We start from the raw sequence: 144,179 nt of genomic DNA, 5'->3' as shown, positions 1-144,179 counted from the left end.
ATCATCACCAAGCCATTATTATATGAAATGTTAAAGGGACTTATCTAAGAAAAAGAAGATAAAAAATAGGAACAGTAAAAATGACAGCAAACTCACAGTTATTAACAACCACACCTAAAACAAAAACAAAAGCAAACTAAGCAAACAACTAGAACAGGAACAGAACCACAGAAATTGAGATCACATGGAGGGTTATCAATAGGGGATTGGGAGGGGGAGAGAGGAGGGAAAGGTACAGACAATAAATAGCATAAATGATAGGTGGAAAATAGACAGGGGGAGGGTAAGAATAGTGTAGGAAATGTAGAAGCCAAAGAACTTATAAGTATGACCCATGGACATGAACTATAGGGGGGAATGTGGGAGGGAGGGGGTGTGCAGGATGGAGTGGAGTGAGGGGGGAATGGGACAACTGTAATAGCATAATCAATAAATATATCAAAAAATAAAAATATATATTTTTTAAATAGGCAAATTATCTGAATAGACACTTCCCAAAAGAGGACATACAGAAGGCCCATAACATATAAAAAGATGCTCAACATCACTAGCCATCGGAGAGATGTAAATTAAAACCCAATGAGACATCACATCACACATGTCAAAATGGCTATCATTAATATATCAACAAACAACAACTTCTGCAAGTATCTGGAGAAAAGGCAACCATAGTGCACTGTTGGTGGGAATGCAGACTGGTGCAGCCACTGTGGAAAACAGTATGGAATTTCCTTAAAAAACTAAAAATGAAACTGCCTTTTAACCCAGTGATTCTGCTGCTGGGAATATATCCTAAGAATCCCAAGTCACCAATTCAAAAGAACTTATGACCCTTATGTTTATAGCACTGTTATTTACAATAGCCAAGTGCTGGAAAGAGCCTATGTGCCCATCAGTAAATGAGTGGGTCAAAACACTGTGGTACATTTACACAATGGAATACTACACAACAAAAAGAAAAAAAGGAACTCCTACCTTTCATGACATCATGGATGGAACTGAGTGAAATAAGCCAGGCAGCAAAAGACAAGTACCATATGATCCCACCTATACGAGGAAACCAATGAACAAAATAAACTAACGACAAATAAACTAGAAAATAGAACTACAGGCATAGAAACATAGAACAAACTGACAGTGACTAGAGGGGAAGGGGAGGGGATAAGGGTGGAAAGAAGGGGAAGAGACCAGTCCAAGAATGTGTATGAATGACCCATGGACATGGACAACAGAGTGGGGATTGATGGTGGGAGTGGGAGTGGGATGGGCAGAGGAGGGCAAAGGGGGAAAAATTGGGGCAAATATAACAGAATAACAATTAAAAATGACTTTAAAAAGTGGGACTTCCGGCCAAGATGGAGGCGTAGGCAGACACACTGTGCCTCTTCACACAACCAAAATAAGGACAACAACAATTTAAAAATAAAAAACAGCCAGAACTGATAGAAAATCAAACTGTATGGAAGTCTGAAAACCAAGGAGATAAAGAAGACACACTCATCTGGACCGGTAGGAGAGGTGGAGACTGGCAGCCGGGCTGAGAGGACTCGTGGCAAGGCGGCGGCTGGTGGACCCAGTGAGGTGGTGGACTGTGGAGCTGGGTGGGCAAACCTGCAGCTGCCCAGCAAGGCAGCAGCTGGTGGACCAGGAGACAGACCGTGCAACTCAGGGCTCCAGTGTGGGGAAATAAAGCCTCATACCACTGATTGAAAACACCTGTGGGGGTTGAGGCAGCAGCAGGAGAAACTCCCAGACTCACAGGAGACTTTGTTGGAGAGACCCACAGGGGCCTAGAATGTACACAAACCCACCCACTTGGGAAGCAGCACCAGAAAGGCCCATTTGATTGTGGGTAGAGGAGGGAGTGACTGAAAACCCACAGAGAGTGGAGCAAGTGCCTTTACTCCCTATTGGACCCCTCCCCCACATACAGCATCACAGCACAGCAACCAGCATTACCCCGCCGTGGTGAACACCAAAGGCTCCGCCCCTTTATGCAACAGGTATGCCAAGACAAAAAAAAAAAAAGGCCCAAATGAAAGAACAGATCAAAGCGCCAGAAAAAATATAACTAAGTGATGAACAGATAGCCAGCCTATCAGATGCACAGTTCAAAACACTGGTAATCAGGAAGCTCACAGAATTGGTTGAATTTGGTCAGAAATTAGATGAAAAAAAAATGAAGGCTATGCTAAGAGAAACAAAGGAAAATGTACAGGGAACCAATAGTGATGGGAAGGAAACTGGGACTCAAGTCAACGGTGTGGACCAGAAGGAAGAAAGAAACATCCAACCAGAAAAGAATGAAGAAACCAGAATTCAATAAAATGAGGTGTGGCTTAGGAACCTCCCGGACATCTTTAAACGTTCCAACACCCGAATTATAGGGGTACCAGGAGGAGAAGTGGAAGAGCAAGAAATTGGAAACTTATTTGAACAAATAATGAAGGAGAACTTCCCCACTCTGGCAAAGGAAATAGACTTCCAGGAAGTCCAGGAAGCTCAGAGAGTCCCAAAGAAGCTGGACCAAGGAGGAACACACCAAGGCACATCATCATTACATTACCCAAGATTAAGCAGGAGAGAATCTTAGAAGCAGCAAGAGAAAAGGACAGAGTTACCTACAAAGGAGTGCCCATAAGACTGTCAGCTGATTTCTCCAAAGAGACCTTACAGGCAAGAAGGGGCTGAAAAGAAGTATTCCAAGTCATGAAAGGCAAGGACCTACATCCAAGATTGCTCTATGCAGCAAAGCTTTCATTTAGAACGGAAGGGCAGATAAAGTTCTTCTCAGATAAGGCCAAGTTAAAGGAGTTCATCATCACCAAGCCCTTATTATAGGAAATGTTAAAGGGATTTATCTAAGATAAAAAAGATAAAAAATATGAGCAGTAAAAATGACAGCAAACTCAAAGTTACTAACAACCACACCTAAAACAAAAACAAAAGCAAACTAAGCAAACAACTAGAACAGGAACAGAACCACAGAAATGGAGGTCACATGGTGGGTTATCAACAGGGGAGTGGGAGGGGGAGAGAGGGGGGAAAGGTACAGAGAATAAGTAGCATAGATGATAGGTGGAAAATAGACAGGGGGAGGGTAAGAATAGGGTAGGCAATGTAGAAGCCAAACAACTTATAAGTATGACCCATGGACATGAACTATAGGGGGGGAAATGTGGGAGGGAGGGGGTGGGCAGGATGGAGCGGAGTGAAGGGGGGGAAATGGACAACTGTAATAGCATAATCAATAAAAATATATTTTTAAAAAACGACTTTAAAAAGTACCATAATTAGATCTTAAATATTCTTACCACAAAAAAGAAATGGTAACCATGTAAGGCTGAGCTGTGGCATTCATCATTTTGTCTTATATTACACAATGTTATTGTATAATACATATCTCAGTAAAGCTGGAAAAAATACCACAATTAAATGAATATCCCATGTATTGTTTTAGGAAGAGAACTGCATTCCTATGTGCTTTATTTCTGGGGCAAATAATGACCAGGTTAACTCCATTAACTACATTTTTAGTCAATGCATGGATCCCAGTAATGGTGGGTCTTTGTGGGAAAACCTGACTGTTAGAGAAGATATGGGAGGGAGGTCAAAATGACTGAGCCATGGAGCCCACAGCTCCATTCTGATTAAGCCAAGAACATGGTCTTACCTTTGAGGACTTAGCTCTTACCTCCTGGTTTACCAAAGTGACCCAGTGTCTTCTTCACTCTGCCCTGCATTGCCCCACCAAGAGCCTAGTAAAGGAACATGGGGATTCCTGGGTCCTACAAGGGACTGGTATGCTCCAATTTCCAGCTGAGGGGGTCCCATGAGTCAAGTGGTTCTGCAGATGGGGACTGGGCTAAAGGTAGGTGTTGGTATTTCATGATCCAAGTCATCCAGATCAAAATACAGTTGGAAAGGCCATCCAGAGAGAGGAGGGGCCTGGAGCTGGAAAGTGGAACCCTGATGGCTCCCATCTTGCTGTTTTCAAACACTGTGCTTGGGTTCTTGTTCACCAGGATCCATCAGGATCTTTTAGGAGCTGTTGAGGTTTGATCTTGAAGATGTGACTATACAGCCTTGATATTTTCAGTTATTTCTAGGCTATTATGATGTTATTAAAAATAAATGTGAGAAAAAAAAACATAGAGAAGAAAAAAATCCCAAGACTCATAATTAAATAGAGAACAGTACTTCCCAAGGGCTTCTTTCTCCTCTTAAGAGTACTTGGTTCACCAGGAGAAAATGGAAATGAAAGGGTACCAGTGGAAACAGGTTTGTTTATTAAAGCATATAGATGCTACAGATTTTAGCCATAAATGTAGTTGTGAAAGCATAGTGAAAATATATCCTTATAATAAGTAGATCTACAGAAAATGTATCAATTAATATATTACTTTACCTGAAGAGCCTGTATCAATACAAGTTTTGCATAGATTTCCAACAGCTCAATGCACACACAGCTAATCTTATTTGGAGAAAGCTGTGCTGAGAATAATACAGCTATAAGCAGGCCAGGGGAGTTGAACAGGAGGGCATGCTTTCTGAGCAGTGTTTCTGCCATGGCTGAGTGCTTCTGCTCTGACATACACTGAACCACCCGCTTCTCCTCTCCCTGTAATCTTGCTGCAGTAGCTGGTGTATCTCATGCCTGTCCAGGTCCCCAGAGATCCACCACTTCAACCAGAGAAGTTCTGAAAGACTTCAGAGGCCTCCACCCAGTCCTGGAAGCAGGCCCGCCCCTGCTCCTGGATCTGCTTGCGTCCTTTGTTGGTGATGACCTCCCCACTGGGTTTCAGGATCACAAGCTTGGGGGTGGCTGTGATGTGGTACCTGGTCCTCAGCTCACTGTGAAAGAAGACGGCAGGCCAGGGGTCAGCATGAGATTGAGGAAGCTGCTGCCACACCTCTAAAGGGACCAAGGCCTCTCCTGTGCCCACCAACCAACCCTGCACAACCTCAGAACCCAGCTGCCTATGCCCTCCTCCTGTGCTTCGGGTCCCCTTTGAGACTCTTTCCTTCCTTCGGCTATCTGTTACAGGCCAGTACTCTCCCAGAGGAGTGTGTACAGTGGTGGGACTGCTCTGTGACTGTGCTGCCACAGACACAAGGGACAAATGAGCCCTAGAAATGTGGCTGCTATGACTGAGGAACTGACTCTTTCATTTAGTTCATTTTCATTTAAATTTAAGAAGCCACATGTGGCTCATGGCTAACCTATTGCACAGTGCAATTTTAAGCCCACAAATAAACCCAATAAATTCATATCCCTTTCTACATCTCAAGAGGTTGAAAACAGCAGGTATATAGGATGATAAAAGTTGAAATTTCATGATTTCTAAATAAATGCAAAGCCTTTTTATACATTCTAACCTACAAATTCAAGGACATGCTGATTAACATTATGGATGAAACATTTCAAGTGTAACCCATAAAAGGCTTGTTTACAAAATGATTTGAATTTATTTATGGGAAGGAGCATCATCCTTAGTTTTGCAAATTTCCCCATCATGGGGATCACTGCTCTTAGCACAGGACAGCTGATGAAAATCCCCCTCCTGTGTCCCTGGCCAGCACGCAAGGACCTCACATCAATGTCAGCCATAATCTGATTTCCCTCCTTTGTCAGCCTCAGGGCTGTGAACCTGAGTGGAAGGAAAAATGCACTTGAGACTCTCATGTTACCAAATCTTCCACTGACCACTCCATCAAGGTCTTCCCATTCTTTTCCAGGTCAAAGACAAGTCTCAAGCAGAAAAACACACACAGCACCTATACCCAACAAGGAGAGAATGTACCTTGTTTTCAAACACCTGTGAAACAGTGACAAACTGACCATGCTCTGCATCATAGAAGGGGTCTTACTGAACTTCAAATAATCAGTAGTGCACAGACCACTCAATCAGACCATATAATAATAATAATAAAATGGGATTGGAGAACAATAAAAAATAATTTTTTGCAATGAGTTTAAAAACTAAAGAACCATATATTAATGTAAAATAGCAATGCAGACTACAAAATACTTAACACAGGGCAATATGGAATATACTACAGATCCCAAGCTGGAGATACAATTTGACACAGGAAGCTCTGGTCTTAGACATCCTTATCCAAAAGTAGAAGGCATCTAGATAGGCCAGTTCTGCATTTATTTTAAGAGGCTAGAAACACAATAATGGAGCCAACATAAGAAAGGTGGAAAGAGGCAAAAGAAGTTTAAGGACAGAAATCACTGAAATAGGAAATAAATCAAAATAGGGTGAGCAATAAAACCAAACCATCTTCTTGGGAAAGACTGAAAAATGGAGCAAAGCTCTGTCAAAACTGGGCCAAGGAGAAGGAAGGATGGGAATATCAGAAATCAGGGGTCCTGCTCTGGGGGCACAGGCAGGCACCACTGTCACTCTAAGAACATTCGGCAACCCCCAGATGGCCTGTTCCCTAAGGAAACCTTGAATGTGACTGCCACTCCAGCAGCTTCTGGAAGCCAGTCCACATATAGTCCACTACTTAGGTGAGGAGGAAAAAGACAAAAATGAAAAAAAAAGTGAACTACTACACAAAAATAATCATGCATAATGAGAAAGACATGATAGAGATAGCCCTGCTGAAACTGCATTGCAGGACTGAAAAACCCATACCACATCAAACTGCAGACTGAGGGGATGGATGGATCTGCCCCAAACAGCCACAGTGGTCTGGGAACTCAGGTGGGGCTGATGAGAGATGTCACAGAGGAGATGACCAACACCCCCCACCCCACTGACCAATGTTTAAAATCCCTGCACAACCTCTGAATTTTGAAATGCCTAAGAAATTAGCTTTCCCCAAAGGCATAAGACAAAAATATTAAAGAGGAACAACCCAAATAGCTCTTTGCACAAAAGCTCAGGGACTTGGTCAGCAGCCTGATCTAAGCTCTGTCTGGCCATGTGGGCAGCTGGGTTATGTCAGCATGACTCTGGGCAGTGGGGGCAGGCATACAGCCAGGAAGGGAAGCTGTGGTCTGGCTGTAGCTTTGCCACCCAGGGCATGGGGCTTACCCCCCAAGAAGGAGCCTGGGTGGCTTTTGGAGCATGGTGAGGGGACCCTGGAGGCCCTGAGCCCACCTGGAGCCTGACTCAGCATCTGCATCCCGTCAGATTCCAGCACTGAAGCCACTGCTGCTACAGGTCCCACTTTTGGGCAGCATGTCCAGAACAGCAGTGACTCTGAGTGTGAGATACTTGACCAACAGCAGCAGCATCACCTGGGAACCAGTCAGAAATGCAGTCTCCACCCCTGACAGTGGAGCCAATTTACTCAAGTTTGCCAAAACTCTAGGGTCTTCTGCATTCCCTCCTCAGACCCAGAGGTCAGAAGTGTGGGAGAGAGCAGGCAGGAGCTGAGGACAATGCCCTAGATAGCCAGGGTAATAGAGGTCTGTGGCTTACTGCTCAGCACCATTGACCCACCCTTGGAAAGCATGCCTTTCCGCTTTTTGGCATTAACTATCTGTATGACTTGGAGAAGTTAGTTAACCTCCCCATACCCCAGATAACTCACCTGTGTTGCAAAATAACAGAACCCAGAGTTGTTGCGAAGATGAAATGATTAATACATGTGTAGCTTAGCTAAGGGCTTGGTGCATAGTAAGTGATCAATAAACACTGGCTATTCTTACTGGGTGGAATTGGGGCAGGTTCCTTCCCAGTTGGGCCAGGTGCCCAGTCTTTGCCCTTGGCTATTCCAACTACCATAAGAATGGGTAACTAGCAGACTCAACCAGTGAGACTCTTTGAAGCACTTGCTTGTGTGTTGGGAAAGAGGAAGGTATAAGAATGCATATTCCAAGATACCACAGGCACTCTTGTTACAAGGAGAGACTGGGTTTGTTAGCCAGCCCCTGGTTGCAAACCAAGCATAAAACAGACAGCGGAAGGCAGAGCCACAAAACTATCCTCAGTAGCCTCCCCGCTTCCTCAGACCAGCCTGCTGGGTGTTTCAGTTAAACTGACAGATGACCTTCATTTGTTCAAGCTTGGAGTTGCTGTTGTTGTTTTAATCACTTGCAACATTAAATCAAGCTCTGATAGTCAGGAAGATGCAAGGCAAACTGAGTTTTGAGGAACACGGAGGAGGTTTGCAGTAGACATTTTGTTGCTCCAGCTTATCTTGAGTCACTGATGTGGTCCCTCAAATCCCTACCCTGGCAGCCTCTGCCTGGAGACAACTGTAACCTTGGAGCCACATCCTCCTCCCCTGGAGTCATCTCAATCCCCTCTGGTGGCTGAGCTGTGACCAGAGAGAATAGACTATGCTTGGAAAGGAGAGAACCTTGTCACTGGGCAGAGGGAAGTTGTGATAACTGAGCATTTTAACCATTTTGGGAAATCTGAGAGCTCTGTTCCTCCTTGCCCTCAGTGCTGGGTGCTGTTGCAACGTTGGTGTCCTCCCTTCATCTAAAGCAGTGCCTCACTGTCCCTGGTACAACTACCTGTAGGTTTCATGGCAACTTCTGGCTCATCTCTTTCTATCTTGGCCACCAGCAGACTGTTACAGAGCAAATCTCTCTTCTTGTTCCAATCATGCACCCAACAAGCGCCCTGCAGACATCAAACACTGAACAATGTCAAGTCTGACATTAGGGGCTACAGAGAGCCCCAAACACACACTCCTACACAGGGTGGTGTTAGGCTCAACCTATGAAGGGCACAAACCTTCCAGGACAGAAATGCTCCCGGTGTCCCCAGGGGCATGGAGGAGGTACTGCCAAGGGGGCTTCAGGGTTCTGGGGGCATGGTATGTACAATCTTTAGAGGTGGGAAAGTATATGAAGTGTTCTGGAACTTCAGTTGTCCAGTCTGGACAGAACACAGGTGGAAAGGGTTGGGGTGGGAGACAAGTGTGGTCAAATGCTGGAGGGCAGGGGCAAGATGTAGACTGAGTTCTGTGGGCAACAGGAACTCAGAAAACAACTGGAGAGCTGGGATAGGGCATGGCAGTACCACACCTGCCTGTGATGAGATGAAGATGTGAGAATAAGAACCCCTTCAGATTAAATGAAGACACAAAGTCCAGGGGAACCAGTTAAAATATTCTAACATTCAGGACAGAAATGAAGAAAGTAGAAAGGAGCAGAAAGAAGGAAAGGACTGGAGAGCCACAGACTTAGTGAATTTGGGGCCTGAGAGGGATGTGTTGAGTCAGTAAGTCCAGGAGGAGCTGGACTCCCAGGTGGGGAGGGCAGAGTTGAGCAGCTTGGCAAATGCACTAACTCTACCCCAGAGCACTGAGGGCTCTAATAGAACCATTCTCTACCCAGGAAATAAAGCCATAGCCAGCTATTTTCCATGTAATCCAAACCTGTTGAACTGGAGGCTAAGGTGTTTCATCCACCTGGCCCATGGCCGCAGGCAGTGGTAAAAACTAGAACAGTAAGGATAGTCTACTCCAGGCCTCACTGGGCTCTACTGAGGTTCCAGAGCCCAAGTGTTCTCAAGAAACAATCATAAAATCCATGTGACATCAACAGTAAGCAGGTCTCACCTGCATGGCAGAATGTGACAAGGATTCCTGCTGGAAAATTTAGTTTACTTCTTTCCTGGGCCCATAACAAAGGGAAGGAAGCTAGCTAGGCAGGATGGCCTGTCATTGGTGCTACCCCCTCATTCAGGCCTAGAAGGTCAGCCCCTCCTCTTTCCCATGCTGCCTCTGGAGGAATGCAAGGAAACATGTCCCTGTCCAGGCAGAGGGGCATCACTCACACTGGCTTTATGGGGGCTGCACCGCAAAGCCAAGATCTAAGCTATTCTGAGGACAAGGTGAGCAACTTCAGGCATTTCCTTCCTACAGGGGCATTTGTAGTGCTCCCACTTACTGCCATGCCAAAGTGACCCTGTGGGGGCTCTTTAGTGATATCCTCTCTTCCTCCCAAGACTTGCCATCCTCAGTAGTCCAACGGGAAGCCACTGAGGGAAGACAGCCCAGGGCCTTCACCATGACCCAAGGAGCCCAGAGGTTACTGTCCCAGCCCCACCTTCCCACAACACCAAGTGGAGTGTTGGATTCTGAACACATTAGGATCTTCCCCCTCTGCTGCCTGGATGCTTCCTACATTCCTTAGTTTGGTGGTGGCTACTTCCATTTCAGGCCTCTTCTGATTCCATTAATGAAGGCTAGGGTAGCAGAACTAAAGGCACAGTTCCAAGAATCCCAACAAAATACCCCCTTCTGAAGGTACAAACAGCAATGACAGGGTTAATGAAGTGCAGTCTGGAAAACAGTGGGGACAAGGAGCTAACCTCCCCAAAAGAAAAACCTGAGGCTAGATCCCTCCAGAAATCAGGTTCCTGACCTGAAATGGCCTAGTGAGGCCAGATGCCTCCAGGGCCTGAGCTGCTTAGCTGCCTGAGGGGCTTCATCAGCTCTGACCAGATAATGGGGAAGAAGGGAGTTCTGATTGTGATGCATCGTTCTACTCAGCAATCCATACCTTGCCTCTGGTCACCCTACCAAGTGATTCCCAGAGCTGGGCTCTGCCAGGGGGCCTGAGCTCTTGGCATGATTACTGTCACTTTCAAAACTAAGTTCTTTCAAAAGCTGTGTATAACTTGAGTACTAAGGAAATCAAACATTTTATAACCAGTACTAGATATGATGCTATAATGCATCCTTTTGCCAAGTGAGTCATGGTCATTTGGACCCATCATCTGTTGACTTTGCTACTCCTGCTGTGAGAGAAGCAGGCTTGCCCACCTCATATCTTCCTCAGCATCACCAAAAGTAGGTGTTGGGGAAATGGAATTTCCAAAGATAGCTTCCATTTTTAATTGCCCAGAAGGAATGTCCTCTCAGAACAATTAATTTGGGAATTAATGCCACAACTAAGTAATAATCCCCAGAGAAATGCAAAACTTGCCCCTGTAAAAGCACAGAAGTTCTCTGTGTCTGTTAAGGAGATGGGGTAACGCACTTCACAAAGTGAGATTTAAACCCAAGGCTGGATGCTTACATCACAGGAGACCCCAAGACGCTGAACATTAGTGCCCATGCCATATTCCCTCCCTGCCAACCCACTCCCAAGTCGTCCTTCCATCTTCTTCCTCTTCCCCCGAGTCCACTCTACTCCCCTCCGCAGAGCCCCTGATCCCAGCCAGTGGGGAACTATGGGGTCGATTTCTAGTATCTCACAAACTCTGAAAGCCAACAAAGCTGAGGGTCTCTGCCTTCTCACTTCTTTTCTAATGCTAGGACCGGATGAGTTCCCGCAGCAAAGATTTCTGTCACCTCTGACATCTGCCTCCTCAGGTTCCCCCTACAGTTGGTACAGGAAACTGGTTCCGCTGCAGATGGTGCAGGGACTGCGTTTACCATTAGGAAATTCCAGTCATTGGCAGAAAAAATGAAACTGCGGCGTGGCTAGCACTGCGTACCTCCTGCGCAGAGCTCCTGCCAGTCCTCTCCACTCCACCCCACACCTCAACCCCAGTCCCCGCACTGCTGGCCTGGTCAGGCCCACCCACCCATGGTCTCCGGTTCTGACCAGAGTGACCTGCCAAGTCCACTCTCCTGCTCTTCAGACTTGGGGTCTGCCCTATGTGGTGGGGCAGGGCACCCGGGCTGCTGGGCCCAGGGTGAGCTCCTCGAACCACAGTCTCGCCACAGCAGACCCTCCAAGATAGGGGGTCCGGACACACCAAGACCCCCGGGGAAGCGATCACTCCAGTCCGCCAATTGCTATAGCCTCCCCAGGAACCGGAGCAGAGCCTACGAAGGTACCCTAGAGCGTCCTCACCCCGGGGGAGGGGGTTTTCAGGGGGGAGGAAAGCTTCCGACTGCAGGGACAGGAGCAGGGCTTGGGGCTCCGGGGACACGCCGTCGAATTCCAACCCTGGCCACACTCACTGCCGGTAAGTGTCCTGGAAGGGCAGAGCCAGCCAGGTTTCCGGCAGCTGAAGCAAAAAGTCTTCCATCTCCTGTGCGTTGCAGTCGGCGGACACGAAGACCACAGCCAAGGGTGCGGGAGGCGAGGCCTGCTCCACCAGTTCCGCGTAGAAGTCGCAGAGCAGCGGCGTAAAGTCGCGGCTGGGCGCGCAACGGGCTGAAGCAAAGTAGAGCGCAACCACCTTGTTCTGCAGCACTGTCTCAGCCTCCACCCACGCACCGCGGCAGGTTACCAGGAGCCGCCCGCCTAGCATATCCACCATGGCCTGCACGGGGACACCTGTGGAGAAGAACACCTGTGGAGAGAAAAAGAGGGAGGACTGGGCAGTGAGCGCAGATAAATGGCCACTTGCAGGGGGGCAGCGGTGTCTCCTCTTTTCACACCTCCAGACGCCTGTACAGCTCAAGACCCTCTTTGGCCTCAGCACCGGCCTCAGCCTGAGGCTGGTCTGGAAAGCTCGCCCTAGGGAGAAGGGGCGTGGGAAACTCAGACACCAACGACCCTAGTCACAACCGCTGCAGCTACAGCGCAGCACTAGCCTCCGGGGAGCCGAGTTGCCCTGGCACCCTTCCACCCTAGAGCTCTCCCCCACCCCCTTGTGCCCCACCCCACGTTCTCCTCTACATCACTGCAACTCACAGTCCTGCCCCGCTCCGCCCCACCCTCTCTGCACTCTGCCGCTAAGCACTCCGCCCCAGGAACTCTCCCCTCCCAGCCCTCCAAGTGACCGCCCACTGCCACTGCCCACCTTGCTCTTAGCCCCCAGTCCCCCATCCCGCATCTCTACCTCCTCCCTCCCAATTTCGCTGCATCCTGTCCCACCTGATCCAGGTGTTCTGCGGACCTGGAAGGGCCAGGGAAGTTCAACCAAGAGCGGTAGGAGCGGAGAGACGTGGGGAGACACGCCCTTTTTTCTCCAGATTGCCACGACAGCCTGCACGTGGCCTGGGAGGGTCCCAGGAGTCCTGCAAATCATTGGGGGAGGTTCTTAAAGAACGTTTTATTCAAGAAGCAGAATATTAAAGTATCTGGCACGGTCGGAGGCTTTGGGACCAAATAGTTTCAGTTCCCTGACGGGGCGGAAGAGACACTTGCGTGGGCACAGAATTTAAGATACCGCCATTAAACTTAATGATCGAGAAAACATATTTTAATGCAATATTTAAAAAGTCAAAATTAATGCCAAAAAAGGTCATGATAAACATCAAACATGGAAATAGCACAGGATCCCACCCTACCCTCAGACCCAGGCGGCGCGTAGTCTCCACCCACGCTCTGCCTGGAGTAGCTTAAGTTCCAGTGGTGTGGGTGGACGTCGGGTGTAAGGGGGGAGGAACTGGGTGAGTGAAGAAAATTCTTTGTGCTTACTCTGGACCTGGAAGGCCGGAGCCATAGCGAGAGGAGCGGTTTGAATGAGTGGTGGAGGCTGGCGTCCTCCAAGCCTCGGTTATTCCCTCCGGTTTTCCGGAGGCGAAGACACCATGCACTCACTACCTACTGGGTCGGTTGTGTAAGTGCACTTGGCAGCCAGGGCTAAGTGGAAATTATGATGAGGGATGAATGATGATCCATGAAAGGCGCTACGAAGGCCTCATTCACAGTCGTCTTAGAAAAACAGGAATTTATAGGCAAATTGGAGAAAATAAATCGAGCGGTTGTGAGCAGTGTAAATCTTCACGTGGAGGCCCATGACTTGCTAAATTTCAGAAATAAGACGAATGGAATATCCCCAAACTCTAAATATCAAGACTGTATTTTGATTTGTTTGGCCTTTATGTTTTTTAAGTCACAACAGTGAGCAAAATAGAGAACATTCCTTTTAGTGCCACCCACCCACATAAGAAATTTCCAATTATTTGCATAAATACTCTTTGCTGAAGGAGGCGTGGGTATCTGTTCCCAGGACAGCAGCACATCTAAATGTTGTGCTGCTCTCCTGGGACCCCAGTGTTGAAGGTGGAGCAGCTCTTCCCCTCCTGCAGGGGACCCTCTTCCTGTGGCTGCTCAGAGTGTGTGTGTGAGGGGGGAGGGGACTCCACCCTCAAGAACTCACAGGTGCCCAGAGGATGGCACAGTTAAGCTCATTCCCTAGCTCCCTCTAGAGGGCATTCTCAACCAGTCTTTTTTTTAATATATATTTTATTGATTACGCTATTACAATTGTCCCATTCCCCCCTCCTTTTTTCCCCTCCAAACTGCACACCCCCTCCCACCCACATTCTCCCCCTTTAGTTCATGTCCATGGGTTGTACATATAAGTTCTTTGGCTTCTACATTTTCTGTACTATTCTTAACTTCCCCTATTTTCTACCTACTACTTATGCTACTTATTCTCTGTACCTTTTCGCCTCTGTCCCCCTCTCACGCCCCTGCTGATAACCCTCCATGTGATCTCCATTTCTGTGATTCTCTTCCTGTCCTAGTTATTTGCTTAGTTTCTGTTTTAGGTGTGGTGGTTAATAACTATGAGTTCGCTGTCATTTTATTGTTCATATTTTTTATCTTCTTTTTCTCTGATAAATCCCTTTAACATTTCATATAATAAAGGCTTGGTGATGCTGAACTCCTTTAACTTGACCTTATCTGAGAAGCACTTTATCTGCCCTTCTATTCTAAATGAGAGCTTTGCTGGATACAGTAATGTTGGATATAGGTCCTTGCCTTTCATGACTTTGAATACTTCTTGCCAGCCCCTTCTTGCCTGTAAGGTCTCTTTGGAGAAATCAGCTGACCATCTTATGGGCACTCCTTTGTAGGTAACTGTGTCCTTTTGCTGCTTCTAAGATTCTCTCCTTATCTTTAATCTTGGGTAATGTAATTAATTATGATGTGCCTTGGTGTGTTCCTCATTGGGTCCAGCTTCTTTGGGACTCTCTGAGCTTCCTGGACTTCCTGGAAGTCTATTTCCTTTGCCAGATTAGGCAAGTTCTCCTTCGTTATTTGTTGAAATAAGTTTTCAATTTTTGTTCTTCCTCTTCTCCTTCTGGCACCCCTATGATTCAGATGTTGGAACGTTTAAAGATGTCCTGGAGGTTCCTAAGCCTCTCCTCATTTTATTGAATTCTTGTTTCTTCATTCCGTTCTGGTTGAATGTTTCTTTCTTCCTTCTGGTCCACACCATTGATTTGAGTCCCAGTTTCCTTCCCATCGCTGTTGGTTCCCTGTACATTTTCCTTCATTTCACTTAGCATAGCTTTCATTTTTCATCTAATTTGTGATGATATACAACCAATTCTGATTACCAGTGTTTTGAACTGTGCATGATAAGTTGGCTATCTCTTTGTTGATTAGTTGTATTTTTTCTGGAGCTTTGATCTGTTCTTTCATTTGGGCCATTTTTTTGTCTTGGCATGCCTGTTACGTAAAAGGGAGGAACCTTAGGTATTCCCCAGAGTGGGGCAACCCACGTTGCTGCATTGTGACGCTGTATGTGGGGAAGGGATCTGAGAGGGAGCAATGGTGCTTTCTCTGTTCTCTGCCGTTTTCAGCCACCTTTCCCTGCTACCCACAATTAAATTGGGCCGTTCTGGCACTGATTCCTGGGTGGGTGGGCACTGATTCCTGGGTATATGTTCTAGGACCCTGTTGGTCTCTCCAAAGAACTCTCCTGTGAGGCTGGGAGTTTTTCCTGCTGCTGCCTCTATCCCCACAGGTGTTTTCAGTCAGAGGCTTTGAGGCTTTATTTCCTGGAACCCTGGATTGCATGGTCTGTCTCGCTCCCCAGTTGTTCCTCCTGGTTTATCTGCACTTGAATGTGGGACTGCCCAGTCCACAATCCACCACCTCACAGGGTCCTCCAGCCACTGCCTTGCCCGCCAGCTGCAGCCTTGCCACGGGTCCTCTCTGCCCCAATGCCCTTCTCTACCCCTCCCTACCAGTCTGGATGAATGTTTCTTCTTTAGCTCCTTGGTTGTCAGACTTCCATACAGTTCAATTTTCTGTCAGTTCTCGTTTTTGGTTTTTAAATCTGTTGTCCTTCTTTTGGTTATGCAAGCAAGTAGAGTATGTCTACTTATGTCTCCATCTTGGCTGGAAGTCCTCAGCCAGTCTTTTTTTTTTTTTTTTTTTTGCACACTATTCTACAGTTTATTTCCCATTGTAACATATATTTATATATTACATTAACATAATTTTATTTTTAACAGTTTCTAGCATTTTATGTACACATTTTTTTAATGTGGTAGCCATTTTTTTTAATTTTTATTGTTATTCAATTACAGTTGTATGCCTTTTCTCCCCATCCCTCCACCCCACCCCAGCTGAACCCACCTCCCTCCCCCACCTGCACCCTCCCCCTTGGTTTTGTCCATGTGTCCTTTATAGTAGTTCCTGTAATCCCCTCTTACCACTGTCCCCGCCCCCCCACCCCCCCCACCCCCCCCCCCCCGCCCTGGCTATTGTTAGATTGTTCTTAACTTCAATGTCTCTGGTTATATTTTGTTTGCTTTTTTCTTCTATTGCTTATGTTCCAGTTAAAGGTGAGATCATATGGTATTTGTCCCTCACCGCCTGGCTTATTTCACTTAGCATAATGCTCTCCAGTTCCATCCATGCTGTTGCAAAGGGTATAAGCTCCTTCTTTCTCTCTGCTGCGTAGAATTCCATTGTGTAAATATACCATAGTTTTTGGATCCACTCGTTTGCTGATGGGCACTTCGGTTGCTTCCAGTACTTGGCTATTGTAAATTGTGCTGCTATGAACATTGGGGTGCACAGGTTCTTTTGGATTGGTGACTCAGGATTCTTAGGGTATAATCCCAGCAGCGGAATTGCTGGGTCAAAGGGCAGTTCCATTTTTAGTTTTCTGAGGAAATTCCATACTGTTTTCCACAGTGGCTTCACCAGTCTGCATTCCCACCAACAGTGCACTAGGGTTCCCTTTTCTCCGCATCCTCTCCCAACATTTGTTTGTGGATTTGTTTATGTTGGCCACTCTGGTGTGAGATGATACCTCATTGTGGTTTTAATTTGCATCTGTCTGATGGCTAGTGATGCTGAGCATCTTTTCATATGTCTCTGGGCCCTCTGTATGTCTTCCTTGGAGAAGTGTCTGTTCAAGTCCTTTGCCCATTTTTTAATTGGGTTGTTTGTCTTCCTGGAGTGGAGTCGTGTGAGTTCTTTATATATTTTGGAGATCAGGCCCTTGTCCCTCAGCCAGTCTTTAGAGGATTTCCCAGGGCCCTTCCTGTTGCACAAGACTCCAGAGTAACAGGAAGGGTTCCTCAGTTCAGCCCATATAACCTAGGTCCACCTCTCCACTTGTCCTCACCCTTAGGGATGCCAGGTCCCAAACCATGCCAGACACGATTAATTCCCAGCTAACCTACTGTAAAAAAGCTTAAGATTTCAGGTAACAAACTATGGGAAGTGAAAATAAAGTGCACGTTTTCATACTCTGCTGTTTTGGGGTTTTTTGTTGTTGTTTTTGTGTTTTGCTTTTCACACTACCTTTTTGGTCTGCTGGCTGTGCCTCTTCTGATTCTGCCTTTCTCATGGGCCTATCCCCTCCTCCAGAATGAATTCTCTTCCCTTGGTATCCAGGCAGAATCACAGTTAGAATCAGAAAGGGTCAAGGTGGTTCTTTTAGTTTCTGGTGACCTGCAGGCTGCACAGTCCAGACTCACTCCACAACCACTGCTGTGCCCCAAGCTTCCAGAACATCAGGAACAAGGAGTGTCCCAAAGCCCCCTTCAGGCTGAGCCCAGAGTTACCCAGCAGTGAGAGTACATAGAGCTTCCTTCCATTTTTCCTGCTCTTCCTTCCTATCAGCTTTTCAACAAGAGTGTCCACTCAGGATGACTGTCTGGTTCCCACCAGGTATTTTCCTAAAAAGAGACACTTTCAGTTTTTCACAATTATAGTCCTGACAATATTCGCCAGCATCTGACCCACAGCACAAAGATGCTCATCACTTGTGATCAGCCTACCTCATTCAAATGAATGTCAACTCACTAAAACAATGCCATCCAGGCCACCTGCAACTCCCCCTCTCAACCCCAAATACAAGTACCACCTGGAAGCTTGTCAGAAACACCAATTCTTAGGTACCAGTCCAAACTCAGAATCACACTCCCTCCCCCTCCATTCCTTCTTTTTAGAATTCAGGTCTCATATTAGGAGTCTCCTAATAGCTATATTAAGGTATAATTTATATGTATCATAAAATCACCTATTTTGTGAACAATCCATTTTAATAAATTTAGAGTTGTTCAACCACCGTAACAATGGAATTTTAAACATTTTCCTCACCCCAAGGACTCCTACTGTACACTAGCAGGTCTCCACTCCTAGCCCCACACCACCCCCCCACCAATCCACAAATAGTGATATATTTTCCATCTCTAGTTTTCCCTCTATAGGCCATTTCATGTAAGTGGAACCATATATGTGGTATTTTCCATCTGGCTTCTTTCATTTTACGTGTCTTTGAGGCTCATCCATGTTGTAGCATGCATGTATCAGTTCATTCCTTCTTCTGAGTAGTGTTCCTTTGTGTGGATACACCATGTTGTCTGTCCATTCACTAGCTGATGGAAATTTGGATTATTTCCATTTGGAGGCTATTATGAACAATGAATGCCTCTATATTAGTTTACATGTTTTCTGTAAACATATATATTTTTTCAGTTCTCATGGGTATATTCCTAGGAACCTAGGGTCTTATGGTAAATTTACATTAAACTTTTAAATAACCTGCTACACTGTTACCCAAAGGGGCTGCAGCAGCTTCTCCACACCTTCACCAACATTTGTCATTGCCTTTTTCTGGGGGCGGGGTGGGGGGGTCAGTCATGCTGGTGATTGGGAAGTAGCATCTCAGTTGTAATTTGCATTTCCCTATTGACTAATGATGTTGAGCATCTTTTTGTGTTTATTGGCCATTTGTGTATCTTCTTAAGAGCAATATCTACTCAAATATTTGCACTTTTACTTGAACTGTCTTCTTGTTAAAGAGTACTTTATATATTTGGATACAGATCCTTTATCAATGTTTTACAAATATTTCCTCCCAGTCCATGGCTTTTCTCATTTTCTTAACAATGGTTTTAATTTTGATGAAGTCTAAATTACCAACTTTACCTTTTATGGACTATGGTTTTAATAATGTATTAAAAGAAATCTTTGTCAAACCCAGGGTCACGAATATTCTCATGTATGATTTATTTCTTCTAAGTGTTAGTTTTAGCCTAACAATTTGGGTCTATAGTCCATTATGATGAATGGTCTAAATTGAACTTTTGAAGATTTTTATTTATTTATGTTTAGAGTGAGGGAAAGGGAGGAAGAGAAACATCAATGTGTGAAACATCAATCAGCTGCCTCTTGCATGTGTCCCAACTGGGGACTGGGCATGCAACCCAGGCATGTGCCCTAACAGGGAATCAAACTGGCAACCTTTTGCTTTGTGGAATGACACCCCAACAACTGAGCCATGCCAGCCAAGGCTAAATTCAACTTTTCACATGTGAATATCCAGTTCTTCCAGCCACATTTGTTGAAAGAGCAAACTTTTTTTTCCACCAAATTACTTCCCTATCTCTGAGGAAAACAAATTGACCATGAATGTAACGATTTCGGGACTCTCAATTGTATTACTGACATAGACAGATTAGATAGATAAATGAGATAGATATAGATAGGTAGGTAGGTAGGTAGGTAGATAGCTCTAGATGTATCCTTATACCAGTACAATGCTATCTTCATTACTGTAGATTCACAGTAAGTTCGGAAATCAGGAAGTACTAGTTCTACAAATTTGTTTTTAATTTTCAATATTCTTTTGGCTGAGTCTGCTGCATTTCCATAAGAATTTTATGATCAGCTTGTTCATTCATCCAACAAAGCCTGCTGGGGTTCTTTTAGAGATTGCCACATTAATAAGTCTTCTGACCCATGAACATAGAATGTCTCTCCCTTTATTTAGATCTCCTTTAATTTGTAGATCTCAGGGTACAATCTCACACTTTTATGAAATTTATTCCTAAATAACTTGAACTTTTTGTTGCTATTGTGGGTGGAATTAATCTATTTTGGATAGCTCATTGCTGTATTTATTAAATATATAGAAATGCAATTAATCTTTATATATAAGCCTTTTATCTTTCAACCTTGCTGAATTCATTTTGTTGCTGGACTTGAAGATTTTTTGTATCTATAGGCAAGGGATATAGGTCTATAGTATTTTTGTTTTGTCTGGCTTCAATATCAAAGTAATGAGAGACCTTATAGAGTATGGCTAGTAAGTATTCTCTCTTCTATTTTTTGAGTCTGTGAACGATTGGTTTTAAATGTGTGGTAGCATTCACCAGTGAAGCTATCTGGCCCTGAGCTTTATTTTGTAAGAAGAGTCTACTTTTTAGTCAATTTCTTTGTTACAGATATATTGAAATTTTCTATTTCTTCTTTTTTAAGTTTACTTAGTATCTTTATTTTAAATTATGCTTTAAAATGTACAGATACAGTGTACACCCCAGTGAATAGACATTACATTAACTTACTGAGTGATCATCCCAAAATTAAGCTAGAACAACACAAATTTTCTATTTCTTCTTGGCTGTTTTGGTAATTTGTCTAAGTCCATTTCACCTAAGTCGTCCCACGTGTTGGCATAACGTTATTCATAGTATTTCAGCATTTCTTTACAATTTTTTAAAAAATCCTCACCCAAGGATATGCTTATTGATTTTTAGACAGAGGAAGGGAGGGAGGGAAACAGGAACATCTAACGGGATCGAATTGAAACCTGGTTATGTGTCCTGATTAGGCATCAAACCCAGAACCATTGGTGTATGTACAATGTTCCAACTAAATGAGCCACCTGACCAAGGCTACAATGCTTTTGTTGTTGGTAGCAATGGCTCCTTTTATTCCTGATTTGTGATTTGCGTTTCTTTCTTGGTCAGTCAGTGCTATTAAAGGTTTGCCAAACGTGTTGATCTTTTCAAAGACCTGTTTGTTTTTTTTTTCCTGTTGTTTTTGTTTTCTATTTCACTGATTTCCATGGTAATCTTTATTTTTTTTCCTTGTGTTTGCCTTGGATTCGTTTTGCTTTTCCTAGCTCTTAAGGTGGAAACTTAAGACTATTGATTTGCCATTTTTTTAGTATAGATATTTACAGCTATACATTTTGATATGTTGTATTGGGTGTGATGTTCAATTTATTTTACGAACACCTCTTCAATGTACACTTACAGATTTTGCAAAGGTCAACTCCTTTTGAGAAAGGTAACAAGGAATTTAATATAAAACATAGGTTACTAATTAACCAATTCAAGCTCTCTCAGATTCTGAAAATCTTAAGCATATTAAGATCTCTCTTTCTTTACCTATGGATTATAGACCAGTAATCAGATTACTGTGAGCTATCTAGAAAGTAAACACTGGTGTGTTCAGTATTAGGCCACTGAGAACATACATGTCCATGTCATAATTCAGATGGTTTGCAGACCAAGTTCCAGACTCCCATACCAAATATGAATGCTGTCACACACACAGCTAAGGTGGTTATTCAGAGAAATTCCAAGTATACATAACAAAGGAACTGTGATAAAATAGTTACTTTGTTCCTATTAAAAGTAGTTGTTCCTTGAAATAAATATATTCCAAAGTTATAAAATGGTATCTACTGTCCAAAGTTAATGATGAGAGAATCAGCATCCTACAGATGAAAATCATTTTGACTAACAATAAAAATTAAAAAAAAAAAAAGAAAAAAAGAAAATCATTTTGACACAAGGATTTCCCTGTCCTGCAGGTTTTCTGTTTTGTTTTAAACTATATACCAGTACTGGGTATTCTTTCAGGAACAAAATGAAGGTAATCTAAAGTGATGAGTTTCCTTTCTGATGCAGCTACCGACATCATTTGAATGCTGCAGCCTGAGGGTTGTTTTCCATCAGGAAGTCATTCCTAATGGCCAACAGAGGACTAGGGTCACCTAGAACTAACATGGCCTGACTGTAAATAGGCAGAACACAGGAATGCCATGTGCTGATAATCTGAGCAACCTGGAAAACACATTCCCAGAACTCTTAAACTTTATTCTTTTCCACAATTCCAGTTTTTACAAATAAGACTCTTATACTGATATAAAACAGGTGTCCAACCCATGGCCCACATGCCGCATGCGGCCCAGGATGGCTACGAATGTGGAACCACACAAAACTGTAAATTTACTTAAAACATTACTTACTTTTAGTTCTATACCAAGTTTTATTACTTAGGTATGTACATTTTCTATACTAGTGACCAGAAACTTGGGACCTGCTTGACAATTTTAAAAGATTATCAAAGGACTGCTGCAAATTAGGGTTATCATGTGGACTTTCTTGCTTATCTGTGGTGGTAGATAGCACAAAAATTATGCATGGACCTTTTTTTTGCTCATCAGTTTTCGTTAGTGTTTGTGTATTTAATGTGTGGCCTAAGACAATTAATTCTTCCTCTTACAGTGTGGCCCAGAGACGTCAAAAGGTTGGATACACCAAATATAAAACTTAATCTGGAGCTTTAAAACAAAGGAAGATTCAAGTCAAGGTTATTAGAAACACAAAAGCATGTCCTCATCATCCATGAGATAGAGCTTTGCAAATATTAAAAACTCCATGAATTTTGACTACCCTTAAGATCCAAGACAGGAAGTCTCAAACTTGAGAGTACATAAAATTACTTATGGATCAGAAGGCATGCTCCTCAGATTGCAGTTTCCTGGGTCCCCATTTCAGTCTCTGTGAAGGCCAGGAATCTGATTTTTAATAACCCTCACCCAGACAGTTACACAGCTGATTTTCACCCTGCAACGAGACCTTAGCCTTTCTTGTTTTTACAGATCATTCTTAAAGACCATCCATTTTTAATGATTAACAAACTAGTGTGTAGTAAGTTCCTATTTCTTGGTTCTGCAACCTCTTTCTGCCCCAGTGAAGTAAATAACTTGAAGTTATAAGCACAATGTCAGACACAGAAAAAGCTCATGAAAAAGCACTTTAAGGTATAAGGTAGCAAGTATTTTCTGGAAGGACTTGTCTGGGCTCATGGCAGACAATAAAAAGCATGTGAACTATTGACAGGACAAGGGAAATAAAGGTATGAGAAGACAGGGGCTAATTTGTGTAAAAGAAAATTCTCACATCAACCAACAGGTCACCTGGGATGGTTGGCTGCTCTTTTCTCTGAAATCCCAAGTCATTAATATGTGGTGAAAGGTGGAAGGGGGTGGTCAGACCCTCAGCAGCCTACCCAGGCACAAGAGAAAGAAATGTCCATGCTGAACTAGGAGAGTGCTCCTAACTTCCAGTCACTCAGGACCAACTCCTCCTGCACAGTCACTGGGATTCGGGTGTGGCTCTTCTGTTTTATGAAGCCCTTTCTTTGTGAGCCACCTGATGATCCATGACAGAAGTGTAACCTGGACAGTAGTTATGTGACAGATCTCAGTATAAAGCAAGCAGTTCTCTCACTGTTCCTCCTTCCAGGAAGTAGCCTGAGTAGGCTGTGCAGTAGGGTCCTTCGGTGTCTGTGGACATCCTGACTTCTGAGGTGTGCGTGTCCTCTCAGTGTCCGGATGACAGAATACATCACCAGAAACTATACTTGCAACAGGCCATCAGGGCTGGGGTGCTCCCTGGACTTTACAGAGGCGGTGACAGGTAACACCAATCATGATGTTACCTGGTGTTTGAGAGGACAGTGGAGGTTCATCCTGACCCCAACTGGTGTCTGCTCAAGTGCTCAGCTTCACACGCTGTAGGCACTCAGAGCTGTTGGCTGCCTCGCATCGGGAGCTATGTTTAAAAAATGGACTTTTGGGTGAACTGGGGATGAATCTGCCAGGGCAAGCCTTCTAATACTTAAGAGTCACCCTGGGCACTGTGTGAATTGACACTCCTTTCTCCAATGGTATACTCACATATTTCCCTTTGAGGGGATTGTTTTCTCAAAGTCACTGAAATCCAGGACTTTTTCAAAAGGTTCTCGAAATAGTACTTCCCAGTGGACAAGGACTTAGCCATCTAAAAAAATTCATGACACAAGATTCTTAAAATCTTCCATTTAAAGATCAAAAAAGAAAACCAGGTACAGAATTATATTGCCATGGTCCTTAATAGGGATCCTTAATAAAGGTATGACAATTTTACCCTACAAACTTTATGGTTTCACAAAGTGCACAGAAATATTGATAACGCAGTTAAAAGGGACTTCTTTTTTTTTTTTGCAAAAATTAACAATTAGCCTCAGAATAAATCAATTGATTATAAAGGCCTCTCAACTTTGAAAAATTTCTAATTTACCTCCAGTTCAGTGTTCAATCCAGCATATAAACTATTAAGTTGAAACTAGGATTCTCTCCACAGTATAAGGAAAACATTAAAATACCTTGGTTTACATGAGATGTAAAGCTGGTCTTTTCCCAGCTGGGAAATAAGGTGGTAGAAATAAGAATACAGAGCCCTTGTTTAACTGGTTAATTCATCCAATTAAAGTTAAACTGGTTGTCTATCCAAAACCACACCTCATTTGACACTGTAACTAGAATTGGTTTTAAACAGCAAAACGTGACAATTTTAGGATACTTTAAATTATCAAGACATAGAAACTAGGAAAAAAAATTTGGATAGCAATGGGAAACAACTTGAAACTTCACCTTGCACTTCATGATAAACTATAGGATAGTGAGTGCACAAAGCCTGAGAAGCAGCAGATACAATGTTTGGCCAGTAAGGGGCCAACCACTGCTCCAGCACAGAAGCATGAGTGCTGCGGCCTCACTGGACAAGGCTGGGTAGAAACAGCCCTAGTGGATTCCAAAGAACGGACATTCTGTAGGCTAATGGTCAGCTAGAAGAATTAGGACTGTAAACTTGAGAATATGATACAAATTCTATTTCACTCTGTGTGTTCTCTAAAAGCCAGGCCACACCACTCTGATTTCAGAGAATTAAAATGTCCAAGTGGCAGCTTGGGATATGAGCCCTCCATGGAGCTTCACAAAGTGAGAAGCCTGGTTAGTCACAAATGCCCTCATCAGCTCTTTATCTGTGCTTTCTTAGGACAAAAACATGCTCTTGACACCCAAACCCTCCAAATTTCCCAGTTGCCTGTGGAGAAACACAGGCAGCATTCTAGTTAAGCACTAGCTTCCAGTCACCATTCTCTGGCAATCTTGATAGTTATTTCTTTTGAGCACACATTAAATACGAAGCTTTCTGTTGCAATTTAAATAAAGCAGCTGGGTTAACTTAGAAAGAGTGTGGGAAACAATGTTAACTTTCCACACCAGAATTTAAATGATGAGGTGTCCAACAACTAAGGTGAATTTTAACACCTGTAAACTGTTTGCACCATAGTAGACTTTGAAAACTTCTCCAAAGAGGAACTGATTTTAGATTATAACAGAAGACAGTGATTAAATACAGAGCACCAAGACCTGACCAGAATGTGGACAGTGATCACTCCCCTCCCACTGCCCACACAGCTACATTTCACTGGGCGTAACTGTCCTTTTCTAAAGACAGCTTCCCGCTTTGGCAGTGATACGTTTTGAAAATACACCTGCTATTCAAATTACTACCAATTGGGCCACTGCCTGACATCACAAAGTCTAACAACACAATTCACCAAAGCAGGTTAATGCTCATGACTGCCGTGAAGTGCAAACCTGAACAAAACACAGATGTGTACCTTTATTTAAAAAGGTTAGATTTACAGTCTAGCACTCAGTTACAATAAAATACAAAATGTGGATGGAATATTCCAATAACATTTCAACAGTGCTCATTATGCAGAATTGTTAGTTTTCTGAAAAGAAAAAAAAATAAAAATGAACATCTTCCTAATATTATATAGTAAAGGAATTATGTGGAACTAAAAGTGTAATTTCAAAGGTCAAAAAATCAAAGCAAAACATGGAAAGGTCTTAAAAAACCTGCCATCTGTACAAGGCACTGCCTCCTGATAAATACCAGCGTAAAGGTGACATGCCCCCTCTGCATCAGGGTCAGGTTTGCATCATCACGCCCGTGTCCATCATCTCACTGGAAAATCATAGGGCAGGATGCTCCCCATTTACAGACAAAACAAGTCAGATGGGCTAAATAATTTGCCTGAGATCACACCAGTAGGAAGTGGGCAGGGAACCAGATTGATAACTCAGTGATTTGGCTCTTCTTACGATGTTCTTTTTAACACATTATATTTCTCTTTCATATCAAGATAGGGAATTAGTATTATTTTAAAAATTATTATTATGCCAATAAGATTTCTTTTCCATTTTAGAGTTAACAGTAAGAAAGCACAACTAAATTTCAACATGATACTAAGGGCTGAATTGTAATTCCCCAAAATCCATGTGTCAGGAGTCCTAACCTTGGTACCTCAGAGTGTGACTCTACTTGGAGGCAGGACCTTTAAAGAGGTCACTAAATTAAGACGAAGTCATAAGTGTGGGCCCTGGTCCAGTATGACTGGGTCCTTGTAAGAAAGGGAGACTAGGACAGAGATATACACAGAGGTAAGGACATGTCAGGGCACAGGAGGAAGACAGTTATCTTCAAGCCCAGGAGAGAGTCCTAAGGAGAAACCAACTCTGCTGACACCTTGACCCTGGATTTTCAGCCTCCAGAACTGAGACTAAATGTCTGTTGTATAAGCCATGCTGTCAGTGGTATTTGTGACAGCAGCCTAAGCTGATACACATGGTGTATAGAAATTTATCACAAAGTACTCCTTCAGTAGTCTACCCATTGTTTAATTCATCAGAGAATGACCCTTGTAAAAATAAAATTACCAAACAAAAACAGGGCCAGTGACAATGGCTGAGACATTTCTGTATTTTTTATGAACATGTGTAAATTAACCAAATGGATGTCATGGTTTCCTGTGTCCTTCTAACCTCTTGGAGGCACTTACGGCAGTTAGGGGACGATGCAGTGTGTGGACTCCATCTGCTCAGATATGTTTTTCAGTCTTTAATATACTGCTTTCCTCTGCAGGACTGCTTTGAAAAAGACCAGTCTTGTCCCTCCTAGTGTGACAAACCAGATTAAGGGTAAATTAAGATACAAACCCAGTGGTTAGAACTACTTGACCACAGTATTACAGAACAACCCAAAGCAACATTATGGTAAACATAATGTCCCTAGTAGTTAATAAACACACATACAGCAAACACAGTCCACAATAAAGAAAGAGTTTCAGGAAAAAAGCCTCAGTCACCAGGTGTCGCTCTTGTTTTTCTAGTGGGAATGCCCACAGCCTGTAACACAAGTATGTACAAAAAGCATGGGTAGTAATTACCAAATTTCTTGCAAATACTTTAGGAGACAAATTTAAGGCAAACGCTTTAAAGTTATTTTCACAATCTATATGTGAAGACAATTCAGAATGCTGAATTTCAACTCATCATGTTAACATCAAGGTTTTTAAAGGCTTTCCTTCTGTCATTTCTACATCATAATCTCCTTCAGTGGTTTCAACATTAAGACACAGAACTTAAGTTATATGTAATTGTGCCAATCCTATAAAGGATTTTAGGTAGTTCACATGTTACTTCAAGTTCCTACGTTCCCCAGAGCACAGATTTTCCAAGCATAAAGTAATGGAAGAGGATGAAGATAAAAGTGGAGGCAAGAACATGCCTCTAATACAGTTGGCAGCTTACTCAACTACTGTTAATGGTCATGGTAAAAAAGGAATGCACAGAAAGGGCCCAGCCATACTTCAGTGTCAGAACTGCCACCTGGTCCAGTGCCCTCTCATAAAATTAAGCAGAAAAGACGGTAAGGTCATATTTACGCAAAATGATGTGCTAAGGCAATGCCCCCAAACTATCTACCATTGAGTTACCAAAACTGAAAAAAGTTTTAAGGCCAATATAAGGGCCAACAGAGACTATCTAAGAATGTCTGGAGCAATAACTGAAAGACTCACTGAATTCCATGAAACACAGCAGCCTAAAAACAAACTTACAAATACATGACATAAACTAATTACTATAAAAATTCTGTGTAAGATTTTATGCTAGTCATGAGAACTCCAGGTTTTATTAAGAATATTAATTTAATGACATTTAAGTGTCTTTGAATTTAAAAATAGTATCTACATTCTTGTAATGGAAATTATTTAAATTTCTTCACCATACTTCTCTCCGAAATATTTATTTTTGCAGGAAAAAAATAACTTGGGGTTCTAATTCTTATCATAAAGACATAGATTCCTACATTCTAGTCACTAAGTAAACTTTTTATTAGGCAATTTGCTATCAACTTAGGACAATTAAGGTTGTAATAAAGTATCCACAGATATCAGAATATAGGCTACTCAAATCATCCCACTGAGGTAATTTAATTCTGAGGCATTAACACAGCAGCACTGAGGGTCTAAGTCCTGATGAGCTCTGTAATCCTGGACAAGATACTAAATTACCACCCCTTCCTCACCTGTACAACACAGAGAAAGTTGTGCCTTCTTCACAAACTAAGAATTAAATGTAATAGTGGATGGAAAGCACTTGGCAAGGTACTTAAGAAGTATTTGCTTTTTTAGTGTCAAGTGCTTTTATTACCACAGAGCTGTAACTGTACTGAGAAGAAACAAAGAGAAGGTAGTCCCATCCCTGCAGTTCTCTGAGAGTGATGACTGCTTTCAACAGACCCGGCTCATTGGTTTACAAACAGCAGTCAGTGACCACCAACATTAAGATTAAACCTGCTTTGTTATTTTTGGGAGAATATATTTCCTGAGCTGTACCTTTGATGCCACAAGACGATGACTAAGATCTGGCCCAGGGTGAGCACCTGTCCTTCCAGGTTCATCTTCTTCCCATACCTGTCTGCAGCTCTTCCGCCAAGAACCTGAGAGGCCACCATGCCTCCCCCCTTGGCCATTGCAGCTGCTGTGTGACAAGCCTCGCTCAGCCACTCTGGAAGAGGGGAAGGCAGCCTGGCCTGGCCTTAACCACAGAATCCTTAAGCCAAACTCAACAAAGAAACATAAAAAACCAATCTAATAAAGGCACATCATAAACTCTAATTTTTACCTCACTGTTTAAAATTACCCATGTAGATAAAAAGCATACATACAGGTCACAGAAGTACCTGTATGATTTTTTTACTACAGAATCTCATGAATTGGTATTTAAGTATTAATAAAGCACTATAGGTAGCATACAAAGCAAGAATAGATGTGAAAGTATAAAACACACATTTAATTCTATTTAAAACAAGTTAAAATTTTCACGATAAAACTTCTCATTAATGGTAAATCACAAACTTTAATATATGGAACTATATAATATATCTGGGATACTGATTAATGCCCCCTCTCCTTTCAGGTATTATTAATTAAATATTATTATTCAAATACAAATTCTATTTGTTTCTATGTATATCTGACATTTACATGTGGTGAAAATGGGTAAGTAAGGTTACTTAAAGTCTTAAGGTAAATCTTTAAAAACTTTTTTCAGAAGGTTTAAGACATCACATTTTGCTCATGAGCACAAAATTTACAGTCAAAAGTTGCACATAAAGGGTTTATTTTAAATGTTTTAAGGATAGGATAGAGTTACATCATAATTATAAAAATTACTTACAGAATTAACAGATTTATATTGTTTATACTTCTAAATGCAGAGAACAGGGAACTGTCTACACATTGTATAAAATTAAAATTAAAAATGAATTCAAGCTTGAAAGATGAGGTCGTTACCTAATTTTAAGATGCGAACACAAGACCTCTGAACTATACACATTCGTTCAAACTGCACTACAATGATGGAAAATACAAAAAGCGCAGCATTTCCAAGGAACCACAGACATTTTTACCATAATTATTTGTTCCTGTTTTGTCTTTGGAGAAGTTTCATTTTTTTTTTAAGACAATCAGCTTAAGAATGTTTTCAGGCACTACAATTTGTGACAATCAGAATAGTTTTCTAATGGGTCCACAATGTTCAGAGAGTTAAGCCCAATGCACTTCGGGGTTTGGCACATAAAACAATAATAGAAATGAAATCTGGTCTACTGGTAACTGTGATTGTTTTAAGATGCACAGTCCCTTCAAATGCTGCATGACACATACAAGTGGAAAGTCACCTTCTGTTGGCACTACGTTTGCTTCACCAGTGCATTTTATGCTACAACCACTAAGACAGCACAGTAAGCAAATATACAGAAAACTGAAAACAAGTAAAAACAAAGATAGAAAACAAAAAACCTAAATATCTTTAACATGCATTTTTCGTTAGTTACATTGAACATTCTACTTAGAATAGAGCATGCAAAAAAGGATGGTCTGCTTTTAAAAGTTTTCCTTTGAAGCTTTCTGTGGCAGCCAGACATCACACACACGCACACAGGACACAGTAATACTATAGCAGGTCAATGAGGAAGGCCAATACATTTTATACAGAGATTCATGTCTCGTATTGTCACAAGTCCCATGATGATTTTGGAAATTAATGTTGGATTCCTAGGAAAAGGAACCAACATCCAGATACCAGGAAAATGCAAGCAATGCATGCAGATATGAAACATGAGCCTAAAACGAAGCCTGAAATACTCGGCTAGGGAGATTAGTCACAGCATCACTAAGTGTGGTTTAAGCTACCAAAAAAGGAAAAAAGAAAAAAATGGAAAAACCAACAAAAACCCCTTCCCCTCCTTCAGTCTTAAAGGCAAAAAAAACAAAAAACAAAAAACAAAAAAAAACAAAAAAAAAAACCCAAAAAAACAAAAAAACAAAAACCCAACCAGAAACAATAATTAAAATAATAACAATAATCACTTGTCACATTCATCTAGAGAGTGGCAGATCATGTGGTATTGAAGTTGCTAAAGGTACTTGCAGAAAAACCACAATACAAGCCATTAAGTAATGCTAGAAATGTTTCAACTGACCCAACCCACAGGATACTTCCAAAAAACTTTGCTTTCCAGCCCGAAATCACTGTGCTGTGTTTGTGTAGTGCATGTGCTAGACACTGTCTGGGCCACACATGTTCATTTGGGCTTGGGGGGTTGGGCTTGGCCTTGAGATTCAAATGCGGGCACTCCTACAAGAGCCATCAGGAAAGCAGCTGACATATATGCAGCATGACACTGGTTCAAACAAGGGAGGGGTGTCTAAAACCTGGGTACTCACTGCAAGGAGAAGCTCACCCCTGGCTGCTGAGGCTGGACATGCTGCAGAAAATGTGGGGTGTGTACATGGTGCGTGAGGTGACCATCCAACAGAACTAGGTACACATCCTTCCTGGAGATGAAGTGGGCATCATGCGAACCACACATGAGACCTTGGAACTACAATATCTCTAACATCAAGGACGGCCACAAGGAGGTTGCACGGACCTCTAATGTTTGACTGATAGTGTGAGCAGTTAGTCTTCTGCCCAAATCTTAGTTAAGATTTCCAATCTCCCCAATAGACTGGTTTCACATAAGGCCTCTTAGCTTTCAAACCACAAGGGCTTATCTAAAACAAAGTGACAGGTGGGTGTCTTGCTGCTAAACCAACTACTTTTTTGGTTAAAACCACCTTCAAGGAATAAGCCATGGAAAGAGTCTGTGGCTAAGGGCTGCCATCAGTCACACCTACAAATGAGCATGGCCGACTGACCCTGGTGTGAAGGAGTCCCCAGCAGCGGCACACAGTGAGCAAGAACATACAACACCCAAAAGGTGTCAGGGGATTTTAGCTAGTATTTGTCTAGACATTCTTTGTGGGGGAAAGCCAGTGGAAAAAAAGCCTTTGGACCATAATCATGTATTAGTAATAATAGTAATTAAAATACAAGTTTCCCAGAGAACTTGTTAGAGGGCAACGCTGTCATTTTTCAACTTACATTAATAAAAAAGTACTATGTTCTTCCAGGAACTTACCACATACACACAAATGACTGATGTACTGTTGGTTTTAAATCTGTGTACCAAAATCCAGATTACTGATTTGTACAAATAATGGACCCAATGTGCGCCCAAAATACACTGGCATTACACTGTGTGGACCAAGCACCTGGGCTTTGCTTAAAAAAAGAAAAAGTATTTGATTAAAAATGTAAACAAAAAAAAAATTTACAAAGCTTAGACTTAAAGGCAGCCTTTCATCCAGATTTCCGTTTTATAAAATTCTGATGTGGGTCATTAACTGTCAAAAAGTGATTCACATTTGGACTTATGGTTTAAAACCTCTAAATTTAGGAGGTGCTCTGAACTTCTGATTTTCAAACAAGCTGAACATCCCTACATGTTTTCTTGTGCCGAGATTTAATTTTCAGTAAAAGGCAGTACTCTGTTAAATATGACTGACTTGGGTCAAGCACTACTGTTAAATTGGAGAAAACTATTTAACCCACATCCCAATCCACCAAGAAAGGACTGCCAATAAAGTGTGTGTGCACATGTGCACACATGTGTGCACAGAGACCTGTGTGTGTGTGTATTATATATGTATACACACAGAGATAGATAGGTAGATACAGATACATATATATCTCAAAAAAGGCAGTAACAAAAATACCAAACTATGCTTGCATTGTGGCAGCAGAATAAGGTAAGAAAATATTAAGAATGAAGGGGAAAATGAGTAAGATCTATTACAGTTTTAATTGACTATGATAACTAGCTTAACTTTTACCAAACTTGCCTGTAACTCCCCTCCAAACAGGCAGACTTCTTTTTTAAAAGGAAGGAGTTCCTTACACAAAATGCTTTGTGTTCACATAAATCTGTAATATTCAGAACAAAACCAGTTCTGCTGGCAGAGATTGTGGGTTCGCAGGACATTTAAGCTTTCATTAAACTGGAAAGCAATCAAGTCTTTATGTCTACAAATTATACATTTAATAGTTCCACAAATTTGGCAAAGTTCGTGATGACATCTAGGATGTTTTCACCAAATCGTAGACATAAATATGGAAATCATCATCAAACTTGATGAAATAGACAGATGGTTTGGCTTCTACTTGGTGAATGACCATGCCAGTCCTTTTAGAGCCATCTTCTTTGGCATATTCCACTTGTTTGCCTACCAGGCTGTCCACAACTTCTCCTGGTTCCCTTTCTGCTGGAGGTGAATCATCTATATGTAAAGAAGGGGGAAAAAACAATATAAAGTCAATTTTTAGATATATACCAACTCACATATCTATTTCAACAATTAAATTTTTTTTAATTTCCTGAGTTTATCTTATCTAGACTAAAGTCAGCAAACTTCTTCTTCAAGGACCAGACAATAATACATTAGACTTGAGGCCACATGGTCTCTGTATGAACTACTCAGCTCTGCCGTTGTGGTATGAGAGCAGCCATAGATGATACAAAAGTGAATGGTGTAGCTGTGTGTCACTAAAACTTCATTTATAAACAGTGTGCAGATCTAGACGTGTAAACAATTAGAAGTCATAACCAGAAATTCTTTTGGCTCATGTTTAATTATGGCTGTAATTACCTGAGGTGGTAAGGACTAAATGAAGAAAAGGTCCAAGGAAAAAAATCTAAACAACTATGTATCTTCTTAAAAATGTTTGCAATATTACTGAGAATATGCTACACACAAAATTCCTAAGTAATCCTGTTCTTAAAGCTTCTTTCTCCTCAACTTCATTGCATTACACATTGTCTTCCTAACCCAGTTTCAAAACAAGAGAGATTTCCTTTGCTTTAAAAATAAGTGATGAGTGAACTCCATCCCCAAATCAATTACAACGGAATCTCCAAAGATGGCTGAAGCACCTGTACTTTTTAAAAGGTTCCCAAGAAAATCCAAGTGGTAGAAAACACAACCCTATGACCTAGCAAGAACTTTGTTCTAGTAATAGACATGAAATGAGAGCAAATCATAACCAGCTGACAAAGAAGCAACGTAAAAGAGAAGAAAGAGGAGTGGAGGCAGACAGTTAACAATTCTATTTTAAGAAACCCCTGAAGAACTCAAGCTTTCCCCCAGGTACTAAGAGAAGACAAGGCCTTCAGGAGAGCATCCAGATAACTGGTTTTCTAGGACAGTCCAGGCTTAGGCCTGTCATTCTGGCAAAATAGTAAGAAGTGTACCACTTTATTCTCACAGGTATCCTGGGCTGGATCATTATCATATATTTATGTTAATGGTAGTCTGCCTCTCTGATTACAACAAATTCTCTCACTGAATGGCACAATCCAAATCATTTTCTGATACCTGGTACTAAGAGTCACACAAAAAATGCCTAAGCCCATACGATGTTTAAACAAGAAAGTGAAGAGGAAACCTAGGCTGAAATCTCTTAAAAAATGCTTTTCCCTCAAAAGCATCATCATCATACTGCCATACTTTCATAGCCTTCATGTTTACAAAGGAATTCCAAAAACATGATCCTCAGACATTTAACAGTAACATGAGCAAAGAAGCAAAGGACTGAAACAGAGGCTACTGCAGAGCTCTTCAATTCAGAGCATCAACACTGTTTCTAATAGCAAATAAGCTTCCATACCACTCACAAAAATATTTAGCAGTTTAGAGAAAGGAGAGTATAAAGATGCGGATGGGAGAAGAGATGGGGAATATGCAAATGACCTCACACTATCATCAAGTCCTCAATACTTACATACTTTAGGTTGACTGGCTATATCTCTAAATTAATTAATTAATTAAATAAATTCATACAGGTTGGGGAAATTTAAAAAAAAAGATTTATTTTTAGAGAGATGGGAAGGGAGGGAGAAAGAAAGGGAGAGAAACATCAATGTGTGAGAGATACATCGATCAGTTGCTTCTCACATGCCCCCAACCAGGAACCCAGCCCACAACCCAAGCATGTGCCCTGCCAGGAATTGAACCAGCAACCCTTTGGTTCGCAGGCTGGCTCTCAATCCCCTGAGCCACACCAGCCAGGGCAGGAGAAATGCTTTTAAGGAATGTTGTCATGAAAATTCCTGTCTATATGTACATACTTTCCACTACAAATTTATAAGAAAAGTACAGAAACATTAAAAACAATCTTATAATGTGAAAAGTCAGAGCCTGATGAACACACGATTAGGTTCATTGACTAGCATATTCACTGGAAGAACTAAAAAAAGGGAATAGAGCTGCTGTCACATTACTAATATAGTGAGAGTCTGTGTCTGTTCAGGACTCCATGTGTTTGAGGAAAGGATATGAGAAAAAAACAAAAAAAACCCCAGGCTTACCCAAAGTAATTCCATTCACAATTATTAAAAAGAATAAAATAACTGGGAATAAATTTAACAAAAAAAGTGCTAAACTTACACTCTGAAAAACCACAAGACACTGTTGATAGAAATTAAAAACAAACAAACAAACAAACAAACAAAAAACCCTCAATTAATGGAAAAACATCCAATGTTCTCAGGTCAGAAGGCTTATCATTGTTAAGATGGCAATACTCCTTAAACTGATCTAGAGATTCAATGTGATTCCTATCAGAATCCCAGCTGCTTTCTTTGCAAAAAATGATACGCTGATTCCAAAATTCATATGAAATTGCAAGAGACCCAAAATAGCAAAAACAATTCTGGAAGGATAAAAAAAGGGCAGAATCACTTTCGGATTTCAAAACTCATTACGAAGCAATGTAATCAAGTGTGGCACTGACATAACCTGACATACGGGCAAATGGAACAGAAGTTAAAATCTACAAATATACCATACATCCCTAATGAACTGATTTTCAACAAGGGTGCCAAAGCTATTCAACAGGGAAGGAATCGTTTTTTAAAAAATGGTGCTCAGACAACTGTGTTGGCACAAACGAAAATAAAGTAGGACCCTTAAGCCACATCATAACAAAAATTAACTCAAAATGTACCAAGGGTCTAAATAGAAGAGATAAAGACCTATATATAAGAGCTAAAGCTTGACTCTTAAAAAAGAAAACATAGAGGTAAATCTTCACAGCCTTGGACTTTGCAAAGGATTACATGATAAAATACCAAAAGCACGAACAAAGAGTAAATAAAATGGACTTATTTTTTTAGACCATCAAGAAAGTGGAGAATCCCCAGAATGAATGAGACAAATCTGTAAATCATGTATCTGACAAGTGACTTGTACCTAGAATATTGACTATTACAACTCACAGACAGCCCAGTTCAAAGCAGTACAAACAACACAGACATGTCTTCAAAGATACACAAACAGCCAATAACAACAAAAAGATACTTGACATCTTCAGTCATCAGGGAAATAAATGCAAACCAAAAATACAATGAGCTATTACTTCAAAACCACTAGAATCAAAAAATCAGACAACTAAGTATTCATAAGGATGTGGAGAAATCAGAACTTCATACACTATTGATGAGAAGATTAATAGTGCAAATGCTTTAAAATTCAGTCTGGCAGTTCCCTAAACAATTCAACATAGAGTGAGCACTATGATTCATCAATTCCATTCCTAGGTATATATCCAAGAGAACTGAAAACATGCATCCACTCAGAAACATTTATACAAATGTTTATAGCAGCAGTCTTCTTAACTAAAATAGAGGACAATCCAAATGTCAATCAACAGATGAACAAATAAAATAAGTCTATCCACACAAAAGATACTGGGTTGGCCAAAAAGTTCATTAATTTTTTTTTCCATAAGATGGCTCTAGTAGCGCTTAGTTGTCTTTAAGTTCACTGAAACAATTTTGTTAGGTTGTATTGTGACAGCTGTCATATCAGTGTTCATTAAAAAAATCAAAATTGGTGCAATTTTTGTATAGCCATTTTAATATTGAAGATGGAAGAAAATATGCAACATTTTCAGCATATTATGCTTCATTATTTCAAGAAAGGTAAAAATGCAACTGAAATGCAAAAAAAGATTTGTGCGGTGTATGGAAAAGATGCTGTGACTTATTGAACGTACTAAAAGTGGACTGCAGACTTCCAGCCAAGATGGAGGCGTAGGTAGACACACGGTGCCTCCTTACACAACCAAAAGAAGGACAACAACAATTTAAAAACAAAAAACAACCAGAACTGACAGAAAATTGAACTGTATGGAAGTCCTACAACCAAGGAGATAAAGAAGAAACATTCGTCCAGACCAGTAGGAGGGGCAGAGACTGGCAGCTGGGCAGATAGGAGTCACGGCCAGGTGGCAGCTGGCAGACCCAGCAAGGTGGCGGATCATGGAGCAGGGTGAGCAAAGCTGCAGCTGGCAGACCAGGACACAGACCACACAATCAAGAGTTCCAACAAGGGGAAATAAAGCCTCAAACCGCTGATTGAAAACACCTGTGGGGGTTGAGGCAGCAACAGGAGAAACTCCCAGCCTCACAGGAGAGTTTGTTGGAGAGACCCACAAGGGTCCTAGAATGTACACAAACCCACCCACGCAGGAATCAGCACTAGAAGGGCCCAATTTGATTGTGGGTAGCAGGGGAAGTAACTGAAACACAGCAGAGAGCAGAGCAAGCGCCACTGCTCCCTCTCGGACCCCTCCCCCACATACAGCATCACAGCACAGCAACCAGCATTACCCCGCTCTGGTGAACACCTAAGGCTCTGCCCCTTTATGTAACAGGTGCTCCAAGACAAAAAAAAAAAAAAAAAAAAAAAGAAGAAGAAGGCCCAAAATAAATGAACAGATCAAAGCTCCAGAAAAAATACAACTAAGCAATGAAGAGATAGCCAACCTATCAGATGCACAGTTCAAAACACTGGTACTCAGGAAGCTCGCAGAATTGGTTGAATTTGGTCACAAATTAGGTGAAAAAATGAAGGCTATGCTAAGAGAAGCAAAGGAAAATGTACAGGGAAGCAATAGTGATGGGAAGAAAACTGGAACTCAAATCAATGGTGTGGACCAGAAGGAAGAAACATCCAACCAGAAAAGAATGAAGAAAGAAGAATTCAAAAAAATAAGGTGAGGCTTAGGAACCTCCAGGACATCTTGAAACGTTCCAATATCCGAATCATAGGGGTGCCAGAAGGAGAAGAGGAAGAGCAAGAAATTGGAAACTTATTTGAACAAATAATGAAGGAGAACTTCCCCAATCTGGCCAAGGAAATAGACTTCCAGGAAGTCCAGGAAGCTCAGAGTCCCAAAGAAGCTGGACCCGGGGAGGAACACACCAAGGCACATCATAATTACCCAAAATTAAAGATAAGAAGAGAACCTTAGAAGCAGCAAGAGAAAAGGACACAGTTACCTACAAAGGAGTGCCCATAAGACTGTCAGCTGATTTCTCAAAAGAGACTTTACAGGTAAGAAGGGGCTAGAAAGAAGTATTTGAAGTCATGAAAGGCAAGGATCTACATCCAAGATTGCTCTATCCAGCAAAGTTTTCATTTAGAATGGAAGGGCAGATAAAGTGCTTCTCAGATAAGGTCAAGTTAAAGGAGTTCGTCATCACCAAGCCCAAATTATAGGAAATGTTAAAGGGATTTATCTCAGAAAAAGAAGATAAAAAATATGAACAGTAAAAATGACAGCAAACTCAAAGTTACTAACAACCACACCTAAAACAAAAACAAAAGCAAACTAAGCAAACAACTAGAACAGGAACAGAACCACAGAAATGGAGACCACATGGAAGGTTATCAACAGGGGAGTGGGAGGGGGAGAGAGGGGGGAAAGGTACAGAGAATAAGTAGCAAAAATGGTAGGTAGAAAATAGACAGGGGGAGGGTAAGAATAGTGTAGGAAATGTAGAAGCCAAAGAACTTATATAAGTATGACCCATGGACATGAATTAAGGGGCAGGGGAAGGTGGGAAGGAGGGGGTGGGCAGGATGAAGTGAAGGGGGAAAATGGGACAACTGTAATAGTATAATCAATAAAATATATTTTTTAAAAAGTGGACTGCAAAGTTTCTTGTTGGAGATTTCTCGCTGGACGATGCTCCACGATTAGGAGACCAGCTGAAGTTGATAGCAGTCAAATTGGGACATTAATTGAGAACAATAAATGTTATATATACCACGTGGGAGATAACTGACATATTCAAAATGTTCAAATCAATAAAGTAACTGGTGAAAATGAAAAATATGTCTTTTATTTTACAGAAAAAACTGTAAGGACTTTTTGGCCAACCCAGTATTTGGCCATTAAAAAAAAAAAGTAGTAGTAGTAATGATACCATCTATAGAGTGGATGGGCCTTGAAAAAACCATGCTCACTGAAAGAAGCCAGTCACAAAAGACGCCATACATATACTCCATTCATATGAAAGTACAAAGTCCAGAGCAAGGAAATCTACAGAGAAGGTAAATTACTCTTGGCAAAAGGATAATTTCACAACCTATGCTTGGTGTGTGACTAAATGAATCATCATTTATCCCTAATAATTGAAATTTTACAATGTATCTGCAAAATAATCAAATTATCTTCCCTAAAATTCAAGTTACTTTTGAAACATCAAAAATAAAAGTTGTCAATCCATACTTACTAGAATCAGGCATAATACGAAGGTCACCTTCTTTATAATCATCTAAGAGCTGGTACATGTACAAGACGGGGTCTTTCTCATAGGTGATGTAAAACCATGTGTTCATTATAGGGGCTCGTGCTAAGACCATTCCCCTCCATTCATCTTTAGAGCCATCCTCGGTCTCAAACATGTGCTCTACTGCTTTACCAATCATTGTGTCGGCTAGGTGTGCATCGCTGATTCGGGATGTTGCTGGGGACAAAAAAGGCAAACAATGGTCCTAAAAAGGGTTTTACTGAATATGTACTATGAAAACTGATTTTATTCAAGGAGAGACTACCTAAAATGTCCACACAACACTAGTCAGCATCAGAGTCACCTTGTGGGTTTTAAGAACACCCACCAAAATTAGGTTGCTGGGCCCAGCCCAGATTAGATTCCGTAAGAACAATTTTACTGCCCCAAGTCAGTTATTTTGAGAATGTTTTGTTTTAATTTTTCTGCATTCATTTGCTCTTTGTACTATATCTAAACTGGGGCTTTTAATTGTTCATTCAAGGTATAAAGCTTTTTTGTTATTATTTTAAATTTTGAGATGACAGACTTACAGAAGAGCTGCAAAAATACTAGCGTTTCCATATACCCTTCAACAACCTTCCCTTTATATTATCATCTTACATAAAGAACCCACAGACCACTTATTAAAACTAAAAAATTAATTTATTCAAGGCGCAGGTTCTCTTGCTCCTTCAATCTATTTCCACAGCAACCAGAGTGACCTTCATGGCAGTTATACCAGTCATGTGGTTCATTTGCTTAAAATGCACCAGTACTTTTCTTTCATAATTTTAATAACACACTGCTTCTCACAGGCCATCTTTCCATGTCTCCCTGTTGGCCTTCCTCCCTCCTATTCTGTCATGTTCCTCCTGACTGCCTACATCTCAGAGACCTGAGCACCTTGTTTTTCTTGGGACACCCTCTGCTTTTCCTCATGCTGGCCATGTGCTGCCCCACAGGAGCTGGCTCCTGAGCAGGTCTCCTCCCAAAGGCTCTCCAGGACCACCCTGGGGAAAGTGGCCCCACCAGTCACCTCACCCAGTTTTATTTCTTATTGGTATCTGTGGTTATCTGTTTCACATGTTTGTTTACTTGCTTTTAGCCTGCATACCATGATGGAAGCAGAGGCCTTTCCCATCCTGTTTTCAATACCAAGCTCATAGTGGTTCAATATTTGTTGTATGAATTATTTCAGATAGCAGAGCTGTTATACACGACCTACACGGTTAGGAGCACCGTGGCCTCCCCACTGATATAGCAACAGCCCTCTGCAGTCCAACTTCACCTTCTTTAAAGAGATAGGCAAAAATTACAAGCTTCACTTCAATACTGGGAAATTACGGAGACTCTTACTGATTGTAAGATTTCTCCAGTCCTCCAGTTTTAGAAAAATGTCTTTAAAATAAATTAGCAATTCTATTTTACTTGTGAGTCCTTTTCATTCTATTAAATAAAATTCAAAGGAACAAAGATTAGAATTTCTTTGTAAAGATACCAGTATCCAATTTATCAGGACATTCTAAAAACATACAGTGATGTTCTCGGCTTAATTATGGGATAATTAATAAAAAGTACATAGAATTCCTCACTGTGCATAATGTTAAAATGAAATCCCACTAGTTTCTTCATACCAGAAGTTCTCAAAATTTCTGATCTGAGGACTCCTTTACATTCCTAACATAATTTTTGAGGACCCAAAAGAGCATTTGTTTATATGGATGATAACTATCAATATTAAATAACTATTTTAGAAGTTGTAAATGACAAACCTAAAAATGTTTATTCAAAAAGATACCTACAGAAATATTTTTTAATGAAAAATAAATATCTTCTAACAAAAATTTAGTAAAAAAGTGCCATAATTTTACATATTTGCAAATCTCTTAAGAATAGCTTTAAAAAGGAAAGTTCGTTTCTCATATGTACTTTAGCATTCAATGTTACATGTTCTTTCAAAAAATAGGCTGTTGAAACAGTAGTATTCTATTAATCTTTTCAGGTAATTCTAGATATTCTTTTATCATACTGTTTCAACTCAACACGTGGTAGCTCCTTAAAGGTTAATTACAATGTAGAATCTAAAGTCATTATCAATAAACTTGTCACACTGTTAAATTAAAACTCATATATCTCCAAAATACATATAGGACTCCTACAACTCAACAACAACAAAAAAATCAAATAACCTGATCAAAATATGGGCAAATGTCTACACACGCAGTGGAGTACTATTCAACCTTAAAAGGAGGATAGCCTTAGACATGCTACGACATAAGTGAAACTTGAGGACATTATGCTGACAAAGAATGCCAGTCACAAAGACAAATATTATATAATTCCATTTTTTAGGCATCTGAAATAATCAAATTTATTGACACGAAAATAGAATGGTGGGTGACAGGGGTTAAGGAGAGGAAAAAAAGGGAAGTTATTTAAGGGGAATAGAATTACAGATTTACATAATGAAAAAGTTCTAAAGATCTTTGTCACAACAATGTGAATATATATAACACCACTTAATTTTATTATCTTAAAAATGGTTAAAGTAGTAAATTGTGTGTGTGTGTTTCTTACCGTAACACAACAAAAGTCTGTCAGTCTTTGGATCTTTTACAAGTACATGATTTGGTAAAAACAAAACAATAACAAATTCATGATTTGGTAACGTCATGCATTATTTATATAGAAAATACAGGGTGGAACAAAAGCAGGTTTACAATTGTTTGGATGGAAAATAAAATTATAATAACACAAGACTAAACTCTGTTCTGTGTACTCCCCACTGTAAACCTACTTTTGCCCCACCCCATATTGAACTTGCTGAGTTATGCAGGTCTTCCAAATAGTGTGAAACTCCAGTGTATAATTGTGAAAGAATAAGAGTCAAAGGGCAAGTTCCTCCTTACTATTATGGAAATTAATTTGACTTCACAAACCTCCTGAATGGGCTTCAGGAAACCTGAAGGGTCCCCGACCATACTTTGGAAAACATTACTCTGTGCCATCACATGCTTTCAGGCTGACTGACATACTTTTTTCTCCACCTCTACTTTAAGGAAAAGAGTATTGTAACTAGTGTAATGTACTACCTGAAACAAATTAGCAGTCTTTTTCTACATGGAACATAATTTTTCAGACTGAAGTATAGTAGGTAATACCATAATTAGCTATTAATTAAATTAGGCACATGATATATTGCTGGTTTGCATAGAGGCCTCTGGATTTCCTGTGTTCAATTACTTTGCTCTTTACAAACACATCCATGTCTACAGCTGGAAACTGAGATGACGCAGAACTAGAAAAACATTAAGTAACCCTTAATCCCATCAATAGAGATAAATATTTTGGGGTATTTTGGTTTTATCTTTTTAAGTCTAGACAAAAATATTTTTGTCTCTCCTATGATTGACAAAAGAACTGACTAATACAGATCATGCAACAAAATGTTGTAAACTTCACATGAGCTAGTAGTCTTGCCCTAAAAGGCACAGAGAATAAAATTTTAGGTTGGAAAAAGAATGCATGATAATTAGTACAAATAATTGATATAAAGGTTTGGATAATTTTTTTTAAGCCCTGAAGATTCAAATCATTGATTAGTTTCTTATGTGGAAATGGACTGACATCAAGATCAAAAGGAAATACACTATGTGCCCCATGAAGAAAAATAAGGTGTTTACTTGCACTTGTAATAGATAAAAATGTTTAAAATGCCAAAGATTTACTATTACACAATTAGTTTCCATTGGGAATAATTTAAAGAATGAAAACCAAACCATTTTTATACAAAATGAATAAAGGCTTAACATTTACTATCTAAAGGGAAGATTAACAATAAACTTGCTGCTCAGGCAAAGAATTAACTTGCTGAGGCAAAGCATAAGAACCAAGAAGACAATGGCAAAAACAAAGGTGGCGAGGGGAACAGGTAAACTTCTTCCCTTGACAACGTGAGCCCCAAAGTTCTAACCCACAAGTCCAAGTCTACTGAGGCTATATTTATTAACTGTATAGGCTTTCAAAGATAGTTCCAAAAGCATAATCAAGCCTTCAAGCAATAGTGGCATCACATTGCAACAGTAAGAAAACTATTTTAAAGTAAATACTCTGAAGAAACTAACATTAACTTGGGTGTATCCTAGTGATCATAAAAATAAAATCAATCATTATTATTTAATGACACCTTATGCCTTAAGGCGTTTAAATTATGCAAAGCAAGACCAATACTGTATGAAATTTTAAAAAAATATCTACTTATTTCCACAAATGTAGTGCAAACAAACTCTAAGAAATATAAAGTTCATGTTGTTTGTTTAAAATTTGGCTGAGAGTACAATCGTCATTTATGTAATAACATAAAATGAAACATTTCACATAAAGATTCTACAATGTGTAAGATTTTTCTTAGCTATTATGATCTGATGAAACACATAGAATATTCGGCCTAGTAAGAAATATTCATACCCATCAAAGTGCAGATAAATAGTGAACAAAATGTGAGAAATAACCATATTAAAAGTTATTAGGCTGTAAACTTCCTGGAGAACAATTTTACACATATTTATATCCCCTATACTTCCTTGAACTACAGCTTTAGAACATGCACTGATCAATTTTTGTAGTATTAGGTGACTGACTTAAATACAGAGTGCTTGTGCTCTACTAAAAATGAAGATACCGATAATACAAAAGGATAATTAGAAAGCATCTATTTCAGTAATTACTTTTAAAGCATACAAATGCAGAAATAGTAAAAAGAACTTACCAACTCTATCAGGGAGGACTTCGAGCGCAGAAACTCTTTCATCTTTATTAAGTTCTAGTCCATAAACACAGTCAAATCCATCGTATTTTATAAGATATAAAGAAGGGTTTACAGGCACCTGGTCCAGAACGGTTCCTTTCCACTGGGTGACAGGGCCACTCCCCTCCTTCCACCCATGCTGAATCCTGCAGCCTACGATGTTCCGCCGAGGCTGGGACACGGGCTTGCTTGGCCCCACACTGCTCCGGTGTTTTCTGTATTCACACATATATACACGTAAGGTTACCAGCTCAAAGGTATGCACTACTAGATTCAACACCACTACCACCAGCTAGCATGTTCTCTCACTGGACGACTGTGGCTGTGCTGGCTAATGTTGCCACCCAGGCAGTCGCATAGACATGCAGGTGGGGCCCTTCTCTACCACCCTGTGTGTAAAGGATAGGTTGGCAGTAGGAGTTTCTTATGCACCCCAACTGTGGGCAGGCAGAAAAACTCAACTAGTCAGTAGCAACTCAAGCCCTAATATTAAGCACCAGTTTTTCAGCAGTTTCCTAATAGAATCAACTCACAATTATCCCAGTAAATCAAAGAGACACACATATATAACTGTATAGAATATAAATGCATTTCTAGTCAAAATGAAATATGTACCCATTCAATTTCATCCATTCTATTGCTCACATAATTTTGCCCCCTCCACTGACTTAAACAGTAAAAATAAACTAGACATTGAACTTTATTTTTTAAATTGGAGTCCAGACTGGCTTACATTCATGCATTATACCATCATTACTTTTCTAGAAAACATATAATCTTAAACACTTAAATTTGTGACAAATACTTAAATATTAAAAACTATGGACCAACACCAAACTACATTCTTTCTGGATTATTAACAATTGAAAAATCTACATACAATGTTTACAAACAATATACCTGACTCTTGCTATCAGGAAAAAATATCTTTGTATCACCTAGATACCCAAAGACATCCACAGGGGTAAGACTTGTTCTGAATGCAACCCAAAGGCTACGGCCATGCTGGCACCTGGGTACTGCTCTATGCCCACAATGAGACAATTAAAGAAGAGAAGAGAACTTGCCTCTCACAATTTTATAGACAAAAAGCTCTCATTTAGTATACCATGAATAAAGGTAATGAACAACCGGCATAAACAAAAATAAACTAAAAAAAATTATTATAGGCTATGATATTTAAAACTACAATTGCATGTATTTTAAATAGACCAGTTTGGTAAATTTAGAGGGTTTTGTGGAACAGAGAAATAGGTTACAGCAAACCATTAGGGCTGCCTCGATGAGGCCTGAAATGTTACCTAAGCAAAATGGGGAATACCATTTGGAAAAACACCCAGAAGGAAAAACTCCAGTCAGGCTGAAAAAGGTTCACAACGTTCCATGTGGACTGTGAGGAAACCAGGAACCGCCAGGGCTGCCCCAGCCCTCAAGGATCTGCAAACACCCAGCAAAACTGCCTTCTAGGAAGGCAGAGCCTGAACTGAGGTTGCTGGGGACAACATCCTAAATGAGAAGGACAGGAGCACAGGACAAAGGAAAGAGGCAGTTCAGAAGCTCCCAAAAGAGGCAGACCTCAAAAGGTATGGTCGAGACTACTCAGAGGCCCTACTTTTAAGTATGCCACAGGAAAACCGCTGAAACCTGTGCAGAGAGGACAGCTAACCTGGAATATTCTCACCCTTCTCATGTACAGGAGTACAGTAGAGAACCATGGTGGGACCAACACAAAATGATACTGTAACAATGAGAATGATGCACCAACAGGCAATGGAGGCAGACCACCAGGTAGAGAAAACTATCATATAACATTAGGCACACAACAAAGGCCATGAAAGAAGGCCTTACATCATAAATAATACTGCTACACAAGATAAAGGAAAATGAGGCACGGTTCAGAAAGCAAGCAGCATTTGAACACTTTTCAGAAACTGAAGGTTAAACTAGAGGAGCTATAAAAAGATATAGGTACCATGAGGCACATAAGGAAAATAGATGATGAAAAGGAGACAGATGGGGCAAAAATATAAAGAATTAAGAGATGGTGACAAATGCAGTATTTCAACTTCTACATTAACACAATTACCCAAAACTAAAATAGAATAAATAATACTAAAATAATTCAAGAAAAATTTTCTGAAATAAAAGTCTTAAATGTACAAATGCACCCCTGGGAAAGCAGACCTAGAAAAACTACTGACACTAAGATATTCTAGTAAAACAAATGTACTTTAAAGAAAATAAAATCTCTTTGGGCTTCCAGGCAAAAGAACTATTGGGTTGGCCAAAGAGTTCATTAGGTTTTTCCCCATAAGATGGCGCTAGTAGCATTTAGCTGTCTGTAACTTCATTTGAAACAATTGTTAGGTTGTATTGTGACAGCTGTCTCATCAGTGTGCATTAAAAAAACTTACTGAAATCGGTAAATTTTTGTGTAGCCATTTTAATATTGAATATGGAAGGAAATATGCAACATTTTCAACATACTATGCTTCATTATTTCAAGAAAGGTAAAAACACAAATGAAACGCATAAAAAGATTTGTGTGGTGTATGGAGAAGGTGCTGTGACTAATCAATCGTGTCAAAAGCAGCCTGCAAAATTTCTTGTTGGAGATTTCTCACTGGACTATGCTCCAGTTGGCAGACCAGTTGAAGTTGATAGCGATCAAATCAAGACAATTGAGAATAATCAATGTTACACCACGCAGGAGATAGTCAACATACTCAGAAAATATCCGGAAAGTTATTGGTGAAAATAAAAAATGTGCCTTGTATTTTATAGAAAAAAAACATACAGACTTTTTGGCCAACCCTAAACATTATGTGTAAGGGAAAGAAAATCAGAATGTGACAGCAACACTGTGTACCACAAGCCAATATGATGACAAAGTTAAGGTTCTCAGGAAAGAAAATGTAGATAAAGATTTTATTATCAGCCAAGAATTCTATACTGGTCACAAAGTAAAAGGCCATAAATAAAGCTGGGAACATGTACGAATTTGAGGAACACTGTTCTCAAAGATGATCCCGACAATCAAGGAACACTTGGGAAAGATTCAGCATAGGGCCAAGAGTAAGCCATGAACATATCTAAGAGCAGAATCATGGGGACTAGAAAAACAGAATAATATGTACATACTATCTGCTCTGACAATAGTTAATACTACTCTGAAAATGGGAGGAAAGAATACAAAAAGTAGAAACAGTTCGATATTACCAGGAACAAACTACCTTACACTTAATGGAGAGAGAAAGGATAGAGCCAAAAGCTGAATTCAATACTGTTCATGGGAAGGAACCAACCTGTATTACCAGGAATATAAATAATGGACTCTGTATGGAGAGAAAAAAGTTTAAGAAAGCACTATCAAGTCTTAACTTGTAAATACTAGCAATATTCAAACCCCAAAAGAAAGTGAAATTCCCCAAGCTGGTGTAGCTCAGTGGATTGAGTACCAGTCTGTGAACCAAAGGGTGGCTGGCGGGTTCGGTTCCCAGTGTAGGGCACATGCCTGGGCTGCAGGCCAGGTCCCCAGTAGAGGGGTGCATGAGATGCAACCACATATTGATGTTTCTCTCCCTCCCTTCCCCTCTCTGAAATAAATAAACAAAAATTAAAATAAAAACAATGAAATTCAAGATCTTTTCATAATAGCTGGGAAGGTACCACTACATCCAACTGGCCCTCTGTGAAAATGAATGGTGACAGAGATTGTTTCCTTTAGAATACAGGAATTTGTAGTTTTATGTTGTCATCAGAGACAATCAATCACCTGCCTTTTGATCTTAGGCAGAAAGTCCTAGTGATTCATGCTGGGTACAGACCAGGCTTTCTTTACAGCAAAGAAAGAAGTTGGTTCCCCAACCTGACTGAGGAAGGAATTCAGTCATATGCACCATTCTGTAATTCACTACCAAAATTAGACACAATTACAGCATATTCACCAATATAATAGTTAATTTTGTGTCAACTTGGCTGAGCCACATTACTCTACCTTTTTTCCCCATGAAGGAATTTTTTGTAGAAAAACAACATGTAAGTCAGCAGACTGTCTTACATAATGTAAGTTGGGCCATGTCCCATCAGTTGAAGGCTTAAGAAAAAGCATTCTCCCTGAAGGAAGAGAGAATTCTGCCTTCAAACTCCAGCTACAACATGAGCTCTTCCTTGGATCTCTAAACACTCCTTATATATACACATACACACCTGCACACTCATACACCTATCACTGGTTCTGTTGTTCTGGAGAACACCAACTACAACCGGATAAAGGTTCTATCCTAGACTCAGAGACATGAAATTTCTGCCACTGTGATTCTAAATAAAATCAATATAAACTTAGCCAAGTGAGAGCAGAAAAGGGCAACTGGGAAACTCAGAGGAGTGGTTTTCCAGTTCAGTTACTCATTCTTTCTACACTCATTAGTGGCGTTCTTCTGTAACAAGCAGTTGGCTCTCAAAAAGGGAGATACTTGATGTTCCTTTAATCACATTTCAGAACAAGATGTTTTCTTCTTGCTCACCTTCAGAGGTGGTCACAAGTCTCTCTCTCCACTCTCTTCTGAGGTTTACGAAAGACTCAAGTGGATTTTATTTCCTTACTTTCTTTAAGGGAATTTTAATTAACTTTGCTATTAAGTAATATGCCTGGGTTTATTCTAACATTGTTTGTGTTAGCAACATTTTTATTTCCTCAACCCTTTCTTCCTTTCTTTATCTGTACAGTTAGAATAAATGAGATTTCTTTAATGATAGCTACAGCTCTTAATGTCATACAGCAATTACCTCTACTTTCAAAGTATCAAATTTAAACTTTTATCTTTCTACTAAAATCTACAATTAAATCAGAACCTACACTTTCCCTCCCAGACTAAGCAAGACTAAAAACAAACAAAAAGTTCTTAGTAAAAAAAAAAAGGTAAAATTTTAAAAAGCAAACACATTAGCACATAGTAACCTCACCTGGGCTAACACATTGCTGAAATTAAGACTTTTGTTTCAAATTGTTATTTTTCATGTTGCTACTATCTTAAATTTTTTTTCTTTATCCTCACCTGAGGACTTTTTTTTCCATTGCTGTTAGAAAGAAATGAAGGGAGAGAAACATCAATGCAAGAGAAGCATAAATTGGTTGCCTCCCGTACATGCCCAGACCAGGTATCGAACCCCAAACCTAGGGAATCAAACCTGCTACCTTTTGGTTACAGAATGACACTCCAACCAACTGATCCACTCCAGCTGGGGCAAGAATTCCTTTAAACATTGCCTTATTTAGAAATAAAGAAGGACTTTTGTTCCTTTTTCTTTAACATTTTCGTATTTATTTTCTTCTCATGTCTATTTTGTCTTTCTAGATATATTCCTCTTATGAATCAGATATGGTTTATAAATGCAAACTCTAAATTCCTGCAAGCATTAAAATGTTATTTTGCCCTCATCCCTAAATAACCTAGGTATACAAGTCAAGTTCCAAATTCTTTTCCTCTTAGCACTTCTATTGAAAAATTTTCATTTTTCTCCTATCTCCCAGAGTTATAGACAACAGATGTCAATCTGATCCTAACTCTTTTTTCTCTTTAAGCTGCTTTGAGAATTTTCTTTGTTCCTGCATTCTGAAATGTCACCATAACTTGTGATATGTTTTTAATAGTCCTTCATTAGCACTTGGTCAATCTAAAGACAGCTATGCAAAATCATCTTCAATATTTATTATTTCCCTCCTCCACCCTCCTTTGAAACTTTCATTAGATGAATAAATGCTAGCACCTCCAGATCTATCTAGCCTCTGTGACTCAACTTCCCTCTCATACTATTCATCAAGAACTCCTCAGCTCAACTTTTCTTGCATTAGGTAAAATAAATAGGCTTGAAATTCAGCCTATCAAATCTTACATAGTATTTTTAATTTCTACAAACTGATTGTCTCCTTATCTTGAACAGTTTTTCTTTTCAACAAACATGATGCTGGTCTCTGAGAAAATGTTCACTTCCTTTCTTGATTTCCTCTATAAACTCTTTGGGGGTCAAGCTTCTGTGCTGGGCCTGGCGCCTTCTGAGTGGTGGTTTTCTTCACGTTTGCTGATTCTTAGTTAGCTCTCCTGTTCTGTGTATGATTTCCTTTCATGCTGTCAGTGTTCCTTAGGTAACTGATGACTCCCGATGTTCATATATTAAAATGCCAAGACAAATGTGGTATCTGTGGCTATGGCATATTTCTTCAGACCAAGTCAAGGTCCTAAAGTCTAAGCAGTGCAAGTGTAGGTTCTGATGAAGCAGCCATGACCCAGGCAGTTGCAGAGCAGCCAGGAGTGAGCAGACATACCTTAAGTCAGGGGAGGTAAGGTGAGCATCTGCTACTGGACTAGTGCAGTGGGGTTCTCATCTATAATGACTTTGGTGATCGTAACCAGTCTCTGTTGTCTCTGACCTGGACAGCAGGAGTCTTGTGTAAAAACATCCACTTTTTGGAGGTCTTCCTTTCAGCTCAAAGTGGTGGAGAGTTCCTCAGCTCGGCTTAGTTTTTATATAAATCTGTCCCCATCTGCTTTCTACGTTTCAAAAGTCTCTCAGTGTTCTGATGTGCTGGGAAAAGTGACCTTTCTATATCAGTAATAAAAACTGCAAATTTTGAGAAGCTATTTTAATATAAATAATGGTGAGGTACTATTTTCTCTGTTTATAGAATTGATACAACCCTCCTGGTAAACAATTTGGCTCTCTGTTGCCCCAGTGATTCCACATATAGGAAAATTATCAATAATAGTAATAATGGACAAGCACAAACATGTAGCTACAGTGATGTTCTGAGCAGCATTCATAATAGGGGAAGTTGGAAATAAAAAATGTTCAACAATAGGTCACACTTGATTCAAAAATTAGTAGTGTATCTTTATCATGAAATAACTACATGGCTATTAAATCAGAGAAAAGAATTTAAAGACAATTTTAAATACCACAAATGAAGAATGTGACCTTTGGAAAAACTTTATACATGCAATTATCCATACAGATATATAGAAAAAACTTAAAATATGCATTAAATTATTAACAGCTATAATTCCTGGATGATGACATTAGAAATAATTAAGTTGTCTTCTGTGTTTACCTGTGTTTTCAAAATTTGTCAGCAATGACTTAAGTATTTTACTTTTTAAAAAAAGATTTTATTTATTTATTTGTAGAGAGAAGGGAAGGGAGAGAGAAAGAGAGGAAGAGAAACATCAATGTGTGGCTGCCTCTTAAGTGCCCCCCACCGGGTAACCTGGCCCAAAATCCAGGCATGTACCCTGGCTGCGAATTGAACGGCCGACCCTTTGGCTCACAGGCTGGCACTCAACCCACACTATTATAAGCAGATAACACACAATTTTTAAATTTAACTGCTGATAAATTAATGCAGTGAATGTGCCAATTCTATAAGCGAGACTTATAGAGTCTTGTATAAAGCCAGACTTATACACTGTAATGTTATCAATTCCAAATTTTAGCCCTATTGCCTTTAGTCGAGGGTAATTCTACTTTTAGAACATATTTACATTAGTTCTAAAAGAAGATCTAATACAGATACCATTCCTGTCCAATTTGTTTAATGAACAACTTAATCTGACTGAAAAGTCAGGGGCAATAAAGACAGTTTTACCCCGAATACATACTGAAGGTAAAATGAGTAATTAAAATATATTACTTTTTAGCCCTGGCTGGTGTGGCTCAGTGGACTGAGTGACGACGGTCTGTGAACCAAAAGGTTGCCAGTTCGATTCCCAGTCAGGGTGTACCTGGGTTGCAGGCTGGGTCCCCAATTGGGGACATGTGAGAGGCAACCAATCTTGTATTTCTTGCACATCAATGTTTTTCTCCATCTTTCTCCCTCCTTCCCCCTCTTCTCTAAAAATAAGTAAAATCTTTAAAAAAGTAAAATAAAACAAATTACTTTTTAAAATCATTAGTCAAGCTTTCCAATTATTGGGCCTTGAATGCCCTTAAAGGGAAAGTTTCCAAGTATTTCTAAATATTTAATTTCTTCCAACCAGCATCTACTTGAAGACAAGGTTCAGAAAGTCCCTAAATAATAAGTAATACAGGACAAATAACAATAATGGGCAAATTTGATAATTACTGAAGGTGGGTAATAGGGACTCAGGATACATTATATACTACTCTATTTTTGTATACATTTAAAATGTTTCACACTACAAAGTTAAAAATTATATATTAACAAATACTTACATGTAACATTAATTTCTAATTGCTAACTTAGATTTTAAAAGCAACAAGAAAAAACTTCAGTAAAAGAAAGAAAGCTTACTTTAGTTGAGCTAGTCTATACAGTAGCATATAGTGACTGGAAGAAGGTATGAAAAGGACGCAAGCACACTGTGGTCATCTCTAGACCATGCAATCTCAGAGCAGCTACAAACAAAAATGTATGATTAAGGATTTAAAGTAATTTTTAATGTAAAATGGGGACTCTGTGAATATGGTGATTTTGATCAATGCCCCTCTTGATATAGGAATTTTTAACAGCACTCAATCTCTTGTGCTTTTCTTGGCAAAGAGACACCCAGCAGGTAGTCAATAAACAAACAGCAATACTGTACGCAAACACCAAGATACTTCATTCAACCAAAGTCATATGAAGTTACAGCCAAGTACAAATAATAGGCTGCCTTGCATGGTAACCCAAACAATTCCAGGATAAAAGTAGAGAAACCAGAATTAGACATTGGTCATCACTTTCCTTGTTTCTAATCACCAGAAGCTACTTCTTGAAACAAACAGTTCAAAGAAAAAATTAATAAAGAGATTAGATAGTATATGGCTTTATTAGGGATGAAGTGATATCTGTCCTGATGGCTAAGAATGGCTTTACTTATAGTTTCAGTGGGAATATGCGATAACCAAGTACATAGCATCTTACCACCTTTCATTGCTATAACAGTGTGTACTAATTAATTTCCATACAACTTGATGTAGTTCTCTGATGTGCCTAAGATATCAGCCCTGACGACAGTTTAGGCCAGTACTTCTCACACTGCGGTATGCATCACCTACAGAGAGTGAAAGGAAAGTCCATGCCACTCCCAGGTGTGGAGAGCAACCAAAGGCTCTAACAAGCTCCAAGTGCCACTGTTCCTTCTGACCCAGCATCATACCCTGGGTAGTGCTGATACAGAACAAACCCTACTTGCTATGCACCCATGTTCCCAAAATGGTAAACTGAGGGTGCAGGAGACATTTATATAGCCTGCTCCATCCGTCAAATAAGTTCTGGAAGTACCATTTTATTTTGTCATCAAGAAGAGAAAGCCTGTGTTAAAAAGACCTTTCATCTTTTATCTAGACTCCCTTAACGACTTTAATTAACCACTATTCCTCATGAGTAATTAAATATCTTATTTTGATAGCCAATATTTAAAGGCACCACACCTGTTAAATTAAATCATCACAATTCTAACAGGAACTGAAACTATCACATACTATGTACTTTGTTATATGAATTAATTACTGACATACTCTCCTTATTCTATTTAGTACTGTGATATAAAAGCAGTTCCCTTACTCGGTTCCAGCAAATTTCGTAAGAAAATATTGACTGAATCAAAATAATTGTCATTTTGCAAGATGCACACAAGCAAGAAAAAAATTCTTGTGTTTACTTTTTTGATAAAAATTCTATAACTGATATCATCATTCCCAGCTTCAAGTAGCAAATATAAAACTAGGATGGAGAAAGAAGTTTTCCATCCCTATCATTATAGTTTCTTTCATTACTTTGTGTACACACTGTAACCCAAGTATACCCGAAAAGTAGAAATGCCCTAAGGGTCTTCCACAGTGCTACTCACTTTCCCTGGTGTGAATAACAGAGTTACTGCAGGTAGATTAAAAAGTATTACATGTTTGGACCAATTTAAGATTGTCAACACCATACTTCATTTAGACACCCACTTACCAGTTATCTAGTCTTTCTGTTTATGACTACAATTGCATTTTTCATATGTGAGACAACAAAACATGTAGTTTGGGAACTATGGTGTGATAGTGAGTATGGTGTGATGTGATGGTGTTCTAGAACCAGACTGTCCTGTTTCTGAATCCTAACGCAGGTACTTCTATGACATTAGACAAGTTACCTAACCTCTGTGTGCACAGAGGGGTACCATGAAAACTACAAGAACCACAGCAAGTATGCTGGGAGGACGAGGAAAACAAGGACAGTCTCTGTCAGTGACTAGTATTTGTGTCTTATAAAAAGGAAGGAAAACATTCCTTGGAAATACATCTAATTAGTGTGCAATGGTAACAGCTCCTGACCGTTTTCTAGATGTAGGTTCAAACAGATCAAAGCCAAGTCACACCCTCCAACAAACAGTGCCCTGAAGTAGAAATCTATCCACTGTTCAAATTAGGGAAGGAAAAACCAGACTTACAAATGAAACCTGAAACAAGTAATCTCTATAGCTAAATCTACCTTAGATTCCCCCAACTTTTCCCTTTAAGATGTACTTCCCATGCAAACACATTCCCCAAACCACCTCCTGAGAAAGGCTTGTCTGTAAGCTTGTCCCCAAAACATAAGAAGGGGCCTGGTCTGCAGGAAGGCACCTATGTTTGTGTCTATTTACTTAAAAAACAACAACAACAAAACCCCACAAGACCCAGCTACATAACTGGGTGCAGAGGCAATCCTCTGAGCACCTCAGACCTGATTCCCTGAACCCTCCTGGCACCCACGGGAACAGGAACTGCTGTTCTCTGGGTGCTGACCCTGCTGTACCATCTCCTGTGTGTTCCCGTGACTGTCTCAAGCAGGCAGAGGTGTGTGCACATGGGATTACTGCTCAGCCCTCCTATGCCAACATGTTCCAATAAGATAGATGTGACCACAGGTGGAAAGCCACAGTGTGGCAGGCAAGGAAGAATAAGGCTCCAGGTCTGCTTTTCCATGGACATTTCATTTGTAGAAAGGATACTATGCTGAAAACTGAAAACCCCATGGTTCTAATCCAACGTTGATTTTAGCCATGAGTAAACTGAGTGCCAGGCAGACAAAGGAACCTGATGAGCCCATCACTGAGATTGACTGGTTCCCAATTCAAAGCCAGCTTCTATGTAGGGGCCTCTCCTCACCACCACTCTGCCTACCCCTCCAAAGGCAACTATTAACAGCTACCACTGGTGAAATGGGGAAATTATAGTTTTGGTCTTTTTTTCCCTTCCTACCAATCTTCATATTTGTGTTGAGATTAGGAAAATATTGTTACTTTCCTTTCATTTCAACTTCTCTCTTTTGCTACAGAGTACATGTTCAAGGCTTCTTCTAGTCACAATACACTTCCTATTAAAGCACTAGATGGGAGCTCCCCACATCACGAAACACACAGGAGTGATGATCCTTTTATCTGGTAAACATATGAATTGCAAAATCTTAATAGGTACATGTTAATTCCTTGTGCATTAGGAGGAAAAGGTTAATTAGTATACCAAAGCCATGAGTTAACAAACAATACAGCTTAGGATGAGGTACATGAAATCTCTCACACAAAATACATTAATAATGGGCCCAAAAGCTCAGATCCATGAATGCCTAAAATCCTCTATCTGGAAATATGCAAAAATATATAAAACAGAATGTACACTACATTCTCAAAGGCATTAATTTTAACCTAAGTAGCAAAACCTATTTTAATGAACTGTTCTGTTGTTGCAAAGTTAATGTGTAATTTGCTTTTACTCTCCACTGTATTTAAGTTTTTATCATCACCGTCTACTTGTGTCAAGAAATGGTTTGGCACTCATGCTAACACTAGGATGATGAGCACAGACATATTATCTCAGTTATCAGATCACTGGATATGGCAGAACCATGACCGTGATGGGAAATAAAATGAAATTAAGAACTTCATCAAACCTCAGGAACGTAAGAGAATACTTACCTTCACATTTTTACTTTCCATGTCATTTCTTTAACTGAATATCACAGATAGTTACATGACATGTTTGTATTCATGTATTCATTTAAATGTATTAATTTAAATGGACACAGGTTTACTTGAATCACCAACAATTACTGAAAGGAACCTTCCACAACAGCCCAGAGACCTCTCACACTATTCAACCACTATGGTGAGTGAACAAGGTCATAAGTCTATAAATAGGAATAATTTGGAAGTAACTGCTATAAGGAGGTGCTAGGGTCAAGGAATCTATGGTTAAGACTCATAGTGTAAGAACTGATTTGTTAAGAGTAGTTTACATGGTACTATAAAGGACACATGGACAAAATCAAGGGGAAGGGTGGAGGCAGGGGAGGGAGGTGGGTTCGGCTGGGGTGGGGTGGAAGGATGGGGAGAAAATGCAGACAACTGTAATTGAATAATGATAAAAATTAAAAAAAAAAAAGAGTGGTTTACATGGTGTAGTAGCAGTCACTGGTCCTGGTGGATACCTGTGAACTCTATTAAATAAAATATAGTACAGAAAGATAGTATTATGTAAGATCATATCTCAATTTTCTCCTTGGACACAATTACATTACACTCAAAAAACAATTTGAGGGAGAGAAAAGTGACTTCTGTAGTCTGATACCTATAAAACTTAGGATCTGTAACATATCTGTCATTAAAACTACATGGCTACTTAATTCTCTTTCAACATGCACATGCTTTCTCTAAATTATAAACTCCTCATTCATCTGAAATGTTACAAAGCAGTGAGTGTGCAAGGCAGTGTGCTAGCCAGGCCCTCAAGCCTGAATTATGGCTTCTGTCCGCAAGACACTCCTGTTCGGCAGTGGATCCAAGACTCAGAGAGGAACCTGCATGCCAAGAGGGAAGCCCTTCCAAAGAGAAATGGGAAAGGGTCACAATACACCTGTCACAAAGGATACCTCTTGCTTCCATCTAGCTCCCATCAAACTGGAGGGGAAATTGTGACCCAGAGGCTTTTAAAGGCTGAATGAAGGACAGACCTAGGCAAACCTAGGCCAGGTCAACAATGAGGGAGTCGTCAGGGATATGATCCAACCACGACTCAGCGTGCAGTGAGGTTATGTGAGGCTGGCAGCTGTGGACGAAGACATCACTTACAGAGGAGAGGGTCTCACATGGGTGACGTTATATCCCACGTCACCAAAGGCCACAACCTGCTATCTAAAAGCAAGTTTTGGAATTGCTTACTTGTGGGACGTCCTTTTCTTCATCATGCTTGCAGATACACCAGCATGGCCTAAAAGAGAAATGAGTGTAAGTCAATGAAAACTGGATTAAAAAAATAGTTCAAACTCAAGAAAAAACTTACTTATGAAAGCTGAGATATAAAGCATGAAATGAAAATAAACTGTAAACAACCAATGTGTGAGAAAGGCATTTGTTTACTCAACTTTCAAAAAGGAGATGTAAGGGGTTCTAGGAAGATAAAATGTTGAACAATAGTTCATCTCCCCAAAGTGCCATAAAAACAAAACCAAAATGATGCGGACAAAACATACAACTAAAAAAAAGTGACAATCCAAGCAATAAAGTACTAAAAGTTACAAAACTTGTCTTTCTGCCACACAACAACTAAAAACCAGGACAAAAAATATGCAACATCTACACTCAGACACTACAAAGACAAGCTGCACAGGACTATGAGACCAGGGAGCTAAAAGCCAGGTGGTGCCCTGCACTGGCCCAGACTGCATTCCGAACAATTGTAGATGATGACATATGAAACCCAACACTGTGGTTTTGCTTGTTGAGAGTGAGACTAAAGCTAGGGAGAGGATAAGGTGGCTGGGAGTTGTGGACAGAATGCTGGCAATGAAATCTCAGTGGAGGCTCCAAACATTGCAGGGGGTAGGGCGAGTGGAGGGACAGCTTAAGATACTAACCTGCAAAGGGATGAAGGTTGTTCCATGTCTACCTAGCCACCTGTCTGAACACATGGGGAAATCAGTAAAAACCAATAAAAGGTGCCCCTAACAAAAGTAGCCCTAACAAAAAAAGCTGCTATAGACCCATCCTGGGATCTGCTTCCTGAACAAACTCCAATAATCAGTAACAGGCATCAACAAAAATCAAATACTCCACAACAAATTTCAAACGTCCAGTGCCCCAACAAAAATTACTACACATACAAAAGAGTGGCAGACTGTAAGCCTATAACCAAGCAGGTTATGACCAAAATAGTGTAATTCACACGCAAAAAAAGATGAAAAGAAATATAAGTATGCTCAAATACCTAAAACACACAAACACTTAAAATAGGAAAATGGCAGAACAAAAAAAGAAACAAATGAAACTGGAGAAAAATACGTGATCTGAGATTTTAAAAAAGTAATCACAATGTGATCAATAGCTAATTAGACCCCATGGATAAAAAGATCAGTGGACCTGAGACACTATACTACAAAGTATCCAAAATGGACCACCACCACCAACAACAAAAAAACTGGGAAAATGAACAGCCTCAGTGACCTGTTGGGCACATAACACAAATGAAACTGGCCTCCACAAAAGAGAGGACAGAGGGATGAAGAAAAAAACAAACTGAAAAACATAATGGCAGAAATTTTCCAGATGTGTTAAGTATCTGGACACAGCCAAAGAAAGATTAAAAACAAGGAAAACCATTCTAAGTGACATCCTAGTCAGGTTTCTGAAAACCACAGGCAAAGTCTTTTTAAAACAGCCAAAGAATAAAAGACATTACAAATCGGGAAACGTAAAATACTAATTCTAGATTTGCTGTCAAAAACATAAGACAGTGCACTATGTATCTTTAAGGTGTTGCTAAAACAACAAATAAATCAACCTGCCTATGAATTCAGAATACCATAAACAGCAAAAATACTTCTCAACCCCAGCATCAATTAAACATACATAATTGAAATACACCAATTAGGAGACCATAAAAAAAAGATAGTATCAGACAAGTTAACTTCAGGGAACAACAAAAAGATTATTTTAAATGATAAAAGGGTCAATTACTCAAGAAGACTTAACAATCATAAATTGGTTTGAAACTAAATATAATTGACAAGAAAATTGACAAGAAAAACTGACGTACCCATACTTGGAGGTTTCAAAACTCTTTTCTATCAGTAATTAATATAACGAGTAGAAAATCAGAAAGGATATAGAAAACATGAACATCACAAGCAGTCAACTAGCTAGTTTACATTTATAGAGTACTAATCCAATAATGCCAAACAAACTTTTTCCCCCCAAGTTCACATGGGGCATTAACTCAGAGGCACCACATATTACTCATAACGCAAACCCTCAATACACTTAAAACAACCTGAAATCATATGAATTACCATATTTTTCCGTGTATAATGCTCAACAATGGTGTTGTGTGCATGATACACGAGATCATTATATCCATGGGATGTAATCATTGTAGTCATGTACAAGGCACATCTTTATTTTTTCCTCAAAAATTTGGGCAAAAAAAGTGCCCATTACACATGGCAAAATACATTATGTTCTCTGGACACATCATAATTAAACTAAAAACAAGTAAGATATTTGGAGACCTTAGTATTGAAAATTAAACAATCTTCTAAAAAAATATATCCATGGTTCAAACACAAAACCACAATGAAAATTCAATTTATTTTGAATTTTAAAAAAATGAAAACACAATCTATCAAATCTGTGCAATACAGCAAAATCAGTACTTACCATATAGATAAAAATTCACATTAGGTAACAAGAATACAAAGAAAACAAAAGACTTTTTATCATAAACTCAGAAGTTCCCCTGGGTGGGGAGGAGGATGGCTTCTGAGTTATCTCTCTCCTTGGCCTTAGATTAAAGTGACCATTTTGTAAACAAACATTTCTGCACTACTGTTACATTTGCAATTTTAAAGTTAACTGAAAAAGGAGATATGGCCAACTGGTCATCCTAAGACTGTCCACAAATAAAGATGGTGAGACACAGCCTGATGCTGAGAAAGCCACGCCCATCCACCTTCACCCTTGCTTGTCTTCCTGCACTCAAACAAGTGGGCAGCTTGTGGATAAAGATAAGATATGACTGGATAGCAAAGATAAAGATAAGAAGAATCCCTGGAATATCTCTAGGTTTCTACTCAACAAGTATGAGGAAATAAGACATGCAAAAGTAGATGGGGAAATAGAAGACTCTATCAAGTTCTACGGGCACTGCCCCCTTCTTCCCTTCCCATACTGAATATAAAGGAAAGTGCAGCGACGTTATTTAGCACTTGGTTATTTAGACCAGTAGGAGAGGTGGAGACAGGCAGCTGATCTGAGAAGCTGCAAGGAAACAGACCACATCAGCCAGGCAGCTGAATAGAAAACTAAACATTCAAAACCTCTAGCTGTAAAATACTGTGGGGTTTGTGTAGGCAGGAGAAACTCCCAGTCTCATAGGAGAGTTCTTGGAAAGTGGGGCTATAGCAGAGGTAGTAAGCAGCATTGTTCCCTCTCTGACCACTCCACCACAGACAGCGCTACTAGGCAGTGAAGTGGGTTGCCCCACCCTAGTAAATACCTAAGGCTCCGCCCCCTTACAACATAATAGGTGCACAAAGAAATATGGCCCAAATGAAAGAACAGATCAAAACTCCAGAAAAACAGCTAAGTGACAAGGAGACAGCCAACCTATCAGATGCAGAGTTCAAAACACTGGTAATCAGGATGCTCATGGAATTGCTTGAGCTTGGTTGCAAAATGAAGGAAAAAATGAAGGCTACCCAAAGTGAAATGAAGGAAAATATACAGGAAACCAACAGTGACAGGAAGGAAACTGGGACTCCAAATCAATGATTTGGAACAAAAGGAATAAATAAACATCAAACCAGAACAGAATAAAGAAACAAGAATTCAAAAAAATAAGGAGAGACTTAGGAACCTCTGGGACTTTTAAATGTTCCAACATCTGAATCATAGGGGTGCCAGAAGGAGAAGAGGAAGAGCAAGATATTGAAAACTTATCTGAAAAACTAATGAAGGAATATTTCCCCACTCTAGCAAAGGAAGTAAGACTTACAGGAAGTCCACGAAGCCCAGAGAGTCCCAAAGAAGTTGGACCCAAGGAAGAATACATCAAGACACATTATACTTACATTACCCAAAATTAAAGATAAGAAGAGAATCTTAGAAGCAGCAAGAGGAAAGGAGAGAGTTACCTACAAAGGAGTGCCCATAAGACCACCAGATGATTTCTCAGAAGGAACTTTACAGGCATAAGGGCTGGAAAGAAGTATTCCAAGTCAGGAAAGGCAAGGACCTACATCCAAGATTGCTCTATCCAGCAAAGCTATCATTTAGAATGGAAGGGCAGATAAAGTGCTTCCCAGATAAGGTCAAGTTAAAGGAGTTCATCATCACCAAGCCCTTATTATACGAAATGTTAAAGGGATTTATCTAAGATAGAAGATGACCGAAACTAGTAACAGCAAGACAACAAACACAACTATCAACAATTGAAGCTATAAAACAAAAACTGAGCAGACTAGGACAGGAACAGAATCACAGAAATGGAGATCACATGGAGGGTAATCAGTGGGGGAGGGCCAGAGGAAGAACAAGGGGGGAGGTACAGAGAATAACAAGCATAATTGATAGGCATAAAATAGATGGGGGGAGGTTAAGAACAGTATAGGAAACAGAGAAGCCAAAGAACTTGTATGTACAACCCATGGATATGAAGTAAGCAGGGGGAAATGCTGGAGGGTGGAGGGGGTTCAGGGTGGAGGGGGGATAATAGGGGGAAAATTGGGACAACTATAATAGCATAATCAATAAAATATAGTTAAAAAAAAAAGAATTGTTATCCTCAAGGAACTTAAGATATTATGGTCATTAATGGGAACAAGAAGTTATAAAAAAGAAAACAAGAGCTCTTGAAAATGAAAAAGAACAAATAGAGAAAACTTCCTGTTTCTAGTTCAGTATGTTAGGAGCTTGGAAGTTAACAAGCTAAAAACTCAACAACTCTTTCTAAATTGGTCACACAGGGAGGTCACAAGGCAAACCACTGATCCCAAAACTAGAGAAACAAATGTGCACATACACAGAATCATACCACATCCAGATACTTCCAGGCAACCAGTGCTGGGGGAGGAAAACCTGAAAGGTGATTGACCAACAGGTGGAGGCTCAGTGTAGACAAGCGTAAGAGATAAAAAACTCCAGGGAACCCAGTCACGGGAGAGATGGGGTGGGGGAGCCAAATTTTTATGAGTTTAATCTCTAGGAGTTCTCTACCAGGTTTTCTCATAGTGAAGATCATAGCAAAATCCCCTCCTGATTCCAGCAGAGGGAGCGGGAAAGTGCCCCTTTTGAAATATACCACAGCATTCTGTTCTTAAGGGGCCTACCCTCAAGAGAAACTATTTTATCAGAGACTAACTGAGCTGAAGACAGGGAAAAATACCCAGCTCTCTCAAGGGGTCCCCTTACATGAAGAGAAATTCAAAATTAGCCCCCTTCCAGTTCGGTCCCACAAAAGGGGGAGCACTTGTGAAGGTCACAGACAGTGGTATAAGACTCACTGAAAGACAGAGACCCAATCACATCACTATAGAATGTACCCCCCACCACACACACACATCTACACCTAACCACCACCTCCCTAAAAGCCTATTCACTAAAATTCCTTTACTCAGAACATCATGTCTGGCTTTCATCAAATAATTAATTGTAAGGTATATTAAAAGGAAAAGCAGCAGCCCTGGCTGGTTTGACTCAGTGAATTGAGCACCGGCCTGCAAACCGAGCGGTTGTGGGTTTAATTCCCAGTCAAGGCACATGCCTGGGTTGCAGGCCGGGTCCTCAGTAAGGGGCATGTGAGAGGCAACCACACATTGATATTTCTCTCCCTCTCCCCCTGCCCTCCCTCTATAAATAAATACCAAAAGAAAGGAAAAGAAGCAGTCTGAAGAGACAGAGCAGGCATCTTAACCAGCCTTAGGTATGGCACGAAGGCTGGAAATTTAAAATACTTATGAATAATATGGTAAGGGCCCCAATGAGAAAACTAGAGAGCATTTGAAAACAGATGGGCAATGTAAACAGATAAAAATTACATGAAAAATCAAAAGAACATGGCAGAGACCAAAAACAACATAAATGAGAATGCTTTTGATAAACTCAGCAGACTGAATGCTGCTAAGAAAATAATTTCTGAGCGTGAGAATATGTCAACAGAAATTTCTATAACTGAAACGCGAAAAAAGTAAAAAAGACACAGGCAGGGGAAAAAACAACAACAACAGAATATCCAAGAACTGTGGGACAGTAACAAGGGGTGTAACATATACATAATAAAATGCCAGGAAAACAAGAAAGAAAGGAACAGAAATATTTGAAGCAATTAATGACTTATAACATCACACACCAAACCAGCTTCAGGAAGCTCAGAGAACACAAAGCAGGATAACTGACCAAAGATCAGGGCAGGGGGAGGTATATATGTTTATCAGAACGAAAATACAGAAAATCAAACTTCCTTCTGGTCAGGATAACTCATCTGTTCCCACAATCACAGCAAATTTACAACTACAGTATAGAACAACCATCATTAAGAACCACATGAATACTAGCTGAACAGAAGTCCTATAAAGAAAGATATAATGAAAAAGCTACATCAAGACTGGTAGGAATGGCAGAGAGGCAATATGAGCAGGTCCAATATCCATCACCTGGTGATTAAGAACCAGAAGAGTATCTCGGGTGTACAGGTACCCCACCAGGAGATAGGAGTTAAGAGCCCCACACAGGGTAACAGTGCTCATAGGAGGAGGCCCCATAACATGTGGCTGTGAAAACCAGTAGAGGATTGCATGGGACAGAAACTAGACCAAGACACTCTGTTCTTAAAGGGCCAGTCTACACTCGTTTACAAACTCACTCTAAGCTCCAAAGCAGGAGCAGCAGCTCAAAATGTACCAGGGACACATGGGAAAGACCTGAATTTAGTAACTTCAGAGTAAAGGCTGGCAGAGCAACTCTATGGGGAGGAGACAGAATGGAAGTGCTGGCACACCACACTGTTCATTCTTTTATTGGATCTCTCCTTCCACCCAGCCAGTCCAGTGCAGGTGAGAATCAGATCTGTACTGTCAGACTGACCTGGCTGACGCTGCTTGCTCACCCCACCCTGGTGACTCTCCAGAGATGATGCCCCCTCTAACTCTGGACAGAGCCTCTTCCAGTGACTTCTCCACACAAGCAGCCCACCTGGACTAGTGCTATGAACTTTCCCCAAATCTTTCAAAGGTTCACCCACCACCAACTAGCAGCGGCTGGCTTCAGTGTCCCTTGTAGCGCTTGCTAAACAGACCCAAACCCAGCATAAGCAGCAGCTTGTCTCATCTTGCACTGTAACTCCCATCAGGTGACCCTAAGCCTGGAAGAAGTGGTGACCAGCCCTGGCTGGAGTGGCTCAGTGGATTGAGTGCCAGCCTGTGAACCAAAGGGTCACCGGTTCAATTCCTAGTCAGGGCACATGCCTGGGTTGCAGGCCAGATCTACAGTTGGGGGTATGCGAGAGACAACCACACATTGATGTATCTCCCCCTATCTTTCTCCCTCCCTTTCTCTAAATATAAATAAATAAATAAAAGGAAGTGGCCAGTCTTGGCCTGGAATGTAGCTTGAACTAAGGAGCCACAAACCCAGCACTTGTGGCTGCTGGCTTCAGTCCACAGCATAGCCTCTCCCAAGCGGTGCCCAGCTCAGCACAAGCAGCAACTTACCACAGACAACTTTATAGCTCCTACTAAGCAGCCCCAAGCCTGGCACAATCAGTGGCAGAACTTGGAAAGCACTGGAGCCCCTCTTAAGAGGCTCCACTCCCAACACACTTGGTGGCCAGCTTCAGACCACGCAAGAGCTACAAAGACCCAAGGGTTGACTCAGATGGCACCAGAGCCCCACTACAGCAACTCCTGCTGCTCCTTGGGGTCAGCCCATGCAAAACAGCTTGTTCTCTGTAGTCAAGGCCAGCCCTCACAGCCCCTATCAGCCTGAGGGTCAACCTCACCCACTGACGCATCATTATTAAAATGCGAAAAGTTAAAGACAAAGACAGAACTTTAAAAGTAGCAAGAGAGAACCAGTTAGATACATACAAGGACGCTCCCATATAACTGTAAGCTGATTTCTCAACAGAAATTTTGCACAAAAAATTCAAAGTGATTAAAGGTAAAGACCTACACCCAAGATTACTATTTCCAGCAAGGCTATCACTTAAAATCAAAGGAGAGATAGAGGTTCTGAACCAGATAAGAATAAGCAAATAGTTCATCGTCACTAAACCAGTATTACAAGAAATGTTAAAGGGACCTCTGTAAGTAAAAACGACTAAAAACAGGAATAATGATAGGAAAGAAAAAGTTCTCACTGACAAAAGCAAGCAGTAAAAGCGGTGGGTCAACCAATTATAAAACTAGTACAAAGTTTGAAAGACAAAAGTAGGAAGACCATGGGTAATTACAACAATAAATTGCAACAATAAACACACCAAAAATAAAAAATAACAAAAACACAAGTGAATAAAAGTGTAGTGATTTTATAATACATTTGAACATACCTGGGTGTATATGAAGAACATGGTAACGACAACCCAAAATTCTGTAATAGTATACAAAAGAAAGAGAGAGAAGAATCGAAACTCAACACTAAAGATAGTTATATACATACAACTGTACGTGACAACAACAAAAAAAATTATATACAACAAAAGAGACCAAGAGAAACAGAAACAATCAGGAAACAATAAAATGGCAATAACTACAAACCTATCAACTACTTAAAATGTGAGTGGATTAAATGCTCCAATCAAAAAAACAGAGTGGCTGGGTAGATTTTTTTTTTTTTTTTTAAAGACATGTACATATGCTGCCTATGAAAGACCCAGTTCAGACTGAAAGTCCCATACAGGCTGAAAGAAAAGGGATGGAAAAGGTCTTTCATGAAAAAGAAAAAAAAAAAAAAAAAAAAAGCTGGGGTAATCATACTTCTTTGAGGTAAAAGAGACTTTAAATAAAGGTTGTTAAAAAGAGACAAAAAAGGGCACTCTATCCCAAGTCTAGCAGATCAGTTGGCTAGTGGTTTGATCCCAGGTCAGAGCATAACAAGAATAAACCAAGGAATGCATAAGTGGAACCACAAAACCATGTTTCTCTCCCCCAACCCTTCCTCTCTCTCTGAAATAAATTTAAAAAGGGCATTTCATTATAATAAAGGGATCAATCTCAACAATAAGATTTAACTCAATAAATTTAAGAAGACTGAAATCCTACCAAGCACATATTTCAATTATAATAGTATGAAGCTAGAAATCCATTACAAGAAGGAAACTAAAAACACAACGACCCCAAAATCTATGGGATGTAGCCAAAGCGGTTCTAAAGGGGAAATTTACAGCAGTACGTCAAGAAAGAAGAAAAATCTCTTAAAAGCAATCTAAACTTACACCTAAAGGAACTAGAAAATGAACAAACAAAACCTGAAGTGAGTAGAAGGAAGGAACTAATAAAATTAGGGCAGAAGTACATGCAATGGAGAAAAAAATTAAAGGAGAAAAGAGAGGGGAAGGGAGGGAAGGGGGTCAAGGAAACCAAGAGCTCATTCTTTGAAAAGATGAACAAAATTGATGAACTTTTGAGCAGCCACTCATCACAAAAAAATGGGCCCAATAAAAAAATCAGAAATGAAAAAAAGTGACATCACAGAAAAGCAAAGGATTATAAGGTAATACTATGAACAATTATATATACCAACAAATGAACAACTTGAAAGAAATGAAAAAATTCCTAGAAATATACAACCTTCTAAGACTGAATCAAGAAGTAATAGACCCTTGACTGGTGTGGCTCAGTGGACTGAGTGCTGGCCTGTGAACCAAAAGGTCGCCAGTTCAATTACCAGTCAGGGCACAGGCCTGGGTTGCAGGCCAGGCCCCCAGTTGGGGATGAGCAAGAGGCAATCAACTGATGTCTCTCTTGCACATGGATGTTTCTCTCCCTCTCTTTCTCCCTCCCTTCCCCCACCTCTCTAAAAATAAATAAATATAATATTAAAAAAAACAAAAACTGAACACACCAATGACTACTAACAAAATTAAGTCAGTAATCAAAAACAACCTCCCAACAAATAAATCTGCTGGACCAAATGGCTTCACAAGTGATTTTTACCAAACATTCAATTAAAAATTAACACCCATCTTTCTCAAACTATTACAAAAAGTTAGAGTGAAGCCTCCCAAACTCGTTTTATAAGGCCAGCATTACCCTGATACCAAAACGAGACAAAGAAACTGCAAAAAAATAAATTATAGGCTAATATCCCTGATGAATATAGATGCAAAAATCCTCAACAAAATTATTAGCAAACCAAATTCATAATTCATTAAAAAACTCATCATACACCATGATCAAGTGACATTTATCCCAAGATGCAAAGTCAGTTCAATATCCACAAATCAATTAATACAATACACCATGTGAACAAAATGAAGAATGAAAACCTTATGATCCTATCAATAGATAGATAAAATAGTATTTGACAAAATCCAACATCCATTTTTGAAAATTCTCAACAAAATAGGAGGGAATATACTTTAATATACCAAAGGCCATGTATGACAAACCCACAGTGAACATCCTAAAAGCATTTTCCTTAAGATCAGGAAAAGACAGGGTTGTCTACTTTCACCACTTTTATTCAACATAGTATTGAAAGTCCTAGCCACAGCAATCAGACAGGAAATAAAAGGCATTTAAATTGGAAAGGAAGAAGTAAAACTGTCATTGTTTGCAGATGACATTATACCATGTAGAGAGAACCCTAAAGAACTAAATACACCAAAAAACTATTAAAACTAGTAATTTGGTTAAAGTAGCAGGATACAAAATTGATATTCAGAAATCAGTTGCATTTTTACATACCAGTAACAAAATATTAGAAAAAGAAATTAAGAGAACAATGATGTTCATGGATAGAAAAAAATTACATCATTAAAATGTCCATACCACCGAAAGCAATCTAACAGTTTCAATGCCATCTTATTCAAATACCAATGGCATTTTTCACAAAACTAGAACAAATAACCTTAAAATTTATATAGAACCACAAAACACCTCAAATAACCTAAGCATTTCTGAGAAAGGACAAAGTTAGAAGTATCATACTACCTGATATCAAACTATATTACATGGCTACAGTAATCAAAACAGCATGGTTCTGTTCCACTGATCTATGTGTCTGTTTTTAGACACACAGATCAATGGAACAGAATACATAGACGAGAAATAAACCCATACCTATGTGGTCATTAATCTATAACAAAAGAGGCAAGAATATGGAACGGAATAAAGACAAGTCTCTTATACAGATGGCATTGGGAAAAACTGGATACATGCAAAAAAAACAAAACATGAAATTAGATCGTTTTCTGAGAATATATACAAGGATAAACTCAAAATGGATTAAAGATTCAATGTAAGACCTGAAACCAAGTAACTCCTGGAAGAAAACATAGGCAGTAAAGTCTTTGACATCACTCTGCAATATGTACCTGGATATGTCTCCTCAGGCTAGGGAAACAAAGGAAAAAAATTTTGCACAGCAAAGGAACCCATTAACAAAACAAAAAGACAAACTATTGAATGAGAAAAGATATTCATAAATGACACATCTGATCTGGACTTAATACCCAAAATATGTAAGACGCAGACACCTTAACACCAAAAAAAAAAAAAAAAAAAAAAAAAAAAAAAAAAAAAAAAAAAAAAAAAAAAAAAAATCCGATTAAAAGGAGGACAGAGGACCTGAACTGACACTTTCCAAAGAAGACAAGAAGACATACAGGTGGCCAACAGACATATGAAAAGATGCTGAACATCACTAATCATCAGGTAAATGCAAATCAAAACCACACTGAGATACCATCTCACACCTGTCAGAATAGCTATCATCAACAAGTCAACCAACAAGCGTTATTAACTAACATGGAGAAAAAGGAAACTTTGTGGAGTATTAACGTGGAGAAAAAGGAACCTTTGTGGAGTATTGGTGGGATTACAAATTGGTACAGCCACTATGGAAAATGGTATGAAGGTTCCTCAAAACATTAAAAATAGAACTACCACAAGACCCAGCAGTCCCACTTTTGGATACTTATCTAAAGAAATCCAAAACACAAATTCAAAAAGACACATGCACCCCCATGTTCATTGCAGCATATTTACAACAGCCAAGATATGAAATAAGTGAAGTTAAAATAAACTTTGATTTTTCTTCTTTAAAATTGAACTGATAACATTTTGTTCAAAACAGTATTAGTAAATGGACCAGAAAAAGAATTAGAATACTTTGTATAAGGTACTATTAATAGCACTGAAGCACTACAGTGTTATTTTAAAGTGGACTCAATTAGTTGTAAATGTATATTGCAAATTCTAGGGCTAAAAAAGGTTTTAAAAGCACACAGTTGACCCTTAAACAACACTGGGGTTAGGGGAGCTGATATTCCATGCAGTCATAAATCCACGTATTAACTTCTGACTCCCCCAAGACTTAATTACTAATAGCCTACTGTTAACCGGAAGACTTAACAATTACATATACAGCCTATTAACACACATTTTTAATATGTTTCATACTCTGTATTTTTATACTAAAGAAAATGGTATTAAGAAAATAAAATACATTAACAGTATTCAGTGAAAAATCCACATGTAAGTGGATCTGCACAGTTGAAACCCACATTGTTCAAGGACTGATGGTAACTGATATTCTAAAAAACAAAGGAAAAAATGGAATCTTGTAAAATGCTCTATTAAAACCATAAAAAGTAAAATAAGAGTGGAAGACAAAATCTGAAAATAACAAGGGCAAGAAATAGAACACAGTAACAAATATGGCTAATAATAATCCAACAATCACCACTAAGATCAATGGTCTAAACACATCAATAAAGAGACTGTCACAGCCCATCAGAAAAAAACAAAAAATGAGACCACACTGCATGTTGTCTGTAAGAAACCCACTTTAGATATAAAGATTTCAGGGCAAGGAAGTCACTGAAGAGAGGCATTTCACCATGACAAAGATGTCAGTTCTCCAGCAAGACATAACAGTCCTTAATGTGTACATACCTAACAACAGAGCATTAAATTACAGGATGCACAACTGACAGAACTACAAAAACAAAAACAAAAACAAAACCCAAATGACAGAACTACAAGGAAAAATAGAATCCAACTATCACAGTCAGAGACTTCAGTACCTATCACACATATTCAGTAAATGGACAAATCCCAACTTGGATATGGTTCAACTGAATAGCTGTTATCTATCAACAACGGTAGAACAAACCTTCTCAAGCTCCCAAGGAGCATTCACCAAGCTAGACCACATTCCAGACTATAAAACACACATTAACAAATGTAAAAGACTAGAAATCATACCATGTATGTTGACAACAATAAAATTAAATTAGATTCAACAACAGAAAGATAGCTGGAAAATCCCAAACTGCTTGAGGGATTAAACAACATACTTCTAAATACATGGTTCAAAGAAGAAATTTTAAGACAAATTTAAAAATATTTTGAACTAAATCAAAATACAACTTACCAAATTGTGTGGGATACAAAGAAAGCAGTGTTTAAAGGGAAAATTTCAGCACTGAATGTATATACTGGCAAACAGTAATAATCAAAAACAAAATCTACAACAATCTAAGCTCCCATCTGAGGAAACCGGAAAAAGAGCAAATTAAAAGCAAAGTAAGCAGAGGAAAAGGCATTATAAAAATCAGAACAGAAATCAGTAAAATTTAAAACAGAAAATCAACAAAATCAAAACCTGGTTCTTTGAAAAGATCAAAATTGATCATCTCTAGCCAGGATAACTAAGAATAAAGACAGAAGACATAAATCACTAAAATGAGAAACGAAAGAAGGAACATCACTGCAGATCCCAGATACAAGATATACATGAGGTAAACTACAAAACTAATTTAATTTTATTGTTGTCAACATACATGGTATGATTTCTAGTCTTTTACATTTGTTAATGTGTGTTTTATGGTCTGGAATGTGGTCTAGCTTGGTGAATGCTCCTTGGGAGCTTGAGAAGGTATGTTCTACCGTTGTTGACAGATAACAGCTATTAAGTTGAACCATATCCAAGTTGGGATTTGTCCATTTATTTACTGAATATGTGTGATAGGTACAAAACTGATGAAAGAAATCAAAGAACAATAAATAGAAAGACTATCTATGTTCATAGATAGAAAAATAATACTGTCAAGATTTACGGTCTTCCCAACTTGATCTACAGAGTCAATGCAATCCCAATCAAAATCCTAACAAGTTATTTTGTGTCTATATCAACAAACTGATTCTAAAGTTTGCATGGAGAGGCAACAGACACAAAATAGCAAATAGAATATTGGAGTAAAAAGCAGTTGGAGGATTGACAGTACCTGACTTCCAGACTTACTATAAAGCTACACTAATCACAACAGTATGGTATTCGTGAAAGAGCAGATAAGTAGATCATGGGAAAAGAATAGAGAGCCCATAAATAGACCTTCATAGATATAGTCAACTGGTTTCTGGCAAAGGAGCATAGACAATATAACAAAAAAAAGTTTATCTTTTTAATAAATGCCGCTAGAACAGAACATACACACACACAAAGAATTTAGACAGACTTCACATCCTTCAAAATTAACTCCAAATGGACCAAAGGCTTAAATATAAAATGTAAAACTACAAAACTCCTAACAGATAATACAGGAGAGAATAAAAAAGACATTGGTTATGTGGTGGAATTTTTAGATACATCAAGGGCCTGTCCATGAAGGACATAATTGATAAAATGGACTTCAATAAAATGCAAAACTTGTGCTCCGTGAAAGACATTGTCAAGAAAGTGAGAAGACAAGCCACAGACTAGGAAAAAATATTTGCAAAAGACATCTAAAACAGGACTTATCTAAAATATGAAAAGAACTCTTTAAATTCAGCAGTAGGAAAACAACCTGATTTTTAAAAAATGGGCAAAATATCCTTACAGACACCTCATCAAAGAAGATATAGAGATAGCAAATAAGCATATGAAAAAATGGTTCATGTGATATGTCATCAAGAAAATGGAAACTCAAAGCTATGAGATACCACTAAACATCTATTAGAATGGTGAAGAGCCAAAGTAGTAACAACATCAAAGGCTAGAGAGAATGCAGAGGAAGAGGACTCTCACTCATCGCCAGTGGGAACATAAATTTGGCAGTTTCTTATAAAACTAAACATACTCTTAACTATGTGATCCAGCAATTATGCTCCTTAGCATTTATCCAAAGGAGATAAAAACATGTCCAGGCAAACATATGAACATGGATGTTTACAGAGGCTTTACTAATAATTGCCAAAACTTGGAAGTAACCAAAATGGCCTTCAGTAAGTGAGCAGATAAATAAAATGTACTATGTCCAAGCAATAGAATATTATACTGCACTAAAAAGAAATGAGGCATCAAGCCATGGAAAGACATAGAGAAACCTTAAATATGTATTAGCAACAGAGAACCAATCTGATGGAATCATACTGAAAGTATATGACACTCTGAAAATGGCAAAACCAAGAAGACAATAAAAAGCCAGTGGTTGAAGGAATTAAAAGAAGTAAAAATTGGCAGTTATAAAATAGTCACAGGGATATTAAAAAACAGCATAATGGGGGATACATGCCATTACGCATTTGCCAAATCTCCCAAATTTATAACACAAAGACTGTGGTTGATGATATGTCAGTAGAGGTTAATCAACTGTAACAAACGTACATTCTGATGTGGAACTCTGCTAGTGGGGGAGGCTAGGGAGACGATGAGGGTATAAGAGAAATCGTTGTACCCTCTGCTCAAATTTGCTGTGAACTTAAAACTGCTCTAAAAAATTAAGTGCATTTTTGTAAGTCCTTAAATGAAGAGGTACTTAGACTTATTCTTACACCATAAACACTGAGCTAGACAAGAGATAACTGATGCCTTCGAAGTTGAGGTAAAATGATTCTGAACCCTATACCCAAGAAAATTGTAAATTGACATTTACAATCATGTATGGGCTCAGAATTCACCTCTCATACAAATCTAAGTTTTGGAGGATACTTTTTCAGGAAACAAGAGAGAAAAGCATCATGAATACACAGGAGCCAAGAAACCATAGGTGTAACCCTGGAGTGCATAAACCCAAAAGGACTTCTGTGAAGGTGGCTGAGACCCATACAGATGGAGCAAGAGACCAGGCATTCAGGACAGTTGTCTCCAAGAAGCTGACACCACACAGTAGGAAGATCAATTACTTGTACCACAAAGGTTAATAACTGACATTTTCAAGAGCTTCTGAAAGAAGAAAAACAGATGAGGTAAGGACAAAAAAAGGCCTGCCAAAGACACCCTTACAAGCAAGACAAGATATTCAACCTCACACTTAAAACTACACCGAGACACACTATTTCTCACCCAACAGATGGACAAAAATCCATACAGTTAACAACATACTATTGACAACAAAATACTATGGCAACACTGTGGGAGAGAGGAAAGAAAAATGGCCCCAGGCCATAAAGGGAAATCTGATGGCATCTCATAGAATTACAACAGGCATTACCATTTGACTCAATTCTACTGCTGGGCAGCTATCCCAATGACACACTGACAAGACATATGGATAAGCCTATTCACTGCAGTTATTATTCCTAATACCAGAAACGTAGAAACAACCCAAATGCCCAAATAACTGACTACTGAACAAATATGGTACATGTACCCAATGAAATTCTATGTAGCTGTAAAGAGCCATTAAGATCTCTGTATATTGTTAAATGGTCACCAAGACATACAGCTAGATGGAAAACACAAGTAACAGAAGAGAAGGTAGGTGTATTCACTGGGCACTGATGTTAGTTTGTAATGAAAAGTGGATTGTATCACCGATCTGAGTATCACAGATTTTTCAGTGGAAAACAGAATAAGATCCTTTACTAGGTAGCTACATCTATTTGTTGACTGAATTAAAAAAAGAAATAGAGCCATGTTAACAAACTAAACTGCTCTAGGAGTCATAAAACAGTTATTTAAACTGTACTAAATCGACTTCCGGCCAAGATGGAGGTGTAGGTAGACACACTGTGCCTCCTCCCACAACCAAAAAGAGGACAACAACAAATTTAGAAACAAAAAACAACCAGAACTGACAGAAAATCCAAATGCATGGAAGTCTGACAACCAAGGGTTTAAAGAAGAAACATTCATCCAGAACGGTAGGAGGGGCAGAGAGAACTCGCAACAAGGCAGTGCAGCTGGAGGACCAGACGAGGTGGTGGCTTGTGGACTAGGCAGTCCCACATGCACCTGCAGATAACCAGGAGGAATGATTGGAGAGACCCCACAACCCAGGGTTCCAGTACCAGGAAATAAAGCCTCAAAGCCTCTGACCGAAAACACCTGTGGGGGTTGAGGCAGCAGGAGAAACTCCCAGTTCACTGGAGAGACCCAAAAGGTCCTATAACATACACAAACCCACCCACCTGGGAATCAGTACCAGAAGGGCCCAATTTGATTGTGGGTAGCGGGGGAAGTGACTGAAAATCAGCAGAGAGCAGAGCAAGCGGCACTGTTCCCTCCTGGACCCCCTCCCCCACATACAGTGTCACAAGGCAGTGATGTGGGTTGTCCCGCCCTGGTGAACACCTAAGGCTCCGCCCCTTACTATGTAACAGGCATGCTGAGACCAAAAAACAGCAAAAAAAAAAAGGCCCAAATGAAAGAACAGATCAAAGCTCCAGAAAACATACAATTAAGCAATGAAGAGACGGCCAACCTATCAGATACAGAGTTCAAAACGCTGGTTAACAGCATGCTCCAGGAACTCATTGGGTACTTCAACAGCATAAAAAAGACATAGCCAGCAATTATGTGAAGGATGCATTATGTGAAATAAAAATCTACAGGGAACCAACAGTGATGGGAAGGAAACCAGGACTCAAATCAACGGTTTGGAGCAGAAGGAAGAAACAAACATTCAACCAGAACAGAATGAAGAAAAGATTCAACCAGAAAAAATAAGGAGAGGCTTAGGAACCTCCAGGGCATCTTTAAACGTTCCAACATCTGAATCATAGGGGTGCCAGAAGGAGAAGAGGAAGAGAACGAAATTGGAAACTTATTTCAGGAAATAATGAAGGAGAACTTCCCCAATCTGGCAAAGGAAATAGACTTGCAGGAAACCCAGGAAGCCCAGAGAGTCCCAAAGAAGTTGGACCCAAGGAGGAACACACCAAGGCACATCATAATTACATTAGCCAAGATTAAAGAGGAGAGAATCTTAAAAGCAGCAAGAGAAAAGGACACAGTTACCTACAAAAGAGTTCCCATTAGACTATCAGCTAATTTCTCAAAAGAAACCTTGCAGGCAAGAAGTCATGAAAGGCAAGGACCTACATCCCAGACTACTGTATCTAGGAAAGCTATCATTTAGAATGGAAGGGCAGATAAAGTGCTTCCCAGATAAGGTCAAGTTAAAGGAGTTCATTATCACCAAGCTTTTATTATATGACATGTTAAAGGGAATTATCTAAGCAATAGAAGAAATATGAAAAGAAAAATGACAACAAACAACTATCAACAACTGAACCTAAAAAACAAAAACAAACTAAGCAAACAACTAGAACAGGAACAGAATCACAGAAATGGAGATCACATGGAGGGTTATCAACAGGAGAGTGGGAGGGGGAGAGAGAGGGAAAAGGTACAGAGAATAAGTAGCATAAATGGCAGGCAGAAAATAGGACAGGGAAAGGTTAAGAATAGTATAGAAAATGGAGACGCCAAAAAACTTATATGTATGACCCATGGACAAGAACTAAAGGCAGGGAATGCAGGTGGAAGAGGGTGTGCTGGGCAGAAAGGAATAAAGGGGGGGGAAATGGGACAACTGTAAGCATAATCAATAAAATATATTTAAAAAATAAATAAATAAACGGTACTAAATCATGATGGGTAAGAAAACCTATACACACTTTCACCGTTCTAACAGAAGTTCGTCCAGAAACATTTTCCAAAATTATCGACTTTTTTTTTTTTTTAAGAGAGAAGGGAAAAGAGGGAGAGAAACATCAACGCAAGAAACACTAACTGGCTGCCTTCTGTATGCATCTCAACAGGTGACCTAACCACAACCCAGGCATGTGCCCCTACTGGGAATTGAACCCATGACCTTTTGGTTTGTATAACAATGCCAAACAAACTGATCCACCCCAGTCGGGGCCAAAATTGCCGACTTCTATCTTAACTTTGTGTGAACCAAGATGTTCTAAAGACCAAAATCTGTTCCAGCAACTCAGTATTTGGATGAGCAATACTAAATAATGCTCCTCTACACCACAGTCACGGCCTCCAACCCTACCAATTCACTCCTTCCTCCCATGTGAGCACTTTTTCCTCTTGTGAAATATCCCTGGGAAGCTGTCAAGGTGACATTCTTGCTGCTTAGCAATTTAATAAGCCCAGTTTTAAACAACTAACAGTGGTCTCTGGGGTTGCCACTTCAACAGATGGTAAAGGAGAATGACTTTGTAACTATTAGGCAGAAATCACAAAATCTGAGATGTGATAAATATTCTCCTCATACAACCAGGAACTCTGAAATCTCATTTCCAGAAAAAACACCCCAGAGAAGATGGCGGCAAAATAGGTGGGAGCAGAGTCCACTTCCCCTCAATGCAAGTGAAAACGCCTAGCTGATCTGAGGAACAGAGCAAACAGCCAACGGTATTCCAGCATATATGAAGATTGGAGACAAAAGATAGAGGACATTGAAAGATCAGACGGTAAGAACAGTGCTTAAGGACAATAAGGTCCCTGGGACCAGCGCGGGGACCAGGGTGGCTGAAGCCCACAGCCAGGGCACAGGGTCTGCTGCAAGATTCTTGGGAGAGAGTCAGGCTGGGCTGTGTGAGCAGCCAGGTGCTTGTTTGGACCATGGGGCATTGAATAGGAGGAATTTCTTGAAAAGAAAAAATAGAGGCACTTAGCGTCTGTTTAGAGAACTCTCCACAGCAGCCGTGGCCTCTTGTGCCCCTACCCTCTCAGCCCCTGGACTGTAAACACGGGATAAGCAGCCCCAGCACACACCTGAAGCCTGGTTGGCGCGCACCCAGATTAGCGGACTGGGCACCCACAACTGAAACCCCGGGTGGGCACACATGCTGATCAGCCGACAGCTGCCTGGGCACACAGGCCCAAAGAGCCCCATTGGGCGCGTACCCCAATCAGTGGCCTGGGGCCCACACCTGAAATCCCGGGTGAGTGCGCTCCTCAATCAGCAGCCTGGACGTCCACACCTGAAACCCGAGTGGGCACCCATACCTGAAACCTCGGGCGGGTGCGCACCTGGATCACTGGCTGGCTGCCCCAGCGCACAGGCCAAAAGCCAGGGATCGACCGTGCAACCCTATCAATGGCCTGGCTGTCAGCAGGCAACCACATGTGAAGCACCTGGGAGTGAACACCTCCCACCTAGCCCCTGCACACAGAACCCTGCAGGGCCTACTCGCTCTCTAAGAGGAAGACAGAACACCCACCAGAGGGGAGCTGCAGGGCTAGGGGAGACTGCAGCCCTCCCGGAAAGACTCGACCCAGTGGGGAGCTGAACTATCCTGAAGGAGCACCGAGAGCCCCTAGCATCTAAAACAGCAAAGAGCAAGAAGGTGGAGTGTGAGTTGCCCCTAACTAGTGCACCTCAAGGACAGAACAACTGGTGAACTAAAGGCCTAGCGGGCAGCAGAAGGACCCTGAGGAACTGGACTGGAGGCTGAAAAACAGCAAAGAGTGTGGCTCAAGAAGGGAGAAAAGTTAAACCAATCGCTCAAATCACCCCCTCCCGTTTCACAGACAGGGAGACCAGCAGAACTAACCTGACAGGGAGACCAGCAGAACTAACCTGACCGGTTTAAAGCCAGCAGAACACTCCCCCCACCTTTACCCCTAAATTCCTTCTTCCTTTATGTCCTTCTTCCTTCCATCCTTTATCTTTTTATTCCTTCTTCCTGCCTTCTTTTATTTTCTTTTAATTTTTGTTTAAATTCCTTCTTCTTATCTTCCCTCCAATGTTTTTTTATTACTTCTTCCTTCCTTCCATTCCTTTTCTATTCCCTTTTTCCTTCCTTCCCTTCTCCCCCCCCCTTTTTTTTTCTTCTTTCTCCTTTTCCCACAATGAGAAAATAAAACCTGGAGCTCTGAAAAAACCAGAGTTAGAACCTGTTAGACCCATAAACGTCAACTCTAGAACAGTGAGCGCAGAAGATTAAGGAGACAGCACCACTAAATCCCACTGGCATTCCACCACAGAAGTTCATACCATAAACCCCGGGAGTCAGAACAGATCAATTTAAGAAGGAGAGGCTAACAAGAAGAGTCTCACAAACAATGGGAAGACAAAGAAACAATCCCCAAATGAAAGGAAAGGAGGAAGCCTCAGAAACAATGCTAAATGAAATAGAGGCAACTCAACTATCAGATACTGAGTTCAAAGCAGTGGTTATCAGGAAGATCACGAAGCTAACAAAGAACTACCAGAAACTACAAGGTAAATGCAATGAACTCAATGCAAACTATATCAACATAAAAAGGAAACAGAAACTATCAACAAGGGCCAAGAGGAATTGAAGAATACAATGTCTGAACAGAAGAACACAGTAGAAGGACTCAAAATCAGACTTGGCAAAGCAGAGGATCGGATCAGTGAGCTGGATGACAAGGTAGAAAAAAACACCCAGAAAGAGCAAGAAAAGGAAAAGAGGCTCAGAAACAATGAAGAAGGATTAAGGGAAATGCAGGACAACATGAAACGTAATAATATCTGTACAACAGGGATACCAGAAGGAGAAGAAGAAGAGCAAGGGATAGAAAACCTGTTTGAAAAGGTAATGATGGAAAATTTCCCTAATCTGATGAGAGAGAAAGTCACAAATCCAGGAGACACAGACAGTCCCAAGCACGAGGAACCCAAAGAGGCCCACGGCAAAACACATTATAATTAAAATGGTAAAATACCAAGAAAAAGAGAGGATCTTAAAGGCAACAAGGGAGAAATAGGAAGTAACATACAAGGGAGCCCCAATAAGGTTAGCAACTGACTTCTCAATGGAAACGCTCCAAGCCAGAAGAGAATGGCAAAAAATATTCCAAGTAATGAGAACCAGAGGCCTGCAACCAAGGCTACTTTACTCAGCAAGGCTCTCAATCAAGATAGAAGGCCAAATAAAGAGCTTCCCAGACAAAAGAAGTCTAAAAGAATATAGCTCCACCAAACCAGCTCTGCAAGAGATGCTAAAGGGACTGCTTTAAGGAAAGGAAGGAAAAGAGAAAGATAGAGGAACACAAGTATGAAAAAATGGCAATGAATAACGACCTATTGATAATAACCTTAAACGTAAATGCATTAAATGTTCCAATCAAAAGACATAGAATAGCTGAATGGATAAGAAAGTGTGACCCACATATATACTGCCTACAAAAGACCCATCTCAGGACAAAAGACCTACACAGACTGAACGTGAAGGGCTGGAAATAAATATTCCAAGCAAACGGACAGGAAAAAAAAGCAGGGGTAGCAATACTCATATCAGACAAAATAGACTTCCAAAGAAGGACCATAGAGAGAGACCCAGAAGGTCACTTCATAATACTCAAAGGAAGAATCCACCAAGAAGACATCAACATTATAAATATATATGCACCAAACAAAGGATGACCCAAATACATAAAGAAAATCTTGGAGGACTTCAAGAAAGATATTGATGGCAACACAATTACAGTAGGAGACTTTAACACCCCACTGTCAAAAATGGACAGATCTTCGAAACAAAATATCAACAAAGATATTGTGTCACTCAACAATACCCTAGATGAGATGGACTTAACTGATATATATAGATAGAGAGAGAGCTTTTCATCCCAAAGAAGCAAAATACACACTCTTTTCAAGTGTACATGGAACATTTTCAAAGATAGACCACATGACAGGGCACAAAGCAAGCCTCAACAAATTCAAGAAAAATGAAATCATATCAAACATTGTCTCTGAACATAAGGGACTGAAACTAGAAACCAAACCCAAAGGAAAAAACCCAAAACACTCAAAATCATGGAGACAGAATAGCATGCTATTAATGAATGGGTCAAGAACGAGATTAGGGAAGAAATCGAAAACTTTCTGCAAACAAATGAAAACAAACTCACAAAACCCCAAAACCTATGGGGCACAGCAAAGGCAGTCCTGAGAGGGAAGTGCATAGCAATACATGCCTACCTTAAAAACACAGAAACATTTCAAACAAACAACCTAACCCTACGCCTACAAGAACTCCAGGAACAACAACAAAGACAGCCCAGAGCAAGCAGAAAGAAGGAAATAACCAAGATCAGAGCAGAGTTAAATGACATAGAGACTAAAAACACAATTCAAAGGATAAATGAATCCAGGAGCTGGTTCTTTGAAAAGATAAACAAAATCAACAAGCCTTTAAGTAGGCTCATCAAGAAAAAAGAGAGAGGATCCAAATAAACACAATTAGAAATGGAAGAGGAGAGATTACAACTCATACCACAGAAATACAAAGGATTGTAAGAAATTACCACAAAGAACTGTATGCCAAGAAATTTCAAAACCTAGGTCAAAAGGACACATTTCTAGAAAATATAGCCATCCAAAACTGAATGAATAAGAAGAAGCAGAAAACCTGAACAGATTGTAACAGCAGACAAAATTGAAGCAGTCATCAAAAAACTCCCAACACACAGAAGCCCTGGACCAGATGGTTTCACAGGAGAATTCTACAAAGCATTTAAGGAAGAGCTAACCCCTATCCTTCACAGACTTTTCGAAAAAATCCAAACTGATGGAAGGCTCCCAAACTCTTTTTATGAAGCCAGCATCATCCTAATCCCAATACCAGATAAAGACACAACAAAGAAAGAAAACTTCAGGCCAATATCACTGATGAACATAGACGCTAAAATTCTCAACAAAATATTGGCAAACCGCATCCAGCAATACATTATAAAGATCATACACGATGACCAAGTAGGATTCATCCCAGGGATGCAAAGATGGTACAATATTCGCAAATCAATAAACATAATACATCGCATAAAAAATAACAAACACAAAAATCACATGATCATATCATTAGATGCAGAAAAAGCATTTGGTAACATACAGCACCCATTTATGATAAAAACACTCAACAAAATTGGAATAGAGGGAGCATTCCTCAACATAATAAAGGCCGTATATGAGATAGCTACAGCCAACATCAGACTCAATGGACAAAAACTTAGAGCTTAATATCAGGAACAACACAAGGATGCCCTCTCTCACCACTCCTATTCAACATAGTATTGGAAGTCCTAGCCACAGCAATCAGACAACAAAAAGAAATAAAAGGCATCCAAACTGGAAAGTAGGAAATGAAACTGTCAGTGTTTGCAGATGACATGATAGTGTACATGGAAAATCCTGTAGACTCCACCAAAAAACTACTCGACCTAATAAATGAATTTGGCAAAACAGGTGGATACAAAGTCAATACTCAGAAATCAAAGGCATTCCTGTACACCAACAACAAAACATCCGAAACAGAAATCAGGAAAAATATCCCACTGACATAGCAACAAGAAGAATAATGCACCTAGGAATAAACCTAACCAAGGAGGTAAAAACCTGTACTCAGAAAACTACACAACACTGAAGAAAGAAATTGAGGAAGACAAACAAATGGAAGCATGTACCATGCTCATGGATTGGAAGAATTAACATCATCAAAGTGGCCATACTACCCAAAGCAACTTATAGATTCAATGCAATCCCTATTAAAGTACCCATGACATATTTCACACATATAGAACAAACATTTCAGGAATTCATATGGAAACATAAACGACCCCGAATAGCTGCAGCAATTTTGAGAAAGAAGAACAAAGCAGGAGGGATCACAATACCTGATATCAAACTGTATTACAAGGCCACTGTAATCAAAACTGCCTGGTACTGGCATAAAAACAGGCACATAGACCAATAGAACAGAACAGAGAGCCCAGAAATAAACCCAAGTCTTTACAGTCAATTAATATTTGAAAAAAGGTGGCAGCAGCATAAAATGGAGAAAAAAATAGCCTCTTCAACAAATGGTGTTGGGAGATCTGGACAGCTACATGCAAAAAAATTCAACTCGATCACCAACTTACGCCATACACGAAAATAAATTCATGATGGATAAAAGACTTAAATATAAGTCATAACACCATAAAAGTCTAGAGGAAAACATTGGCAGGAAAATCTCAGACATTCCACGCAGCAACAACCTCACAGACATGTCCCCTAAAGCAAGGGAAATAAAGGAAAGAATAAACAAATGGGACCTCATCAAAATAAAAAGCTTCTGTATGGCTAAAGAAAACAGCATTAAAATACAAAGAGAACGAACAGTATGGGAGAACATATTTGCCAATGATACCTCAGACAAGGGCCTGATCTCCAAAATATAGAAAGAACTCACACGACTGCATTCCAGGAAGACAAACAACCCAATTAAAAAATGGTCGAAGGACTTGAACAGACATTTCTCCAAGGAAGACATACAGAGGGGCCCAGAGACATATGAAAAGATGCTCAGCATCACTAGCCATCAGACAGATGCAAATTGAAACCACAATGTGGTATCATCTCACACAGGTCAGAATGGCCAACATAAACAAATCAACAAACAAATGTTGGAGGGGATGCAGAGAAAAGGGAACCCTAGTACAATATTGGTGGGAATGCAGACTGGTGAGGCCATTGTGGAAAACAGTATGGAATTTCCTCAGAAAACTACAAATGAACTGCCCTTTGACCCAGCAATTCTGCTGCTGGGATTATACCCTAAGAACCCTGAAACACCAATCCAAAAGACCCTATGCACCCCAATGTTCATAGCAGCACAATTTACAATAGCCAAGTACTGGAAGCAACCTAAGTGCCCATCAGCAAATGAGTGGATCAAAAATCTATGGTACATTTACACAATGGAATTCTATGCAGCAGAGAGAAAGAAGGAGCTTATACCCTTTGCAACAGCATGGATGGAACTGGAGAGCATTATGCTAAGTGAAATTAGCCAGGCGGTGAGTGACAAACACCATATGATCTCACCTTTAACTGGAACCTAATCAACAGAAGAAAAAAGCAAACCAAATATAACCAGAGACATTGAAGTTAAGAACAATCTAACAATAGCCAGAGGGGAGTGGGGAGGGGACAGTGGGGAGAGGGGATTACAGGAACTACTATAAAGGACACACGGACAAAATCAAGGGGCAGGGTGTAGGTGGGGCAGGGAGGGGGGTTCAGCTGGGGTCGGGTGGAGGGATGGCGAGAAAAGGCATACAAGTGTAACTGAATAACAATTTAAAAAAAAACGAAAGAAAAAACACCCACAGATATTGACAGCTGGAAGCCCCCAATAATATACATGAAATCTACCAGGCAACAAGGTCCACTTTCACACACACAGCTTCTAATCAACTTTTCTGTGCCTTGCTAGGAGATAGCCTTGGAGTGAAAGAGATTTAAGGAAAACCTCCAGGTGAAACACAAACTTCATACGTAAGGAGCAAAGCTAACTCAAGAAAGACTTTAAAAATACAATTTATAGCCTATCTTACTTGCAGCTATGATATAAATGAATAAAGAGAACAACAAAAAAAGAGCTCCTAAAAATTTTAAATGCTTACTGAAATTGTTTAAAAGGTTGGGAAATAAAGTCAGTAAATGCCTCAGAAAAATGGGAAGATAAAAAGAAATAATTGAGGATTAAAAGAAAAAAAGACCGACCTAAGAAGTGTTAAATCCAAATAACATCCAAGTAGTATATATTCCGGAAATAAGAATTGAAAGGCAATCAAAGGAGTAACATAGAACTCTACATAGTTAAAGGATGAATCCAAGGACTGAAAAGCCTTAAAAAAATGAAAAAGACCCACACTAACATACACTGTCATAAAGTTTCAGAACAAAAAGGCAATTCTAAAAGTTTCTAGAGAAAATGGAAAAATCACTGGATACATATAAAAGTTCAGAAATAAGCCCTGACGGGCAGGCGTGACTCAGTTGGTTGAGTGTCATCCCACAAAGCAAAAGATGGCCATTTTGATTCCCAGTCAGGACACAGGCCTGGGTTGCCAGCCAGATCCCTGGTTGGGGGCATATGAAAGGCAACCACACATTGATGTTTCTCTCTCTCCCTCCCCCTCCCCTCTCTCTAGAAATAAATTAATTAATTTAAAAAAGTAATAAAATAGCACAATGAAAGAGAGAAAGAGAGAAAGAGGAAGAGGGAGGAAGGGAGGAAGGAAAGAAGGAAGAAATGGCATCCAACTTCCCTAAATAGCAACACTAGGATCTCCAAGGCAATGAATGGAGCAGTGAGTGGAAAATTCTGGATCAAAAGTCATTTCCAACCTGGAATCTATTACCCCACCAAAGACTGAGCATGAGAGTAGAATAAAGATAATGTCCATGCAAGGTCTCAAAAACAATTTTATCTTCTGTATGCATCTAAAAACTAATAGAGACAATTTCAATCAGGCACAAAAATAAACAATGTGAATGAATCAACATATATTCTACTTACAGCTCTAACACTCAACTCATTCACCGCCTACTCTTGAAAAGCCTGACATCCAGGAAACAAGGAGAATCCAATATATGCCAGTAAAAAGGAAGTATGAAAAAAGCAATCCGCACAGATAAGAACAGAAGGCACTAAAAAACCTCTCGAAGAAAATCACGGACCGATGAATTACCTATCACATTTAACATGCAAAAAATTATAGAGAGGAGCTTTATATAGCTGTTTGAGAGTTTAAGAGACTTCAAGTGGCAAAGAAATTTAAGCAAGTATATTAAAAAAGCAATCACTAAACTCCAGGAAAAACAAAAAGGGCAAAGAAAGAGTAATCATACGCCATTACTTGGCTCAAGTGTTCTGTATGTATATAGTAACTGTAATATAAACAAAAAATACATTTTAGCCAAAATCTGTATTAGGAGGCTAATGGGAAAGGGAGATGTTATGCGAACAAGCTAAAATTCTCAATAGATGTCGATACATAACATCTGAAATGGTCAGAACAAAAGAAATTTGTATACTCATATTTACAAATTTTGAAGTTAAAAATCCGAATAAATAGAGTGCCCACTTTTTGGTATAAGCCTTTGTTTGGCACTATTTGACATTTTCAACTGTGAATTTTTATTGATTTGATAAAAATAAAATCAAGGTTCTAAAAACATTTCAATTAAATATAGCAAAAATTAGTTAAGTCTCTGTGTTAATACACAGATATCTATTATGACCATTCTCTGTACCAAACAATCAGATTAAAGTATGTCATAAAAGGAGAAAAACTGCAGCCTTTGCTAAACTAGTAAAAATAAAAGCTAACTCAAGGGGAAAAATATATGAAAAAAGTTATACCATATAATAGGATTTGCTGCCCTTTGCCATTAGGTATACAAACCTGTTATTTTAAAAATACAAATGCCTCATATGTTGAAATAGATATACAAAGGATGTAAAAATTCAATTTTCTTATTTTGATTGATCATTCACACTCTATGTTAAACACTACCCAATCTATTTACCATGGTGGCAATTTTAAATTCTTTGATGCTCCTCTTGAAGCAGTGTGCAGCCAAGAGGAAGGCCCCAAGAAGGGATTTGTAATGGGGTCCAGAACTCAAGGTGTCCAGGAAATATTAAAAATATATATATATAGGATGTCCTCACCCCAAGTCTGAGCTGGGGGATGGGACACGTGGAGCAGGGCCATTGAGAGCTGTTTTAAATAGCAACAGTTTTGCAGATAACCTCTGGCATGGTCATTTAACATATCTATAACCTTTACCTGGTTTCATAGATATGTTAAATAGCTGTAGCCATGCTTTGAGCCAGGGGGATGGAAATGCCTTCAACCCAGGATGTAACTGGGAGGCAACTCCCCCTGGTTACAGGGCCTGCGTGAGAGCTTGGAGATGACTGGCTCCATGCCATGGTGCCACACCTGCCCGGACTTACTGTGGCAGCCCAGTAAAGCTGGAAGAATACAGGGATGTTGGCAGATGTAACTGACTGTAGGAGGAGTCCGAAATGGGGCTGCAAAGGAAGATGGGTGCTGGGATTTAAACCTAGGCGCAGCAGCCATAGAGGGGGAGGACCACGTGGTTCTGAAATGAATAGAGAGGACCACGGGGTTCTGGAGTTAATAGGAGAGGACCATGTGGTTTTTAGGAGTGCTTCTTTTTGCCACGCGGCTTAGGCAGCAGGAGAGACTTTGCCGGGAAGAAAAGGAGAAGAAGAAAGGACTCTTGCTGGTGGGCCACAAGAAGGGGCCACATAGTTTTGGATTAACTGGAGATTGCAGCAGCCACACAGCTGATGGTGCTGGGAGCCTGAATCACGGACTTCTACTTCCTTTCCTGAGACACGGTACCCCTGACTGGGCAGAGGGAGAGGGAAGGACTGTGCATCTGTGGGTATTCTAGAGGACTTTCGTATCTTAATGAAGACATTAAGTCATTACTCTAAGTCTGTGTAACCTTTAAATAAATAATTTCTTTCCTTTTCACCAGTCTCTGGCATTGAGAGATGTCTTTCCTCTGGGAGCGGGCATTTCGAACCTAGCAGGTGTGTGGGGTGGGGGGGTGTGGGGCGGGGGGCAGGGACCTCCAGAGACAGAAAGGGGGGATCCTTTCTGTAATAATTTATCGTGAACCACCCCCCACCTGCTCTGTAACACTCTCACTCAGCACAGCACAAGCTCCCTCCCTTGAAACCTGGACTGCCTTCAAGGAGCAAAAACACAGCAGAAGTAAACCTGTAAGACTTCTAAGTCTCAGCCAGAAGAGACCACACAGCTGTTCCAGTTTCTCTCGGGACACTTCCTCTGGGAGCATCCATGGAAGAAGCCCAGCTACTCCAAGGTCCACTTGGAAAAGACACCCTAGGAGCCAGACTGTCGAAGTCCCCAGCTCTAACTTTTTTGAGATGGGACTAACTATGGGCATAGCTGAGCCTCCATACCAAGTCTGGAATGCCTACCTGGGCTTCCTGCTGCTTAAAAAAAAAAAAAACCCTGCCTTGGTGAATTTTCTTAATTTGTAAAGGGGCACATTCATTACTGACATAGGGATTTAACAGCAACTGACCCTTTGTGTTTGTTAACAAGAAGAATGATTAAGGCAATTTTATAATCAATACTGATCAAAGAGTCAGCAATCTTTCTAAAATAGGATAACAGTGAAAAATAGTATGACCTCATGTTCTAACAATGGGCCAAGTAGAATTTATGAAGTACCTGTTTCATCTTTAGTTTTATATCATATGCTCTAAAAAATAAGGAAAAGTAAAGTAATGTAAGATCACACTATTTTTTGTACTCCCACTAAATGTATTATTAAAATTTTTTACTAATTGATTTTAGAGAGTGGAGGAGAGAGAGAAAGAGAAAGACAGAGGGAGGGGGAGAGGGGGAGAGAAAAAGGAACATCAATTTGTTGTTCCACTTATTTATGCACTCATTGGCTCCTTCTTGTATGTGCCCTGACTGAAGATCAAACTCAAAATCTTGGTATATTAGGACAATGCTCTAACCAACTAAGCTACCCAGCTAGGCCTGATTTATTTGGTTTGAGGGTGGGTAAAAATCATGCAAAGTCTAAACTTCTAGTTATATTAGCTGTGTGCCACAAAAATAATTTCCATTAGTCATTTTCATACATTTCATTCCAATAAACTTTCAAATAAATATACAAAACTGCAAGTTTATCTTTTTTCCTTCAAACTGCTATAAATATCCTGAATCTTACTAAATCTAATACTCATCTATTCACCTCACTTTCACTTCTTCCTTCAAAATGACAATTAATCTACTATAATCCTATTAACTAGGTATTTACAATTCACTTGTTAAATTTACCAGACATCTGTAACTTGACAGAAGGTAAGACACTATGGGGAAAAAAATTAGTATGATCCTGCCTCTCAAAAATCTAAACCTGTTTTTCATGCATATGTATATGAAATACTGGAAGTCACAAATTTAAGAGCAAACCACTAGGAATCATGTAAAAGTATCCCTCAATTTTACAACTACTTTCAGTTTATCATACTAAGGTATATGGAGAACTGCACTGCCTACCTGCATCAGCTCTGGACCGCTGGCCAGGTGTCTTCCCGAATGGGGTCTTCATTCATCTGTATTTAAGTGAGCAGCAGAGCTGCTGAACTAGGGTGAAAATCCAATATGCTCCAATTTGAAACTGTGCACAGAATTTCAATGTTCTGGTTAATCCATCATCCAAGTGCCTCTTATACAAGTTCAGCAAAAATACGTGAAATGATAAGCACTCTGTAAAATAGTGAAATAACAGTTCATTACTACAGCATCACAAGAGCATAATAATCTGACTAAGCTATCAAACGTGACACCAAATTTTAAGTATAACATTAGCTGAAATGCACCCTGCCAAGAGCAATTAACTTTACTTCCTCAGACCTGGGTGCCTAGAGCAACTCAGAGTCGGGGGGAATAAAGGAAGTGCTCCAGGGATGTCCGACCTTTTGGCTTCTCTGGGCCACATTGGAAGAAATGTTGTCTTGGGCCATACATTAAATACAACGTGACACGTAAGCACACAAAAAAAATCTCATTAATATTTTAAGTAAATTTACTGTTTTGTGTTGGGCCGTATTCATGGCCATCCTGGGCTGTATCCAGTCTGCATGCCACAGGTTGGACACCCCTATCAGCTAGACCCTTCAACGAGTAAGTCTAGGGTATTTTCAAGACCCCAAAGTACGACTCCTCAGAAGTCAATTGGAACAAACTATAGGGTCTGGCTTCCTCATCTATTTTGCTGCCAAAAGTTGGAAAAGGGCAATGCCAGGATGTCAGAAGAGATTTAGACTGGCATGGCCTATCTCCTACATGGGAGACAAAGACCCATCAACCCACTGCATGGAGATAGTAACACGTGAAGGGGGTAGGAAGGGTGGAAAAACAGCTGGAGAAGGGACAACACAAGAATCAAATTAAAGACAGAGCCACAGCTCAGTAGAAGGTCAGTAGGCCAGCAGCTTTGTACAAAAGAAAACTATTATAGCCAATGAGACTTCGCGGTTCTCTTTCTCCTCCCAAGCTTCCAGGGAACAGAGGAAAAACATCCAGTAACTGAAAAAGCCTCAGAGAAACTTCCAGCTCACACAAAAGTTAAAGTCATCTTACATAATCAGTTTATGACTTAAATCAAATTTGGTTCTAGTTTCAGTCCACAGTAAAATATATGGAGATGTATTCTCATAAAAAAGAAAACATGTCCTGCAAATTTCATTTAACCACATGTCTACATTTAGCTCACACATACTAGTCTTCATGCCTACAAATTATGGCCATATACTCACAGTTAATTAATTAGGGAGAAAGAAATCAGCTTAACTGTTAAAAAAAAATTTGTACAAAATTATATTGTATTGTTTATGCTGTTAATAAAAACATCATCCCATTTTTCCCTCTTTGCTCCCCCCATCTACCCCCCAAATTCCTCAGGCAATCCCCAAAGCATCATCCATGTTCCTGGGTCATGCATGTATATTCTTTGGTTACTAGATTCCCTATGCTGTATAACCCTATGACTATTCTCTAACTACCAATTCGTGCTTCTTAATCCCTTCTTCACCAATCCGCCTCACCACCCTATCACCTGGCAACCATCAACACATTCTCTAGATCTATGATTCTGTTTCTGTTCTGTTTTTGGTTAATTTTTTCAGATTCGATTGTTGATAGTTATGTATTTATTGCCATTTTATTGTTCATATTTTTATCTTCTTAAAGAAGCCCTTTAACACAATATAATGCTGGTTTGGTGGTGGTGAACTCCTTCAGCTTTTTCTTGTTTGGGAAGCTCTTTATCTATCCTTCCATTCTAAATAAAGCTTTGCTGGGTAGAGTAATCTTGGTTGTAGGTGCTTGCTGTTCATCACTTTGAAAAATTCTTGCCAATCCCTTTTGGCCTACAAAGTTTCTGTTGAGAAATCGGCTGAGTCTTACGGGAGCTCCCTCATAGGTAACTTGTGCCTTTCTATTGCTGCTTTTTAAGATTCCCTTAGTATTTAACCATGGGCATTTTAATTATGCTGTGTCTTAGTGTGGGCCTCTTTGCATTCATCTTGTCTGGAATTCTCTGCACTTCTTGGACTTCTACATCTGTTTTCTTCAACAAGTTAGGGAAGATTTCTGCCATTATTTTTTTCAAATAGGTTTCCAATTTCTTGCTCTCTCTCTTTTCTTTCTGGCACCCCCATTATGCAAATGTTGGCATGCTTCAAGTTGTCCCAGAACTCCTTATACTATCCTCATTGTATTGGATTCTTTTTCCTTCTTGCTGTTCAATTGGTTGCTTTTAGTTTCTTCATCCACTCTACTGTCAATTTCCTATAAATTGTCCTCTATTTCAATTAGTGTATCCCTCATTTCTGACTGGATCTTTTTCACATTGTTGATGTTCTAAGTTCAGTGAGCAGTCTTATGACCAGTGTTTTGAACTCTGCGTCTAGTAGATTGTTTCTACTTGGTTTAGTTCTTTTTCTGAAATTTTGTTCTGTTCTTTCATTTGGACGTTTCTTTGTCTCCTTATTTTGGCAGCCTCCCTATGTTTGTTTCTATGTATTAGGTAGAGCTGATATGTCTCCCAGGCTTGGTAGAGTGTCCTAATGTAGCAGGTACCCTATAGGGATCAATAGCCCAGCCTCCTCATTCACCCAAGCTGGATACTCAAGGTGTGCCCACCAATAGGGTTGGCTGTATAAACCTTCCTACTGTAGTTGAGCCTAGATTGCTGTTGGCACATTCAATGTCAGCCAACACTTGTGTTCTGTCTGGAGTCACACAGCATAAGCAACAGAATGATCTGCAGATGGCTGCTACTTGTTCTGGGCTTGGAGGTGCTCAGGCAAGGCCAAGCTGTGAACTAAGGATAGCTGCTGCTGCTAGTGCTGGGCCTGGGGCAACTTCATGAGAGGTACAGGGTTCACTGAAGCTGGATGCTGCTTGATTGAGACAACTTGGGAAAATCTGAAGCATGGGCCAAAACAAGCCATTCTTATGGAAACGCCACCTGAAAAAGCTTGCCCCCCCCCAATCTACCCACCCACCAAAGAAAGTTGGGTGGGACAGAGCCTCAGGGAATCACCAAGGCAGAGAAAACACTGTGAGCCAGGTTGATGGAGTTTCATATATGGTGCCTACCTGATGACTCTGTGAGGGCTCATCAAGGGAACAATGGCCTCTGCCAGGACTTCTGTCTGGGAGAAAGGTGCTCCCCAACTCTCACCCTGATACCATGTAATTCAGTTCCTCCCCGTATGTCTCTGATGCCTCTCCATCTGCTGCCTCCACGCTGGAGCTCAGAAGGACTGAGTCCAAATCTGTGTATGGTACCATTAAGAGGAACTGCCATGGACTCCCAAAAGTTTGTCTTCAACAGCCTTAAGCCTCACTGGTTTCTACAGCCAATAGTTATGGAGACTTATCTTCCTGGCACTGGAAGCCTGGGCTGGGGGATCTGTTGTGTGGCTGGGACCTCATGCTGCTGAGAGATCCCTCCCGATTTTTATCTGCCACACTTGGGTGTGGAATCACCTGACTCCACATCTCTGCTCCTCCTACTGGTTTCAGTGTGGTATCTTATTAACTCCATAGTTGGAGGACTTCCATTCAACTCGATTTCTGACAGTTCTGAATGAATGATGGTTCTAGTTGTTACAATTTTGATATGGTTAAAAAATTCTTAACCATGTAAAAGTTTTATATTCAAGGAAGCCAGATTTAAAAGCATATGGGTTGTATAATTAATCCGTTCAATAAATATTCACTGAGCACCTACTGTTCAGAGGCTATGTAGGAGGGCAGAGACAGTACACAAATACATAAGGAAATTAAGTGTCTCACATGCCATGTTTATTTTTTTCCTCTATTTCCCTTGCCCTAGGAGATATATTGGCAAAATATCGCTGCATGGGGTATCTCAAGGTTTACTGCCTATGTTTTCCTCTAGGACTTTTATGGTGTCAGGACTTAATATAATTAAGTCTTTTACCAATTTTGAGTTTATTTTGCTGAATGGTGTAAGTTGGTGATCTAATATCATTTTTTTGCATGTTCCAGTCCAGTTTTCCCAACACCATTTATTGAAAAGGCTATTTTTACTCTACTGTATGTTCCTGCCCCCTCTGACAAATATAAATTGGTCACAGATAAATGGGTTTAACTCCTGGGCTCTCCATTCTGTTTCACTGACCTATGCATCTGTTCCTATGCCAGTACTGGACTGTTTTGGTTACAGCGGCCTGTTTGCTATCAGGTATTGTGATCCCTCCTACTTTGTTACTTTCTCAAGATTGCTGAGGCTATTTGGAGTCCTTTGGTTCCATATAAATTTTTGAAGTATTTGTTCTAGATCTGTGAAATATGCCATGGTATTTTATTTTATTTATTTATTTAATTTATTTTAAATTTAATTTTTATTCTTATTTTACTTTATATTATTTTATATTTTATTTAATTTATTTAATTTTATTTTTAATTTAATTTAATTTAATTTAATTTTCATTTTATTTTATTTATTATTTTCAGAGAGAGAAAGAAAGAGACATATCGGTGTGTGGTTGCCTCTCCTGTGCCCCTACCAGGGACCCAGCCTGCAACCCAGGCATGTGCCCTGACTGCGAATGGAACCAGCAGCCCTTTGGTTTGTGGGCCGGTGCTCAATCAACTGAGCCACACCAGCCAGGGCATGGTATTTTAATAGGAATTGCATTGAATCTATAGATTGCTTTGGGTAGAATGGCCACTTTAATGATGTTAACTCTTCCATGAACACGGTATATGCTTCCATTTATTTGTATCTTCCTAATCTCTTTCTTCAGTGTTCTATAGTTTTCCGAGTAGAGATCTTTTACCTCCTTAGCCTCACTGGTTAAGTTTGTTCCTAGGAACTTTATTATTCTTGTTGCTATAGTAAATGGGATTTACCCCCAGTTTCTCTTTCTGATATTTCATTGTTGGTGTAAAGAAGTTGCCCTTGATTTCTGAATATTGACTTTGTATCCCAGTATTTTGCCAAACTAGCTTCTGCATGACTAAAAAAACCATCATCAAAGCGAAAAGGGAAGCAACCAACCATATGGGAGAACATATTTGCCAATGATATATGAAACAAAGGTTTGATTGCCCAAAATATACAAAGATCTCATATGACCAAAAGCAGGAAGTCAAACAACCCAATTAAAAAATGGGCGAAGGACCTGAACAGACACTTCTCCAAGGACATACAGATGTCCCATAGACATATGAAGGGATGCTCAACATTACTAGCCATCACAGAGATGCAAATTAAAACCACAATGAGATAATATCTCGTAACAGCCAGAATGGCCATCATTAATAAATTAACAAGTGCCAGCAAGGATGTGGAAGAAGGGAACCCCAGTGCACTCTTGGTGGGAATGCAGACTGGTACAGCCACTGTACAAAACAGTATGGAATTTCTTTAAAAAAGTAAAAATGGTATTGCCTTTTGACCCAGCGATTCCAATGCTGGAATATATTCTAAGAATCCTGAATCACCAATTCAAAAGAACTTATACACCCATTATGTTCATAGCAGCACTACTTACAATAGCCAAGTGCTAGAAGCAACCTAAGTGCCCATCAGTACATGAGTGGATCAAAAAACTGTGGTACATTTACACGATAGAATACTACATAGCAGAAAGAAAGAAGGAATTCCTACCTTTTGCAACAGCATGGATGGAACTGGAAAAGTACATTTTTATGCTAAGTGAAATAAGCCAGTAGGTGAAACACAAATACTGTATGATCTCACCTATAACAGAAACCTTACAGATGAACAAAATAACAAGCAATATAGAACCAGAGGTATGGAAGCATGGAACAGACTGACAGTGGCCAGATGGGGGTAGAGGAGGATAAGGACAGAAAGAAGGGGAAAGGACTAGTCAAGGAACATATATGAACAACCCATGGACATGAACAGGATGGGGACTGACTTTGGGAGCAGGTTGGGTAGAGGAGGGCAAAGGGGGATAAATGGGGATAACAAATAATATAATAATAAAATATTTTTAATTAATGTTTTTAAAAAGTGTCTCAAGTGGCATGAAGTAATACCGAGAAAAATACAGGAGCAAGCACCTTTTCTGGAGGTGATTATTCCCTGTGCAAGGCCCCAAATGCTCTTTCTAACAGGTGCACCAGCCTGCCTCACAGCCCCAAAGACCTAAGGAGACTAAGCTGAGGGCAATACTGCCACCACACCTGACTGGTCACCCACCTTTCCCTAAAAGCCCATTGGAAAGCCATGCAAACTTCACATCCCTCTACCTTGCCCAGCAACAGACATCTCAGCTTCCCTCATTAAACTCTCCCCACACTGATGTATCCTTGCTTACTGGGATTCCACCGCCCTCCCCTCCCTGTCTGCCCAAACCTCTCCAACTGCCTTTGGAAAGCAGCTTGTCTTTAACAAAGTCTATCCAATGTCCCTTCCGTCCAGAAGCTCTCTGCAATGCTGTTGTGTGTATTCCCCACTGTCTATACTTATACAATCTCTCCTACCCCAACACCCCACGTAAAGGCATGTGTCACAGCACCAGTTTGGGCAACCTCCCCTTTTTGCTGCCCCATTTTCTTATTAGTCCTCTCGTCTGCACACATTTTGAGGACTTTGTTACCTGCTGCACAGCCTCTTCCACCACTATCATTACATTCTTGGCAACATATGATCCTTTCAACAACCTGCTCCCTCAATTCTTCAACATCCTCACTTCGAACTACAGACCCCCTTCCCTTCTAGCCACCTCTACCCAGGGTCACCACCTCAACCTTTCACCACCAGTGACTGCAATGCCTCTGGAATCTGTTTCAAGAATCTCACACTCAAATCCACCGCTGATCATTCCACTTTCACACCAACACCATCACTCCAACAAATTTTTGATGCAACCATTTACTCCATCATGACCACTTTTTCATTGTCCTAATTCAGCTTAAATTTCATGGATTGTCAACCACAAGTGACTCCCTTCCTTTTCTACATTGTCTCTTCCTGGCACTTTTGTGACAAAACTCTAACCCAATTCTCTGCCTACCCGGCCCACAGCTTAAGCTAGTAAGCATGGCTAAACAACTGTATATAATTTAATCTCATGTCTCAAGTGAGCTTTCAAGAATACTACCCCAATTTCAGCAGATAGGCTTGATAATGATGCAAACAACAACAACAAAAATACCTTCTCACCACCAAATCCTCCAACTGACTGCTATCTTTTGCTGCTATAGGAACAGATGAACTATGTTTAAATTCAACCCTTTTACTTGTCTTCTCTATACCATTTCTGTCTTCTGTATCAATTTATTTCTTAGCACTAGAATTCCCACTGACATACTAAATGATGTAGTATTTCCCAACTTTAAAAACATCCAATGATTCCTTTTATCTGCTCCTCTTTACAAGGCTACTTCAAAGACTGAGAAATAGTTTAATCTACACAAATGCCAATGTAGCCTTTTCTAATAAGTTACATTGGTTCTGTAGCAAGAATTTAGCTTACTGCCCTGGCTAGTGTGGCATAGTGGACTGAGTGCAGGCCAGCAAACGAAAAAGTCACTGGTTCCATTCCTAGTCAGGGCAGATGCCTGAGTTGCAGGCCAGGTCCTCACTTGGCATGGGAGAAGCAACCAACTGATGTTTCTCTTGCACATGGATGTTTCTCTCCCTCCCTCTCTTTCTCCCTCACTACTTCTCTCAATAAAAAAATAAATGAAAATTTAGCTTACAAATGTTCTAAAGAACATTCACCCTTCTAACTAGAATATTTAACCTCACCACTTTCTGTTGCTTACCACTTAATTAAATTTTTCAGGTTGAACTTGTTACATTTTTTAAAAGTATAAAATATAACTTGAAGAAGCTGCAGTAGAGGAAGGACTCAAGGAGGTTTTTGAATGTAAGAATGAAAAATATCTCAAGGCCTTCTGGCCAAGGTGGAGGAATAGGTAGATATGTTTTGCTTCCTCGCCCACCCAAAACAAAGACAACAACAAATTTAAAAAACAAAAAGCAATCAGAGCTGCCAGAAAATCAAAGTGTATGGAAGTCTGACAACCAAGGGTTTAAGGAAGAAACATTCATCCAGACTGGTGATGTGCTAAAGAAATACGGCCCAAATGAAAGAACAGATCAAAACTCCAGAAAAAGAACTAAGCAATGAGAAGATAGCCAACCTACCAGATGCAGAGTTCAAAACACTGGTAATTAGGCTGCTCACAGAAATGACGTTGAGTACAGACACAAAATAAAGGAAGAACTGAAGGTTATACAGAGGGAAATAAAGAAGAACATACAAGGAATCAACAGTGAAGGGAAGGAAACTGGGACTCCAATTAACAATTTGGAACAACAGGAAGAAATAAACATTGAACTGGAACAGAATGAAGAAACAAGAATTCAAAGAAATGAGGAGAAGCTTAGGAACCTCCAGGATAATTTAAAATTTTCCAACATCTGAATCATAGGGGTGCCAGAAGAAGAGGAGGAGCAGGAAATTGAAAACTTACATGAACAAACAATGAAGGAATACTCCCCAATCTAATGAAGACAATAGACATGCAAGTCTAGGAAGCTCAGAGAGTCCCAAAGAAGTTGGATCCAAGGAGGAACACACTAATACACATCATAATTACATTACCCAAGATGAAAGATAAGGAGAGAATCTTAAAAGCAGCGAAAGAAAAGGAGACAGTTGTCTACAAAGGGGTTCCGACTGATTTCTCAAAAGAAACCTTGCAGGCAAGAAGGGGCTGAAAGAAGTATTCGAGCTCATGAAAAGCAAGGACCTACATCCCAGATTACTCTATCCAGCAAAGCTATCATTTAGAATGGAAGGGCAGATAAAGTGCTTCTCAGATAAGGTCAAGGTAAAGGAGTTCATCATCACCAAGCCCTTATTATAGGAAATGTCAAAGTGACTTACCTAAGAAAAAGATCAAAACTGTGAACAGGAAAATGGCAACAAAACTCACAACTGTCAACAACCGAACCTCAAAAATAAAAACAAACTAAGCAAACAACTAGAACAGGAAAAGACCCACAGAAATGGAGATCACATGGTGTGTTATCAATGGGGAGGGGGTGGGGGGAGAAAGGGGGAAAAGGTGCAGAGAGTAAATCATAATTGGTAGGTACAGAGTAGAAGGGGGGAGGTTTAGAATAATAGTATGGGAAGTGGAGAAGCCAGAGAACTTGTATGCATGACCCATAGACATGAACTAAGAGGGAGGGCGAATGGTGGAGGGGGCGTGCAGCGTAGAGGGGGATAAAGGGAAGAAAAAATGGGACAACTGTAATAGCATAGTCAATAAAATATATTTTAAAAGATATTAAATGTTAACTATCCTGCACCCAATAATGTAAAATAAGTATGTATTGCTCATTTTCCTTTCTTATCCAATCTTAGATATTTCTTTCTTTCTCCCACTTCCTTAATCTACCACCAATGGATCTCATATAACCTTCCTTACATTCTCTCCTTTGATTCCTATATAAAATGAGCTGCAAAACTGCCATTCTCTCCAGAGCACTTTCTCAATCAGTTAAGATCCAGCTTCCAGGCATGTCCCAGACTTGGTTTGAATCAATGTTTATAAATCTTTTGGACAGACCCAAACATTCTTTTGTCAACACAACAAATCACAATATTATTACTAGTACCTCTTATTTCCTCAACCATAGAAATCACAGATCTTCTCAAAACAATGCACTGGTTGCAGATCTAAAAATAGCTTTTAAACTTAGTAATTCTAAATTGAGATACTAGGCCCATCACAGAATGGACATGACTAGAGTAGAGTAGATCGGCCATGAGGTCATTAGTGAGCAAGCTATGAAAACAGATTTGGTGACTGTCATAAAACAAAAGTTTGGCTGGCCCTTGGCCCAGTTCTTGGGAAGCACCCTCTAAATCCTTGGGATTTCCTGAGTGACAGGAGTCCTCGTGATTCATGGTCGGCTCCCAGTTTATGCTAACAAGATGATTCCGGATGGGGGCTGGCCAAACCAGAAAGATCCACCACAGGGTAAAGGATTGGGGCTATGAACTCCATGACAGTAGCCCAACTTCCAGGGAGGGAAACTATTGACTGAGTTCAACCCCATAGCCATAAGAAGATCTCCCCTCCTCCAATAAAAACTCTATAGACATTGAAGTTAGAATGAGCTTTCCTGGTCATCAGCGCTCTGACTCCATGCTAAGTTACACATCCATATGCCAGAGGGTAATTGTTGGGAACTGCCCTGCCTGGTTTCAGAAGCTATAACCCCCCATGGCTAAGGCTGACTGAGAGACCTTGGGACCATAAGCCACTAAGGAGACAAAGCTTATCTTCCAGGCAGGGGCGCTGCCTCTGCCCCCTTTACTTCACCCTGCTTTGGCCCCGAGCCTGACTGGTTAACCAATGAGAGCTAAGCTTCCTCAAGGGAGAGATACCCTAAGACACGCATGGTCACAAGGGGGCCCTCAGGGAAGGACTTGGGGGGCTATGGAGAAAGGAGGTGAGGAACCCCCCCACCTCAGCTTGGCATAGACTGAATCCTCATTCTGTCTGCAAGAAGTATCCTAATCTCTTGGCTGCCTTCCCAGGCCTGACTTAAGCCTAAAACAATGCTGGAGGTGGGTGCAGCCCTGGGCTGGAACCTGCAGTTCTCTGGGGTGATCGGGCCTAAGAAAGAATACATTAAATCCTGTGAAACCCACTTTGCTAAGAATGCCCTCAATTTTCTGATAAGGGTCCAAGCATGAAATGATTTTGTTTCCCAAAGTTTTATAGCCCTTTAGCTAATTGGACTCAGAATAAGCACTCCTAGTTCTTTGTATGTTATCTATTGTTTGATCTTTACTGCCTGACAATGATTGATGAGCTTTACCTGTATTCCTGTGCAAATTAAACCCAGTAAAAGCCCATTGAGGACAAGGTTCTTGGTCCTTCTCCTTTGAGAGATCGGTCACCTTTCCTCCCCAAGCAGATCATGTCTTGGTAGACTATTCTCATCTGTGGCAGATGGGGGTCTCTGCAGGCAAAGCTCCCCTATAGGTAATGGTCCTAACACCATTGAAAAAGCTTCCCTTGAACCCTCCCAAACCACACCCTATGCAGTTCTTCTTTTGGCTGGTCCTGATTTGGATCTTTTTCTGCTGTAATAACACTGTAATTCCTAAGTGCAGCACTTGAATCATTCTGGTAAACTGCTGAACCTGAAGAGTCATGGGAACCCCAAATTTGTATTCAGCTGATCACAAGTGTGGTGGCCTAGGGACCCCGCAGCTTGCAGCTGGTGTCTGCATTAAGAACAACTGTGTAAAGGACAGTGCCTTGACATGTAAAGTCTAACCCCATTCTGAGTTGCTTGCGTGTTGGGACTGTACTGCAGTGATACACAGATCTACACTCTCTAGTATTCCCTAGCACCAATTATTTGTTGATCAATATGTGAAAGGAGATAACTCAAAGACCACCTCAATGTTATTTTTCTGGTAAGCATCAAAAGCAGTCATTTTAGTTTCTTAAAATGTAAAATTTTTATGTGTATACTAATGATGTCTTATCACTTAACACATTAATAAAGTCACCATGTTACTATATTAAAACTTATCTTTTTATAACTATTCAAATATAATTGATTTCATTTGCGATCCCTAGTATTTTATTTATTGTATTCAGAAACATTCTGAGAAAGCATTCACAGGTTTCACCAGAATGCTTAAAGGTCCTGGGCACAACCGCTTCCTAACACTTCTTGCAAAAAACAATTCTGAATCCCTGATGAGTCTTTACAGGGTACCTGCAGGTATCGATGGAAAGACTGAACAATTCCTGACCTGACCTGTGTGGTTCAGTTGGCTGGGCATCGTTTCCAGAAGCAAAAGGTCACCAGTTTGATTCCAGGACAGGGTACATGCCTGGGTTGTAGGTTTGATCCTTGGTTGGGGCACATTTGAGAGACAACTGATCGATGTTTCCCTCTTTCTCCCTCCCTTCCCCTCTCTAATAAATAATTAAATTTTTTTTAAAAAGAACAAACTACTCCTCGTAGAAATGACTAATAATTTAGACCTCTTCTTAAAGCTAATAAATAGACAGAGAGATAGGTAAATAATAAATAACATCAAAAGAACATCCCTAACAGAAACGATCAGGAACCAGGGTTTCTTATTGGAATGGTTAATTCCAAGTCAGAGGAGCCTAGAACACTGTCATACCAGAAGCCAGGAAGTTCTCAAAGCCAAGAAGACATCACTGGAGTGATGTCAAGAAGACAAAGAGAGTTGTTTTACACTATTTTATTGACTTCTATATATGACTGAAAGCTTACATGACAAAACTTGAACACACACACACTGACACATACACTAAAACTATACTTGAAGGCCATCAAAGAACTTGAAGACAGTAGAGCTCACAAAGGCACAATCTAGGGAAGTAAACCCACATTTGGAATCATTTTACCCTTGAGAACTACCAAATGTTAAGGTAAGCTGAAAGGCTGACAGCTTTGCAAGGCGAGAGGCCGAAGACCAGAACCCAGGGTCTATGAAAGGAAGCAGCAGACTGGTAAACCCACGTCACATGAGCTGAAATCCTAACATGCTCTCAGGAGCTGGAATACTACTAGGGAAGCCATGCTAAGAACCGCAGCTAGCTGCAACTTCTCTTTACCCTAAAACTGAACTGAGGTGATCCCAGACTGTCCACTCACTCAGAAGCTTGGCAGAAGCAAGCATAAATTCTTTTGAGAAATATCATCCTAGACCCCAATTATTTCAATTTTTAAAATGTAATCTTCTACTGCATGTACATACATTCACACACATGCAATGCAGCCACAAGAGACAAAATAAAAACTAGGAGAAACAGCCCTGGATGGTGTGGCTCAGTGGATTGAGCACCAGCCTGCAAACCAACAGGATGCCAGTTCGATTTCCCGTCAGGGCACATGCCTGGGTTGCAGGCCAGGTCCCCAATTGGGGGAGTACGAGAGGCAACCGATCGATGTATCTCTCACACATCAATGTTTTGCTCCCTCCCCCCTCCCTTCCCCTCTCTAAAATTAAATAAAGTATTTTTTTTAAAAAGAAGAAACAATAAATAAGAAACAAAAAAAGGCAGACCCATAGGGCTGCCAGGTATTGGAGTTGCAAAATTGTAACTTAAAGCTGGGGGAAGAAGGGTACAGGAATAGATTAAAATTATTAGGCCATGACTGGCGTGGCTCTGTTGGTTGGGCATTATCCTGCATGAAAGGTCATGAACGGTAGTTAGTTCAATTCCTGGTCAGGGCAAATACCTGGGTTGCGGGTGGGTCACCAGTTGGGGAGTGTGCAAGAGTCAACTGATCACTGTTTCTCTCACATGAATGTTTCTCTTCCTCTCTTTCTCCCTCCCTTTCCCTCTCTCTAATAAAATATTAAAACAAAAAAATATTAAATGAAAAATAAAATAACTATGCCCTGACCCGTGTGAATCAGTTGGTTGGGCACTGTCCCAAAAAGTGAAGGGGTTACCAGTTCGATTCCCAGTCAGGGTACATGCCTGGGTTGCGGGTTCAGTCCCCAGTCAGGGTGCATGTGAAGGACAATCGATCAATATTTCTCTCTCACATCAATGTTTCTCTCCCTTCCTTGCCCTCTCTCTAAAAAAACCATAAAATTAATAAAATAAAAAAGCTATACTAAGCTCAGAAATAAGATATAGAAAACTATCAAAGAATCAGAATTTCCAGAAGTAAAAACAATATAGTAAATGCAACAGATAAAGATTAACAGTACACTATTCTTGTTAAAAATTACAGAAATCAGAATATATCCAGGATGAAGCATGGAGAGGATGAGACTGGGAAGATCTAACACATTTAAATGGGCTCTCAGACATTAACACAGATTCATTAAGACCTATAAATACAAAACATAAATAAAAAGAAATATATATCTAGACACACCACAGTAAAAGAATTGAAAACTGAACACAAAAAATAATAATAAAAGCCAGAAATAAAAAAGACAGACTCCATTCATGGGAGCTAATAGAGATATTTTTTGTAGTGAGAATAAAGCAAGTTTTATTCAAGTAGGAAAAAAAGAAAGCCAGGGAGCAGGTGCCACTGTGAAAGAAGCAAGAAGTATGCGTCCAAGTGGACACAGGCCAACTCAAGAGAGTTGCGTCCATTGCAGCATATGGTAAACTGACTTCTCAAAGAAAGAATGGAAACTGAAGATGTAATTCAGGAACTTCTTTCAGGGCTTTAGCAGAAAACTGATTCTATACACATCAAAAATATTCTTTAAAAAGGTCAATTTGAGATATTTATACTAACACACACTCAGAGAATTCACTGTCATCCACAACAAGTGGGAAACATATTCAGGCAGAAGGAATATATTCAAAGATGGAGGACTGGAATTATAGCAAGGAATGAAGAGCAATTAAGAGGGTAAATCTAAAAGGCTACTGACTGAACAAATTAATAACACCTTAAGATAAAATATACTCAGAATTATAACAGCACAACAAAATACATTACTTAAAATACATTGAACAGAGATTACCCAAGAAAAGGGGAAAACAACCAAATACTGGATTTTGATAGGTCAAAGATGCATGTTTTAAGTAACTTTTAGGTTAACAAAGGAAAATAAAAATAAAAATTAGCACCCAAAGAAAGGAGAGGAAAAAGCAATAAAACAGGTGTAACAAACAGAAAGCACTTACTAAGATAACAGATTTAAACCCAACTATGTCCGTTATCTTTTATTTTATTTATTGATTTGACGAACAAAGAAAGAAACATTGATTTGTTGTTCCACTTACTTATTCATTCATTGGCTGCTTGTATGTACCCTGACTGCAGATCGAACCCACAACTATGGCATATCGGGACAATGCTCTAACCAACTGAGCTACCTGGCCAGGGCCGTATGTCCATTATCTTGTTAAATATTGTCAACACACCAAGATGGAGACATATGTAGACACACTGTGCCTCCTCGCACAACCAGAAGAAGGACAACAATTTTAAAACAGAAAACCAGAACTGACAGAAAATCAAACTGTATGGAAGTCTGACAACCAAGGAGATAAAGAAGACACATTCATCCAGACCGGTAGGAGGGGCGGAGACAGGCAGCTGGGTGGAAGGGACTCACAGCAAGGCAGTGGCTGGCAGACCCTGCTATAGACTGCGCAACCCAGGGCTACAGCTCAGGGAAATAAAGCCTCAAACCAAACACCTATGGGGGTTAAGGCAGCAGTGGGAAAACTCCCAGCCTCACAGGAGTTCCTTGCAGAGACCCACAGAGTCCTAGAATGTACACAAACCCACCCACCTGGGAATCAGTACCAGAAGGGCCCAATCTGACTGTGAGTAGCAGAGGCAGTAACTGAAAACTGGCAGAGAGCAAAGTAAGCGACATTGCTCCGTCTCGGACCCCTTCCCCACATACAGTGTCACAATGCAGCAGCGTGGGTTGCCCCACCCTGGGGAATACCTAAGGCTCTGCCCCTTTATGTAACAGGTACACAAAGACAAAAAAAAAAAAAAAAAAAGAAAAGAAAATGGCCCAAATGAAAGAACAGATCAAAGCTCCAGAAAAAATACAACTAAGTAACAAAGAGATAGCCAACCTATCAGATGCACAGTTCAAAACACTGGTAATCAGGAAGCTCACAGAATTGGTTGAATTTGGTCACAAATTAGGTGAAAAAATGAAGGCTATGCTAAGAGAAACAAAGGAAAATGTACAGGGAACCAATAGTGAGGAGAAGGAAACTGGGACTCAAATCAACAGTGTGGACCAGAATGAAGAAAGAAACATGGAACCAGAAGAGAATGAAGAAACCAGAATTCAAAAAAGTGAGGAGAGGCTTAGGAACCTCCAGGACATCTTTAAACGTTCCAACATCTGAATATAGGGGTACGAGAAGGAGAACAGGAAGAACAAAAAATTGGAAACTTATTTGAACAAATAATGAAGGAGAACTTCCCCAATCTGGCAAAGGAAATAGACTTCCAGGAAGTCCAGGAAGCTCACAGAGTCTCAAAGAAGCTGGACCCAAGGAGGAACACACCAAGGCCCATTGTAATAACATTACCCAAGATTAAATGCAAGGACCTACATCCAAGATTACTGTATCCAGCAAAGCTATCATTTAGAATGGAAGGGAAGATAAAGTGCTTCTCAGATAAGGCCAAGTTAAAGGAGTTCATCACCACCAAGCCCTTATTACAGGTAATGTTAAAGGGATTTAACTAAGAAAAAGAAGATAAAAAATATGAACAGTAAAAATGACAGCAAACTCACAGTTATTAACAACCACACCTAAAACAAAAACAAAAGAAAACTAAGCAAACAACTGGAACAGGAGCAGAACCACAGAAATGGAGATCACATGGAGGGTTATCAACAGGGGAGTGGGAGGGGGAGAGAGGGGGGAAAGGTATAGAGAGTAAGTAGCATATATGGTAGGTAGAAAACAGACAGGGGGAGGTTAAGTAAGAAAAGTAAAAAAATGCAGAAGCCAAAGAACTTATAAGTTATGACCCATGGACATGAACTATGGGGGGGAATGAGGGAGGGGGTTTGCAGGATGGAGTGGAGTGAAGGGGGGGAAATGGGACAACTGTAATAGCATAATCAATAAATATATTTTTTAAAAATTTCATAAACTTTTAATCATGCAGTGTTCTGACCACACAGAAATCAGTTTAAAAAAAAAAAACAGGCAGAGAACAGGATTCTTAGAGCAGTGAAGCCATTATGTATTTTTCTATAATGGTGAATACACATTTTATATTTGTAAAAACCCACTCAATATACACACCTAATGTAAACTATGGATTTGAATGATAAAGATGTGTCAACATAGGTTCATTGATTCTAACAAATGCACAATCTGGTGCAGGATACGGGAGGCTGTGCCTGTGTGGGATCAGAGGGTACAGGGAAACTTGTACTTTCTGCTAAATTTCGCTGAGAACCTCAACATGCTCTTAAAAGTTTATTTTTTAAAGGTTTACCTGTCAGGATAGGTTAATAAGTATAAAATGTTTACGAATGACCCCAGAAATCTTGGCTGCTTAAGACAAATTCCCAGTCCCTCCCCCCTGCTCTCCCCCCCTTCCTCCTCTTTTCTCTATCCCTATCCTTTCTTCTCCCTCCTTCTGCTCTTGGCTCATAGTAAACACATAAAAGACATGTACTGCAGGAAATGCCATCTGGAAACAGATCACTGGAGAAGGAGGACATGTAGCAAATCTCACCATTGCTCTTAAAAGTTTGTGACATGTCCCTCCTCATCACATGTCACTGGCTAAGACAAATCACATGGCCACACCTAACTTGGAAGGCAGGAACCAAAATAAGATCCTACTAAACACCCACTGGGATGACTAAAATTATAAAGACTAACAATGCCTCATACTGGTGAAGATGTGAAGCCACAAGAATGCCTTCACTGTAGCACAGCAGTCCCAACCTTTTTTAGGGGGGGAGGTCGGAGGTCAGGAGGCTGAACTCAAGGGAGCTTCACTTGTTCTCTGCCTCTTACCTCCTGCTGTGGCCTGGTTGGGGGAGACCAGAGGGGCAGAACAGGAGGTGGAGCTCAGGGGAGCTTCCCTCTCTTTGGGGTTCCCAAGAGCCCACAGCCCAGGGAATCCCTGCTGTAGCAGGAATAGAAATTGGTATGTCTACTTTGGAAATCTGGTACTATCTATGAATACTAAACACAAGCATGAGACCCAGAAATTCTACACAACAGAATAGCATGACAGAAACATGCCCGTAAATGTTCACAGCAAGTCAACTCACACAAACCCCACATCAGCCATGAAAATGAAGTGAGCCCCTTACATCACCTACCATGGGGAGCACTTCACCTATGATGAGAGCCTAAGTGAATGACTCAGCTGTTCAGCTGAATCCATCACCACCATCCCTAGACCCATGCATCCCTTACACAGACTGTTTCTAACACACAGGATGCTACAGCAGGCCCACTCCAGCAGGACAAAGGATGCCTCTGACCCAGATTTGGCTGGAGGGGTCCTTGCTGGCCTTGCTCAAACTTTCTCAGAACTGCACAGTGGTCATTAAGACTTTTCCCACCAGACATTCTCTCTTCCCATTCATTCCTCCTCCACATGCATCAGATCTGCAGGGGGCTGGCCTCACTGGTATTTCCCTCAATACAACTAAATCCAATCCCAATTTGCCACCTTCTTTTCTTGGGGGACCTGAACTAACAATCTCAAACTGGAAATAACCCAATATTTAATAGGAAAACAAGTAGCCGTGATACATGAATAAATCATACATGAATAGACAGACAACTGTATGTGACCACATGAGTAAAATTCATGATGAAATCAGTGGTAGTTCCAAAGTTTGTGCATCACAAACCACAGATACAGATCTCTATCAATACTTCTGTACTTATAGTATATTTCATAATTTTTTTAAATTACAAAATACAAGACTGAAAAGTCAACAGTCCTCAAATCAAAGGTTAATTTGCTATTAACTCAAATTACAAAGAAGCTATTTGAAGTTACAGTGTTTCTTTCTTACAGGTTCCTCCCCCTCCTCCATCAGTCCCATCCCCCAGAGGTAACCACTAGTAGACTTCAATAAATCTAATAACATATTGTGCAAATATTTAAAGCTTAATAGATGCACAAACATCTTAAAACACATATATGCACACAACACACACACACGCACGAGGATATACAGTTCTACAACTTGCCGCTCTCACTACATGTTGTTTTCTATGCAGTATAGTGGATTTTATATGGGCATAAAGACCATTTATTTTACCCTGCTAACTCCAATACTCTTACACATACAAATATGTATATTTATGTAAATGAATCGATACAACAAACATTTAGCAGTGGAACTGCTAGACCAAATGGACTATGTGCATATTAAATTAAGTGTAGTGAAGTCACTTTCCAAAAAGGCTCTACCAAATTACAGTCCCACCAATAAAATGGATTCTTTAAAGGCCATATGTGTTTCGGTGAACCTTACCTTATGAATATTTTAAAAATTGTAAAAAGCAACTATAAATGGAAAGTATATAGAATTGCTCTTACTTTTTACTGCGTCAACTTAAAGAGAAAACTTTATAGGATTGAACAATATAAAAATAAACCAAAAATATTACCAATATTTGTAACCCAGAGATTAATCCTAAATAAAAAAGACCATTCAACAGACTTGCCACCTTAGAATCCAACTATCTCCACTGCATTTACAATCACCAGATCAGTGCCAGCCAACTCCCACTGTGATTTTGGACCTACAGAGAACGGTGACCAGTGCTCTCAAAAATACTGGGCTCCCCTCAAAAATGTGTTACAGCCATGGGATAAGACAAGCTCTGAATCTCCCCAGGGTGGGTGAGGAGGTCATTCGCAACAAATCTATTCCAATACTCCAGTCTCCCTAAGTTTATGGACCCTACCTCATACACCAAAGTAGTTCTAGCAGCCAACTTCACTTAGCACAGGCCACCCTTTGAGTTGTTTTGGGCAATCAGAGCCCTTTCTAACCCCCCAAGCTACAATACTGATTTCAGAATCTCTTTTACAGGTCCATATCAATAAATTCAATCTAACCCAACTTTATATTCCTTCCACCACTATCTCACACTCTTAAGATCCATTCCCACACATATTCTCCTGGTTCTTATGTACATAGTAGCAAATCAGATGACCTTTTGGACAGTAGCGCACCTCCTCATGAGTCACACTTTGCACCTCACCCTTTGGAAACTGCTGGGACTATTCCTAAAGAGGCCAATTACAGGTTTTTCAGGCAAATGGAAATTAAGTTCCTCAGGCACAAGGTGGAAAGGTTGCTTCTATTGGCAAAGATAGTCCAGCAGAATTTAGGGACTAAAGGTCTCAGCTCAGTCAGAATCTCACTTTGTGCTCTTAACCCAATTTTCAGGATCCCATTCCTTACCAATCAATGCTCTCACTTACAAATTGGGAATTCATTTTGTACTTTTCCAGCATACATAGAAACTTACTTACATGGAACATGAGTTGGGAATTTAAAACCCTGAGCTCATCATTTCTCTTTGTAATTGTTTGAACTTGGCTGAATCACATTCCCCAGAATTTCCTCTCCCATTTGTGCCTCGTTTGAGCAGGTCACAAGAGAGATTCTTGTGCAGCGCAAAGGGCACACTAAGGGCCACCTCTATAACCTGCATCCGCTGATCTTCCCACGCATTTCACTGGTATGAGGCATGGTTGGGCCTGCACCAGCTGCACAGTACCTTCCCCTCCCTGAGCTCCTCTGCCCTCTCGGCCAAATGTGTGTGGTTAGCTCCATGACAAGGGTCCAGCTCTTACAGGCCATCCACACGACCAAATTCACAGACAAAAGAACTGACAGAACTTTCAGAATCTGGCCTGCTGTAGCCTCCAGCTTGTTGGTCATCTTCCCCACTATACATCTTCTTTTCCCAAAAGCCTGCCCTGTGAACTTCACACTCCAGCATCAGGCACACAGACAATAGCCTTTTTGTCTTTAAGCTGCTCTGCCAGCTCCCTCACATTAACTCTGATACCTAATAACCACTGTGTGAGAGACCTCTTTGCAGCAGACTAGATATAAAAACACAGCCTCCACCTTTCCTTGGACAATTCTACAACAGTTACTATCTAGGTGGTTTGAGCACCCACAACCCAGGCACTGAGCAAAATACTAGAAAATTATAGGCAAAAACAATAACAGTCTCTGTTTTCATGAAGCTCAGCCTTTTTGAGAAAATAAAAATTAATTAAATTACATCAACTAATGTAGCACTATAAATTTGATAAACACTAAGGGAAAAAAGCAATGTATTAGGAAGATTGGACTTCATGGACGTCAAGAAAAATTTCAGAAAATGGATGGTTCTTGCAGCAGACTTATAGGGTTTCCTGGCCTACTGTCTCTACCTTTAACATGCACACACTCACAAAAAAAAAATAAATCATGAAAAAGCAATGCTTGAGACAAGCTCTAAAGACTAGGAAAAATGGAACAGGGACAGAAAAGCATTCCAGGCAGAGGGAAAGAACAAGTGCCATGCTCCCAGGTGGAAAAGGAAACAGTGGGCACAGGAAATGGCAGAAGGACCAGCAACATGTATAACAGCAATAGAATATAAACAACTCAAGTGTTCATCATTAGGAGACAAAACTGCAAGCACAAAAGAACAAAAAAGAGCTTATATGAAGGGATCTCCAGAATACATCATGTAAAAAGAAACAACACAGTGTACAGAGTTCTACATTTTCTTTAAGAAAGGAAGAGAAATAAAAATACATGCTTGAGCCTGTATTTACAAAAATGAAACACTGGAAGAATAAACCACAGAACTAATAAAAATGGGGCAGGAGGTGAATTGGTACAGGGGGACAGGAATGAAAGGCTGTAAACATACCTTTATAATACAGCTTCAACTTCTGAACGTTGTTTTACACAATGAAAAAAATGCATTACATCAATTTAAATGACCCTTAGAGTTAAGGATTTCATGCAAATAAACCTAATAATCAAGTTGCTAATATATTAGAGAGAACAATATTTTTAAATGATATCGTATTGGGTTGGCCAAAAAGTTCATTACGTTTTTTTCTGTATGGGTCTAGTAGTGCTTAGTTGTGTTTAACTTCATTCGAAACAATTTTGTTAAGACTGTATAGTGACAGCTGTCATATCAGCGTGCATTTAAAAATTATCAAAACTAGTTAATTTTTACGCAGTCATTTTAATACTGAAGATATGCAACATTTTCAGCATATCATGCTTTACTATTTCAAGAAAGGTAAAAACGCAACTGAAATGCAAAAAAAGATTTCTGCCGTGCATGGAGAAGGTGCTATGACTGACTGAGCATGTCAAAGCGGTTTGCGAAGTTTCTTGGTACTACTGACATTTTGGCCAAATAATTCTTTGCTATGGGGCTGTCTTACGCATTGAAGATGTTTAGCACCACCCCTGGCCTCTACCCACTAGAAGCCAAGAGCGGGACACTGCCAACATACTCAGATTATCCAAATCAAGTTATTGTTGAAAATAAAAGTGTCTTTTATCTTACTGAAAAAGCATAATGGACTTCTTGGCCAACCCATTAATTCAGAATGTCAACCGTACATCCTTACATGGATACGTTTTCAGAACAAAAATAAATGGAATAAAATACAAACCTACAAGTGTTTTAATATTATTGTTTTCAAAATACTATATACTTTAGGGAAAAGAAAAAGTAACTTGTGTTGCTAAAAATGTGTATTTCCAGTGGTATAAATTGAAACTATCTATACAAAATCAACGTTTTCGTATGTCCCAAATTTGTCCAGTGAAATGACAACCCAGTACCAACCAGAATGCACAGCACCAGGTTCTGGTATCTAAAATTCCACTCTAGATAAAAGGGGTTAAAAGAACTAGATGACAAATACTGGTCAGGAAAAATACAAAATGTGCCCCAGATACCTTGTATCAGAAGCAAGACACGGTTCAAAGATTAATGGGGTTGTTTCTAAGGGAAGAACACTACCTTGAAAGGACACCACCACACCCAAGTTAGCACAAGCTGAAGAAAAGAATGATGACTACCTGATTCACTGAATACATAAAAAACCATGGGCCACAGTGATATTCGAGAGAAAAAGCAAAAAGAAAGAAACTCACAACTAACTAACATATCAATTGTAGACAGATCCAAAAATTAAACCTAGGTTATAAGTACATAACTATAAGCAAAGTGACACCTTACTATAAACAAATATAATCTAAGCTTTTAAAAAGTGGTTTTGCCTTTTGTTTTAAAGACATTACTACAACCTAAATACATCTAAAATGGAGTAAAATGCTTTACTAGTTTTTTCACTTACTCTCTGAACATTTGGATAAATTTATAGCGATATTTTACCGAACATTAGGATAACATAATACTCCAAAAAGTCAACAAATTTAACATTCTAGTGACTCCAGACCAATTCCTCCTACCTCAAATAATCCACCTTCCCCAGCAAGCCAGACTCTGGAGACTAGAGATCCTACACTGGCAGAGTCCTCCAATCCACCTTCACGCTGTTCCATGCCTGTCAATGGCTTCCCACACCTACAGGATAAACACCAATTGCCTTAATGTGATGTGTAGGATTATTTAAATCTGGCCCCAAATTCATCCCTAGGAAAACTGGCAATGCCAAACTACAGGTGTTATCAGCTGTGGTGAACATCATCATGATCAATACCCACAGGGCAGTTACTACATCCAGGAGCCACTCCACTGAAACATACACTTAATGAGATAGGTATCATCATCCATTCTACAAATAAACATACACAGGAGTAAAAGATAACAAGGGCCATCTTTTGCTTGGGATTCAAATCTAGTATGGTCTCAAACATGTTCTTTAGGCCTCTCTCTGTTCCTGCTATCCTTCCATGTAGACTTCCATCCTCTCCTAACTCTATATATTCTGCTGGAGCATCAGCCTCCCCTCCTACATACCTCTATGTACAATTTCCTCATTACATACGTAGGTATCCTCTAGGAATAACAAACTTTAAGGTCACTAAGGCCACATCTTTATTACGTGAACATACATGACTTGTTCTACAAAAGCCTTACAGCAATTTTAAGATCATAAAGTAAGCACCTACAGTATTTTTCGGACTGTAAGACACATGCCCCCCCAAATTTGGGAGGAAAATGCGGGTGCATCTTATGGTCCGAATGTAGCTTACCTGGCTCATGGCAGGATGGGGACAGCGGTGGAGTGGGGTTTTTTTTCCCCTATTTTCCTCCTCTAAAAGCTAGACTCATCTTATGGTCCGGTGAGTCTTATAGTCCAAAAAATGTGGTAATAAATATTTAACTAAAAATTAAATTGAGTACTGGGGCACAGCTAAGAACTTTTAACATGAAAAAAATTATGCTAGTAACTGTACACAGCAAAGTTCAAAAGCAGGAAGTCCACAATGTGGCATTAGTTGCTCTTTTTCAGGAATTATACTGGGAACTGTACAATCTATTTAATTAAATTCTCATAATAGCCTCGTATGATAGGTTTCGTCCCAGTTTACAGATGAGGAATTGAAGTTTAAAAAGGCTACGTGATCAATCAGCTATGTGGCTTTGGACCAGTGGGGCTGGATTTCAACCTGACTTTTCTGAGTTGAAAGGCCACACTATCTCCATGCCAACTCCAAAGCTCATCTCCTTTGCACAACACCATACTGTCTACCAAACTGAACAAAATACTTGGACAAGTAAATTGATTCCCCATTTCCAATTTCTTTTTATTCAAGAAAAAAAAATACATTTAATGGGGCATCTAATAAGCATAAAGAAGTATTTACATGGATATATATATTAACTGCTCTTTCTCAGAAAAATTAAGATCCTGCTAACAGCTAAACCAAAAGAAATACCCAACAGCATTACTTTTAATCTCTAAATAATCCAAGTTAGTAACTTCAGAAACAACAGTATCCTTTTCACATATTTCTAACATTCCAGGAGGAAAAAAAAGTTAACAATTAAGGAATGCAGCCAGAAGTTATAATGTAATCAAGTAAGTGATCGGGTACTAAAAACAGTGATTAAATTTCTTCTAGTTAAGACTTCAAATTAATAACTCATAATTTATCAATACAATAACAGCCAAATCTGATGCAAAGGCACAAACAACATAACCTCCTGATTCACCATTAAACAAATGGTACTGTTAAGATACACTGTAACAAGAAAAGAGAATCCAATAAAACGAGGATAGTGTAAGCAGCCTGTGGGACAACTTTAAGCAATCCAACATATGGGTGCCAGAAGAAATGAGCAAGAAATTGGAAATCTGTTTGAAAAAAATAATGAAAGAAAACTTCCCTAATTTGGTAAAGGAAAGAGACAAGCAAGTCCAAGAAGCAGAGAGTCCCAAACAAGATGGATGCAGAGGCCCACTCCAAGACACATCATAATTAAAATGCCAAAGGTTAAAGATAAAGAGATGGGGGGGGAGAGAGTCAGTGAGAGGTGAGGGGATTAAGAAGTACAAATAGGTAGTTACAGAATAGCCATGGGGATGTGAAGTATAGTATAAGAAATGGAGTAGCCAAAGAACTTACAGACATGACCCATGGACATAAACAAGGGTTGGGGCATTGCCTGAGGCAGTGGGGGGTGCTAGGGGGAGGGAAGCAAAAGAGAAAAAATCAGGACAACTGTTAATAGCATAATCAATGATATATAACATAAATAAAGATACACTGTAAGGAACCCCATGACCAAGATTACCTAGTTTTCTTGGGTGTTAATAGAGTTTACACTAAAAACAAAACAAAATGGGATCTGGTGCCAAGTACAGAAATCACTAGTGCACTATTTCTGACATTCCCCAACGTAAAAATGTGAACTGTGACTCTAGGAGAGAAGAAAAGGAGTAACATTGTTTCCCAAACTTTGGTGACCAAGGAATCCTTTATCTTATAGCATCTCTTAGAACTATAGATGCTCCTGGACTTACAAAGGTGTTGCATCACAACGAACCCATTGTAAGTTGAAAATATTGTAAATCAAAAATGCAGTAATACACCTAACCTACCAAGCATTACGGCTTAGCCTAGCCTGCCTTAACCATGCTCAGAACACTTACATTATCCAACAGTTTGGCAATTATCATATTTTGAGTTTCATCTGAAGAGTAATTGCATTCCTCTTATCAGAAACAGGACACATAGATGACCGTTTTTTAGATATGATGGAATGCAAAAACCCAAAACCATGTCTCCAAAACACTGGCAATAGTTCACTGTAGACAGTATTGGCTGTGAAAATATGCCTGACTGAGAGCCGCGCCTCCCTGCCCAGCATCAAGAGAAAAGTATGGTACAGGATTATTACTACCACAGGAACAGTCTAAAATTCAGAATGTGAAGTTTGGTTTGTTTTGAATGAACATTGCTTTCACACCGTTGTAAAGTGGAAAACCATAAATTGGGTGTAAAACCATAAATCTGTAGTGTCACAGAGAATTCACCTTAAGCAACACTGCTTTGAGTATTCCAAAACCAAGTAAACATTGCTATTGTATTCTAAATTGGTAATTAAAGGTACCATAAGAAACAGAGCTAGAGAAATTCCTGGATCATCAAAAGCCTTCAAAAAAATATCCTAAATTAAACATAAAGAGATGACCCAAGACCCTTTTCTCTTATCCATTTCTCAGCATTTTAACAGTATTACCCTACTCAAAAGTTTAGAAATAAAGAAATTCTATTTTATTCCTCACAAAAAACTGGTAACTACAACCGGCAATTTTGACACATTGTGCAACCTTACATATGTTATCAAATCCAGTACTAAACGTTCTGTAAATTAACAGCTACAATTTTTTGGTGTTTGCCCTTTAAGGCTGGGGAAGGGAGTCAGGAAAATTCTCATTTTCACTTAAGCCCCCTCTGAAATTTCACAACTTCTGAAAGAAAGCCCACAACCTCTGTGAGTGTTCACAAACTCATTGTCTCAGTATACATCCCTAAGTACAGGTTTAATTCTCACTTCCTAACAAAAGCTATGTAGAAAGCAATTACTCTACTCTCCATCAATCCTTCCGAACTGCAAAGATCCTTCCAGAAAATTCCAACAGAACTTATATAGATATTCGCATTTTTGCAGCTATGCCGTCTTCTGTAGAAGTCACATTACACAGTGCAATCCTTTTAAGACACTTAAACATATCTTGTGTTGCTTTGTGATATAGCTAAAATAGCCAAATAATCCGCACCTGCCACTTCAACCTACAGGAAAAACCCTCTCCAAAACCCGAATCCCAACCCACAAACCAAAGGAAGCAAATAAACATGAAACCGCCTAAACAGATTTGGGATGCCTATTTCAGGGCATTTTCTGAGAAGGCCATCACTAAAATCCAGCCTAATTATAAAGGTGGGAGGTCGCATCTCCAAGGTAGAGACAGGCAGAATCGAACCCAAGGCATTGCGCAGTTTCCGCGTCGTGCGATTCATCTCCACAAAAGCTGCGGAATGCGCTCAAGGTCATTGCGAGGAAGTGTGTTAGTGTGCGTGAGGGCACGAACCTAGCCACCCTCCCACTTGGCGAAATGCGCCCAGGGCGCAGGGTGTCGCGCCGCAAGAGAGGCGGTGGGCTTCACGGGAAGCCCCGAAAAGCCACCTTCTCCGCCAAGCCAACCGCCGGGGCCCCAGAGGGCCGCGTCAGGGTACCATCCAAAGAGCCTCCTCCCCTCCCCTCCCTGGGGGTCCCTGACCAGTCCACCTTTTCGTTAGGGATCCCCCACCGCCCGGCCCCGTACCGGGTGGACCCATCCTCGTCCCCGCCCCCGTCCCTCCTCCCAATATCCTCCTCACCCTCCCTTCAGGCCGCTGGAGTCTCGTACCCTCCCCCTTCCTTAACCCCCTCCCCTGCTTGGGGGGTGGGGGTCCGATCCCCCTTCCCAGCCCTGCCAGCGTTACGCAACTCACCCCGCCCGCTCCCGCTGGCGCCCGTCATAGAGCCCCCCCGCCCCGCCAGCCCGGGACCGCGGCGTCCGGAACAAAGCGCGCAGTGCGACCGGGCCGGGGGCGGCAGCCATGTTGGCGGGGGCGATGAACAAAGGCGAAGGGACGGAGGCCCCCCGCCAGCAGCCCGGCCGGCAGGGGGCGCTGTGCAGGCACCGCCCGCCACCCGGACAATGCGCCGGGGCCCGCTGCTCCGCGGGCGCTGCCGCCCCACAGCGAGCCCGCCTCACACCATCGCGGCGCCCGCTCTCCCGCGGCACAATGGCCTCACCTGCCGGCCACCGAAGCCGCTGTCCTCAACCCGCGGGCCCCACCGTCCCGTGCCGTGCTCCCGCCCCGGCTCGACCGAGCCAGACGGCGCCGCCCCGCCCCCGCTCCTCGGCCGCCGCCGCCGCCACCGCCTCCCGCCCCCGGCCGCACCGCGCACGCGCACTGCACTCGCCGACTACGCCGGCCGCGCCGCCAGGCCCCGGCCCCGACGGGCAGCACTGCGCAAGCGCCACGGGCGAAGGGCGAGGCTTGGAGCTGCTCACCTGGCGGCAGGGTGGGCGGGGCGCGACTGAGCTCTGCCGCGCCCGGCGGTAGGTCGGGGCCTGGCGAGCGGTAGAATGAGGCCTGAGTTGCGGCGGAGCGGGACTGACGCTACTCACCGGCGGCGGGGCGGGGGGATGGGGCCTGGGGTGAAGGGACGGGATACTGCAGGCTGTGGGCCGGGAGATGGGGCGGGGCCTAGGGCCGCTATCACTTGGCTGCGCGTAAGTGGGCGGGGCTGCTGGGCTCCAGGTGCGTGCCGGGAAGGGGAGGTGTTCGGAGCCTGCGAGCTGGGGTGGGAGCTACTGACGCCGGAAGTAAGATCTCTGGGGAAGTTTCGTTTTCTCGCTGTGGGAGGCCTTTAACTCAATGACCAGCTTTCCTAGTCCTTGGAGCACCAGGTCGACTTGCGGCGCGCACGTTGCCTTTCGGATGAGGCTGAATACCGCCCAAGGGTATCCGCCTGTTAAGCTGTGGTTCCCATCGCCGCCCCGACCCGAGCCTCGTCCACTAGCCTACCGTACCTGGATAGTAGGGAGAAGGAAATATTTTTGAAGACCTTACCTCTCCCTGCCCCGTCCCCGGCCCCCAACCGGTAAACGGGAATACCCTCTCTTGAGTTCAAAAGCCCGGCATGCCCACGGCTACCCGTGAACTCGTTTGACTTTATTTCACATTAGGCGCCCTTTGAGTGTAGGATAGGTGTTTGCAGGAGGAGCGGGAGAGGAGCAGTTTTGACACCTACGGAGTTGACTGCAGGACCTGGTGGCTGAATCTTGGGTCTGAAACCTAACCCTCCCATGCACACGCCCCTTCCTCCAACTTCCCTCCCCCCATTCTAGGGTCTGCCCCTTCCCTCCCCACCTCACCCCCTCCTCTAGTTCATTGCTCTCTCCTTCACCTGCACCACCCCTTGCCAGCCATTCCAGGGTCCAGGGCAGACTTCGTTCTTTCGAAGGAACTCGAGCTACCTCGTGACAAATGCCTCCACCAGTGCTGTCAGGGTAAATGACAGGACATATTATTGGAAAGCACTTTGTGTGTATGCTGACCTGCAGCACACTTGTTAGTTAGCAATCCTCTTGGGATTTCACTGGCTGCTTTTCTTCCAAATAAGATTGGTACTACCTGCTCTAACAATGTGCTCATCTCAGATGACGCATTGGCACGCAGGTACGGGAAGTTCACAGGCCAACTAGAGGACCAATTTAGATACAGACATAAAAGTGATTCTTGTACTTAACAGGAAGCATAGGAAAATCGTTACTTTCGTTTGTGTATTTAATGTTGATGGCCCAGACAGTAGTGGAACATTTCAGAAACAAGGAGGAATGATGCCAACCAGTCAGCTGGTTGGAACACTTCAGTAGCTCGCTGGGTTTTTCCACCTCTCCACTATTGACCTTTGGGGTCAGATAATTCTTTTTCAAGGGGGCTGTTTCATGTACAGCTAGATGCCAATAGCACAGCCACTCCCCCAACAGTATCACAACCAAAACTGTCTCCAAGACAAAATGTGCCCCCAACCCCAGCACACCTGGTTTATATATTGCCTCTAGTGTTATTGAATAGCAAGTGGGGGGCCTGCTGCCTGCTGCCACTCTGTAGGCAAAATTCCAGAGGCAAACGTTTGGTGGTAAACACAAGGAGTCTATTTAAAAACCACTCAACTTTGGAATAACAGCTTTCCACATGCATTAGTCTCTTAGGCCTACCAATTAGGGCTAAACTCTTTAATTCTTTAGTTACAGCTTTTTTGGGGGGGGGGGGTTCCAAAAGAGCTTTATTTATTTATTTAATACATTTTATTGCTTATGCTATTACAGTTGTTCCATTTTCCCCTCCACTCCACTCGATCCTGCAAACCCCCTCCCTCCCACATTCCCCCCCTATAGTTCATGTCCATGGGTCATAACTTATAAGTTCTTTGGCTTCTACAATTCCTACACTATTCTTACCCTCCCTCTGTCTATTTTCCACCTATCATTTATACTACTTATTCTCTGTACCTTTCCCCCCCTCTCTCCCCCTCCCACTCCCCTGTTGATAACCCTCCATGTGATCTCCATTTCTGTGGTTCTGTTCCTGTTCTAGTTGTTTTGCTTAGTTTGCTTTTGTTTTTGTTTTAGGTGTGGTTGTTAATAACTGTGAGTTTGCTGTCATTTTTACTGTTCATACTTTTTATCTTCTTTTTCTTAGATAAATCCCTTTAACATTTCCTATAATTTGGGCTTGGTGATGAACTCCTTTAACTTGATCTTATCTGGGAAGCACTTTATCTTCCCTTCCATTCTAAATGAAAGTTTTGCTGGATACAGTAATCTTGTGTGTAGGTCCTTGCCTTTCATGACTTGGAATACTTCTTGCCAGCCCCTTCTTGCCTGTAAAGTCTCTTTTGAGAAATCAGCTGACCATCTTATGGGCACTCCTTTGTAGGTAACTGTGTCCTTTTTTCTTGCTGCTTTTAAGATTCTCTCATTATCTTTAATCTTGGGTAATGTAATTATGATGTGCCTTGATGTGTTCTTCCTTGTGTCCAGCTTATTTGAGACTCTCTGAGCTTCTGGACTTCTTGGAAGTCTATTTCCTGTGCCAGATTAGGCAAGTTCTCCATTATTTGTTCAAATAAATTTACAATTTTTTGCTCTTTCTCTTCTCCTTCTGGTACCCCTATAATTCAGATGTTGGAACATTTAAAGATGTCCTGGAGGTTCCTAAGCCTCTCCTCATTTTTTTGAATTCTTCTTTCTTCATTCTTTTCTGGTTGGATGTTTCTTCCTTCTGGTCCACATTGTTGATTTGAGTTCCAGTTTCCTTCCCATCACTATTGGTTCCCTGTACATTTTCCTTTGTTTCTCTTAGCATAGTCTTCATTTTTTCACCTAATTTGTGACCAAATTCAACCAATTCTGTGAGCTTCCTGATTACTAGTGTTTTGAACTGTGCATCTGATAGGTTGGCTATCTCTTTGTTGCTTAATTGTATTATTTCTGGAGCTTTGATTTGTTCTTTCATTTGGGCTTTTTTTTTTTTTCTTGGTGTGCCTATTTATGTAAAAGGGTGGAACCTTAGGTATTCGCCAGGGTGGGTAATGCTTGTGGATGCACTGTGTTGCTGTATGTGGGCCAGGGGTCCAATAGGGAGCAATGGCACTTGCCCCACTCTCTGCTGGTTTTCAGTCACTTCCTCTGCTACCACAATCAAATTGGGCCCTTCTGGTGCTCCTTCCCGAGTGGGTGGGTTTGTATACATTCTAGGCCCCCGAGGGTCTCTCCAATGAACTCTCCTGTGAGGCTGGGAGTTTCTCCTGCTGCTGCCTCAACCCCCACAGGTGTTTTCAATCAGTGGTTTGAGGCTTTATTTCCCCGCTGGAGCTCTGGGTTGCGCAGTCTGTCATGCGGTCCACTGGCTGCTGCCTTGCTGCATGCGAGTCCTCTCCACCTGGCTGCCCATCTCTGCCCCACCTACTGATCTGGATGCATGTTTCTTCAACTCCTTGGTTGTTGGACGTCCATACACTTCAATTTTCTGTCAGTTCTGGTTGTTTTTTGTTTTAAAATTGTTGTCCTTCTTTTGGTTGTGCGAGGAGGCACAGTATGTCTACCTACGCCTCCATCTTGGCCAGAAGTCCTTTAGTTACACTTTGATCACTTAAACCTATTAAGGCTAAACTGACAACAGAGTTTTTATCATTTCCCCTGTTAGTTTTTCATTACCTTATTTCTGTAGGGTTAGTTTACAAACTAAAACAGCATAAGATACAAAAGCTAAACAATTTTGGAAGAATGACAGGTTTCTGCCTCCGAGCTCATCCCCTCTGGGGTTATTATCCCCAAAGGATAATAACCTTGCCACCCTCTGCCTGGCCAGTCCAATCCTAGGCTGTAGCTGGAGTTCCTTCCCAATCAAGATATTTTCCTTTGGGAAACGCAGGCAGCTGAAGCAGGATCATCCAGGCATCCTTGAGGTAGAAAGAGCCAGACAGCTCTCCTTTTATTTCTAATCCGGTGCACAATTCCATTCCCTCTGGTGGCATTCGGCCTCTCAGCCAATCCGGTTCTACATTGTTTATCATTGCTTCGAGCAACCTCCTCCTACTGCCCCTTCCTACTCCTCCCGAGTGATCTGATCAGATTCTCTGTATCACTAGACTGATCAGTGGTGTTATCAAGGCCAGGAAAGTCAGCCAGCCCTAAATTTGAAAGGGCTACACACTTTCTAGGAGGCAACTACCAGTCTTGCTGGAAGTATCTCAACTGCCCTCTGAAGCCTTGCTAATTAGCATGCTGAGTGTCGAAAATGGTTTTTTATATCATCCATGTATATCTGCCCAAAAATGTTTAAAATGAGTCTAGTCAGGGGAAAAAAGCCAGACAAATCCAGATTCAGGGACATTCTGCAAAACAGTCTCACCAGACTCTTTAAAAAGTCAATATCAAGAAAAACAGAAAGGCTAGGGAATCCCTCCATAGGAGACCACCAGCAAATCATCCCATAACTTTTGGTCCTATACCAGGTTGAAAGAAAGAAGCTATGAAGGGGGTTTGGAGGACAACTGGAGAACTTTGTATGAGGAATACATATTAGGAAGTATTACCAAATCATTAAATGTTTCAGTGTTATGATAGCAATTTATGAGAATGCCTCATTATTAGAAGTGCACTGAGTTATTTAGTCAAGAGTTCTCGTGGATACAGCAGTGCTTTTGAATGGCTCAGAAACAGATGTAGTTTATATAGACATAAAACAAAGACCACAAAATGTTAACAATTGGATCTAGGTGATGGGTATATGTGTTCATTGTGCAATTTTTTACACTTTGACAGAAAAACTTTTTTTTCAAAATAACAAGTGAAAGTGGGATCCAAGTGTTTTTTTTTTTTAATTTCTAGGATGCTAAGTATGGAAGAAAAGGGGCTCCATACAAAACTTGACAAGCTCAAGGCTGTATTGCAGCCTTACAAACTCAAGAGACCTTTAACCACAAAGGATGGCCTGAAGTTAAAACTTAGTAACTTAAAGCAGTTTGTGATAGATAGTCATGTCCTAGGCCAGTATTTTGCCCTAACAAAGGTCAATCTTTAATTGAGCCTGTCTATTGTCTTTTTGCATCTATGATAACATACCTTTGGAATGTTAGGGTAACTTCCCTTTTTCCAAAACCCTTAAGCACAACCACCAGAACTGACACTACAAATCCCCTATCATGTTAATTATGAACTGTTTACTAACCTTTACCCACCTATGTAAAAGAAGTATGTGTCCATCATTTTACCTTTTATCCAATCCCAGAGGTTCCCCCTTCCACTTTGCTTTCTCCCACCTGCCTAATCTATCACCAGATTTCATGTAAACCCCCTCATGTCTTCTCCTTTGATTGTAAAGTATAAAATAAGGTGCTAAACTGCCATTTTCGGGAGCACTTCCTGGCAATTATCAGCAATTGTCATCAGTTTCACTCAAACTCACCAAAAATTCTCTACAGGTTTGAATGTCTCTCACATTAACATAAATAAGGCAAATGGCTTTGTCAGGATGGGCGGGGTAGGACAAAATGGCAGCCGAACTACAACCCAGAAGAGACGGCTGACGTCAAACCAGGGAACCACCAATGATAGATTGACGCTTTGTTCCAGGAGACCAATCCCTAGCCCCCACGAAGAGAGCCAGCCAGAATTTGGTGCATGAAACCCCGCCATACTCCCTGCTTGGGCGCGACTTCCCTGGCCCCGCTCTGCAGACCGGGGAACCTTGCCTGGGTGCGCAAACCCCAATAAAGCTCTGTACTGCCTAATTCTGTGGCTGATTGGCATTTCTTCCTTGGCAGAGCCTAAGAAAATCTTTCATTTGGTGCCGAAACCTGGGAGGAGTTGTTGTCTGCTGAAGACCACTCTTCTCCCTACTCCCCGAGGAGGCCTTGCGGGCACCCCACCAGTCCAGACTAAGAACCAGGGTAAGTGCCGTTGCCCTTATGTTTCTGGTCCCCGAACACTGATTCCGGGCCCCCATCTGCTGGGAGAGACTGTTCTCCCACCAAATCGCAGTGCTGTGTCGGGGTGACCCTTCCGGGAGAGGCTGCTCTCCCTCCGCTGAGTGGCTCTAGGCACCGGAGGAGATGTCCCTGGGCCTAGATCCTCATTTTTACCAGACTGGATCAGCAAGTTGGACTGAGGGATGCTGATTCCCACTTGCTAATCCTCATGGGACCAGGAATGGGGGGACAGGAGTCCAAACCAGACCCTAAGTCACCTCTAGGGTGCCCCCTGAAAAATTTGCTATTGATCCTGGCCTCAAGCGAAAACCACTGATTTTTCTAATGGCCAGGCCGTTATATCAGCTTGATAATCGTGAAACCTGGACTCCTGAAGGTACTTTCAATTTCATTACCCTTACTGACCTAGATAATTTTTGCAGACAGACTGGCAAATGGTCCGAGGTTCCATACATTCAGGGCTTTTGGGCCTTGCGCTCCCGCCCTGATCTGATTGTGCCCAATTCTCCACAGCTCAGGTTCTCCTGGCCCGAGGGAACTCTGACCCATACGGCCTCCTAAGCCAACTGCCCCAGAACCCCCTTCCTCCTTTTCTGATTCCCTTGAAGATCTTGCTTCTCCTCCTCCTCATCAGCCCCGGCCTTCCCCTCTCAGCTGGATTCTTCCCCTCCCTCTGAAGACCTTTCCTCCCCAGTCAGTTCACACACCCGCTCTCGCCTGAATCTAGAGCCCCTAGACTCCCGTATTTGCCCCCTCCGGGAAGTGGCAGGAGCAGAGGGTGTTGTTCGGGTCCATGTCCCCTTCTCACTAACTGACCTCTCTTCAATTGAGAAACGCCTAGGCTCTTTCCACCTCTAACAACTGTAATTCCCAAAAGGAGGGCTCTGCCTTCCCCTTGCCCTTCATCTCAGGCAGTCAATTGTGATAAACTCAGAGAAGTCACCCAAGGCCCCGGAGAAAATCCAGGCCTATTTCTCAACAGACTAACCGAGGCAATGATGCTCCATACCCGCCTTGACCCGGCTTCTAATGCTTGGGCCACTGTCCTAGCTACTCACTTTATCTCGCAGTGGGCCCCAGACATTAGAAGAAAATTTAAAAAGGCCGAGGATGACCCCCAATCCCCCATCCGAGATCTGGTAAATATGGCATTTAAGGTTTTCAATAATCGGGAAGCAGAGGCTGAGGCTGCCCTCCAGGCACGCCTACAGCAAAAGGTAGCCCTGCAGACCCAAGCCATGCTAGTGGCCCTGCAGCCAGCGGCAAACACTGGCACGGGGGAGAAGCCTAATTCCGGGCCGAAGAACGCCCCACCGGGGGCCTGTTTCAAGTGCAACAAAGAAGGACACTGGGCCCGCCAGTGTCCTCAACCCCGGCCACCAACGAAGCCCTGCCCTGATTGCCTACAGCTTGGCCAATGGAGGGATGCCTGTCCCCTTACAGGCTTGCCCCTGGCACCTCCACGCGGGGGACCAGCCGATCAAGGTGCAGACTCTTCCCTGGCCGCACCGGAACTTCTCAGACTCCTAGACGACTGAAGCGGCTTGGAGTCAAGACCCCCATCACCATCGCCGAGCCCAGGGTAATGCTGCAAGTAGCGGGTAAGTCCATCTCTTTCCTGGTGGACATGGGGGCTACCTACTCTGTTTTACCATCTTTTTCAGGAACTCTTACTCCTTCCCAGATCTCGGTCATGGGGGTTGACGGGACCCCATCTTGCCTGTGGTGAAACCCTCTGCTTAACTGCAGTCTGGACGGCTTTCCCTTTTCCCATTCATTCCTTGTCACACCCTCCTGCCCCATCCCACTTCTAGGAGGGACATTCTCCAACTACTAGCTACTAGGCACCGCTCTCCAGGTCATGCGAAACCCTACCCCTTCCTCCTCCCTTATCCTTCCACTGTTAGAAAATCCAATGCCTCCTCCAGCTCCGCCTAGTTCCCCTTCCCTCATCAACCCACAAGTATGGGACACTTCTATCCCAACCATAGCTTCCCATCACCCCCGGGTCATCATCCATCTAAAACAGCCAACCTCTAGCCCCTCCCTTCTACACCCCCCTGACAGTAGGAAGTAGCCAGATCAAACGTGGCGCCCCTTATCCTATCAAAGAGGTCGGAATGTCAGGATGGGCGGGGTAGGACAAAATGGCAGCCGAACTACAACCCAGAAGAGACGGCTGACGTCAAACCAGGGAACCACCAATGATGGACTGCGGCTTTGTTCAAGGAGACCAATCCCTAGCCCCCACGAAGAGAGCCAACCAGAATTTGGTGCACAAAACCCCCCATATTCCCTGCTTGGGCGCGACTTCCCCTGCCCTGCTCTGCGGACCAGGGAACCTTGCTCGGGTGCGCAAACCCGGATGAAGCTCTACTGCCTAATTCTGTGGCTGATTGGCATTTCTTCCTCAGCGGAGCCTAAGAAAACCTTTCAGGCTTCAGCTTCCCAGCTGCCCCTGCTTTCTTTCAACTTCCAAACCAAGCATTTCCAGAAACAAATATACAGTTAATTTCTTTACAGTTTTTGCCCACATTAGGTCAGAAGAGCCTACCTCTATTTTCTTCCTGTAGGAAATTTATTGCTGTCTAATATAACTTAACATGTTGAAAGTTGACATATAGTAGGGCCTGTGTCTCTCAATGCTGAGTCCTGGGTTCCTACTTGGGGATACAGGAATTTCTATCTCAGAGATGGATACATTTGTAAACCTAAAAATAAAAGGCTAAAGTGAGAGGCAACAAGAATTTACTTGAGATCCAAAAGAATAGCTATTGGGGAAGTACTGATTCCAACAGAAATCCAAACAGTGCTCCAATTAGGAGGCAAAAGAAAATGGGTATTTGAGAAATGGAAAGGGAACAATATCAATAGAAGGAAGGAATTTCTATAAGTGCAGATAAACTAGCACAGTGATGCTAATTCTAAAAAATGTTTTTAGTTTCCAGTCTGTTAGCCCTCAGTCCAATAGTCATAATAACTGCTTTCTTCTTATCTTTGAAAAGAGTTGTTTGGGATACTTTGCTGCTTTAGGCCCAGTCCAAAGGTTATTTTACCCTGTTTTATCATTCCAAAGATGTGAGGCACAAGAATGAAAGGCAGTTTTGAAAATTTTGGTTTAGGTAGTAGCTAATAAGCATAGTAATCAATGCATGTAAAAAGCTATTGTTCCAGGAACTGAAGGTATGATCCACCTTGACTCCAGGAAACCATAAACTGTTCCACCTTTGTGCCCCAGGAGGACTGCAAGCAATCAAAATGGTATCTGAGCCATTGTACTCCAAGGTGACATGTCCACTGCCCAGGACATAGGTAAAGACTACTGCCCAGGGCACAGATGAAAAAATGCTGCAGCTTTTATCTGACTAACTTTTTCCCTGAATTCTAAACCCCTTACCTACACTTTCCTTCTCCTTATAAAAAGGATTGGTTTAAAATGGAATTCAGGACGGTCTGTTAGGGTACATAACCCACAGTCTTCTCAGATTGCCAGCTATCTGAATAAAGTACCTATCCCTGTCTCTGCTATTGGGTCTGGTAGGTGACAGGCAGCATGAACGTCGACTTTTATGGTTTTGCCTTCTCTAGAACAGCAGCTCCAACTTCATTTTAAAGTGGTTCCATTTCTTTCTTTTTTTCCTTCCAGATTTGTGATGCTAGAGTGGGGCAAACTTAGACCCACAGTGAACCTTGGAATATTTACCCCACTGATACTGAAGTGATACTTGGAGACCAACCCTTTTCTTTTCTTTTCTTTTTTTTAAAGATTTTATTTAGTTATTTTTAGACAGAGGGGAAGGGAGGGAAAAAGAGAGGGAAAGAAACATCAATGTGTGGTTGTCTCTCACGCTTTCCGCCACCCCACTGGGAACCTGACCTGGCTGCAACCCAGGCATGTGCCCTAGACTGAGAATCGAACTGGTGACCCTTTGATTCGCAGGCCGGCACTCAGCCACTGAGCCACACCAGCCAGGGCCCAACCCTTTTCAAATTAGTTATAGTTATTAAAGAATTATTCAATTATTCAACACAACAAAAAGTAATCAGTATTTAGTATTATACCTTATGCACAGGAATAAATCTTTGTATTAGCTTAACTACTAGGTGAGTGAGCATGGTGGGCCACCAGTCACTTTGTAGGGTAAGCATGTTCTCTCCTGTGGATGAAAAAGGGACCACATGCTGACCTGACAAGCTCAGCGGAGGCCTGTGTGGCAGCTTTGCAAACTCAGACCAAAAGTAACCACAAAGGATGGTCTGAAACTAAAACTTACGTACTATTAATAAAAGCAGTTTATGGCTAGTCATGTCTGAGGTGAGAATCTTCCCTCACAAAACTCAGTCTTTACCTTAATTAAGCCTGTCTATTGTCTTTTTGCATCTAAGATAACATGCCTTTAGAATGTCAAGGTAACTTCCTTTTTTCCAGATCTATCTTGGTACAACAACCACATCAGAGAACACAGATCCCCTCTTGTTACCATGTTAATCGTGACTGTTAACTGTCCTATACCCCCTGTGTAAGAGAAGTAATTGTCTATCATTTTACCTTTTAATCCAATCCCAAAGGTAACCCCCACTCCTGCTTTGCTTTCTCCCACTTCCCTAATCACCAATGGATTTAATGGACCCCCCCCCTTACACCTTCTTTATCGTAATGTATAAAGTGCAAAACTGCCACTTTCCAAAGCATTTTCTCAACTCATTAAGGTTTTGCTTCCTAGCAATTGTCATCAGTTTGGCTCAAATAAACTCATAAAAATTCTCTACAGGTTTGAATGTTTCTTATGTTAACATTTCCCAGTAACTACCTGGGTCATCCCCCAGTTGGTCCTATAGCCTGGCCCCAGGAAGTGGGGGCAAAGTCATTGAGGTGGGAGTGCTCAGGGATCTTAACAAGTCGAACGTGTTGGCCCTCTGTATGATTAGGGCTTATGCTGGTATGGGGAAGAAACAAACTTTCCTCTACCCTTAAGGTTCTTCTGTCTGGTCTAATAATAAAATTGACATGAGATTAACAAGAGAACAAAGTTTGGTAAATACATATGTATGGGAATGCCACATACATGAGGGGTTCACATGCAGGAGATGTTCGTAGACAGAAACGGAGATTGTGATATATAAGAAATTCTGAGCTCAGGATAAGGTAATGCACCTTGGGTGCTTTAAAGGGTCATTGGAGGATAAGAGCAGTGTTTAGTAAATAAAAGCTTGTCCTGTCATGTAGGTGGGTCAAAAAGGTTACTGCTGATAATCTCTTACTGTGGAAAAGGCCCCTGATGCAAGTTTGTCTAGGTTGTTAAAGGGAGGGGCAGAAGTTTTTCTTGAGCCTAAAGCTGAAATTGCCTTTAGCTCAAAACAATCTGCATACCACAGAGCTAGATCTTGGGGTGACCCATTCTGAACTCCTATACTGGCTCTCCCATTCCCACCCATGGCTATAGGTGGGAATTAAGCAGTCCTAACATGTGAATCCTGAGAAGATGATGAGCACACTAGGACAGAGGCAGCTCTTCCCAGCTGGTCCAATCAGGCACTGGGCCAGATCTCTGAGAGCCATGTAGATGCACACTCTACAGGATGAAGCACAAGTTCCAGAAGCAGAAGTGACCATAACCCCACTGGATGACCTACAGTGGGACCAGAAAGGGGAGAGAGAAAGGAGTAAGCAGAGCTGGAGAAGGGCAGAGTCAGCTGTGCCTAGAACCCCTCCAGGAGGTACGAATGGATGATAGTGGATTCTCTAAGCCTCTCCTCATCCTCCATCATGTTTTCTTTTCTCATCACCCTCCCTGAGGGCAGACCCTTTGATTCCTTTCTCTGCTATATCTCCACTGCCTAGATTAGAGCCTGGGAAAAGAAGTTCTTTAAAAACTCTACTTTGGACGCTTTGTGGTCTCTAGATGGCTTCCCCAGGTTAGCTCCACAATGTCAATACTAAAGTTAATCTTTCAGGGAAAGTAACCTGTTAGAAAAAAAAATCCAGGTTTTCCCACTAAGGCCATTACCAACAGATGCTAATACAGGGCCTCTAGACGAGCCACAAGCCAGTTCTATTGCCCAGGCCTCTGGCTTCTGACCTCTCCCCCGATCACCCCGATGTTCTCTCTTAAAGGATAAAGCCAGAGCCATGTGCTATCATGGCGCCTTTTGTTGAGCAGACCTGTGACCTCATTAAACATGGCTGCCACTTTACTCTTCTGAGCTTATGCCCGCAGGACTGGAAATTACTGGAAAGAACAGATGATGACTAACTGCCCTCCCCCACCCCCCACAGTAGCAGGCAAATGATAATATTGCAACAAACTGCAGCATATGCAAAACCAACACAAATCTCCTGGGTTGCAACACCCCCACCCTTTTATAATCCAATAAAAACTCAAAGCCCCTACATTTTCACTGCTGGTATATGTCTCCATACCATGACCCTGTCCCCTCTTGGAAAGTGAATAAACTTACTCTCTGTCTTTTCTTCTCTTTGTGAATTCTTTCACATCCCACATTACCAACCACCCTAACACTCTCTAAAGTCCACCTCAACTAGGGTATGAGTCCCTGTTTTCCCATTCAGAATGGAGGGGTCTGGCCACCTTGCTTCCATGGAAACCTCAAACCAGGTGGACTCCAACACTAAAGTGGCTCCTACTGAAGAAGAGGCAGGGAGTCAGCCTATTTTAATCCTCCCCTCGGAAGTCTGGCAGTAATGGCACTAAAAGTGCCAAAATGTTTCACTTTCCTCTCAGAAATCTTCTCTCTCAGAAGGTACTCTCTCTCCACACTCATTTTTGGCTTGACAATTTGCTCCTGGAATTTTAGCAAATGAAAAATTTGAGTACCATGCTGCTCCCAGGCTTCTCTGAAACAACTGAAACTGTTACTGTCATAGCACTGCTGAATGAAGAGGAGGACCAGAAGAGTCTTCACTCCTGGGCTCAACAAATATCCAGTGGATCTGAAACAGGGTGCAGCCAAGAGGAGGGCCCCAAGTAGGGATTTGTAATGGGGTCCAGAACTCAAGGTGTCCAGGAAATATTAGAAATATATATATAGGATGTCCTCACCCCCACAAGCCTGAACTGGGGGAAGGGACGCATGGAGCAGGGCCATTCAGAGCTGTTTTGCATAGCAACAGCTTTGCATCTTGCCCCTGGCATGGTCATTTAACATATCTATAACCTTTAACTGGTTTCATGGATATATTAAATAGCTGTGGCTATGCTTTGAGCCAGGGAGATGGGAGTGACTTTCACCCAAGATGTAACTGGGAGTCAACTCCGCCTGGTTACAGCACCTGCGTGAGAGCTTGGAGAAGATTGGCTCCATGCCATGGGGCCACGCCAGCCCGGACTTACTACGACAGCCCAGTAAAGCTGGAAGAATCCAGGAATGCTGACAGTTGTAACTGATTGTAGGAGGAGTCTGAAATGGGGCTGCAGGGGAAGACTGGTGCTGGATTTAAACCTAGGCACGGCAGCCATAGAGAAGGAGGACTATGTGGTTTTGGGGAAGAAGGGAGAGGATCACGTGGTTTGGGGGGAGAAGAGAGAACCACGCAGTTTTGGAGTGCTCCTTTTTGCCATTCAGCTTAGGCATAGGAGAGACTTTGCCGGGAAGAAAAGGGGAGAAAGGACTCTTGCTGGTGGGTTGTGAGAAGGTGCCATATAGCTTTGGATTAACTGGAGATTGCGGCAACCACACAGCTGATGGCGCTGGGAGCCTGAATCACGGACTTCTACTTCTTTTCCTGAGGTACAGTACCCTGGACTGGGCAGAGGGAGAGGGAAGGACTGTGCATCTGTGGGTATTCTAGAGGACTTTCGTATCTTAATGAAGACATTAAGTCATTACTCTAAGTCTCTAACTTTTAAATAAATAATTTCTTTCCTTTTCACCAGTCTCTCGCATTGAGAGACATCTTTCCTCTGGCAGCGGGCATTGCGAACCTAGTAGGTGTGTGTGTGGGGAGAGGACCCCCAGAGAGAGAAAGGGGGATCCTTTCTGTAATAGTATATTGTGAACCTCCCCCCCACACACACATACCCCACCGTCTGTTCTGTAACAGATCCGTCACTGGGAGGTACTGCACTACCCTCTGGAGGATACACTATGTCTACAAACAGAAGAATGTTTACTGGTCATGGAGGGAACATCACATGGTGTTAGGGAAGTGTTTACTGCATAAATAACTCCAAGAGAGAAACAGCAGTAGCAGAGTTCAGCCATCTGGTCAACTATGCAGCTTTCTCCCCTGGATCACTACCACCTCCATTTTCTACACAGCAGGCAAATAAATGCTTTTAAATGTCACCTCCTCAGAGAAGTTGAAACCAGAAAAGGCACTGGAGTTCAGGCTGCCTGTCACTACCAAACCCAATAAGCAATGACAGCGATGGAATCTTTATGGGTGCTTTATTTAGATATATGGCTGGCGATCTGAGAAGATGGTGGGTTCATACCCTTAACAGACCATCTTAAATTCCATTTAAAAATGGCCCTTTTTATAAGGAGAACAAAGTGTAGGTAAGGGGCTTGGAATTCAGGGAAAAGTTAATTGGATTAAAAAAAGCAAAAACCAAAAAACAACTTCAGTATCCTCGCCCTGGGCAGTGGTCTTAAGCTGTGCCCCAGGCAGTGGTCTTTAGCTGTGTCCCCAGCAGTCGGCAGTCGTCTTCTCACCCTGGAATACAGTGGCTCAGATATGATCTTGAATTGCTTGCAGTCCTCCTGAAGAACAAAGGTGGAATTGCTTATGGTCCCCTGGAGTCAGGGTAGGTCATACCTTCAGTTCCTGGTACAAAAGCTTGTACATGCATTCATTACTAAGCTTATCAGCTATTACTTAAACTAAAATTTTCCAACCCTTAAACCCCCTATCAAAGCTTCCACCTGCACAAGTAGATTGTCCTATTTTTTTTCTTACTTATATCCTTGATTATTTTTCTTTGTAGCACTGATTTCTTCTGTAATTATATACGGCATTGATTTGCGTACTGGGTATTGTCTGTTCCCCACCCATTATAAAGTCCAGAGGGAAGAGACAAGATCTGTTTTTCTTATCAATATAATTCCTAGAGGACAGTAGGTGGCTAACATCTATTTATTATAAATATGCATGACTTGTTCTAAGAATATTGGAAAATGTGAATTTATTAGGACACAGAGCTCATGAAGGGCCTCAAATGCCAAGATACTGGGAAATTCAAACTCTCCTTACCTACTCCTACAGGCTTATGTCAGAATCAAAATAAATTTTATGTAGACCTATGTCAACATAAGAAATGTTCAAACCTGTAGAGAATTTTTATGAGTTTATTTGAACCAAACTGACAGCAATTACTGAGAAGCAAAAACTCAGTGGACTGAGAAAATGCTCTGGAACATGGCAGTTTTACCACTTATGTTATATATCAGAATCAAAGGGGAAACTCTAAGGGGGTTATCTGAAATGCATTGGTGATAGATTAGGGAGGTGGGAGAAAGCAAAGGGAGTAGGGAATCTCTGGGGTTGGAAAAAGTAAAAGGAATAAACACATACTTCTTTTACATTGTGGGTACAAGATAGTTAACAGTAAACAATTAACAGAATAAAAATAACACTGAAAGGATTTGAGGTCTCTGCTCTGGTGTGGTGGTTGTGCCCTCAGGGGTCCAGAAAAAGTAAAAGAAAGAAAATTACCCTGACATCCCAAAGGTATGTTACCTTAGATGGAAAAAGACAATACACAGGATCACTTCAAGATTGTCCTTTGTCGGGTAAGACACCCACCTAGGACATGACTAGCTTCCATGACCTGTTTTTAGGAAGAAAGGGTTTTTTAATTATCTTATTTTTATTGTATTTTTCCATTACCATTTGTCCTCCTTATAGCCTCTTCCACCTACACTCACATCCTTCCCTTGCAATCACCACACTGTTGTACATATCCATGACTTCTTTTTCCTTTTTGCCCGATCCCTTCCCCTAGTCCCCTCCAACCCCTGAGCTGTCAACTGGCTCTCTATCTTGCTTGTTCAGTTTGTTCATTAGATTCAACGTATGAGTGAGATCATATGGTATTTGTCTTTCTCTAACTGGCTTATTTACTTTAGCATAATGTTCTCCAGGTCCATCCATGCTGGCAAAAGTGGAATTGCTGGGTCATACAGCAGTTCCGTTTTTAATTTTTTGAGGTATCTCCATTCTTCTTTTCCAGAGTGGCTGCACCAATCTGCATCCCCACCAACAGTGCAAAAGGGTTCCCCTTTCTCCACATCCTTGCCAGCACTAGTTTGTTAATTTACTGATGACAGCTATTCTGACCAATATAGGGAACCTATCTGCATAGAATGGCAAATGTAACCCAGCCCTATCGAAAAACCGATAGGCGCAAGTCAGCACACAGGAAGCCAAACCCAGGGATAGGTTCTCCCATGGGGAAAACAGGCCTGCATTATACCTAGGCTGTTTTGAGGCTTGCTCTTGCTACAAGTCCCTCACTCTGACTTAAAGCAGCAAATGTTTACTGCATATCTTTAACTTCCTGAAGTCTGTGTTAACTCTCCGAAGGACAGAGTGTAACCAGACCAATCAGTCTTATCATTCCCATGTATTTGCAACATTTTTTCCTTGTTAATCTGTAAGAAGTAATCAATAACATCCGTTCCTTTGTTATCTGTAAAAAGTAATCACCTAAAGCAAACCTGAGCGTAATGAATGAAAACCTTCTTTGATGTGTGCTATTAGAAAGCCAATAAAAGCCTGTCAAGGCAAGGATCGAGGTGCGCTCTCTCTCTCAGAGAGTGGTTGTGCCATCCCTTTTTCTCCACAGGACTTATGCAGTCCTTGTGAATTTGTTTTTGTTGTATCCACAATATATGGACTCTGCAGGACGGAGTCTGCATCGGACCAGGGCGAGGTAATATTATGGTTTTAACTTGCATTTCTCTGATTATTGCTGACATGGAGCATCTTTTCATATATATACTGGCCATCCATATGTTTTTTTTCTTTTTGGAGAAGTGTCTATTCAGGTCCTTTGTCCATTTTTTAATTGGATTGTTCATTATTTTTGGTGTTGAGTTTTATAAATTCTTTATAAATTTTGGATATGAACCTCTTATCAGATGTATTGGGAATATGTTCTCCCATTCTGTGGGTTGTCTTTTTATTTTGTTGATGGTTTCCCTTACTGTGCAAAAATCTTTTGTTTCACGTAGTCCCATTTGCTTATTTTTTTTTCTTTTGTTTCCCTTACCTGAGGATGTCGGGGGGCTTTAACGCAGCCCCCCAGGTTCCGCCACGGACGAAGAAAAAGACTACCAAGACATGATCTGCTTGGGGAGGAAAGGTGGCCTCTTCTCTCAAAGGGGAAGGGCCCAGAGCCTCTCTCTCCAGGGGCTTTTATTAGGTTCATTCGAATAGGAATACAGATAAAGCTCATCAATCATTGTCAGCCAGTAAGGGTTAAACAATACAAGATTTACAGAGAACTCTGAGGGCTTATTCTGAGTTACAGCCAATTAGTTAGAGGGCCATAAAACTTTAGGCGCCAGACTCGTCTCAGGTCTGGACCCTTATCTCTTAAACTGAGGGTACAAATTAAGTAGGTTTCACAGGAATGTATGTATTTTTCTTAGGCCTGATTCCCCAGGGAATCCGCCCCTCCCAGCACAGGACTGCACTGCCCTCTGTTATTGCTTCAGGCTTAAGTCAGGCAAGGGAAGTAAGGCAGCCAAGAGATTAGGAGACTTCTTGCAGACAGAATGAGGACTCAGGCTATTTCAAAGCCGAGGGGCGAGGGTCCATCACCCCCTTTTTCCACAGCCCCCCGAGTCCTTCCCTGCGGGCCTCTTCTGTGACCAGAACCTGTCTTAGGTTGATCCTCCCTTGAGGATTCTTACCTGTCATTGGCTAACTGGCCAAGCTCAGGGCCAAGCAGGGTGAAGTGGGCAGAGGTGGTACACCTGCCAGGGAGACAAGCTTTGTCTCCTTAGTGGCTTATGGTCCCAACTCTGACTCAGCCTTAACCATGAGGGGTTACAGCCTCTGAAACCAGGCAGGGCGGTTCCCAACATGAGGAGACATATCAGAAAAAATATTGCTACAAGAAATGTCCAAAATTTTACTGCCTGTTTTCTTCTAGCATGTTTATGGTTTCAGCTCTAACATTTAAGTCATTAATCCATTTTAAATTTATTTTTGTGCATGGCATAAGAAAGTGGTCTAGTTTTATTTAACTTCACCTATCTGTCCAATTTCCTAACAAAATTTATTAAATAATCTATTTTTAGGCCACTGTATGTGCTTGCTTGCTCTATTAAGCATTTATTGACTATAAAGGTGTGGGTTTATTTTAGGTCTCTCTATTCTATTCCATTGATCTATGTGTCTGTTTTTATGTCAGTGCCATGTTGTTCTGCTTACTATGCCTTTATAGTTTAATTTGATATCAGGTAGCATGATTCCTCCAACTTTGTTCTTCTTTCTCAAGATCGCTGTTGCTATTCAGGGTCTTATATGGTTCCATCTACAGTTTTGATATATTTGGTCTAGTTCTGTGAAATACAACATTAGTATCTTAATAGGAATTGCACTGAATCTATAGATTACTTAGGTATTATGGATATTTTAATGGTGTTAATTCTTCCTATCCATGAACATGGTATCTGCTTCCACTTATTTGTATTTTCTGCAGTTTCTTTCTTCATTGACTTATAATTGTCCATGTACAGGTTTTTATATTGTTGGTTAAATATATTCCAAGGTAGTTTACTCTTTTTGAAGCAACCGCGAATGGGATTGTTTTCTTAATTTCCATTTCTTATAGTTCATTATTAGAATATAAAAATGTAACCCAGTGCCTGATTTCTGGATATTAATTTTGTATCCAGCTACTTTACTGAATTGTTTTTATCAGTTCTAGTAGTTTCTTGGTGGAATCTTTAGCATTCTCTGTGTACAATATCATGTCATCTGCAAATAATGACAGTTTTACTCCTCCTTTCCAATTTGGGTGCCTTTTATTTCTTCTTCTTTTCTGGCTTCTGTAGCTAGGACTTCCAATACTATTTTGAATAAAAGAGATGAAAGTGTAAATCCCTTTCTTGCCCCCAATCTTAGGAGGAATGCTTGTAGTTTTTGCCCATGCAGTGGGTTTGTCATTCATGGCCTTTATGATGTTGAGGTATGGTCCTTTTATTCCCACTTTGCTGAGTTTTTATCATTATCATTTATCATTAATGGATTTTATCAAATGCTTTTTCTGCATCTATTGATATGATCATGTGGTATTTATCCTTCATTTTCTTTATGTGATAAGTCACATTTATTGATTTGCAAATGTTGTACCAACCTGCCTCCCTAGAATGAATCACACTTGATAATGGTGTATGATCTTTTTGATGTATTGCTGCATTCAGTTTGCTAATATTTTGTTGAGAATTTTAGCATCTATGTTATCAGGGATATTGGCCTATAATTTTTTTTTGTAGTGTCTCTATCTTCTCTAGGAATTACGATAATCCTGGCCTCATAAAATGAATTTAGGAGTTTTCCCTTCTCCATATTTTTTTGGAATAGTTTGTGAAGGAGAGGCATTAGTTCTTGGAATGTTTGGAAAAATCCCCTGTGAAGCGATCATATCCAGAGGGTTTTTTGGTGGAAGTATTTTTTTTTCTGCTTCAGTTTCACTAAGTGTAATCAGTCTATTCATTCCAGATTTGATTCTTGAAGACTGTATGTTTCTAAGAATTCATCCATTTCATTCAGGTTGTCCAATTTTTTGGCATATAGTTGTTCATAGTATTTTCTTATTGTCAATCCTTTGTATTTATTTGGTGTCAGTTGTCATATCATGTCTTTCACTTCTAATTTTATTTATTTAGGTCCTCTCCCTTTTCGTCTTGATGTATCTGGTTAAAGATTTGTTAAATCAGCTGATAGTTTTATGGGAACTCCTTTGAAGGTAACCCTCTCCTTTTCTCTTCCTGCTTTTAAGATTCCTTATCTTTAATCTTGGCTAATATAATTATGACATGTCTCGGTGTGGATTTTATCAATTTCTTTGGGACTCTCTGAGCTTCCTGGTCTTCTTGGAATTCTAGTTCCTTTGCCAGATTAAGGAAGTATTCCTTCATTATTTGTTCAAATAAGTTCTCAATTTCTGCCTCTTTCTCTTCTCCTTCAGGCACCCCTATGATTTTGTTGCTGGGAGGTTTAAAGTTGTCTCAGATGTTCCTAAGCCTCTCCTAATTTTTTTCGAATTCTTGTTTCTCCATTCTGTTCCAGTTGAATGTTCATTTCTTCCTTCTATTCCAAATTGTTGATTTGAGTCCTGGCTTCCTTTCCTTCACTCTTGGTTCCCTGTATATTTTTCTTTGTTTCACTTTACATAGCCTGCACTTCTTCCTATATTTTGTGTCTGTACTCAGTCATTTGTGTTAGCATCCTGATTACCAGTGTTTTGAAGTCTGCATCTGATAGATTAGCTATCTCATCGTTGTTTAATTCTTTTTCTGGAGTTTTGATGTGTTCTTTCATTTGGTCCACATTTCTTTTTCTTGGTGCAGCTGTTACATTGTAAGGGGCAGAGACTTAGTTATTTGCCAGGTCAGGGAAGCCCATTTTGCTGTGTTGTGGCACTGTATGTGGGGGATGGGTCAGAGAGGGAACAATGTCACTTGCTCAGCTCTTGTCCCACTTTCAGTCACTTCTCCCTATACCCACAAGAAAATTGGGCTCTTCTGCTGCTGCTTCCCAGGCGGTTGGGTTTGTGTACTTTCTAGAACCCTGTAGGTCTCTCCAATGAACTCTCCTGTAAGACTGGGAGATTTTCCCGCTGCTACAACTGCCACAGGTTTTTATGGCCAGATGTTTGGAGGCTTTATTTCCCCACACTGGAACCCTGGGTTATGTGGTCTCTCTAGCTCCTCACTTGCTTCTTCCAGCTTATCTGCACATGAATGTGCAACTGCCTGGTCCTCCAGCCACAGCCTAACCCATCCCAGTCTGCTAGCTGCTGCCTTGCCACATATTCTCTTCATCCTGGCTTCCTGTCTCTGGCGCTCCTACCAGTCTGGATGAATGCTTCTTCTTTAACTCCCTTGTTGCCATACAGTTTGATTTTCTGGCAGTTCTGGTTGTTTTCATGTTTTTAAATTCATTGTTGTCCTTCTTTTGGTTGTGTAAGGAAGCGAAGTGTATCTACCTATGCCTCCATATTGGCCAGAAGCCTGGGTCTTTTTCTTATCCATTCCACTGCCCTATGTCTTTTGATTGGAGCATGTAATCCATTTACATTTAAGTGATTATTGATAGAAACATATTTATTGCCATTTTATTTTTAACTATTTTCCTCTGTGGTTTTTTTTTCTTTTTCTTTTTTTTCTTCTTCTTAAAGGAGGCCCTTTAGCATTTTTTGCAATACAGGTTTGGTGTTAACAAACTCCTTTCTCTCTCTCTCTCTCTCTCTGGAAAGCTCGTTATTTCTCATTCAATTTTAAATGATAGGCTTTCTGAGTAAAGTAGTCTTGTTTGTGGTTCCCTGCTTTTCATCACTTTGAATATTTCATGCCAATCCCTTCTGGTCTGAAATGTTTCTCTTGAGTAATCAGATGACAGTCTAATGTGAGCTCTCTTGTATGTAACTAACTTCTTTTCTCTTGTGGCTTTTAAGAGTCTCTCTTTATATTTAAGCTTTGCCATTTTAATTATGAGATGTCTTGGTGTGGGGTTATTGTGTCTATCTTGTTTGGAACTTTCTGCACTTACTGGACTTATGTATCTTTTTCCTTCACCTGGTTATGGAAGTTATTGGTCATTATTTCTTCAAATATCCTATCACTTATTCTCTTCTCCTTCTGGTATCCCCATGATCCAGATGATGTTACACTTCATTTTGTCCCAAATTTCCCTTAAACTCTCCTCATTTTTTAAAAATTCTGTTTCCTTTTTGATGCTCTGCTTTGGTATTCTTTTTTCTATGTTGTCTTCCAAATCATTGCTATAATCCTCTGTTTCATATAACCTACTCTTTATTCCTTTCAGTGTATTATTTATTTCAGATATTGCATTCTTTATTTCTCTCTTGTCCTTTTTAATTGTTTCTTTGTCTTTTTTCATGCCATTGAGCATCTTTATAACCATTACTTTGAACTGTATATCTGATCAATGGCTTGTCTCCATTTAATTTAGGTTTCTCCTGGAGAATTCTCTTGTTTTTTCATTTGTGGCCCATTTCTTTGTCTTCCCAGTTTGGCTGCATTTTTGTGTTTGCTTCATTGTATCAGGTAGATCTGTAAAGACTTTGTTGTAGGTCTGTGTCAGACAATGCCTGTGACTGGTGGTGGTTGATTGTTTGGAATATCAATGATCCATAGCTTGTGGTTCCCTCTGCTGGGCCTGGGTGTGTATAGAAAGAACCAAGCTGTGCATCAGGACTGTTTTTACCAACATTGGACCTGAGGACAGTCAGCTAGTGTCTCAAAGCTCTGAGTTCCACCATAGCCTGCTGACTTTCTGTTAGGCTTAATCACTGAAAGTGCCCCCAGTTGTACTCCTCAGCAGCCTGGCCTAAGCTCCACAGGGTGGGGCAAGTAGGATACCTACAGATGGGGCTATTACTTCCCCCCAGGCTGATGTTGCATGTGGGGAGTGGTCTGGGTGAGAAAGGTGGCTTCTGCAGTTTGGGGAATGACTGAGCACAGGGATCCTGGTGACCAAGCCTCAGCTTAAACCCTAGAGCCAGCAACCCCAGACTCGCTTCACATGGCTGCAAATGAAATTTTGTGTGTTGGCTCTTTAAGAGGTTCCCTGTGCCTCTAGCTTTCTCTCTCTAGTGGACAGAAACCCTGCGGCCTTTCATAGCTGGGTGTCATTTGGTTTCCTTTCCTGGTTCTGTTCTAGGGTAGGGATCCCAGGTTGGATTTAGACCTGACACTTCTCAGGGGGAATCCCCCAGCTGCTGAAATATTTCCTGGAACTTTAGCTGCCACCATGGGAGCCCAGTCAACCCTCTCATGTCTCCAAACTTCTTACCCATCTCATTGTGGTGATATGGTTTATTCCATATGTGTTTGGTTATAAGGCCTTCTTCCCAGTTAGTGTTCAGTTGGTTATTCAGGATAATTTTTGTTTAATTTTTTTAAAAGGGTTTTATTTTATTTATTTTTAGACAGAGGGGAAGGGAGAGAGGGAGAGAAACATCAATGTGTGGTTGCTTCTCACACACACACCCCTCCCAGGCAGCCTTCCCTGTGCAACCCAGGCATGTGCCCTGGCTGGAAATCAAACCAGCAACTCTTTGGTTCACAGGCCAGTGCTCAATTAACTGAGCCACACCAGCCAGGGCTACAGTGGGAATCATGAAATATAGGAGGCCAATTAGAAGGTTATTGTAATAACTTTTGAAGACAGGATTTGAACTGGAGGGAGAGTTTATAAAAAGGGTAATATAATGAATTTCAAACAGCAAGTAAATTGGTACTTGTTGATAGTTGGGACTTATAATCTTTTTGAGGAGGGATATAGTGGTAGCATGGTGATGAGGTTGAGAAGAGGAAGCCCTGTTTACTAAAAGAAACATCCTGGAGAGTTCCAGCCAAGATGGAGGCATAGGTAGTAATGCTTTACTTCCTTGCACAACCAAAAGAAGGATAACAACCAATTTGAAAACAATAAACAACCAGAAGTGCCAGAAAGCCAAACTGCATGGAAGTCCAACAACCAAGGAGTTAAAGAAACACTTATCCAGACCATAGGAGGGGCAGAGAGGACCCTCGAGGCAAGGTGGCAGATTGTGCAGGCAGGGGAGGACTGGCTGAATGGGAAACGAAAGGCTCAAAACCTCTAGCTGTAAAATACTATAGGGGTTGCAAAGGCAGGAGAAACTCCTAGTCTTACAGGAAATTTTGTTGAAAAGTGGGGCTAGAGCAGAGAAAGCCAGCGGCATTGTTCCCTCTCTGACCCCTCCCCAACAGACAGCACCACAATGCAGCAAAGGGAGTTGCCCATCCCCCCACGAATACCTGAGGCTCCCCCCCTTACAATGTAACAGGTGCGCCAAGACAAAGAAATAATGGCCCAAGTGAAAGAACAGATCAAAACTCCAGAAAAAGAGCTAAGCAATGAGGAGATGGACAACCTATCAGATGCAAAGTTCAAAACACTGGTAATCAGGATGCTCACAGAATTGATTACACTCAGTCACAAAATGAAGGCTATGCAAAGTGAAATAAAAAATATACAGGGAATCAATAGTGAAGGGAAGGAAACCAGACTCAAATCAACAGTTTGGAACAAAAGGAATAAATAAACATCAAACCAGAACAGAATGAAAAAACATGAATTAAAAAAAAAAATGAGAGGCTTAGGAACCTCTGGGACAACTTTAAATGTTCCAACATCTGAGTCATAGGGGTGCCAGAAGAAGAAGAGGAAGAGCAAAAAATTGAAAACTTATTTGAAAAAATAATGAATGAAAACATCTCCAATCTGATGAAGGAAATAGACTTCCAGGAAGTCCAGGAAGCTCAGAGAGTCCCAAGGATATTGGACCCAAGGAAGCACACACTAAGGGACATCACCCTTACATTACATTACCAATTACATTACATCACCAATTATATTACCCAAGATAAGGAGACAATCTTAAAAGCAGCCAGAGGAAATGAGAGAGTCACCTACAAAGGAGTTCCCATAAGACTATCAGCTGATTTCTCAAAAGAAACTTTGCAGGCAAGAAGGGGCTAGAAAATATTCAAAGTCATTAAAGGCAAGGACCTATATCCAAGATTACTCTATCCAGCAAAGCCATCGTTTGGAATGGAAGGGTAGATAAAGTGCTTCCCAGATAAGGTCAAGTTAAAGGAGTTTATCACCACCAAGCCCTTATTATGTGAAATGTTAAAGGGACTTATCTAAGAAATAGAAGAAGATCAGAAAATATGAACAGTAAGATGACAACAAACTCACAACTATCAACAACTAAAGTTATAAAACAAAAACAAAAACTAAACAACTAGAACAGGGAAAAAGAATCACAAAAATGGAGATCACATGGAGGGTTATCAGTGGGGATGGGGAGGAGGGAAAAGGGGGGGTGGAAGGTATAGGGAATAAGAAGCATAATTGGTAGGCACAAAATAGGCAGGGAGAGGTTAAGAATAGTACAGGAAATAGAGAAGCCAAAGAACTTATTTGAATGAATCATGGACATGAACTAAGGGGGTTGTGGGATGCTGGAGGGTGGCGGGTGCAGGGCAGAGGGGAAATAGAGGGGAGAAAAACTTGGGAGAACTCTAATAGCATAATCAATAAATTATACTTAAAAAGGAAAAAAAGAAACATCCTGAAGAATTTTGATTCAATGATAATACAGTTATGTTGATTTCTCTCAACAGATTAGTTTTTGCCAGTTGTTGACCTTTATATAAAAAGAATCAAACTGTGACATGCCCGTATATTACATTCCTTCAATATTGTTTATTTAGCCCTGGGGTACTATCTGCAAACTGAACACAGCTCTTGTAGGATATATTCCTAGAAGTAGGATTACTGAATAAAGAGTATGGGTATTTGTGTTTATACATACCACACACATACAATGGTATCTAAATTTATGGTTTTAATTTATTGGGGTGACATGGGTTAATAAAAATTATATAGACTTCAGGTGTACAATTCTTTAAAACATAATCTGTATATTGCATTTTGTGTTCACCACCCCAAGTCAAGTCTTCTTCCATCACCATTTCTTCCCCTTTACCCTCTTCGTCTCTCAACCCTTCCCTCTGGTAATCACCATACTGTTGTCTGTCTGAGATTTTTTGTTACTCCCTTCACCTTTTTTACCTACCTCCCCAATTTTATCCCATCTGACAGCTGTCAGTCTGTTCTCTGTATCTATGAGTTTGTTTCTGTCTTGTTTGTTAGTTTATTTTGTTCATTAGATTCTACATATTACCTAAATAATACGATATTTGTGTTGCTATGACTGTTTTTTTTTCACTTAGCATAATGCTTTTCAACTCCATCCATGCTGTCACAAAAGGTAAGATTATATTTTTTAAAAAGCCAATTAGTATTGCATTTTCAATATGTACCACAGCTTTTTATATCCACTCATTTACTGATGGGCACTTGGTCTGTTTCCAAATCTTAGCTATTGTAAATAACACTGCAGTGAACATAGGGATGCATACATTCTTTTGAATTAGTGTTTTGGGTTTCTTAGGATATATTCCCAGAAGTGTAATTGCTGGATCATAAGGTATTGACACTTTAGATATTTTCCAATTTAGGAGAAAACAAAACTATATCTCATGATTGTTTTTATGATAGTTTTTATTTGAATTTCTCTCATTATAATAGGAGTTGGTTTCTTTTCATATACATAAAAGTTGTTTGATTTTAAGCAATCCAGTGAAGACTATCAAAGTAATAAGTGAATTCAGCAAGGTTGTAGGAGATACCAATATACAAACATCAATTGTAGGTTTTTTTAATTTTTATTTATTTATTTATTTTCTCCCCAGCTGCCTCCACCCTCCCCTTTGGTTTTGTCCATGTGTCCTTTATAGTAGTCCTGGAAAACCCCTCTCCCCACTATCCCCTCCCCACTCCCCTCTGGTTATTGTTAGATTGCTCTTAACTTCAATGACTCTGGTTATAGTTAGTTTGCTTTTTTCTTCTGTTGATTAGGTTCCAGTTAAAGGTGAGATCATATGGTATTTGTCACTCACCGCCTGGCTTATTTCACTTAACATAATGCTCTCCAGTTCCATCCATGCTGTTGCAAAAGGTATAAGCTCCTGCTTTCTCTCTGCTGCATAGAATTCCATCGTGTAAATGTACCATAGTTTTCTGATCCACTCATTTGCTGATGGGCACTTAGGTTGCTTCCAGTACTTGGCTATTGTAAATTATGCTGCTATGAACATTGGGGTGCACAGGTTCTTTTGGATTGGTGTTTCAGGGTTCTTAGGGTATAATCCCAGCAGCGGAATTGCTGGGTCAAAGGGCAGTTCCATTTTTAGTTTTCTGAGGAAATTCCATACTGTTTTCCACAATTGCTGCACCAGTCTGCATTCCCACCAACAGTGCATTAGGGTTCCCTTTTCTCCACATCCTCTCCAACATTTGTTTGTTGATTTGTTTATGTTGGCCACTCTGACCAGTGTGAGATGGTACCTCATTGTGGTTTTAATTTGCATCTCTCTGATGGCTAGTGATGCTGAGCATCTTTTCATATGTCTCTGGGCCCTCTGTATGCTTTCCTTGGAGAAATGTCTGTTCAAGTCCTTTGCCCATTTTTTAATTGGGTTGTTTGTCTTCCTGGATTGGAGTTGTGTGAGTTCTTGATATATTTTGGAGATCAGGCCCTTGTCTGAGGTATCATTGGCAAATATGTTTTCCCATACTATTGGTTCTCTTTTCATTTTAATGCTGTTTTCTTTAGCCATTCAGAAGCTTTTTGATGAGGTCCCATTTGTTTATTCTTTCCTTTATGTCCCTTGCTTTAGGGGACGTGTCTGTGAGGATGTTGCTGCATGGAATGTCTGAGATTTTCCTGCCAATGTTTTCCTCTAGGACTTCTATGGTGTTATGACTTATATTTAAGTCTTTTATCCACCTTGAATTTATTTTTGTGTATGATGTAAGTTGTTGATCGAGTTTCATTTTTTTTGCATGTAGCTGTGTA

The 144,179-nt window shown here is 40.8% G+C and overlaps 2 protein-coding genes across 8 annotated transcripts; both read right to left on the bottom strand.

The window, feature by feature from the left end:
• Positions 1-4,278: 4,278 nt before the first annotated feature.
• NXNL2 (nucleoredoxin like 2) lies at positions 4,279-12,838 on the bottom strand. Of its 2 annotated transcripts, none has more exons than XM_024563346.3 (3): positions 12,758-12,838; positions 11,896-12,230; positions 4,279-4,854 (listed from the first exon to the last, which is right to left on the bottom strand). In XM_024563346.3, the coding sequence occupies exons 2-3, from the start codon at positions 12,195-12,197 to the stop codon at positions 4,686-4,688; spliced, it is 471 nt and encodes a 156-aa protein (XP_024419114.2). In that variant the 5' UTR covers positions 12,198-12,230; positions 12,758-12,838; the 3' UTR covers positions 4,279-4,685. The 2 variants fall into 2 exon arrangements, with proteins under 2 accessions (XP_024419114.2, XP_045053642.2); XM_045197707.3 differs by having other exon boundaries at positions 12,780-12,802.
• Positions 12,839-29,451: 16,613 nt separating this feature from the next.
• SPIN1 (spindlin 1) lies at positions 29,452-116,651 on the bottom strand. 6 transcript variants are annotated; one of them, XM_053925398.2, is made up of 7 exons: positions 116,251-116,385; positions 111,447-111,561; positions 88,441-88,650; positions 57,340-57,388; positions 44,120-44,373; positions 39,313-39,546; positions 29,452-33,010 (listed from the first exon to the last, which is right to left on the bottom strand). In XM_053925398.2, the coding sequence occupies exons 3-7, from the start codon at positions 88,490-88,492 to the stop codon at positions 32,811-32,813; spliced, it is 789 nt and encodes a 262-aa protein (XP_053781373.1). In that variant the 5' UTR covers positions 88,493-88,650; positions 111,447-111,561; positions 116,251-116,385; the 3' UTR covers positions 29,452-32,810. The 6 variants fall into 6 exon arrangements, with proteins under 6 accessions (XP_053781373.1, XP_053781376.1, XP_053781361.1 ...); XM_053925401.1 differs by lacking the exons at positions 111,447-111,561; positions 116,251-116,385 and adding an exon at positions 116,513-116,651; XM_053925386.2 differs by lacking the exon at positions 111,447-111,561 and having other exon boundaries at positions 116,251-116,387.
• Positions 116,652-144,179: the final 27,528 nt, after the last annotated feature.

This window comes from Desmodus rotundus, chromosome 1, assembly GCF_022682495.2.
Source record: "Desmodus rotundus isolate HL8 chromosome 1, HLdesRot8A.1, whole genome shotgun sequence".
NCBI classification, from domain to species: domain Eukaryota; kingdom Metazoa; phylum Chordata; class Mammalia; order Chiroptera; family Phyllostomidae; genus Desmodus; species Desmodus rotundus.
Note: the sequence above shows the minus strand (reverse complement) of the source record. Positions and strands in the feature narration are given on the sequence as shown.

What these genes read in the sequence shown, in the direction of transcription:
- SPIN1 (XM_053925401.1), bottom strand. Translation starts at nt 88,492, where the DNA reads ATGAAGACCCCATTCGGGAAGACACCTGGCCAGCGGTCCAGAGCTGAT. An exon ending in GCGGTCCAGAGCTGATGCAG is followed by an intron (nt 57,389 to 88,440) that starts GTAGGCAGTGCA and finishes TTTCTCTTTTAG; the next exon opens with GCCATGCTGGTGTATCTGCA. An exon ending in TCGTATTATGCCTGATTCTA is followed by an intron (nt 33,011 to 39,312) that starts GTAAGTATGGAT and finishes CTTTACATATAG; the next exon opens with ATGATTCACCTCCAGCAGAA.
- NXNL2 (XM_024563346.3), bottom strand. Translation starts at nt 12,197, where the DNA reads ATGGTGGATATGCTAGGCGGGCGGCTCCTGGTAACCTGCCGCGGTGCG. An exon ending in TTCCAGGACACTTACCGGCA is followed by an intron (nt 4,855 to 11,895) that starts GTGAGTGTGGCC and finishes CTTCTTTCACAG; the next exon opens with TGAGCTGAGGACCAGGTACC.